Here is a 126,909-nt window from a genome sequence, read left to right as displayed (position 1 = left end):
TTTTTTTTTAAACAAGTGCACACCTAGTTACCTATAATGCATATAGCATTTCCATTTATTTGAAATAAAATTAAAGAGCTTTGTAGATTAAATGCTTTGCTCACGGGCGTATATAGGTGCCGCGGCCGGGGATCGAACCCCTGACTTTCCATGTATAGCCAGGCGCCTAAGACCACTCGGCCACGGCACCTCCACTATATGGTGTATAGTGTATAATGACCGAAGCATTATACATCAATGTTGGAAAGTGGTATAATAGGCCTAAATATTATTGAGAAACATAAAGCTATATGTATCTCTATGGTGAGAAATTACCAAGAAAATCAATTAATGACAATTGAAAATAGGGCATTTTTGGGGGGATGCCAAAGGCGGGGGGCAGAGATCAAGCCGTGCCCCATCCTCCCCGGCGGATTTCACCGAGGAATAAAAAACGGATAAAGAGAAAAGGGAGAAAAAAAAGGATAGGGAAAGAAAAGGAAGAAAAAGAGGAAAGGGGGAAAGATGACAAGAAGGCAAAAAACATAAAAGGGAAAATGGAAGGAAAATGGGAAAGTGAAGGAAAGAAGGACATGTGAGAAAGAAAAAAATCACTCCCAAATAGTCATACGTTAGCATATAAGAAAGTAAAGGGAAATGAATTGAAAGATGACAAAAAAATCAAACAAAAGTGAAAAATGAATGTAAAATTTAATGAGCCAAAAGATAAATTGGAAAATGAAGAAAAGGGGCAAGATTACACGACCGGGCTGCCGAGGATTAAAAATAAAGAACGGGAAGAAAATGAAAGGCATATAACACTATGTATAAAGTTAATCATGAGCTTGCTAAGTTTCCAAAGGTACCGGGGCCCGATCTGTCCAAGACCTCGTGCAGTGGGGCCTCTTCATAATTATGTAACCTTCAAAGGTCTATATTATACTGGAAGGGTCCTGTATGGACCCTTCCTGCATATCCGAATTGAAGTTCGACCCACAGGCGCCGAATTCATGTTCTACAAAGGGGGGGGGATTGATGTTTTAATTAGGGGTGCCGAATTGATGTTCACCATAGGATGCGCCTAATTATTGATGTTCTACCTATAGGGGCGCCGAATTGGAGTTTGATATAGAGTGCGCCTAAATTATGTTCGACCTAAGGGGTGCCGAATTGATGTTCAACCTAGGGGCGCCAAATTGAAGTTCGACCTAGGGGCGCCGAATTAATGTTATACGTATAGGGGCACGTCCTAGGGGCTCGCCGAATGAATGTTCGACAAAGGAGCACCAATTTGATATTTGCCATGAGGCGCCAAATTTATATTCGACCTTTGGGGCGCCAATTTGATGTTTGACCGGGATGCCAAAATCATGTTTCATATGAGTTTGGCGCGAGCACTCGTATCCTATTCACATGATTACCAAAAGTGATTAGAAAGTCCCAATTTTAGGTCAGAATATCAAAAAATTTCAGCTCCCGCTTAGTACTCGCATCAGTAATTAAATATACCCAATAATTACCCATCATGTTAATGCATGGTTACAAAAAGTGCTTAGAATGTCCAGGGTGTTTTTTTTTTAGCCTTTAGGTCAGAATATCAAAAATTTTCAGCACGCGCTTTGCGCTCGCATAAAATGGTGTGATAGATACCCATCCCCTTTCTGATTACAAAAGTGCTTACTGACTTTCCAAATTTGAGGTCAGAATATCGAAAAAAAAATCAGCTTGCGTTTAGATATCCATCATGTTCGCGGTTACAAATAGTGCTTAGAATGTCCCATCGGGAAACATATAAATGAAAATATTTTCCACCCACCCCCCCCCCCCCTATTAGGGAAAGCTGGATCCGCCCCTGGTAAAGAAACGTCAGCTCCCGCTCGCATAATTAGGGCCTTCTCTGATGAGAAGTTGAAACCCCTAAAGTGCTTAAAATTTTATGCTTTCAGGGGGCCTTTTCATGAAGGCAATTAAGGCACCTTTGTTTGCCTGGCGGTAGTGGCGTAACTACCAGGGGGCACGTGCCCCCCTCCCCCTCCCCTCACCCAATCGGCTGGCCAAAATAAACAACAAAAAGGGAAAGGAGAAAAAGAGGAAGAAAGAAATAGAAACGTAGTGGGGAAGAAGAATTTATTGAATATCATATAGTATTACATAAGAAATATTTTTTCATAACTTTATGAAACATTATTTGGTTAGGACCTATGTGTTCATTATTCCTGGTGCTCACATTGTCTGTTTAATCCCGTTTTACTAAAACCTCACGTTTTCAAGTCCATATACACCAAATATATTTCCTCGCTCTTTGAGTTATTATTGGTTTATGTAGTGACATATAGATTATGCTTCTTTTTCATTACTACTTAAAGTGAGTGCCCCCTATTAAGGTTTGAATATAAATAATTTCCAGTCTGTATTTACATTCACATTGGTGGATTATTGTGATATGTCTGCTCTTCATAAATTCCTAAAAACAGTCCTTAAAATGTCACATTTTCTTGTATGAATATCAAAATATCAAAAATTGTCAGCTCGTGTTTCGAGCTCGCATCACTTTGGTAAGTGAATTATATATAGCTTTGGTGAATTCCTATAAGAACATTCCCAAAAAAATACCCCTCTTCAGGTCTGAATTTGAAACATTTTCAGCTCGCGCTTTGCACTCGCAATATTTGATTAGTGAGATACTATCATGTTCATGATTACAATGGCTACAAAAAGTTCTTCATGTGTTTAGGTGTAATTTTAAAAAGCGCTTCATTGGCGCTCGTATATATGGTGAGATAATATGCTCTTTATGAATTCATAAAAAATATTCCTTAAAAAGTCCCTGTTTGGGATCTATATATACACAAATTTCAGCTCGCGCTTCACGCACGCATCGAATGTTTAATGAGACATAATATTATGTATCATGCTTACAAAAATTTGCTTATAATGTCCCTTTTAGGTTTAAATATAAGATAAAATAAGATTGATTTTATTCATACACGGTTAAAAAGCCCAAACAGTTCGCAGACTGATTTCCATTGGCCCCGTGTGGAACATAATATACATGCAGTTGACAAAGTAAACATTTTAAAACCAGCGTTTAACGAACAATATATATGGAACAGAAACATCAATGACATTAAGGAAATCATTGAAACGTGAAGAGGAGGGGAGGAGAAAAAAAAAGGGAAGAAGGGAAAAGTGAGTGGGAGAAGCCGGGGGGGGGGGCACTTCCATTCACAAGTGGATACCATGCGCGACCACGGGGTCTCGAAAAGCACCCTAAACACGTAATTTCCATATTCTGAAAATGCACCCCTTAACAAGTATTGGCGTGTGAAACCCTACCCTTAACAAGTATTGGAAACAAAACGATACTCTTAGCAAATGTTCCCTGAAATGAACCCCTAAACAAGTACAGGAATGTTTTGTTACGGGTCCTTCGTCGTCGGCTTTACAGTAGTTTGGTTTAGTACGACTTCACCCTTTACACCTCGCGCAAATCGGACTCTAAACACGAAGTGTTGGGGCAAAAAGGACATCATTTATAAAACATTTTAATTTTGTTTTATCATCCCCGCAAACTCGACCCTAAACACGTAATATTCTTAGCGAAATAGATACCCTTTTTCATTATTTTTGTGTTTTTGACACCCTTATCACGTTACGGACGTAACGTGCCTTATCGTGAAAAAGACATCCTTTTTACGTGTTTTTTTGGTCGCGCATGGTATCCACTCATGTAAGTGCCCCCCCCCCCCCGGGGGGAGAAGAAAAAGACAACAGAAAATTACCCAATTATAGGGGCAGTCTGCCAAGCTAGATAGCATTCCTTTCTTCCTTTCTTTCTTTCTTTCTTTCTTTCTTTTTTTCTTTCCTTCTTTCTTTCTTCTTTTCTTTCTTTCTTTCTTTCCTTCTTTCCTTCTTTCTTTCTTTCCTTCCTTCTTTCTTTCTTTCTTTCTTTCCTTCTTTCCTTCTTTCTTTCCTTCTTTCCTTCCTTCTTTCTTTCTTTCTTCTTTCTTTCTTTCTTTCTTTCTTTCTTTCTTCTTTCTCTTTCTTTCTTTCTTTCTTTCTTTCTTTCTTTCCTTCTTTCCTTCTTTCCTTCTTTCCTTCTTTCCTTCTTTCCTTCTTTCTTTCTTTCCTTCCTTCTTAATTTCTTTCTTTCTTTCCTTCTTTCCTTCTTTCTTTCTTTCTTTTTCCTTCTTTCTTTCTTTCTTTCTTTCTTTCTTTCTTTCTAGATTTCTAGATATCATGTACCGTATGTGTAGCAGCATATGCATGCAGCGCGCAGCGCTAGGATATCGCGCAGCGCGGCGCGCTAGCTAGTACGATACAGTTCAGTGTATGTAGACGACGCATAGAGATGTAGAATCACACCATCAGTCTACCGGCGTGAAGTTGGTTGGATATTCGATATTCGATATTCAAACTGTGAAGTTGGTTGGATATTCAGGTTCGATATTCAAAGGCGTGTGAAGTTGGACAGATATTCAATATTCGTTATTCAAAAATTAGGGGTTTTGAAAGCTAGCTAGGGGGTTTAAAAGGTGGAGCACGTCTCGGGCAACCATAAAATAGCTGGCTTGCCCTAATACGAGGATTTTTTAGGGGACAAAAGTCAGTGAATAAAAGGGTTGGAAATTTCTAATTTAATTTTTTTTAAGGGCCCCCAGGGATATCCCGACGGCCTAGCCAGGGTAACCACCTATCCTAACTTGTAGAACTTGATTCGGGCAACAAGATAAACACCTGCTTGACCCGGCGCATGCACATTAAGGGGGCTCAAATTAACAAAATTAAAGGGAATAAAGGGCTATTTAGACCATTTTTTTTATTAAAAAAGTATTTTTTTCAAGGGGCCCCCAGGGATATCCCGACGGCCTAGCCAGGGTAACCACCTATCCTAACTTGTAGAACTTGATTCGGGCAACAAGATAAACACCTGCTTGACCCGGCGCATGCACATTAAGGGGGCTCAAATTAACAAATTTAAAGGGAATAAAGGGCTATTTAGACCATTTTTTTATCAAAAAAGTATTTTTTTCAAGGGGCCCCCAGGGATATCCCGACGGCCTAGCCAGGGTAACCACCTATCCTAACTTGTAGAACTTGATTCGGGCAACAAGATAAACACCTGCTTGACCCGGCGCATGCACATTAAGGGGGCTCAAATTAACAAAATTAAAGGGAATAAAGGGCTATTTAGACCATTTTTTTATTAAAAAAGTATTTTTTTCAAGGGGCCCCCAGGGATATCCCGACGGCCTAGCCAGGGTAACCACCTATCCTAACTTGTAGAACTTGATTCGGGCAACAAGATAAACACCTGCTTGACCCGGCGCATGCACATTAAGGGGGCTCAAATTAACAAAATTAAAGGGAATAAAGGGCTATTTAGACCATTTTTTTTTATTAAAAAAGTATTTTTTTCAAGGGGCCCCCAGGGATATCCCGACGGCCTAGCCAGGGTAACCACCTATCCTAACTTGTAGAACTTGATTCAGGCAACAAGATAAACACCTGCTTGACCCGGCGCATGCACATTAAGGGGGCTCAAATTAACAAAATTAAAGGGAATAAAGGGCTATTTAGACCATTTTTTTATTAAAAAAGTATTTTTTTCAAGGGGCCCCCAGGGATATCCCGACGGCCTAGCCAGGGTAACCACCTATCCTAACTTGTAGAACTTGATTCGGGCAACAAGATAAACACCTGCTTGACCCGGCGCATGCACATTAAGGGGGCTCAAATTAACAAAATTAAAGGGAATAAAGGGCTATTTAGACCATTTTTTTATTAAAAAAGTATTTTTTTCAAGGGGCCCCCAGGGATATCCCGACGGCCTAGCCAGGGTAACCACCTATCCTAACTTGTAGAACTTGATTCGGGCAACAAGATAAACACCTGCTTGACCCGGCGCATGCACATTAAGGGGGCTCAAATTAACAATATTAAAGGGAATAAAGGGCTATTTAGACCATTTTTTTTATTAAAAAAGTATTTTTTTCAAGGGGCCCCCAGGGATATCCCGACGGCCTAGCCAGGGTAACCACCTATCCTAACTTGTAGAACTTGATTCAGGCAACAAGATAAACACCTGCTTGACCCGGCGCATGCACATTAAGGGGGCTCAAATTAACAAAATTAAAGGGAATAAAGGGCTATTTAGACCATTTTTTTATTAAAAAAGTATTTTTTTCAAGGGGCCCCCAGGGATATCCCGACGGCCTAGCCAGGGTAACCACCTATCCTAACTTGTAGAACATGATTCGGGCAACAAGATAAACACCTGCTTGACCCGGCGCATGCACATTAAGGGGGCTCAAATTAACAAAATTAAAGGGAATAAAGGGCTATTTAGACCATTTTTTTATTAAAAAAGTATTTTTTTCAAGGGGCCCCCAGGGATATCCCGACGGCCTAGCCAGGGTAACCACCTATCCTAACTTGTAGAACTTGATTCGGGCAACAAGATAAACACCTGCTTGACCCGGCGCATGCACATTAAGGGGGCTCAAATTAACAAAATTAAAGGGAATAAAGGGCTATTTAGACCATTTTTTAATTAAAAAAGGTATTTTTTTCAAGGGGCCGCCAGGGATATCCCGACGGCCTAGCCAGGGTAACCACCTATCCTAACTTGTAGAACTTGATTCGGGCAACAAGATAAACACCTGCTTGACCCGGCGCATGCACATTAAGGGGGCTCAAATTAACAAAATTAAAGGGAATAAAGGGCTATTTAGACCATTTTTTTATTAAAAAAGTATTTTTTTTCAAGGGGCCCCCAGGGATATCCCGACGGCCTAGCCAGGGTAACCACCTATCCTAACTTGTAGAACTTGATTCGGGCAACAAGATAAACACCTGCTTGACCCGGCGCATGCACATTAAGGGGGCTCAAATTAACAAAATTAAAGGGAATAAAGGGCTATTTAGACCATTTTTTTATTAAAAAAGTATTTTTTCAAGGGCCCCCAGGGATATCCCGACGGCCTAGCCAGGGTAACCACCTATCCTAACTTGTAGAACTTGATTCGGGCAACAAGATAAACACCTGCTTGACCCGGCGCATGCACATCAAGGGGGCTCAAATTAACAAAATTAAAGGGATTAAAGGGCTATTTAGACCATTTTTTTATTAAAAAAGTATTTTTTTCAAGGGGCCCCCAGGGATATCCCGACGGCCTAGCCAGGGTAACCACCTATCCTAACTTGTAGAACTTGATTCGGGCAACAAGATAAACACCTGCTTGACCCGGCGCATGCACATTAAGGGGGCTCAAATTAACAAAATTAAAGGGAATAAAGGGCTATTTAGACCATTTTTTTATTAAAAAAGTATTTTTTTCAAGGGGCCCCCAGGGATATCCCGACGGCCTAGCCAGGGTAACCACCTATCCTAACTTGTAGAACTTGATTCGGGCAACAAGATAAACACCTGCTTGACCCGGCGCATGCACATCAAGGGGGCTCAAATTAACAAAATTAAAGGGAATAAAGGGCTATTTAGACCATTTTTTTATTAAAAAAGTATTTTTTTCAAGGGGCCCCCAGGGATATCCCGACGGCCTAGCCAGGGTAACCACCTATCCTAACTTGTAGAACTTGATTCGGGCAACAAGATAAACACCTGCTTGACCCGGCGCATGCACATTAAGGGGGCTCAAATTAACAAAATTAAAGGGAATAAAGGGCTATTTAGACCATTTTTTTATTAAAAAAGTATTTTTTTCAAGGGGCCCCCAGGGATATCCCGACGGCCTAGCCAGGGTAACCACCTATCCTAACTTGTAGAACTTGATTCGGGCAACAAGATAAACACCTGCTTGACCCGGCGCATGCACATTAAGGGGGCTCAAATTAACAAAATTAAAGGGAATAAAGGGCTATTTAGACCATTTTTTAATTAAAAAAGGTATTTTTTTCAAGGGGCCGCCAGGGATATCCCGACGGCCTAGCCAGGGTAACCACCTATCCTAACTTGTAGAACTTGATTCGGGCAACAAGATAAACACCTGCTTGACCCGGCGCATGCACATTAAGGGGGCTCAAATTAACAAAATTAAAGGGAATAAAGGGCTATTTAGACCATTTTTTTATTAAAAAAGTATTTTTTTTCAAGGGGCCCCCAGGGATATCCCGACGGCCTAGCCAGGGTAACCACCTATCCTAACTTGTAGAACTTGATTCGGGCAACAAGATAAACACCTGCTTGACCCGGCGCATGCACATTAAGGGGGCTCAAATTAACAAAATTAAAGGGAATAAAGGGCTATTTAGACCATTTTTTTATTAAAAAAGTATTTTTTCAAGGGGCCCCCAGGGATATCCCGACGGCCTAGCCAGGGTAACCACCTATCCTAACTTGTAGAACTTGATTCGGGCAACAAGATAAACACCTGCTTGACCCGGCGCATGCACATCAAGGGGGCTCAAATTAACAAAATTAAAGGGAATAAAGGGCTATTTAGACCATTTTTTTATTAAAAAAGTATTTTTTTCAAGGGGCCCCCAGGGATATCCCGACGGCCTAGCCAGGGTAACCACCTATCCTAACTTGTAGAACTTGATTCGGGCAACAAGATAAACACCTGCTTGACCCGGCGCATGCACATTAAGGGGGCTCAAATTAACAAAATTAAAGGGAATAAAGGGCTATTTAGACCATTTTTTTATTAAAAAAGTATTTTTTTCAAGGGGCCCCCAGGGATATCCCGACGGCCTAGCCAGGGTAACCACCTATCCTAACTTGTAGAACTTGATTCGGGCAACAAGATAAACACCTGCTTGACCCGGCGCATGCACATGAAGGGGCTCAAATTAACAAAATTAAAGGGAATAAAGGGCTATTTAGACCATTTTTTTTATTAAAAAAGTATTTTTTTCAAGGGGCCCCCAGGGATATCCCGACGGCCTAGCCAGGGTAACCACCTATCCTAACTTGTAGAACTTGATTCGGGCAACAAGATAAACACCTGCTTGACCCGGCGCATGCACATTAAGGGGGCTCAAATTAACAAAATTAAAGGGATTAAAGGGCTATTTAGACCATTTTTTTATTAAAAAAGTATTTTTTTTCAAGGGGCCCCCAGGGATATCCCGACGGCCTAGCCAGGGTAACCACCTATCCTTTCTTGTAGAACATGATTCGGGCAACAAGATAAACACCTGCTTGACCCGGCGCATGCACATTAAGGGGGCTCAAATTAACAAAATTAAAGGGAATAAAGGGCTATTTAGACCATTTTTTATTAAAAAAGTATTTTTTTCAAGGGGCCCCCAGGGATATCCCGACGGCCTAGCCAGGGTAACCACCTATCCTAACTTGTAGAACTTGAAAAATTTTGACCTTTTTTACCTGAATAATGGAAATTCTAAGCACTTTTTGTAATCTTGGAAGGACTCTATGTATATAAACTAAACTTTATTGATGCGAGCGCGAAGCGCGAGCGGAAAAATTCTGGACACTCTAATCATGTTTTGTAAATAATGAAAAGGATAAGTTATTATCAATTTTTATGCATTAATAATGCGAGCGCAAAGCGCGAGCAGACACTTTTTGATATTGCGATCTGAAACTGGATAATGATTTAAATAGAGAACAATCTGCGTATCTGAATAAACGTGTGTTTTAGATTTCCACCTAGAATTTGGGTATTCTAAGTACCTTTCTTATCATGAAAATCAATAAAGCGAGCGCATAGCGCGAGCTAAAAATATATGATATTCCGATCTAACAAAGGGTCAATTTAAGCTCTGTATTGCAAACACTTTGTGGGAAAATTGTGAATTGTGATGGATCACAGTTAAAAAAGAGCTGATGTATTTTATTATTATTACTTTGAGTTTTTACATAGGACCGGGACATATTCTATAAGGGCATTATGTCATCATATGAAAATGATGACTATCTTCCTATTTCTCTTCCTAAGCATGAGAGCGCGAAATCTGCTATGGCCTGAAAACTGGACATTTAAAGCACTTTTGTAATCATGCATAAGATGCATGACAATATCTATCAATGCGAGCGGAAATCGCGAGCCGAAATTTTTGATAAACTGTCATCAAAGTAGTTTGATTTAGAATTAATATTGGGATGTACATAACTCACTAATCAAAATGCTAGCGTGCAGCGCTAGCTGATACGTTTTGACAATCTGACCTGAATAGGGATATTTTGAGAACTTTATGGAATACAGGAAAATAATAGGTACCTGACAAATCAAATTTTGCGAGCGCACAGCGCAAGCAGAAAATGATAATATTCAGACCATAACACAGACATTTTTACAGAGCACTTTTTTAAAAATCTATTTGTAAATCAAACAAAATAATGAAAGTTCAATTTCCCAGCTGAAATATGTTTTGTATATTGACTTCAAAGTTTGATATTTTAAGCTTCATATTGAGCAAGATATGCAAATCCCCTAAAAGACAATGCGAGCGCGAAGCGCGAGCGAAAATTTTATATCCTAACAAATAGATTTTTCAAAAAAATATTTTCAAAGTCTTCCCCTCATGTTATTTTATTCAATCATGTTCCTCCTCTTGTTTTTGCCTTTCTTCGTTTTTCTTCTCTTTTCCCTTCCTTTTCCTTTTTTTGCTTTCTTTCCCCCTTTTTTTCTTTTTTTTTGCTCCGCCAATAGGGGGGGGCCCGGGCCCCTCGGGCCCCCCCTGGATCCGCCTATGGCATATATAAGTAAATATATACAATAGACACGAAACAATATAATCATAATAATGATATTTACGATGAACTAGATAATCATAATAGCTGCAGACTATTCATGTTAAAGAGTTTTGCATATGATTTATTTTATTCATCTTTACTATTTAAATAAATGTTGAGGAAATGGAGGGATCCACTAAAAAGCAGGGCTTGTTGAGTGTGGATTCCTCAAAGAATAAGTTAAAAGACAGGTTTGTAGGTATAAGTATAAATGCAAGAACGAGAAAAAAATCGTAAGAAAGCTATTGTGATGGATGGAGTACGGAAATGATGGATGAAAGTGAAAAGATAGATGAAGAAAGACTGGTGCACCCGTGTGGATGAAAGAGAATGAAGGGGGGGGGGGGAATAAGGGTGATGGCAGATGAAAGGGAAGGACATAGAGGAAAGAAGAGAGAGAGAAAGAGAGAAGTTGGGTCCTGAGCGCTCAATTTGGACTTACTCTATAAGATTCGAGAATGTGCTTTTTTAGCTTGATTTTAAAACAGTTCAGACTAACGGAGTTAATGATGTGACTGAGTGTATTCCAGTATTTAGGACCGTAAAAGGAAATTGTTTTTTGTGCGAGTTGAGTGCGGGTACGGGGAAGGTGAAAACGGAGTGATTGTCTTGTTGGGTAATTGTGAATGGCGTTATTTTTTGTAAACATGTTAATTAATATGTTTGGGAGTTCGTTTGAATTCAATTTGTACATAAATTGCCCTGTTTGAAAAAGAAATAGATCTGGAAGTTTTAAAATATTGGACTTGTAAAATAAATTGTTAGTATGAGAACGAGGAGGAGCATTATGTATAATTCTTATAATGTTCTTTTGTAAGATGAGAATTTTGTCTGTAAGATATTTGTTGGCGTTACCCCATGTCATTATTCCATAATTCAGATAGGGAAGTATTAGGGAGGAATATAGTGTAAAAAGTGTTGATTTTGGAAAAAAAGTGTCTTATTTTATTCATTATACCAATGTTCCTTGATATAGTTTTGGATATATTTTGAATATGAATGTTCCATTTCAATTTATCGTCAATCATGAGACCTAAAAATTTAGTTGAAAAGACCCTATTTAGAGGCTTATTTCGAAAGGGTGGGTGCTGTCGCGTTAGGGTGCGTCAACGCGAACGCGAAGATTCGTCCAAAGCCCCCCCGGTTTGGCCGAAAGGGTGCGTTGGGAGCGCCACGTCGCGTCGCGTTCACTGGAACGCGCCCTTTCGTCCAAAGCCCCCCCCCCCCCGGTTTGGACGAAAGGGTGTGTTTAATAATAATGAATAAATAAATACAAATATTTATAAGAAAGCTGAACAAACAAAAAAGACGAGTGATATGTGAAATTTGCATAGGAACATAAATCATCATATGACACAAACATTCTTTTAAGGTAAAAAAAAAAACAATGACGGCATGCTGCATGAGGATTTTTCGGTGGAAATGTTTTATGGTGTAAAATTGATACATGTAAAAATTATGACTGATTTCAAGGTTCTTTCAAATAAAAAAAAAGTAACTTACCTTCAATTTTATACTTTGCAGCTGTGTATCAAGGAAAACATTCGTTTACCTGGAGATATTTGGTGTCCCCCAAATTATAAAACTTAAACTTACGGCAGATGTGTCCTGGAAGGGCAAAGGCCAAAATTGATGTCGGGTCAGCATTCACAACGTTTAACTCTTCAGACCCTACCTTACTATATTTTACACTTGAGACCCTGCCTCAGTATATTTTGTGAGATGTATCTGTTGTGTATGTGTGCGTGTTGTGTGTATAATAATAATAATAATATGTGCGTGTTGTTTGTATAATAATAATAATAATACTTATAATAATAAAAATAATAACAATAATGATAATAATACTTATAATAATGATAATAATAATAATTTTCACCCCAAAGAGTGAATTTATGGAAATGAATTTGGAGTGAAAAATTGGCGCCAAGTGGCTTATCGCAAGGGTGAGTATCTGATGTTATTATCATTATTATTATTATTATCATTATTATTATTATTATTATCATTATTATTATTATTATCATTATTATTCTTAGTTGAATTTTTCTTTCTTTTCCTCAAATTGTCAATGCTTTAAATGATTGAAAATCCACTATTTTACGTGCAAATTGGCAATGTTTGACGAAATACCTTATATTCAGCTTTCTTATAAATATTTGTATTTATTTACTCATTATTATTAAACACACCCTTTCGTCCAAACCGGGGGGGGCTTTGGACGAAAGGGCGCGTTCCAGTGAACGCGACGCGACGTGGCGCTCCCAACGCACCCTTTCGGCCAAACCGGGGGGCTTTGGACGAATCTTCGCGTTCGCGTTGACGCACCCTAACGCGACAGCACCCACCCTTTCGACATAAGCCCTATTTAGAGCAGTATCGTCCAAAAGGATGTCTCCAAGTAGATTTTGCAAAGTGCAAAGTCCTCAGCCCATCTAATAAATATTCATGATGATTTTTTTCACAAAATATTGCTAAACTTTAAACTTGTTTGTTTGTTTTATTTCCGAAATCAGATAAAAAAAATAAACAATATACATAAGATATACATACAATAACGGAGGATCACCCAATTCAGCTGTATTTGCAAAATACTGCTGTTCTTCCTTGGGGTCCTACATTTACCAAACAAAGTAATATACACCATTAAAAATACTAAAAGAAAAACATTTCCAAGTAAAATACATTGACAGAAAAGTGTTAAAAACTAAAATTACTAAAACTATGAAAACAAAAAGAAAGAAGTAAAAATACAAATGCTCAATCTAAATAATCATAATAGAGTATGAAAGGAACTTAAAGTTGGTGCAATATAAATTTCATTTGGGCAATTGATTATAAATTGATATCCCCGATAGAAAAATGTCTTTTTACAATTGTTAGAATTTGGCTTGGGTAAATTAATAACAAATACTTTAGTATTTGTTATCCGATTTTAATGAAATTTTTGGCATTTTGCTCAGTGAATACCACTCTATGTATCAAAATATAAATATTTTCAGCCCGGACCATCCCTTTAAGTTCAAAACAGTTCAGTGCGGATAATAAACGAAATATATTAAAGCAGCAAAACATAGCAAAAGTGGAAAATTTGTATAAGTCACCAGCGAGCGATGCGAGCTAGAAAATCTTGGCCTTTTAAAAGACTTTAAATATAAATTATAATTATGTGATGGTCGCATTGGGAATTTAGCCGATCAATCAATCAATCAATAATTAGTCACGCGATATCGTATAAAAGAGACAATTATTTTTTAGGGGTATAACTCCGTCCTTGTTGATTAATTGAATTGATGGCTACACATGCAATAGAAAATGTCTCCTGAGAATCATTTGAAGATTAGAGGAACGTTAAACTCATATTTTATATTTCAACAATACGTTTTGTATCAATATACGGCCCCATATTTTCTCGGTATGCCTATTTTCTGCGAGAGCATGCAGAGATGCCGATCTACAAAAAAAGGCTAAAGATATTCATTCGACCCAACCCATTCTCATTTGTCTTACTTTGTAATCTGATTACAAAAAAGTAAGTATGTAAAATGATTAGACTAATTCGACAAAAAAAATATGGGTAACAACTGAACAAACTTTGTGCAAATAAAACAAAATACATGTATGACTCGGATTTCGGAACTATGTTAGTGGCGGAGGAATTAGGACTGACTGTCATTAATGAATAAAATCTGCTGATGAGATGCTTTACCGAGTTGCCCCTAAATGTGCATGCGCCGGGTCAAGCAGGTGTTTATCTTGTTGCCCGAATCAAGTTCTACAAGTTAGGATAGGTGGTTACCCTGGCTAGGCCGTCGGGATATCCCTGGGGGCCCCTTGAAAAAAACACTTTTTTAATAAAAAAAATGGTCTAAATAGCCCTTTATTCCCTTTAATTTTGTTAATTTGAGCCCCCTTAATGTGCATGCGCCGGGTCAAGCAGGTGTTTATCTTGTTGCCCGAATCAAGTTCTACAAGTTAGGATAGGTGGTTACCCTGGCTAGGCCGTCGGGATATCCCTGGGGGCCCCTTGAAAAAAATACTTTTTTAATAAAAAAATGGTCTAAATAGCCCTTTATTCCCTTTAATTTTGTTAATTTGAGCCCCCTTAATGTGCATGCGCCGGGTCAAGCAGGTGTTTATCTTGTTGCCCGAATCAAGTTCTACAAGTTAGGATAGGTGGTTACCCTGGCTAGGCCGTCGGGATATCCCTGGGGGCCCCTTGAAAAAAATACTTTTTTTAATTAAAAAATGGTCTAAATAGCCCTTTATTCCCTTTAATTTTGTTAATTTGAGCCCCCTTAATGTGCATGCGCCGGGTCAGGCAGGTGTTTATCTTGTTGCCCGAATCAAGTTCTACAAGTTAGGATAGGTGGTTACCCTGGCTAGGCCGTCGGGATATCCCTGGGGGCCCCTTGAAAAAAATACTTTTTTAAAATAAATTAATGGTCTAAATAGCCCTTTATTCCCTTTAATTTTGTTAATTTGAGCCCCCTTAATGTGCATGCACCGGGTCAAACAGGTGTTTATCTTGCTGCCCCAATCAAGTTTTACAAGTTAGGATAGGTGGTTACCCTGCCTAGGCCGTCGGAAAAAAAAACCCTGGGGCCCCTTGAAAAAAAATACTTTTTTAAATAAAAAAATGGTCTAAATAGCCCTTTATTCCCTTTAATTTTGTTAATTTGAGCCCCCTTAATGTGCATGCGCCGGGTCAAGCAGGTGTTTATCTTGTTGCCCAAATCAAGTTTTACAAGTTAGGATAGGTGGTTACCCTGGCTAGGCCGTCGGAAAAAAAAACCCTGGGCCCCTTGAAAAAGATACTTCTTTTAAAGAAAAAAAATTGTCTAAATAGCCCTTTATTCCCTTTAATTTTGTTAATTTGAGCCCCCTTAATGTGCATGCGCCGGTCAGGCAGGTGTTTATTATGTTGCCCGAATCAAGTTCTACAAATTAGGATAGGTGGTTACCCTGGCTAGGCCGTCGGGATATCCCTGGGGGCCCCTTGAAAAAGATACTTTTTTTTAATAAAAAAATGGTCTAAATAGCCCTTTATTCCCTTTAATTTTGTTAATTTGAGCCCCCTTAATGTGCATGCGCCGGGTCAAGCAGGTGTTTATCTTGTTGCCCGAATCAAGTTCTACAAGTTAGGATAGGTGGTTACCCTGGCTAGGCCGTCGGGATATCCCTGGGCCCCTTGAAAAAGATACTATTTTTAAATAAAAAAATTGTCTAAATAGCTCTTTATTCCCTTTAATTTTGTTAATTTGAGCCCCCTTAATGTGCATGCGTCGGGTCAGGCAGGTGTTTATCTTGTTTCCCGAATCAAGTTCTACAAGTTAGGATAGGTGGTTACCCTGGCTAGGCCGTCGGGATATCCCTGGGGGCCCCTTGAAAAAAACACTTTTTTAATAAAAAAATGGTCTAAATAGCCCTTTATTCCCTTTAATTTTGTTAATTTGAGCCCCCTTAATGTGCATGCGCCGGATCAAGCAGGTGTTTATCTTGTTGCCCGAATCAAGTTCTACAAGTTAGGATAGGTGGTTACCCTGGCTAGGCCGTCGGGATATCCCTGGGGGCCCCTTGAAAAAAATACTTTTTTAATAAAAAAAATGGTCTAAATAGCCCTTTATTCCTTTAATTTTGTTAATTTGAGCCCCCTTAATGTGCATGCGCCAGGTCAAGCAGGTGTTTATCTTGTTGCCCGAATCAAGTTCTACAAGTTAGGATAGGTGGTTACCCTGTCTAGGCCGTCGGATATCCCTGGGGGCCCCTTCAAAAAGATACTTTTTTTTAATAAAAAAATGGTTTAAATAGCAATTTATTCCCTTTAATTTTGTTAATTTGAGCCCCCTTAATGTGCATGCGCCGGGTCAGGCAGGTGTTTATCTTGTTGCCCGAATCAAGTTCTACAAATTAGGATAGGGGGTCACCCTGGCTAGGCCGTCGGGATATCCCTGGGGCCCCTTGAAAAAAATACTCTTTTTAATTAAAAAATGGTCTAAATAGCCCTTTATTCCCTTTAATTTTGTTAATTTGAGCCCCCTTAATGTGCATGCGCCGGGTCAAACAGGTGTTTATCTTGCTGCCCCAATCAAGTTTTACAAGTTAGGATAGGTGGTTACCCTGGCTAGGCCGTCGGAAAAAAAAAAACCCTGGGGCCCCTTGAAAAAAAATACTTTTTTAAAATAAAAAAATGGTCTAAATAGCCCTTTATTCCCTTTAATTTTGTTAATTTGAGCCCCCTTAATGTGCATGCGCCGGGTCAAGCAGGTGTTTATCTTGTTGCCCAAATCAAGTTTTAAAAGTTAGGATAGGTGGTTACCCTGGCTAGGCCGTCGGAAAAAAAAACCCTGGGGCCCCTTGAAAAAGATACTTCTTTTAAAGAAAAAAAATTGTCTAAATAGCCCTTTATTCCCTTTAATTTTGTTAATTTGAGCCCCCTTAATGTGCATGCGCCGGGTCAGGCAGGTGTTTATCTTGTTGCCCGAATCAAGTTCTACAAGTTAGGATAGGTGGTTACCCTGGCTAGGCCGTCGGGATATCCCTGGGGGCCCCTTGAAAAAAATACTTTTTTAATAAAAAAAAATGGTCTAAATAGCCCTTTATTCCCTTTAATTTTGTTAATTTGAGCCCCCTTAATGTGCATGCGCCGGGTCAAGCAGGTGTTTATCTTGTTGCCCGAATCAAGTTCTACAAGTTAGGATAGGTGGTTACCCTGGCTAGGCCGTCGGGATATCCCTGGGGCCCCTTGAAAAAGATACTTTTTTTAAATAAAAAAATTGTCTAAATAGCCCTTTATTCCCTTTAATTTTGTTAATTTGAGCCCCCTTAATGTGCATGCGTCGGGTCAGGCAGGTGTTTATCTTGTTGCCCGAATCAAGTTCTACAAGTTAGGATAGGTGGTTACCCTGGCTAGGCCGTCGGGATATCCCTGGGGGCCCCTTGAAAAAAACACTTTTTTAATAAAAAAAATGGTCTAAATAGCCCTTTATTCCCTTTAATTTTGTTAATTTGAGCCCCCTTAATGTGCATGCGCCGGGTCAAGCAGGTGTTTATCTTGTTGCCCGAATCAAGTTCTACAAGTTAGGATAGGTGGTTACCCTGGCTAGGCCGTCGGGATATCCCTGGGGGCCCCTTGAAAAAAATACTTTTTTAATAAAAAATGGTCTAAATAGCCCTTCATTCCTTTAATTTTGTTAATTTGAGCCCCCTTAATGTGCATGCGCCAGGTCAAGCAGGTGTTTATCTTGTTGCCCGAATCAAGTTCTACAAGTTAGGATAGGTGGTTACCCTGGCTAGGCCGTCGGGATATCCCTGGGGGCCCCTTCAAAAAGATACTTTTTTTTAATAAAAAAATGGTCTAAATAGCCCTTTATTCCCTTTAATTTTGTTAATTTGAGCCCCCTTAATGTGCATGCGTCGGGTCAGGCAGGTGTTTATCTTGTTTCCCGAATCAAGTTCTACAAGTTAGGATAGGTGGTTACCCTGGCTAGGCCGTCGGGATATCCCTGGGGGCCCCTTGAAAAAAAATACTATTTTTAAATGAAAAAATTGTCTAAATAGCCCTTTATTCCCTTTAATTTTGTTAATTTGAGCCCCCTTAATGTGCATGCGCCGGGTCAGGCAGGTGTTTATCTTGTTGCCCGAATCAAGTTCTACAAGTTAGGATAGGTGGTTACCCTGGCTAGGCCGTCGGGATATCCCTGGGGGCCCCTTGAAAAAAACACTTTTTTAATAAAAAAATGGTCTAAATAGCCCTTTATTCCTTTAATTTTGTTAATTTGAGCCCCCTTAATGTGCATGCGCCGGGTCAAGCAGGTGTTTATCTTGTTGCCCGAATCAAGTTCTACAAGTTAGGATAGGTGGTTACCCTGGCTAGGCCGTCGGGATATCCCTGGGGGCCCCTTGAAAAAAAACACTTTTTTAATAAAAAAAATGGTCTAAATAGCCCTTTATTCCCTTTAATTTTGTTAATTTGAGCCCCCTTAATGTGCATGCGCCGGGTCAAGCAGGTGTTTATCTTGTTGCCCGAATCAAGTTCTACAAGTTAGGATAGGTGGTTACCCTGGCTAGGCCGTCGGGATATCCCTGGGGGCCCCTTGAAAAAAATACTTTTTTAATAAAAAAATGGTCTAAATAGCCCTTTATTCCCTTTAATTTTGTTAATTTGAGCCCCCTTAATGTGCATGCGCCGGGTCAAGCAGGTGTTTATCTTGTTGCCCGAATCGAGTTCTACAAGTTAGGATAGGTGGTTACCCTGGCTAGGCCGTCGGGATATCCCTGGGGGCCCCTTGAAAAAGATACTTTTTTTTAATAAAAAAATGGTCTAAATAGCCCTTTATTCCCTTTAATTTTGTTAATTTGAGCCCCCTTAATGTGCATGCGTCGGGTCAGGCAGGTGTTTATCTTGTTTCCCGAATCAAGTTCTACAAGTTAGGATAGGTGGTTACCCTGGCTAGGCCGTCGGGATATCCCTGGGGGCCCCTTGAAAAAAAATACTATTTTTAAATAAAAAAATTGTCTAAATAGCCCTTTATTCCCTTTAATTTTGTTAATTTGAGCCCCCTTAATGTGCATGCGTCGGGTCAGGCAGGTGTTTATCTTGTTTCCCGAATCAAGTTCTACAAGTTAGGATAGGTGGTTACCCTGGCTAGGCCGTCGGGATATCCCTGGGGGCCCCTTGAAAAAAACACTTTTTTAATAAAAAAATGGTCTAAATAGCCCTTTATTCCCTTTAATTGTGTTAATTTGAGCCCCCTTAATGTGCATGCGCCGGATCAAGCAGGTGTTTATCTTGTTGCCCGAATCATGTTCTACAAGTTAGGATAGGTGGTTACCCTGGCTAGGCCGTCGGGATATCCCTGGGGGCCCCTTGAAAAAAAATACTTTTTTAAAATAAAAAAATGGTCAAAATAGCCCTTTATTCCCTTTAATTTTGTTCATTTGAGCCCCTTTAATGTGCATGCGCCGGGTCAGGCAGGTGTTTATCTTGTTGCCTGAATCAAGCTCTACAAGTTAGGATAGGTGGTTACCCTGGCTAGGCCGTCGGGATATCCCTTGGGGGCCCCTTGGAAAAAATACTTTTTTAATAAAAAAAATGGTCTAAATAGCCCTTTATTCCCTTTAATTTTGTTAATTTGAGCCCCCTAAATGTGCATGCGCTGGGTCAGGCAGGTGTTTACCTTGTTGCCCGAATCAAGTTCTACAAGTTAGGACAGGTGGTCACCCTTGCTAGGCCGTCGGGATATCCCTGGGGGCCCCTTGAAAAAATACTTTTTTTAATTAAAAAATGGTCTAAATAGCCCTTTATTCCCTTTAATTTTGTTCATTTGAGCCCCTTAATGTGCATGCGCCGGGTCAAGCAGGTGTTTATCTTGTTGCCCGAATCAAGTTCTACAAGTTAGGATAGGTGGTCACCCTGGCTAGGCCGTCGGGATATCCCTGGGGGCCCCTTGAAAAAAATACTTTTTTTAATTAAAAAATGGTCTAAATAGCCCTTTATTCCCTTTAATTTTGTTCATTTGAGCCCCCTTAATGTGCATGCGCCGGGTCAAGCAGGTATTTATCTTGTTTCCCGAATCGAGTTCTACAAGTTAGGATAGGTGATTACCCTGGCTAGGCCGTCGGGATATCCCTGGGGGCCCCTTGAAAAAAATACCTTTTTTAATTAAAAAATGGTCTAAATAGCCCTTTATTCCCTTTAATTTTGTTCATTTGAGCCCCTTAATGTGCATGCGCCGGGTCAGGCAGGTGTTTATCTTGTTGCCCGAATCAAGTTCTACAAATTAGGATAGGGGGTCACCCTGGCTAGGCCGTCGGGATATCCTGGGGGCCCCTTGAAAAAAATACTCTTTTTAATTAAAAAATGGTCTAAATAGCCCTTTATCCCTTTAATTGTGTTAATTTGAGCCCCCTTAATGTGCATGCGCCGGGTCAAACAGGTGTTTATCTTGCTGCCCCAATCAAGTTTTACAAGTTAGGATAGGTGGTTACCCTGGCTAGGCCGTCGGAAAAAAAAAACCCTGGGGCCCCTTGAAAAAAAATACTTTTTTAAAATAAAAAAATGGTCTAAATAGCCCTTTATTCCCTTTAATTTTGTTAATTTGAGCCCCCTTAATGTGCATGCGCCGGGTCAAGCAGGTGTTTATCTTGTTGCCCAAATCAAGTTTTAAAAGTTAGGATAGGTGGTTACCCTGGCTAGGCCGTCGGAAAAAAAAACCCTGGGGCCCCTTGAAAAAGATACTTCTTTTAAAGAAAAAAAATTGTCTAAATAGCCCTTTATTCCCTTTAATTTTGTTAATTTGAGCCCCCTTAATGTGCATGCGCCGGGTCAGGCAGGTGTTTATCTTGTTGCCCGAATCAAGTTCTACAAGTTAGGATAGGTGGTTACCCTGGCTAGGCCGTCGGGATATCCCTGGGGGCCCCTTGAAAAAGATACTTTTTTAATAAAAAAAAATGGTCTAAATAGCCCTTTATTCCCTTTAATTTTGTTAATTTGAGCCCCCTTAATGTGCATGCGCCGGGTCAAGCAGGTGTTTATCTTGTTGCCCGAATCAAGTTCTACAAGTTAGGATAGGTGGTTACCCTGGCTAGGCCGTCGGGATATCCCTGGGGCCCCTTGAAAAAGATACTATTTTTAAATAAAAAAATTGTCTAAATAGCCCTTTATTCCCTTTAATTTTGTTAATTTGAGCCCCCTTAATGTGCATGCGTCGGGTCAGGCAGGTGTTTATCTTGTTGCCCGAATCAAGTTCTACAAGTTAGGATAGGTGGTTACCCTGGCTAGGCCGTCGGGATATCCCTGGGGGCCCCTTGAAAAAAACACTTTTTTAATAAAAAAAATGGTCTAAATAGCCCTTTATTCCCTTTAATTTTGTTAATTTGAGCCCCCTTAATGTGCATGCGCCGGGTCAAGCAGGTGTTTATCTTGTTGCCCGAATCAAGTTCTACAAGTTAGGATAGGTGGTTACCCTGGCTAGGCCGTCGGGATATCCCTGGGGGCCCCTTGAAAAAAATACTTTTTTAATAAAAAATGGTCTAAATAGCCCTTTATTCCCTTTAATTTTGTTAATTTGAGCCCCCTTAATGTGCATGCGCCGGGTCAAGCAGGTGTTTATCTTGTTGCCCGAATCAAGTTCTACAAGTTAGGATAGGTGGTTACCCTGGCTAGGCCGTCGGGATATCCCTGGGGGCCCCTTGAAAAAAATACTTTTTTTTAATAAAAAAATGGTCTAAATAGCCCTTTATTCCCTTTAATTTTGTTAATTTGAGCCCCCTTAATGTGCATGCGTCGGGTCAGGCAGGTGTTTATCTTGTTTCCCGAATCAAGTTCTACAAGTTAGGATAGGTGGTTACCCTGGCTAGGCCGTCGGGATATCCCTGGGGGCCCCTTGAAAAAAAATACTATTTTTAAATGAAAAAATTGTCTAAATAGCCCTTTATTCCCTTTAATTTTGTTAATTTGAGCCCCCTTAATGTGCATGCGCCGGGTCAAGCAGGTGTTTATCTTGTTGCCCGAATCAAGTTCTACAAGTTAGGATAGGTGGTTACCCTGGCTAGGCCGTCGGGATATCCCTGGGGGCCCCTTGAAAAAAACACTTTTTTAATAAAAAAATGGTCTAAATAGCCCTTTATTCCCTTTAATTTTGTTAATTTGAGCCCCCTTAATGTGCATGCGCCGGGTCAAGCAGGTGTTTATCTTGTTGCCCGAATCAAGTTCTACAAGTTAGGATAGGTGGTTACCCTGGCTAGGCCGTCGGGATATCCCTGGGGGCCCCTTGAAAAAAACACTTTTTTAATAAAAAAAAATGGTCTAAATAGCCCTTTATTCCCTTTAATTTTGTTAATTTGAGCCCCCTTAATGTGCATGCGCCGGGTCAAGCAGGTGTTTATCTTGTTGCCCGAATCAAGTTCTACAAGTTAGGATAGGTGGTTACCCTGGCTAGGCCGTCGGGATATCCCTGGGGGCCCTTGAAAAAAATACTTTTTTAATAAAAAAATGGTCTAAATAGCCCTTCATTCCCTTTAATTTTGTTAATTTGAGCCCCCTTAATGTGCATGCGCCAGGTCAAGCAGGTGTTTATCTTGTTGCCCGAATCGAGTTCTACAAGTTAGGATAGGTGGTTACCCTGGCTAGGCCGTCGGGATATCCCTGGGGCCCCTTCAAAAAGATACTTTTTTTTAATAAAAAAATGGTCTAAATAGCCCTTTATTCCCTTTAATTTTGTTAATTTGAGCCCCCTTAATGTGCATGCGTCGGGTCAGGCAGGTGTTTATCTTGTTTCCCGAATCAAGTTCTACAAGTTAGGATAGGTGGTTACCCTGGCTAGGCCGTCGGGATATCCCTGGGGGCCCCTTGAAAAAAAATACTATTTTTAAATAAAAAAATTGTCTAAATAGCCCTTTATTCCCTTTAATTTTGTTAATTTGAGCCCCCTTAATGTGCATGCGTCGGGTCAGGCAGGTGTTTATCTTGTTTCCCGAATCAAGTTCTACAAGTTAGGATAGGTGGTTACCCTGGCTAGGCCGTCGGGATATCCCTGGGGGCCCTTGAAAAAAACACTTTTTTAATAAAAAAATGGTCTAAATAGCCCTTTATTCCCTTTAATTGTGTTAATTTGAGCCCCCTTAATGTGCATGCGCCGGATCAAGCAGGTGTTTATCTTGTTGCCCGAATCATGTTCTACAAGTTAGGATAGGTGGTTACCCTGGCTAGGCCGTCGGGATATCCCTGGGGGCCCCTTGAAAAAAAATACTTTTTTAAAATAAAAAAATGGTCAAAATAGCCCTTTATTCCCTTTAATTTTGTTCATTTGAGCCCCTTTAATGTGCATGCGCCGGGTCAGGCAGGTGTTTATCTTGTTGCCTGAATCAAGCTCTACAAGTTAGGATAGGTGGTTACCCTGGCTAGGCCGTCGGGATATCCCTTGGGGGCCCCTTGGAAAAAATACTTTTTTAAATAAAAAAAATGGTCTAAATAGCCCTTTATTCCCTTTAATTTTGTTAATTTGAGCCCCCTAAATGTGCATGCGCTGGGTCAGGCAGGTGTTTACCTTGTTGCCCGAATCAAGTTCTACAAGTTAGGACAGGTGGTCACCCTTGCTAGGCCGTCGGGATATCCCTGGGGGCCCCTTGAAAAAATACTTTTTTTAATTAAAAAATGGTCTAAATAGCCCTTTATTCCCTTTAATTTTGTTAATTTGAGCCCCCTTAATGTGCATGCGCCGGGTCAAGCAGGTGTTTATCTTGTTGCCCGAATCAAGTTCTACAAGTTAGGATAGGTGGTCACCCTGGCTAGGCCGTCGGGATATCCCTGGGGGCCCCTTGAAAAAAATACTTTTTTTAATTAAAAAATGGTCTAAATAGCCCTTTATTCCCTTTAATTTTGTTCATTTGAGCCCCTTAATGTGCATGCGCCGGGTCAAGCAGGTATTTATCTTGTTTCCCGAATCGAGTTCTACAAGTTAGGATAGGTGATTACCCTGGCTAGGCCGTCGGGATATCCCTGGGGGCCCCTTGAAAAAAATACCTTTTTTAATTAAAAAATGGTCTAAATAGCCCTTTATTCCCTTTAATTTTGTTCATTTGAGCCCCCTTAATGTGCATGCGCCGGGTCAAGCAGGTGTTTATCTTGTTGCCCGAATCAAGTTCTACAAGTTAGGATAGGTGGTTACCCTGGCTAGGCCGTCGGGATATCCCTGGGGGCCCCTTGAAAAAAACACTTTTTAATAAAAAAAAATGGTCTAAATAGCCCTTTATTCCCTTTAATTGTGTTAATTTGAGCCCCCTTAATGTGCATGCGCCGGATCAAGCAGGTGTTTATCTTGTTGCCCGAATCAAGTTCTACAAGTTAGGATAGGTGGTTACCCTGGCTAGGCCGTTGGGATATCCCTGGGGGCCCCTTGAAAAAAACACTTTTTTAATAAAAAAAATGGTCTAAATAGCCCTTTATTCCCTTTAATTTTGTTAATTTGAGCCCCCTAAATGTGCATGCACCGGGTCAAGCAGGTGTTTATCTTGTTGCCCGAATCAAGTTCTACAAGTTAGGATAGGTGGTTACCCTGGCTAGGCCGTCGGGATATCCCTGGGGGCCCTTGAAAAAAATACTTTTTTAATTTAAAAAAATGGTCTAAATAGCCCTTTATTCCCTTTAATTTTGTTAATTTGAGCCCCCTTAATGTGCATGCGCCGGGTCAAGCAGGTGTTTATCTTGTTGCCCGAATCGAGTTCTACAAGTTAGGATAGGTGGTTACCCTGGCTAGGCCGTCGGGATATCCCTGGGGGCCCCTTGAAAAAAATACTTTTTTTAATTAAAAAATGGTCTAAATAGCCCTTTATTCCCTTTAATTTTGTTAATTTGAGCCCCCTTAATGTGCATGCGCCGGGTCAAGCAGGTGTTTATCTTGTTGCCCGAATCGAGTTCTACAAGTTAGGATAGGTGGTCACCCTGGCTAGGCCGTCGGGATATCCCTGGGGGCCCCTTGAAAAAAATACTTTTTTTAATTAAAAAATGGTCTAAATAGCCCTTTATTCCCTTTAATTTTGTTAATTTGAGCCCCCTTAATGTGCATGCGCCGCGTCAAGCAGGTGTTTATCTTGTTGCCCGAATCGAGTTCTACAAGTTAGGATAGGTGGTCACCCTGGCTAGGCCGTCGGGATATCCCTGGGGGCCCCTTGAAAAAAATACTTTTTTTAATAAAAAAAATGGTCTAAATAGCCCTTTATTCCCTTTAATTTTGTTAATTTGAGCCCCCTTAATGTGCATGCGCCGGGTCAAGCAGGTGTTTATCTTGTTGCCCGAATCGAGTTCTACAAGTTAGGATAGAGGGTCACCCTGGCTAGGCCGTCGGGATATCCCTGGGGGCCCCTTGAAAAAAATATTTTTTTTAATTGAAAAATGTTCAAAATAGCCCTTTATTCCCTTTAATTTTGTTAATTTGAGCCCCCTTAATGTGCATGCGCCGGGTCAAGCAGGTGTTTATCTTGTTGCCCGAATCGAGTTCTACAAGTTAGGATAGGTGGTTACCCTGGCTAGGCCGTCGGGATATCCCTGGGGGCCCCTTGAAAAAAATACTTTTTTTAATTAAAAAATGGTCTAAATAGCCCTTTATTCCCTTTAATTTTGTTAATTTGAGCCCCCTAAATGTGCATGCGCTGGGTCAGGCAGGTGTTTACCTTGTTGCCCGAATCAAGTTCTACAAGTTAGGACAGGTGGTCACCCTTGCTAGGCCGTCGTGATATCCCTGGGGGCCCTTGAAAAAAATGCTTTTTTTAATTAAAAAATGGTCTAAATAGCCCTTTATTCCCTTTAATTTTGTTCATTTGAGCCCCCTTAATGTGCATGCGCCGGGTCAAGCAGGTGTTTATCTTGTTGCCCGAATCGAGTTCTACAAGTTAGGATAGGGGGTCACCCTGGCTAGGCCGTCGGGATATCCCTGGGGGCCCCTTGAAAAAAATACTTTTTTTAATTAAAAAATGGTCTAAATAGCCCTTTATTCCCTTTAATTTTGTTAATTTGAGCCCCCTTAATGTGCATGCGCCGGGTCAAGCAATTGTTTATCTTGTTGCCCGAATCGAGTTCTACAAGTTAGGATAGGTGGTCACCCTGGCTAGGCCGTCGGGATATCCCTGGGGGCCCCTTGAAAAAAATCCTTTTTTAATTAAAAAATGGTCTAAATAGCCCTTTATTCCCTTTAATTTTGTTAATTTGAGCCCCCTTAATGTGCATGCGCCGGGTCAAGCAGGTGTTTATCTTGTTGCCCGAATCGAGTTCTACAAGTTAGGATAGGTGGTTACCCTGGCTAGGCCGTCGGGATATCCCTGGGGGCCCCTTGAAAAAAATATTTTTTTAATTAAAAAATGGTCAAAATAGCCCTTTATTCCCTTTAATTTTGTTAATTTGAGCCCCCTTAATGTGCATGCGCGGGTCAAGCAGGTGTTTATCTTGTTGCCCGAATCGAGTTCTACAAGTTAGGATAGGTGGTTACCCTGGCTAGGCCGTCGGGATATCCCTGGGGGCCCCTTGAAAAAAATCCTTTTTTAATTAAAAAATGGTCTAAATAGCCCTTTATTCCTTTAATTTTGTTAATTTCAGCCCCCTTAATGTGCATGCGCGGGTCAAGCAGGTGTTTATCTTGTTGCCCGAATCGAGTTCTACAAGTTAGGATAGGTGATTACCCTGGCTAGGCCGTCGGGATATCCCTGGGGGCCCCTTGAAAAAAATACCTTTTTCAATTAAAAAATTGTCTAAATAGCCCTTTATTCCCTTTAATTTTGTTCATTTGAGCCCCCTTTATGTGCATGCGCCGGGTCAAGCAGGTGTTTATCTTGTTGCCCGAATCGAGTTCTACAAGTTAGGATAGGTGGTTACCCTGGCTAGGTCGTCGGGATATCCCTTGGGGCCCCTTGAAAAAAAAAATTAAATTAGAAATTTCCAACCCTTTTATTCACTGACTTTTGTCCCCTAAAAAATCCTCGTATTAGGGCAAGCCAGCTATTTTATGGTTGCCCGAGACGTGTTCCACCTTTTAAACCCCTAGCTAGCTTTCAAAACCCCTAATTTTTGAATATCGAATATTGAATATCTGTCCAACTTCACATGCGTTTGAATATCGAACCTGAATATCCAACCAACTTCACAGTTTGAATATCGAATATCGAATATCCAACCAACTTCACGCCGGTCATCAGTCTCTATTCTCCGCCCTGACAAATCTTCTAAGATTATTTAAAAAGCTAAATTGGAAAATAAACTAAATATCAAGGAACATATATACTCTTGATCGGACTAGATTGACCGCAAGTTGTTATAATTATGGCGTCATCGTTAACAAGCAGATTATCCGTTCGGAGGAATACAGACAGCCTCGAGACGGAGCGACAGAATTTTGTGAAGCGGCAGGTGAGCATTTTCCTCCCCGGACTTTCGGTTGCGAAAACTATCTGTACCGTAGGCGTAGTGTAGTACCCAGTTGTCTACAGTACAGGCCGTGTATCCGGACAATCGCATTCAGAGTCAGACAGCCATTTGAAAAATGTTGCACTGAAAGTTTTTATGACTAAGATCATGATGAAGGGTGGATCCAGCAGGATTTTTCACAGGGATGGGGGCACATTTTTCTGAGGAAAAATTTGACAAGCAAAAAAAAAAGGTTTTTAAATTTTAACCGAAAATTAAGCCCATTAAATAATTTAAAGGATTGCATCCCTAAATTTCTAACAAGCAAAAATACAGTATAGTCTTCACTTTCAAAAGGGGAGGGGGCACACTTATGTTTAAGCTCTAAGACCCCCTACCCTACCATAACAATTTTAGCACAAAAGAATCTAAGTGTGATGATGACTAGCCTTGAGGACTGATATTTTGACAGATATACCTACAGACTTTTTACAGTCCAGACACTACTTCATGATGGAGCCTTGATTTGGCTTGAAACGCTTTCCATACATCAGTAGAGGCGCACGGCCAATATTAGAGACTGTCTCCAATGTGGGAAATTATCTCCAATATTAGAGACTTTTGTAAAGAATTTGGGTATCCGATTTCAGAGACAGTCTCCAGTTTTGGAGACTAATTTCCTTTGTTTACATTTGCGGCAAGAGGATTACATGGGCGGCAAATAAAAATGTGATAAGCAGATTCCTCATGAAAAATTACCTCTTTTCACCGTCTACTTTAAAAATCCCCCCGTCTACTTTTGTTTTGATAAGGATTTTTGTTGTCAATCACACACAAAACAAATAGGCTTCTGACCTCAGTGAGACAAAATTTTGGGTGGAAAAAATCATGCTTTTGTTGGTGTTGTTTCTTTTGTCCTTTTGCAAAGGAAGTCTCCAATGTGGGAGATTGTCTCCCCTATTGGAGAGAGTCTCCCATATTGGCCGTGCGCCTCTTCCGTACATGCATAAGTGAGACCTTCACACCTGGATGTATTTCCTTAGGAAATCCATATTTAGAGGGCAAAATCGGTTTATAAGTGTGAATTTTATTGATATTTGCACCTTCAAACAAATGCCTAATGCGTATGAAGGATAACAATTATTTCACTATGAATGGCAAAAATGAGAGGATTCTTACCAGACCAATCTCGTGTAGATCCCTCGATCCGTTTGTCAACAAAGCTATACAATTGAACCGCTTCGTTATGACGTACCTTCAATTAGCAATGTTACAATGCTGTGTTGAAGAACAATTTATAGATAAAAATGATTATTTAACAAATAGTAAAATTTAATACGTGATTGCAAATAATTATTATTATGATGATACTAATTATTTGTAATCACATATTTATTTATAATCATGTATTAAATTTTAGTGTTTTCACACATTTGTACACAATGCAAATACAATAGGCTTGAACCGCTTATTTATGATATACCTTCGATTAACGATGTTGCAAAATGCCGTTTTGAAGAACAATTTATAGATGAAAATAATTATTTAACAAATAATGAAATTTAAATCTTGATTGAAAATAATTATTATAATAATAATTATTTGTAATCAAGTTTCCTATCGATTCTACATACTGTCTTGTGATATATGTATAAAAATATGCTTTTTCATTTTTTATTTTTATACATGTGTGCCATTAAAAAAGGCTATTTTATTTGTGTAAGGGACATATATGTTATGAATACCCCTCTAAAAACACAATGTTTTTATTCACGATATTCCATATAAAAATGGGAATTTATTTTAAGTGGAATTTCTATGACATGGGGGAGCTGCTTGCATATGATACAAATGACACAAACTCTTATTCTTCGATTGATTTTAATAAAACCTTCACCAACATTTTTCTCAAATTTTTCTGCCTGAATGAAATCAAAGCCAGCGTAAACTTGCCCATGAACAAATGCATCCCTAGTGCAAAGCATGTGCAGTACTGCCTTCGCATGAACCATCAACTTTTGCATGGAGTTAATTACAATTCTTCTTTGTCAGACTGTTATACATATTTGGCTTTAAACTTGCTGATAAAGAACAATCAAGCAGCATCTGACTATGTGTAGGTACATTTCTTGTTTCAGTATACTCAGAATTAAGCTTTGAAAATTCCCAACATATCTTGAAAATACCCCCCCCCCCCCCCCCATTGCAGGAAGTGAAAATTTCCTGAATTCCCACAAATTCCTGTGTATTCACATCGAAAGTTTCCACCACAGGAATACAAATAAAAGAATAAAACCAGTGTAGTTTATAATTTGTAGCTTGGTTTTTAAAGGTTGACTTATGATGTATTATACTACATGTAAAGAGAAGAAGTTTTTGCATGTTGTTAAACCACCTGGGTTAAACAGTTTAAGTTCAAGTTAACCACAGAGAATTGTTGATTTGAATAAACAGAGAAAAATCAAACTACATGTACAGTGTAGCATAATGCTGAAAAATCCATCAAAATTGGTTGTAAAATGACTAAATGAGAAAGTTATGACTTTTTAAACTTTTGCTTATTTTTCACAAAAAAGTGATATGTACAACCAACTGACATGCAAATATGAAGATGTCCCTCACTCATTATTTCTTTTGTTATTTATTGTTTGAATTATTAATATTTCATTTTTTACAGATTCGACAATTGATAAGGACCAACTTGACTGAACCATACAGTATTAAACAGTGCTAATATCACATGTTCAGGGAGTAATTACTTGTTGCTTCATTTCATTTGACAATGAGGAGAAAATTAGAATATTTCATATTTCATGTAATAAAATACAAAAGAAATAGTGGATGACGTTGGATTTTTCTCTCTTTATTCAAATCACCTTTTTGATGCGGTGGACTTGTCCTTTTATAATTGAAGTTGATAGGGCTTTCTGCACCAGCCTGAGTTTTTAGCTAATTGTGCTATTTAAAAAAAAGAAAATACTGTACCTACATGTAAAACACGATAAAATCATGTTTTGATAGTTCACAACTCAGAATTGAAAACTGTAGATGATGGTTAGCTTTTCTATCACTGATATTCTCAAAAAATGAAAGGACAATTTTAATGAAATTTGTTCTTGAATGGAGGCTAATTGGCCAACTTGGTGAGTGGACAGGGGAAGGAAGGATAGGAAATGACTGCATGTCAACACACCTAATATAGTTGAGCCTGAATGTAGGAGAGATGAGAATTGATTTCTTTTTGAAAGTGTGTCCTAATCAGTTAAAATTTGAATTGATTTTACTTCGAATTCAAATTGATTGAATACAAAAAAAATGTACATGTAGAGTTTACATTATACAGGTCTAGTCATGGTCTACTTCAGGGAGGATATATTTTATTTGCTTTGTGCAACATTCAAATAAATTGAACAACCAATTTATGCTTGCAACCTAGTGTACATTGAGGAGGAATATCGTCAAGGCCTGTCCAAGTCTTTGGTAATTGGTCAGTAATGTAAATTGTACTTTACCATCTTTTAAATGTAGTCACTGGTAAATCTTGTTCCAGGACTTCCAGCCATTTATTGTTTGTTTTTGTTTTGTTTGTTTTTTGGTAAAAGCGTGATTTTCTAAGTTTTGGTTCTTCGTACCCCCCCCCCCCCTCTCTCTCTCTCTCTTTAAAAAAATCTTCTTCTAAATGGTAATTTGATACCTCAATAACAGAAAGCTACAGTAAAAGATCATACATGTACCTTGAAATTTCCTGCACATTATCAAGTAGAAGTGGTGTAAAAAAATACCTTGAAATTTCCTGCACATTTTATCCAGTAAGAATTGGTGTAAAAAAAAGAATATATATAGGAACAGAGTTCAATATACACGCATTTTGATTGGGTGCCCGATCAAAATAATTGTTCCAGTAGGCCTACTTGGTTTGAGATGTAACTGTCTATCATCCTTACCATAAAAGTTTTAGGACATACATGTACGCCTACACATTCATAAACAGTGTAGTAATCCAGTAGTGTAGTAAGGAATTGGACGTGACAGGCAAGTGGTTAATAAAAGCAGAAAAATAAGAAAAAAATATTAGTTTACCATGCCCAGTACATATTGTACAATGTATTTGTAGAGCACTTGGAAATGCAGAGTATTATTAAAGGACAAGTCCACCCCAACAAAAAAATGATTTTAATAAAAAGAGCAAAATCCAACAAGTTCGGAAAACCACCTCGCGATTGTAATTTTCAAGATCGCTTTGCCTCTTTGCATGCTGAATTAAATTTTTTTTGGAAAATAATGACAATTGTTTTGCATGAGGACACAACCTGAAATCTGATACATTGGTTTTAGTGTGAGAACACACACGTTCTTCGGGAAAAAATCTTTGCACAGTTTGAGCACCCGACTCCTCCCACTCTGTGTAGAATTCCCACACTGCGGTTTCAAATTTCACTTGAAATATGTGACCCCCATTAGGCCCGTTTTGAAAGTCCATTTTTGATGCACGTGTACACGGCGTGTTTTTCGGTCGTGTACACGTGTACACGTTGTAAACACTGTGAGAGCGAGTTCTGTTTTCATGTCAACACGGACTCGCATCAATATGTCATAAAAAGGGGTCTATATAACCTAAGTCACGGTTTTAAAGCTTACCTGAGAAGTTTGAAGTATCAATCCACAAAAATTGGTGCAAATTAAAAGTTTACTCGGCTTAGCAGCGCATTAAATTAATAAAGAATGCAAAAGAAAATCAGTGCAGGGCCCTAGCTATCGCCGACGCTCGGTGGATGCGCATTTTGTATACTGTACCGTACATGCATGCACAGATCGCTGCAGAATAAGTGTAACTGAAGTTATCGATTAATTTTCATTATTATGTTGCCAATTTGAAGAGCGTTTCTTTGTAGGCTTGTGTGCGAGCGTATAACACGTAAGTTGTAGCGATGATCGCTATCGCAATTGGTGATTCTCAAATTGACTCTGAGTGTGATTGAGCAACGCTTTCGAGCTTTTGAGAGCGGAGCAGACCCATTTCGTGCCGATTTCGTGGTACAAAAACGTGAGTCTCCAGAAAGAATGTGGATTAAATTGGCGATTTTGGAAGTGAACTCACTCTGAATTAATTGAAATATGTTGACATATTAGTAATTAAAACATGTGCAGTGTCTGAGAACTAAGATTTAATGTGAGGCTGTGAGCTTGTTTATGCAGATGCTACCGTGTACACGGTGATGGAATTTAGTACACGTGCACTGACTTGACCGTGCGTGTACACGTGTACCCGAAACGGGCCTAACCCCCACTGAGAGCGTTCCCATAGCAACAAGACCACTTTGCGTGAAGTGGTTTTGAAAACCAGTTTCGGCTCATCAAATGGGAACGCTAGCAAAGCGATCTTCCAAACAGGTTTCCACAACCGATGATCGAGTGGTGTCAAACAGGCCATTCAGACTGTCCCCTGTCACCCGGGGGAAGGGGGAGAGAAATCTTATCTCTTTACGACCGACCGTCAATACATTCCCCGGTGTCCGCAAGATTGGCACCGGGGGATGAGTGGGCTAGGTCATGGTTACGTAAGGCGCACCGCACATGATAACGCGGGAAATGCAATTATTTGCAGCTAGCCTAGCACTAGCACAGTACTGAGCAGAAGCAGTTCTCTTGACACCACATTTCGCGCATGTGCACTTATGATTAAAACAGGTGCGTGATCTTGGATTACGAGCTACATGTAAGGTCGCCCTTCCTTCAAAAACCCGGGGGATAGAACCGGAAGACGGGGGGGGGGACAATCCTCCAGACTGTCGATTTTCCGGGGGATGTCCAGGTATTGGGAGATCCCCTTGGGGATGTCCCGGGTGACGGGACACAGTCTTAACAGGGGGTTTGATACAGTTGAAGGCCTTTGTTCTACTCTACATACTTTTCTTTTCCAGAGAGCTATTTAGTGTGTATGGAGAAATAATGAAGGATGGTATTTAGGGGCCTCAATTATTTTTTAAATATCAAATTGGCAGAAGTGCAAAATAAACAAGCCTGCATGTAGGCTACTCTGTACATTAACCAGAAAATTTAGTAGTCAACAGGTTAATTAATCCCTTTGATAATGTTTAAAGGTGCACTGTAAATGTTTACTTAATCAATTATTCAGTCTTAAAACATTTGCATCCGAGGCAATCAAATAAAGGTGGTATACAGTTTTATCTGGCCTCCTTGCACTTGTACTTTGATCGTTGCATACAGGTTATTAACACACAGAGGAGGGACATTCTATGTAGACCTGTATCAACAGTCCACACCACTTTAAACCTTGGATTGGTCTATGATGTAGAGACCTATATTGTACATGTACATGAACCAATGTATCAGATTTTGATCTGAGTTGACAATGAATATCTCTGCTGGTAGTTTATGTGTGCTTCAGTTTATATCCTGTTCTGATCCAGCCAAGTTGGAATAATGGAAGGTGTGTTTTCCTCAGGAAGCAAGCGAAAAATTGTAAGTTTGTGGATAAAAATTTTACATGCAGACTGGTTAAGACAAGTATTGTGACATTTGCTATTGGTACATGTTTCTGCAGTATCATTGGAGCTTGTTGCAGCAAATGATGGTTTCACAAGAAAGTCTTTAAATCAAGGTTAATTGTTACATGTCATGGTAGATCTGGTTTAATAAACCTATTGCTGTGAAATTATCAAATCTAGGTTGAAAATGACCATGCAGAAGATCACAAATGCAGATGGACATTGTATTGTTATTGCTTGGACAAAGACGTGCTATCTGACAGGAATGCCGTTGTTTTGTCAATTTCTCATCATTTACATGTACATGCTTTACCAGAATCACCTTGTACATATTTTTAATTCATGATATATGTAAATTCTTTGGTGGTAACTCTAGATTGTTTAGAATTGTTATGTTTAAATGGCAGGCTCTCTGTACAGTGTGTATGAGATGCTCACCAGTCTGTTGCAGACATGTGCATGTAGACCAACATAGAATACTGACATATTGTTCAGGCATCAAGTGACTTGAGTCACAAGTAGAGCTCATGACACTCAGTGGTCCAACCATGATACTGCTTGATTAATAGTATCATTAGCAAGTTGATATATATCAAAGCTTCTTACTTTATAAAGCACTCTTTCTTTGAACTTGAAAGATCTAATGGAATGTTAATGGTTGATGTTAAAAGGGCACATTACATTATAATAATAATAATAGCCAATTTTTATAGCGCTTTTCCCGGGGGGGGGGGGGGCACTCAGTATATAATGCATAGTGGGTATGTGCCGCGGAGGGGACCCCCATTTTCACACTCAAATTTCCGTTCCAAGGCATAGCATTTTTGTCTTATTGAGAAAAAGAACAGAGAAAGCCGCTCCAAGGCATAGCATTTTCTTCTTATCGTGAAAAGCGAAGAAAGAAATCCGCTCCAAAGCTTCTCATATTTTCCGTTACGCCGTTCCGGTCGCATTGATCTGCTACAATGAGCCGAAATTTTGGTGAAAAGCGGCCGCTCGGAGCGAGGTCCGACCATTGCCTCTGTGCTAGCGCACCCGGCGCCCGTGCCGCCGGGCTAGCTGTATGCACGTATGCCCGTTCCATGGGGATGCATATGCGCACTCACATGCAGGCGACTCGTTCCAAGGACCCCCGTTTTCACAAACATTTGTAGTTCCGAAGCCCGTTCCGAGGACCCTCCTTTTTACAATTAGCCCACTCCGAGGCCCCCTTTTTTTGTCTCGCCCGCGGCACACCCCCACCACTTTTTTGGTCGAGTGCCCCCCCCCCCCCGGGGCTTTCCCAGAATGGCTGAAAACACGTTACAGCATATTATTAACCCGGTTATTGGATTCATTTCAATCCCGCACGAAAAGTGCTCAATTTCCACTCCCTGGGGAGCATTCCTTGTATTCATCTCAGCCTCATTATGGCGCTGGCAAATTCAAACATACAATATCTCTCGCATTCTACCAGAAAGTGTGTGGTTGGTGTGAGTGCACATAAAAATTATGAGATACAATACTTTTTTGCGTTATCTGGTATATACATTGTACATGTAAACATGTGGGAAGTGGAAGGTTTCCCCTGCCCATCTACACAAAATTAAATAGCCCTCTGAAACTACATGTATCTGTAAAAGTATTAAAAAACTTTATAAGTAGTCCTGTGCTAGAAGTATCGGGATGAAAAGAAAAAAAAAACGATTGTTGCAGTTACACTCTTGCAACACCATGGAAGTCTTCTGTGGGACAACAAAATGCCAATATTGTAGTCCCAAATGTAGACTTCATGGTGTTGACTGAGTATAACATAAAACGATTGAACATTCTTCCTTTTCTTGATAGTTTCCAACTAAAAATCAAAACATTATGGCAATGTTAAGTTAAGGATGCAAAATGTGAAATTTCAGCAACTTTTGGTGAAGGTTTTTTTGTCTCACTTGCAAAGCAGAGTGAGACTATAGGCGCCGCTTTTCCTACGGCGACGGCGTCAACACCAAATCTTAACCGAAGGTTAAGTTTTTTAAATGACAGCATAACTTAGAAAGTATATGGACCTAGTTCATGAAACTTGGCCATGAGGTTAATCAAGTATTACTGAACATCCTGCCTGAGTTTCAGGTCACATGACCAAGGTCAATGGTCATTTCGGGTCAATGAACTTTGACCATGTTGGAGGAATCAACATTAAAATCTTAACCTGAGGTTAAGTTTTTGAAATATCAAAACTTACAAAATATATGGACCTAGTTTATGAAACTTGGGCATAAGGTTAAGGTCAAGTCACATGACCAAGGTCAAAGGTCATTTAGGGTCAATCAACTTTGGCCAAGGTGGGGGTATTTGTTGAATTACCATCATAACTTTATGGAACGGATTCATGAAACTACACCATAGGACATAAGAGTAATCAAGTATCACTAAACATCTTGTGCGAGTTTCAGGTCACATGACCAAGGGCAAAGGTCATTTAGGGTCAATGAACTTTGCGCATGGAAGGGGTATTTGTTGAATTTTCATCGCAACTTTGAAAGTTTATGGATCTGGTTCATAAAACTTAAACATAAGAGTAATCAAGTATCACTGAACATTCTGTGTGACTTTCAGGTCACATGACCAAGGTCAAAGGTCATTTAGTGTCAATGAACTTTGGCCATGTTGGGGGTATTTTTTGAATTGGCATCATATCTTAGAAAGTTAATGCCAAATGAAACATAAGGCGGTGCTGCACCATCCCAAGTTTGCTCAATCTCGCGATTTTAGCCCGATCGGCCCTCTTCGCGATTAATCTCAAGATTCAAGATATCCTGTCTTCACCATCGCAAGAAGACCAATTCCTGCTCGAGCGAGGCATCGATGCATTATGGTCTGACACCGTTAATACATGTAAATAATCCAGAGTGCGTCTACACCTACGAATAAGCATGCTATTTTGCAAATAATCCCAAGTTGACTCTGAATCTCAAGATTGATCCTACAAACTAGCGCGATAATTGCGTCTCCATTGAAAATAATCTCGAGATTGTTCAGATCGGGATAATTTGCCGGATCAGAAATAGTGCGCTAATTTGAAAACTTGGGATGGTGCAGACGGCCCTATAGACATAAGAGTAATCTACATGTAGTATAATTGTTTTGCACACATCTTAGATCACATGATCATGGTCAAAGTTAATTTGGGTCAATGGACAAAGTATATCATATGAATGTTTTCTTTTGTGAATAATTTATTCAATAGCTGTTTTCAAAGTCAGCACTGCTGATATATCGAATCGCGTAATGCAGGCGAGACTGCCAGAGGCATTCCTCTTGTATTTCTATGTATGTCATGTTTATGTACATGTGTAGACCTATTTCTTTTTCAATAAATAGATAATTTTATGTTGTTTATTTTTGTCAGTATTTGCTTGTATGATATCCCCTATGAGAGGTTACTGGTATATACAGTACATACATGTACTCCTTGCCTGTACATACAGTTTTCATTGTAGTACAGATTGAAGTAAAAGCTTTTTAGTTGGAAACACAAGATCACATCAAGATTGAATGTATATTAAAGTCGATTAGAACTGTGAAATAGTTGTGTGTACATACAGGATGTATCTTCCTTGTAAAAATGAATATTAAGCAAACTTTTAATGAGATTATTTCTTTTCCTTGTCTTTCTACAGCAAACTAGTGTGAACAAGGCAATTAATTCACAGGAAGTCCCAGTCAAGGAGAAACATGTCAGAAGTATCCTTTACCTCACCAGTTCAACAAATTGTAGCCAAATTGTTGGCTATCAATATCATACATACATGTATAAACCATGATAATGAATGTGTTGTGGATTAATAAGATTTTGATTTTATTTTTTTGAATAAACATAACAATCATACAATATCTTTGGGATATATTAAGGATGGATGGACTGATATTGGCAATTGTTATAAGCTACTGAGATCCTTTTATTTAATGGGCTTAGATTGAAATACACCCCTGTCTTCAAAGAAAAGTTAAGAATAGATGAGAGTGGGTGAACAGTGAAGAGTTCTACCTACATGTAGGCATGGGCCTACAGTACAATGAAGGAAGCCAAGACAACGGGTATTGGTTTGGCAATAAGGTAGGTCTGTCACCCTCATTTGCAAATTTTGCTCTGTGGAAAATATTTCTAGAATATGGTTTGGTCCAAATAAGAGTGTCTGAGTTAAATGCACTTCCCTGCTCTCTTTGGAGTATTAAAAGAGAACTGTGAAGCGCAAGTGGCTGAACGTTTAAGTTTGTATATATAGCCAGATACATTATGCATAGGGCATACATGTTACTTTAGAAACAACAATTTTCATGAAAAAATTCACGTTACGCATTTGATGCATGTCCTGCTAATTGTAGAGAATCTCTGCATTTATACAGCGCTCATTGGTACATTTTAGCCAACAAAAAATGACTCTCACAATGGGAAAACCACAAGTATAGACCCCCAAATTGCTTGGTGAATGCCAGCAAATGGGATTTATGCAATATTAATGAGTACACTATAAAAGAGAGAGGAAAGCAAGCCAAACCTACAAAAAGTGCTTGGAACCCTGATGATGACTCACCCTTGAGAGATTCATATGAAGACAATTCCAGATGAAGATGGGGCTCAGTATTCAAATGAAATCACTTTGTCCATATTTCGTAGATATATGCACAAAATAGCACATTACATGTATGTGGGCAATGTACAGTGTAAATCTTTCATAATCCTAACTAATCTTTATAGTTGGCACTATTTCTGGGAATTTTTCTCTTTACATGTACTCTATAAAAAGTGAATTCATTTTATGATTTACATGTGCTTGCACAGAGTTTACTTGGAATGGAATATTTTCCCCAAAAATTTCATTTCATTCGTTTATTTCCATTTTCAACAATTACAGTTTCTTCTGTACATGTTGACATATATAAATAACAAAACATATTTCAATTATTCCTGTACAGAAAATTATATTCAAGATTATTACAAATCAGGTTGAAAATGGAGGAGGCTGCTAAAAAGCGGAGCTTGTAGAGTGTAGCCTCCTAAATTAAAAGCAGAATCTGTCAAAATGTTTTTCATATAAAAAATACTGGCAATGGGTACATTTTATGATGTGTAGTATGTAGAGTTTTGGAAGGAGGTGGGGATAAAAACTGTTTGTGTAAAATATCAAGGGCTAAATCAAGATTTGATGAAGGAGGTTGTACAAAAAAAGTAAGTTTGAATTTGCTAAGTATGACAAAGGTGGAAATTACCATTTCAAACTACAGTTCTTTTGCAATGGCAGGTACAATGCAAATTATTGAATACATGTATAACAGCAAAATGTCAGAATAGCATACAGAAGAAATTTGTGTGTCAAACACATATATAACTTGATATTAATCATGAATCAGTTGTGATAAGGTGATTAACAAAACATTACTTGTATGATTTCATCCCTTTAGTTATACCTCCTTTTTACAATGCTTGTTGAAGTCCCTTTGATTGCCGATTTCAAAAGGGCATATTGTGATTTTTGTTTATTACACGTAATTCATGCCCTTTTAGAGGCAATGATTTCTAAACATTTTGAATAAGCACATAAAACTGTATTCATGATAGATCTAAATATACTGATGTACACATGTAATTTTATTTGTAGAAAATTTACCCTTGTTTTTTATTTCAATTCAAGCTATATCATGAAAAATAACTTCAATATTGGGTTTTTCTTGTTTGCTAAAAATATTAAGAAATTGATCGTGCATTGAATTCACTAGGCCTATTGTAGTTTCATTTATAAGAGAATAGTTCAATTTGCCTAATGCAGTACTGTGTAGTGTGTATACATGTTTCGTATATTGCAAAACGGTGAACATTGTACAGTCAAGATACACATGATGAACAGATTGGCAAGAATTCTGCGTGAAGAATTTATGATCCAAAATAATGAATAAAACAGACGAGAGTGCTAGAATAATTTGGCACATCGAGCTTGGGTCATAATCAGTGTGAAAATGTTAAGGTTTCAAAATTGGCAGTATTTCAAGCTGTGCTTGGGACAAATAGAGCCATATATGGAATGAAGAATGCTAAATTAGTGTGTGATTTATTTTGCAGCCATGAAATGATATAGTTTTTGTAATATACTCACTGAACAAGCTGCAACAAGGACCAGACCCCCCCCCCCCCCTCTGAATAATTAGTTTCAATCCATTCCAAACATTGGATAGCAGTGATATAGCATTAGATAGTTGGGGATGTTAGCATTTGCTAGTGCTACCAACCATTAGATTTGCAATCAAAATACTGCATTATGATTTTTTTTTTGGGGGGGAGGGGGGTAATTATATTTCATTGAGAAAAATCAGCACCATACATCTCTATTTTTCAACATATACGTAGGTAACTGGAATAAAGCACTTTCAGATAGCTTCAAGTTTAAGTAACAAAAAAGATTTTATTTTGAAATCACAACATTAATGTCTTTAATCATTTTAAAACCAAAATGCACATTGTATCATACAATACAGCTTCTTGGGAGAAAATACAGTTTTAGGGATAAAAAATACAATTTTTTATTTGCAGAGGTTGGTAGGTCTACTTTTTTCTTTTTTTATTGTATAAAGGGGATAAAGAATGGTTGATTGAAAGATACAAATAAAAAATCTAAATGAATAAAAAGATGAATATTAATAGATAAATGAATAAATAAAATTTTAAAGAATGAATTCATTAATGAATAAATCAATTAATAAGGAAATAACTAAGTGAATAAATAGATAAATATCAAAATGATAGAAAACTTGGAAAATATACTAAAGAAATCAAATCAATACTGTATGAATGAGAAAATGGAAAGAGAAATCAAATTATGAATGAATTATATTGATCAATCTTTTAATAGAAATGTAGAAAAGGTTGCCTGTAATAATAAAGAGCCTCAACCTTGATTCTGTTTTCTTTTTAAAACATGTATCAGTTTCTATTTTTCATGTTTATTCTGCCCCAACCCTATAATAACCCTACATACATGTATGTTCTTCCTGAGTAGTTCATTTGGAATGCTATAATTGAAGCCAATCCTTTTTTTTGTTCCCTTGAAATTGAATGGTTATGATTTGCAATATAATTTCATTAACTTTTGGTATTACTATAATACCTGCTTTGAGATGTTCGATGAAGGTGGTAGGTGATTAATACAGTATGTAGAAGGCTTTCTACAGGTTTTATTAAAGTTTCTATGATCAATATTGATTATATTGGACTATTGCAAATACATTCCAATTTAACGAAATGCTATTTTGCTTCTTTTTGAAAGCTGCAGCCTCTCTCATAAAGACAGTAAAGACTCTTTACACATGACAAATCTGTAGATCTAATAAGCCAGTTCGTAGTTCCTTTCTGCGCATGATCAAAAGATTCTACGCATGATCAGAGGAAGGTCATTAGTACTAAAGTGACATGGTGGTTTAAAATCTAATGAGATAAGCACCAACTTTGATGTCTTGATTATTCATATATTCTTTTGAATTAGGGTTTTCATTTGCATTCACAAAAAACAACAATGCGTCCACGAACGACTGGTATTTCACAGTTTGCCAAGTACATTGTGCAACATGCTATGATATGCATTCAGAGTAGGAATGCAACAAATAACTTCATAAAGTGTTCATTGGTGTGCTATTCTAGTCACCTGGTCTATTCAATTTCTTCATCCTGCTATGTAAGGCAAGCTTACGTAATATCTTGCTTTGAAATCTGCCTATCATAATGAAAGAAATGAAAGGTCATTTGACCAAAATTGTCCATGAAGTAACTACGAACTGGTCTATTGTTGCACAGTATACATTTTGTTTGGGGGATGGGAGCCTAATTTTTATATTTTTTACATTTTTACTTTAATTTTTTTTTATAAGTATCTTGTACAATCTTAGATCACATCATTTACAAAAATGGTTTTATACTTCACAATGATGGCCTCCTGCGAAACCCCATCCTTCCCATTGACGCCATCAGAATAATTTCCCAGCAATTACTTTTATTAGGATTCTACATCACATATTAATTTCCTTGACAAATACTATCTTGAGGTATCATCATCGGAACCTTCCAGGAGAAGGGGGCGTCGACCTTCTGGAGTGTGGTGTGTAGGTTACCGGTCCAGGGTAACCCGGTGGTATGCTGGAAGTTCTGTCACACCCTTCATAAAGTACTGCGAGAGGGCCATGAAGAGGTAAGCATCAAGACCAATTTTTATAAGAACTAGAAAATGATTGAATTAGTGTTTGTTTGTTTTTTTACTACATGCACATAGTCAAGTAGTTGAAAAACAGGTAATGAAAAAGCTGTTCATGCAAGTGTTTTAGTCACAAGTAAATAATCAAAATCTACAAAGCTAGGTCATACTGTTTCCTTAAAAAATGGACAGTTTTTAGTGCATACATATGTGAAACCACAGTAATAAGACCCACGTTATCGTCAATTTGCCCTGTGTGTGTCAGAAGTGATGTTCAATTTGCCTACATGTATGTCAGAAATAAACAATGAAATTGTCCGGTGGTCATAAGGGAATCATCAGATATATACAGTATGTTAAGGTGGACAACATTCAGTCACTTTTTGGATCACTATTTTTTGTTCAGTAGATATTTTAGGATATGGTCAGTTGGTTTTACCAATAAACTACATGTCAGAATGATGAGGCTTGTAAGGAAGCAACCAGTGGCTTTAATTCTTTCACAAAGGGGATGATAAAACAAAATTAAAATTTTTTTATAAAGGATGTCCTTTTTGCCCCAACACTTCGTGTTTAGAGTCCGATTTGCGCGAGGTGTAGACGGTGGGGTCGTACTAAACCAAATAAGGTAAAGCCGACGACCGAAGGAGCCGTAACAATAAAACATTCCTGTACTTGTTTAGGGGTTCATTTCAGGAAATATTTGCCAAGAGTATCGTTTTGTTTCGAATACTTGTTAAGGGAAGGGTTTCACACGCCAATACTTGTTAAGGGGTGCATTTTCAGAATATGAAAATTACGTGTTTAGGGTGCTTATCAAGACCCCATGGTCACGCATGGTATCCACTTGTGAATGGAAGTGGTCCCCCTGGGGGCACCCCCTATCAAAAATTCATATTTGAGTGCCACCCCCCCCCCCCGGGTATTACCATGTCAACTTGGTTTTGAAGTTTGAACCTCCTTTTAATTTCTGCTTATTGATTGAACTCATCTTGGATTATATATACTTATCTTGTTTTTATGAGGGGCGGTAGCTGGCTAGTTGCTCTCCTGAAGTATACATGTCCCTACATGAACTATTGTGAAGAAAACAATCAGCAACTGAAAATAACTTTATGAGACCTGTTTCAGAGGCTACCCATGTCCCTGATGTTGTAATTTACGTATTAAGCAGGGGAAAGTGATATAAGCAAGAGGCTCATTCCTTCATGACATATAAAATGCCACTCGTGTAATTATTTTTCAATGAGAGGGGGCCAGTGCAATATGTAGGGTCTAGTATAGTATACATGTACATTGTAGGATCAATCCCTCCATTCATTTTCATGCAATTATATAATTGGTTAGTCGCATTATATAAAAAATGGTTTAGCCATAAATTGATCTTTTTTTCTGCAAATCAATTTTGGTGCTTACATGTATGTACCCAGCCGAAAATAAATACTTTTTTTTATTGTTTAAACTTAAAATTTAAGCCATGGGAGTGAACACGTACATGTGTATAATTTACATGTACATTCAGAAGCAGTCATTCTTTTTACTTTGTCTTTAAAGATTCAACCTATCATCATGATTATGACACGTGTACAATTACACTCAAGAAATAAGATGCAATGTAGATATATGTGTACATATATATATATTGAGTTTTAAGAACTGAAAGTTTTATTATTAAAAGAAGGCAGATTTGTAATTTTGAAAACTTATCTGAACATGACACTTTTAATACATTTTTTCATTCGATATCTTTATTCATGTACATGTAAATCTGAAGATAAGATCTTTTTATTGCACAAACAATAATCTTAAAAGTGAAACCTGCTTTGAAATGCCTCTTGAAAACTTCAATTCATTTTCCCCTTATATTCTGAGGAAATGATATGGTTTGTCATCATCTGCATTGAGACAAATTGATGGCGTGTTTACATAACTTCTTGCATTTCATGCAGTTATTTCCTTCTATCGCTATATTAAATTTGAAAGCAAAACTATGAATTATATTCTCAGGCACATGTATAGATGAAAATAAATTGTTGGTGTTACACGTAAATGCAATATGTTTTTAACCTTTTCATATGTTTCACCTTATACAGCATATCAGTGACTTTTCCTTTCCATATAATGTAGTAGATCTACATGTACCTCAAAAATGTTCATGAAACTGGCTTGTGTGCAAAATAAAAAAATAAATTCCAGAAAATAGGAGAGATACATGTTTATTAAAGGTATTAGATAAAGTGTCATCTTGAGGTTATCTACTGCTACACACACATTAGCCTTCCTTTATGGGAAGTGACTAGAACTTTAAATCAAGAATATTTTACAATTATATTCTCTTGTTTTATATGTACATGTGTAGTATTATCCAATGTCATGTTTGGGCTGATAACAGATTACCGTATACATTTTCATGAATTACAAATAGATTATATAGTTTACTTTTCAAAGTTTTGATTAAAAGCAAGAGTGTTAATAGTATTATGCATGTGATATATACATGTAGGCCTACATGAAATTTTTTCAGGTAGCCCCATTACAGTTTTATACTGCGACTACATTGTACATGTTCTACATGTTTGCATACAGTGCTATCGCGAATACACTGTAGGACCTACATGTTTCAAAATAACTTTAAAATTTCCAATTTTAAGTTCACATGAATTCCTTCCTCTTGATTCATGACCTCGTCACCGTCAGTGGTTCTGTGTGAGCACAAAATTCAGTATGTACAGTAGTCCTTTGCTTCTGACCAGTCAGTCAGGGAGCTAGTGAGAGTGGAAATTCCCAGTGCCCAATCGTATTGTATTTGTACTGTACACGAGAGTATGACTCATTCAACCTGCTCAGCAGTACACAATCATTGACAGGTAGATACTGTACAGATTGGCGAGTGAATGTAGTTTGATTTTACTATAACACCCTTTTACATTAGTGTAAGACAGACTTTTGCACTGTTCTCATTACAGTCCTACATTGTAAACATGTATGTAGTTTAACATGTATTTATATAAATGGGAAGCGATCATGTAAGCAATCTTACAAATCAGTTTGGATAGCCACCTCGTGATGTGGTTTTCAAGACCTATTTGCCTCCTTTAAGTAACCAGTGTAAGCGGGAATGAGGACACGAACATTCTTTGGGAAGCAATCTTTCACACATGTTTGGTGCGCTACTCCACACACTTTGTAGAATGTCTACACTGTACAAATTTTGCACATCACGAGGTGACTTGTCACCCCGCTTAGAGTGTGGACGTAGCAACAACACCACTTTACTTGGAATGGTTTTGAAAACCACTTTCAGGTGATCAGATGGGAACGCTAGCAAAGCGATCTTCGAAACTGGCTTCCTGAACCAGTTTCCCCTATAAACTAGTTTTTGAAAGACTTGTATACTGAGAAAAGTCCACTTCATGTTGACATCCATTGGTTAACAGTTTACCTTGCACAAGCTCTTCCTGACAGCAATAGTCTGGTCAAGTTTGCCCATGCTTCAGATCTAGAATTTTGGAGTACTATGTACATGTTTTGAAGTGTCAAATCAAAGGAAGTCTTTGCATTGGTAATATTACCTCAGAGAGAAGAGGTCAGAGGTCAATTGGGGCCAGAGGAATTCCCTGTGTGCTGCCACTTCTACACTAGTCTGCAGGATTAGACCCTGATTGAAACTTTGATCAACAAGTGGGTCTTCACACAAGACTAGCACATATGTTGCTGCTTCAATTTCCTGAGCAAGAGAGCAGAGCTACCAAGTCTCACGCATTATGCGTGAGACTCAAGCATTTTGGACTCGTGTTCATCCCCTCAAATCTCTGTCTCACGCAAATATCACAGCCTATCCCCATACACATTGTACACAATGACTGTGATCTCACTCAGATTCACAGAAAATCTCACGCATTGCTGGTCTTTGAACTTGGCATCTCTGAGAGAGCCTTCAGTACACAAGTCATTGTAGGCTGAGTATTCAGACCACTTAAACTCAAGTGAAGGGTTTGCACAGCAGACTTCTTCAACACTTCATGGACACATCAAAGTGCATTGACCTACTTTTCTGTCTGGCAAGTTATGGCAGGGCTCCACACTAACCCTTTTTTCTACTGGTCCAACCTGTTCATGTCAGACCAGTAGATACCCAATTTTTCAATTTTTACTGGTCCAAACCTAAATTTACTGGCCCCAAAATAAAGAAAACCATAAAAAAGACCATAACACCGTACAAAAATGTTTATTTTGCTGTCATTTATTGTTTTTATTGCCCCTAAAAAAACAACAACATACAAACAGTAGCCTGCACATACAACATACATGTAATTAATGGGAGTCATTTTTATAATTTACAAAAGACAAGAAAATATATGTATCAGCTTGATACAATTGTTACTGGTCTGGGATAGTTGGACCAGTGCTAGTGTCATGCCCTGCATTATGGCCAAGGATATGTTTCCAATGCCCAAATAAAGCACTCTTGCTGGACTGGAGTTACAGCATATAATTTTGTATCTAGGCCTTAGATATCAAGAGCTTACTGTATATTGTTTTTTTTTATTGGTGTTGAAATATGTCTGTGGAAATGAATTAAACAAAAAAAAGGGATGCCAAATTTCAGATGAAAGTAGCTTCCCCTACTGAAAACACCTTTTTGATAAAATATAAATAGGCCCATTAGATTAAATCATTTTTTTTAATAAAATTTTTATCATCATGAAAGTGGCCATCATACTTAGTACTACTATACATATACATGTAATCATTCCCCTTTGTGGACTGGTTTTGGCTATGATTTTTGTTATCATTTTTTTCTTTTTCTTTGTTTGGGGGAATTCACATTAATCTAGAATAATATAACATTGTATTGGTCCCAGAGTATAGGCCAACACGTACACTAACTATTTCTCTGATTAGCTAGCCTATAAACAATGAATGTGTAGGAAAAGCCATGAACATCCCACATAAAGTACATGTACTTCATTCAAAATCATGCTCTTGTATGGGACTTAACTGACTTGCCTGCACTTAAAGGGGAAGTTCACCCTGACAAAAAGTTTATTGTAAAAATAGCAGAAAAAATAATAAAAAAATATTGCCGAAGGTTTGAGAAAATTCATCAAATAATTAAAAAGTTATTAGAATTTCAATTATTTGATTTGTGACGTCATATATGCGAGCAGCATTCCTACATAGCAAATGGTAAAAAATCAATGAAATGTCATTTCTCAGAAAATTGAAAATGGTTTTCACTGTAACTTTTGTATATCAATAGACAAATCATTTCACACCCGATCATGAAAAGAAAATTAAATCATCAGGAACCATACAAAATTTGAAATTCATACTTTTTATATTACATAACACATGGGGCAGCTGCTCGTTTATGACGTCACAAATCCCAAATTTTGACCTCTAATAACTTTCTTACACTTTAACAGATTTTCCTCAAACCTTCACCAATATTTTTTACTATTTTTTCTGCTATTTTTACAATAAACTTTTTGTCAGGGTGAACTTCCCCTTTAATAACCTTGTTTCACAAGTTTAGCAAAAATCTGTACATGTAAAATGTATGTGTTGCTGTGGGAATACTCTCAGTGGGGTCACGTGTTTCGTGCTAAATTTGAAGCATTCTACACACAGTGTATATTGAGTAGTGCTCCCAATATGCACACACTCTATGGGCGAAGATCATTTCCCGGGGATTGGTTGTGTTCTCATCTTTGCTGAAACCAGTAAAAACCATGCAAAACAATCTTGAAAACCATGGTTTGGGAGACCAAGACCGCTTTGAGCATCCCCCATTTACTGGTTTCCACTATAGCAAACTACAAGGACTGTGTCTGTAGTCCAACATTCTATTCAAAGCATGCCCTTGTCTAAACCATGTCTAAACGCATACTGTAGCACAGTTCCGGTTGCCTGTCATTACACTATACCCAATTATGTCTACTCTGGCTACTAATTGCATCCACACATGTACCATTTTACTGATGAGTGACTTTAAGACACCAAGTTCATTGATCTTATGATGACCTCTTATCACAAATGAAATGTTAAAAACTACCCTTGGCTGGGTCTTTGTGAAAAGTTTTATGTAATTAAACAGACATTTTAAGTCACAGATACGTGTACATGTACTGTTTACCATGTTGTCTTCTGTATTAATGTGTCGAAGGCAATCTGTTTCAATACATTGAAGAAAATTTTGAGAAAAAAAGAAAATAGAAAAGAATACAAATCAGAGGGAAATTCAAAAACTTTTGTCTTACAATACTATTTGATGAAAAAGTACACAGAATGTATTAAACAATTATTTACATAAAATAAAATACAGTATTGATTTAGGGGTTACATGCTTACAAGTCTAAATGAATGTGAATAGAGATACATTGCCCGATACATAAAATTGTAACCAGTACAAAAAAATTTACCAATATTCATGTACCTTTGTTATTATTTACAGGCTCAGAAGCAGCTAAGACAACACACAGATCATTTGAAAGATCTTGGAACAATGTGGGTGAGTTTGAAATTCATTTGTAAAATCAATTTTACATTTGTTTTCTTTATTAAGGCATTTTCATTATTGTGGGCTATGTATGAAGAGACTATACATATGGAAAGAGAAAACAGTCATATATTATATATCATGTGCTTTTTCCTCGTTTGATCTTGAAATTTGCAATGTTGAGAGACAGGTAGAACAGTAAAATCAAGAGATCTGCGTCTTTGGTAATAAACCCTTTCGTGTTCAAAGATTTGAATTAAAATCCCACTTTTTCCCCATGGGTCAAAACCCATTTGAATGTCATCAAATTTCTAATTAGGACAGAAATTTATACCAAAGACGGAGAAAGCATTCATTCTGGACCCCATACTCCTAATAAACATTTGTTAATTTCCTATAGAATGTACAAATTGTATTCTTTGCAAGTTATTAATTATTATTATTATCAATAATTACAAGTTATTAATGCATTCAGTTCATGTTGCAGAGAAGATTATTTTGTTTTCGTCATTTTGTGTCAATATCTACTGTTAAAAGGAAACGACAATTTCCCCAATCTCAGTTGAAAAAACTCGGAGATCATGAAAATTTACAGCATAATTATTATGAGTTAATTTATGAAAATTTATTTCACTCTTGCATTTGTCCATTTTAAAAGCAATTCACTTTTAGTGAGACTTTGTTGACAGACTTTTAAAGAGCTTGAATTCCATGAATTTCTGCAAATCTTCTACTCATTAAATCAATCAGTCGTTTACAATGGGATCTTGTTATCAGAGATTAGCATGGATTTGATGAAAGCTTTCCCATGTGTTCTTGCGTGTACTCTTATCATATGGTTCTCTAATTAAACAGCTCACAGTTAATTAGCTTTATCTGCACAATTTATCCCTAATTATAACAATTATTTGTGAAATTGCCTGAATTAAAGAGACTAAAAGACTTAAATTGTTTTCTAACTAGATATGAAAGAGTCTTTTCATTTTACAGTGTATGATGTATTATACACATACATGGATATTTTTGAGGAATGATAATATAAATGTTGTTCTGCTCAGATATACATGTGCATGTATGTCAAATGCACAGAATTGTGACCAAGACATTTCCATGATAGATACTGTACATGTACAGTAGGCCTACTGATTTGAAATGGCCTACATTATCTGCATTCATCACATATCCTGAGGACACATTCACCCTTGATTGCTCAATATATGCAAATCTACTGTATAGCAATGCAAATATATTTGTGAATTTAATGATCTGTTGTTTTTAAACAATACATTAAAAATCACCTATGAGGCTTTGGGTTTGGTCAAAGTCAAACATTGTTTATTTACTTTGTGTGTTTTCTTTCTTTTCAGCATCATTTCCATGATGGTTATGGTAAGCTAAATGCTGCTTACTGCACTCTCCTCAATACCAAATTGGAATTCCATAGAAAGGTGGGTGTGTAAATAGATAGGCTTACCTCCAGTCAGCTTGATAATTCTGTTATTTTCAAACAACAAATGTTTTTGCATGAAGCTTTGAGATTGTTTCAAGAATATCAGATAGAAGTTTTGTGCTCCCAAGTTTTTTGAAGGAATTTCTAAATGTTATAATGATTTCATAAATATCTAGCCCCCAAGTGCTTTGTTTAGAGTGGAGCTAAAATTTTGGTTTGCATTCAGAAATAGATCTATGTAGTATCTTTGTATTCATGTTATGATATGATTTTCATTACAAAAAAAAACATAGCCCCATTTAACGTTCCCTCTCTATTCTTGATGAAAGTGTGTGCTTTATTCATTTTAATCCTGGGTTGTTGATAAATTATTCCTTATTCCATACTAATGAGAACTTTACTTTTGTGGGGACAATATAATTTGTCCTTGAGAAAAGGCTATGAAACTGTCATGTTGTGATCTGTGTGTTGAATAAACACCCAGCTGGCAGTGATGTGTGTAAATGACAATAGTGAATTTGTAGGATAAATGAATTTGAATAATGGAGTTGAAAGTCTACTGAGGTCAAGTACTGGAGTATCCATAGAAAAGTAGACTATTCATTTCTTTATTGTTATATTCAGCAGTTAAATGTATTGGCATTGAGTGCAGTTCCAATCCCTTATGATGATATTTCCTTTCAATTCAATTCAAATATTTATTTTCTTCCATTTCATTATATTTTTTCGTAAACATTAATTTGTACAAAAATCAATTTGTTATGAAGAATACAAATATGTACATCTTTATTTCATAATACCTTTTGACTATATTATACCATAACATAATCTGTTTCCATTCATAACATACACAATAATGGTGAAATATAATGTTACTCTAATTGTATTATTGTGGTGAAAGAAAGAAGAGAGAAAACAAATGTATTACCAAGTTTGATATTTTATCAGCAATGAATAGGTAAAAAGAAATACACTTGCCACCCTAGTCTATATGCAGGCCAAATATACAGCATAGGACATTTATTAGATAGTGCTGTGCTCAATAGCTATCAATGTATTAAAAAGCTAGATATGGATATGATTTTTTTTATCCACCTTTTCACTTTTTGTATTTGTCTGTGTTTAGAATCCTTCCATGCCAGGCAATCTCGTACTTCAAGAGCCAGAGAAAGATATTGAAAAAATGTGTGAAAATGACATCAATAATTAGTAAGTGGAGTTTGGTTTGGAGGATAGGTACTCCTAAATTTATTTTTAATTGAGGTGTTTTTCAGAGATGCAACAACATGCATGGTACTACAGTGTACATTGGGGAAAATAATGCCATGTCACTTGCGGGCTGGGGCTGGGCAAGATTGCATTTCATATAATGTGTTAATAGTATTTGAATGTTATTTCTTTCCTTTCAATTGTATTAGAATTTGAGAATTCCAATACAGGAAACTAATAATAATATTTGATGTAGTACATGTAATAGAGAATTTTTAGAATGTATTGCAATCTCAAGCTGGTTTTAATATACCAAATCTTACTTTATTACATACTACATGTATACGTGTTGATGTCTCAACTATCAACTTTTAATAGTTTCAAATGTAGATAATTTGAAATGTATACAATCTCTGAATTCATATAAATCATATTTTATGTAAACGTTCCATTGTCTTTAGACGGAAGCTTTACACCAACATTATATTGAATCTAATATAATAAAATTTTATTCAATTCAATATGTATAAGAATACATGTACTAAAAAACCCCCAGAAAATTCCCAAAGTTGCAATGATAATTAAGTCTTTGCTTTCACTACTTTCAAAGAGAGATTGATATTCATATGTGGACTTGTCAATTGCTCAGTTTTGGTATGAAATGAGTAATGAAATATATTTATTTTTAGAAATATTTCAGTTTGAATTTGAATCTCTTTTCCTCTTTCACAGCTTCCAGATGTCTGTTGAAATCTTTGATTATTTAGAATCCCTCATCACACTGCAAGCAGCAGGTAAGCTGTTTAAACAGAGATCAATTTTTCATATACTAATTTCTTAAACTATGAAAATGCATTACTATTATTAAAGTAATGAGTAGACATTTGATAGGAACAATAACTGGTTTTGTTTAAAAAATAGCAACAACAACAAAAATGGCAAAAGTGTAATCATTGTTCCAATTCAAACTATTCAAATTATCTCTATAGTCTGTAGTGGGCCATGCTTAATCTGTTCATTTGCCTTTGAAATGCCTTGAATGATTTCATCATGATTTATTTGAATTTGGTAGGAAGTTTCATTATTTATACTGTATTTTACTGATCATTTATTTATGGATTTGTTTCTGACAGTTTTCCGATCATTTGACATGTCCAGAGCAATGTCCGGTACTCCCTCTGGTCAGTGCCGACTTTCACCCCTCATTCCTGTGATCTTAGATTCTGGTCAGCTCTATGACTTCAGCGTCAGATTACTATATAAACTACATGCTTGTAAGTAGAATTCACTAGTAAATGGAAGTCATTATATGCTTGTACATGTAATTACTATTAGTAGAAGCTGTAGGATAATTGGCATAAAACTGATTAAAGCTTGTGTCATATGGTCTAACTTTAATGAAAACATCCATGGCAAATATTATTTGATATTTCACATGGTGGACTTTTCATAAAGCTGTTTGTAAGTTAGAACTAAACACCAAAGTTAATCTGGTGTGTATCATTTACCAGAAGAAAGGATCACCAGTCATTCATAAAGTTACTGATAAGTTACAAACAGCTTTATGTAACACCCAACCTGGTGACTTTTTTTACAAAAATGTTCCAAATTTCATAAATCAAATGTCTCAGTCTTATCAATGATCTGATGATGGTGAGTTTCCCTGCATTTAATGTGCATAAGGATTGTTCATATATTTACAGGAACAGAATCTAATTGGTTCTTCACCCCAGTGACTTTGTATGGAACCAATGTACAATGTTGGTATTTTATATATGTATTTAAGCTATTTCTGAATGGCACCAATGTACAGTGTTTGTATTTTATATATTTAAGCTATTTCCTGAACCAACATTGACAAATGAATGTTGCCTGTGTTTGTAATTTACGACCTAACACCAATAGTCATCTTTTATTTAGCTGACAAACTACATGTCCAAAAGAACCCATATCTTTGAAAATAAAAACTTTTCGCAATTATCACAAAATCAGTTTAACAGAGTGGCTATCAAATTTATAAATGCATGAATGAATATGTGTCAATGGTTCTGATAGAAATGAGTACTGGTAATCATTTACACCATGACTACAAAAAGCAGGGAATCCTGTCATAAAAGCTCTTCTTTCTGAGTTATTGATCATGAATAGCCACATACCCACTTGTGCTTGTCAGTTTTAGCACATTAATTCATTTCGATTTCAAAATATTGTTTTCACATTGGCATTCTTCAATTATTTCAGATTCTATTGTGACTTTTCAATTTTGCTATACCCTAATGAGACTGGTACATTCAGCACACAAATGAATGGATTTGAGGCAAAACAATTCAAATAAAGGAAGTACAACCTGCGAAGTGTACAGCATGAAAAGTATTGTGTATTACATATTAATAACCAGAATTTATGTTATCATATGTAGGCTTGCCATCAGACACACTTGAAGGTCATAGATCACGTTTCCTGAAGCAATTTCATGCCTTGAAGGAGTTCTACACCAAATGCAGTAGCATCATTTACTTCAGAAGACTTATCCAAGTTCCCACATTACCTGCAGTGAGTAATTCATCTCTAAATTTACATCCCCTTAACTGTATCATAAGACAACTTTGTATTAAAGAGGATAATATTTGGTGACGGACATACTGATAGGGCGTCGTGGTCTAGTGGTTTTGTAGGGGGTGTAGCGATTAAGACTCTTGTCTAAATCTGAAGGACGTGGGTTCGATTCCAAACCATGGCATGTTTTCCTTCAGCAAGAAATTTGCCCACACTGTACCATACTCAATTCAGGTGAGGTAGATGGGTACCAGCAGGAAGTAATTCCTCAAAAGGCTGTTCGCACCGGAATAGGTAGACAAGCTTAGTCGGGATAATATAGGAGCTCCTTGAGCTCCTAGCAAGGTGGATACGTGCGCTACACAAATCCTATATTATTATTCAAGCAAGATGGGTATTTTGTCATTGATCATTTCTTAGGTTAACTTATAAATCTTAGTTGCTGATGAAAATCAATGAAAGGCTTGATTGCCAACAGTCACAAGAAACAAGCCGCCATATGCAACAACTGCTACAAGCTGATGATTTGTAGAAAGCAAAGGTATTCTTGGAAATCATGAACAGGTTGTTTTATGGAGTACTCCCTTTCTCTGTATGTTAAATATTAGAGGTGTAAGAATACAGATATATGACATGTTGTATTTACCTCTTGTTTTTAATCTGTTTATTTCAGGATCCTCCAAACTTCTTTGTAGCAGCCATGAATCAGGACACATACATCAGCCCAGCTGTAATGCTTGCCATTAATGAATCAATGAATGATAGCAGTGGAAGAGATAGCCCTCCGGTAAGTTCACAGACGTTGCCCAGTAGTACGAAGCTTAACAATTGATTGTGTGATTGATTTTTCATTGATTGTACATTGTGATCGATGCAATTAAACTGTGTTTTCTGATCGATTATTGAGCTTTGTGTTACAGACCCCTGGGAAGAGGTCTACAATATATTAACACAGTAGATGATTTCAAGTCCATTGTCTAGTGTTAGTGTTGCCCCATCACTGTGATGAGATTTCAATACCATAATCACCTATTGTTCCTATGTTACTCAATGATGTGATTGATTGAAGTCAATATCTTCTTAAGGTTGATCTCAAATATACATTTATCTCTTCCCATTTCATTTAATTTTCAATCATTTTTCCGAAGTAATTTGTCAAGAAGTGAAGATTAACTTATATGATTTTATTTTACTTGGCCAAAAATGGGATTAGATATCTTGGTGAAGAATAAACAATCTTCAAACCATCTGGATATTGGATGAAGAAGAGTGCAAGTCATTCTAAGCCTAAAGCAAACATATATCACTTTAATATTTGGGAGAGATCCCCCCCTCCCCATTGTATTGTAGGTGTTAACAGGTGGAGTTGGAGATGACTTACCATAGACTGAATTTACATGAGTTAGTTGAACTGAGCTATTTTTAATCTGATTAGATCTAAGCTGGAATGCATTAGGTAGACAAAAGTGAAGTGAATAGAATAAATCCAAACATAGTATCCCTAAATTAGACCTCAAAATAGCCAATCTGGAATAAAATTATTGGAAATGGTTTTTCAACTGATTTGAGTAGGTATGGGTGTCAACATTTACCAAAAAAAAGTTAGGAGGAATACGGGTTGGGGAAAGTGGTTTTTTTCAAGGTCAAAGGTCAATGACCTTTTCATATATACCGTATAATGATATCTCTGAGATGGAAAGGCGCAGGTTGGTGATAATGGTGTCAAAATGCACAAATTTTTACCAGAATATCAAATAAAATAGAATTAAGTACCTACCATGCACATTCACCGATGAAATTCAAGGTCAAAGCCTTTCAAAGGTCAATGACCTTTTTTACATTATATACCATACTGTATAATGGTATCTCTGAGATGATAAGGAACAGGCTAGTGATCATGGTGTCAAAATGTACAGATTCTTACAAGAAGGTAAAATAGAATGAATGTGAGTACCTAGAATGGACATTCACCAATAAAATTCAAGGTCAAAGCTTTCAAAAGGTCAATGACCTTTTTACATTATATATATCATACTGTATAATGGTATCTCTGAGATGAAAAGGCACAGGTTGGTGATCATGGTGTCAAAATGCACAGATTCTGATCAGAAGATCAAATAAAATAAAATTAAGGACATAGAATGCATATTCACCCATAAAATTTAAGGCCAAAGGTCAATGACCTTTTATACATTATATACCATATTATATACTGGTATCTCGAAGATAAAACGGCGCAGGTTGGTGTTCTTGGTGTCAGAATACACAGATTCTTACAGGAAGATCAAATAAAATGAAATTAAGTATCGACAATGCACATTCACCCTTAAAATTCAAAGACAAAGGTCAATGTCCTTTTTGACATTAGATAATAATAATGGTATCTCACCGCAGGTTAGTGATCTTGGTGCCAAAATGCAAAGATTTGTACAAGAATCTTCTGGAAAATGGGTAGGATAGGTCTAACTCTCATGTCACAGCTAGCATCATCTGAGAGCATCAGAGGGATGATGATGAAGTGAAGGCCATCATTAGAGCTGCATGTATATCAACTTCAACAAAGATGAATTCCCGTATTATTATTAATTACCTCTCATTGCGAGCTGCCAGAATCTCTTGAGATGCTAATGTTGCAGGACAAAACTTCATACCTGCTCTCTGCCGTACGTCACCTATGATGCTATTTCTACTAAGTGTCAGTTTGTACAAGGATCATTATTTGGTCCAGAATAACTGAGTGTTATCATGCACAAATTAGGCATATGATATGATAATGAAATTCAAAAGGAGATAATAGCTTAAAAGTACACATCCATTGACCTAACAAAACTCCTACAGCACCACGTCTAGTTCTTGAGAATCAAGCTATGCAACATATCAGCAATAATATAGACCCTGGTCTGATATCCCTTGACAGAACGTTATTAGGCTTTCATTGAATGGGCCAGATCAAAGTCCTGAAAATGTCAGAAGGTTTTCAAAAGTTTAATTACTCTTTGCTGAAGTTGAGACACTTAACTTCATTTACTATGACAAAAGCTGCAGCTCTAATGATTGCCTTATTTTAATTCTTCATCATTGCCCCTGGCTATATGAAAATGTTCTTAGATGATGCATGCCATTAGGGTTAGGCCTATCCTTTCCATTTACAGATTAAGTTATAGTTTATAGTATTGATTGTAGCAATTGAGGTTAGTGACCTATTGCTACAGAAAAATTAGTACCTTGATTTAGATTTATAAAATGCATATGTAAATGCTCCTACTTTAGACAACTTCACCATTTTAGATTATATCATACATGATTTTTTTTACACTTTTGGCAATGCATTACTACAATATATATTAAAAAGTGCTATTTGATATCGATTTCACCTCGAACTTGTATTTTGACGTCATCATTGGTCAAGGAATCAACTATTAAATTTGTATTCATTTTCCATCAGGTCAGTCTTTTTCCCATCAGAATCACTATATACAATGAAGTTATCAAGTTATCGATATAGTTGATTGACTTCTAACCCTTAAATATATTTTCCATGGCCGCCATTATTTATCCTTATTTCAGAGTGAAATTATTAAACATCCAAGTTTTCATTACAAATAGGTATCTTTCTTTCTATAATTCACAAATAAAATGTGAATATAATAATTATGAATTACTATCTTTTTTGGGGGGGGGAATCATGCATGGATGTATAAATATTTATTAACTTTTGACCTTTTGGATATCAAAGGTGAAGGTTAAGACTTTATGATTATTTTGTGCCTTTTCATCTTCTTGCAAAAATTGCTTTTTGACACCAAATCACCAACCTGCGACTTTTCATCTCAGAGATACCATTATACCGTATATAATGTAAAAAGGTCATTGGCCTTTGAAAGGCTTTGACCTTGAATTTCATTGGTAAATGAGCATTGTAGGTACCTTATTTGATTTTATTTGATCTTCTTGTAAGAATCTGTGAATTTTTGACACCAAGATCACCAACCTGCGCCTTTTCATCTCAGAGATACCATTGTACCGTATATGGTATATAATGTAAAAGGGTCATTGACCTTTGAAAGGCTTTGGCCTTGAATTTCATTGGTGAATAAGCATTGTGGGTACTTGATTTGATCTTCGTGTAAAAATCTGTGCATTTTGACACCAAGTTCACCAACCTAGCTGTGCCTTTTCATCTCAGATATACCATTATACCGTATATGGTATATATTTTTAAAAAGGTCGATGACCTTTGAAAGGCTTTGACCTTGAATGTTTTTGGTTAATGTGCATTCTGGGGACTTAATTTTATTTTATTTGATCTTCCTGTAAGAACCTCTGCATTTTGACACCAAGATCACCAACCTGTGCCTTTTCATCTCAGAGATACCACTATACCGTATATGGTATATAGTGTAAAAAAGGTCATTGACCTTTGAAAGGCTTTGACCTTGAATTTCATCGGTGAATGAGCATTGTAGGTACTTGATTTGATTTTATTTGATCTTCTTTGTAAGAATCTGTGAATTTTGACACCATGATCACCAACTTGTAGTATTTTATCTGGGAGATACCATGATACAGTATATTTAAAAAGGTCATTGACCTTTGACCTTAAAAAAAGCACTTTCCCCAACCCGTATTCTTCCTAACTTTTTTTTGGTAAATGTTGACACCCATACCTACTCAAATCAGTCAAAAAACCATTTCCAATAATTTTATTCCAGATGGTTACTAATTATGGGATACTAACAAGTGTTTATTCTGATTTCTATCAATGTTGTTTTGGATTGAATAGAACTGAAGAGAAATTAAATGATCATAAGCTGAGATGATCTGATTGAATATGAATCAAAGTAGCTTAATCAAACCTAATTTGACAAAACTGAATTAAACTGGAGCATTGTGGCCCGGTGGATTAGTCTTCAGACTTTGAAACAGAGGTCGTGGGTTCGAATCCCAGCCATGGTGTAATTTCCTTCAGCAAGAAACTGATCCACAATGTGCTGCACTCAACCCAGGTGAGGTAAATGGGTACCGGTAGGAAGTAATTCCTTAAAAGCTGTGTGCGCTATGAACGCCTAGCTTAGCCGGGTAATATAGGAGCGCCTTGGAGCACCTAAGAAGGTGGATATATGCGCAATATAAATACCCTATATTATTATTATTAAACTCAACTGAATAAAACAATCTGAATAATCACAAATAAACTTGAATTGAACTGTGAAGTAAAATTGATAAATTTTGTTCATTTGATCTACCACCCAGCCTCCAAGTGAAGCATCAATTGAAGAGCCTGCTTTTGAAGAACCTGTTACACATAGTGCTATGTTAGTAGACCTCATGTCATCTCCACCCCCACAACAGAATGGACAGTTCCAACAACAACAAGTCCAACAGAGTGGTCCAGATGAAAGGTATTATATATAAAATACATTGAATATTTTTTTCATATACCCATAGTTTGTAGAAACCATGTGATCCATACAATCTATTTGGGGAAGGCCTTTGCAGACCTGAAATCAAACAATTTATTCCTTTAAATTTCTAAGGAGTATTTTTTTTCTATTCTACTTGCAACTCTGTGCATACTAAACTAAATTTTTTTCCCTTGAATATAGCTCTAAAGGAATATTTCCTTAAGGTTGCGTGCCTGTGAAAGTCAAATGTTAATATCTCTTTGAGAAGAGGATAAAGAAAGAAATCTTCAGATTTTTTTAAAACATAAATCAAATAACACTCGAGATTCAAGAAGAAAGACAGCAGCTGACCATAAAATGAAGCAGTTCAAATGCAGAAGCAAATGAGAATCATGGGAAGTCTCAGGATGAGTAATGTTTATAGAATTGAAGTGATATTTTATTTGAATAGATTTGATTTATTTTTATTCTATTTGCTTTGATTTTAATTTGATTGATTTTAATTCACACTTACAGAGATTGGATTATTGAGCAGTTGAGAGACGAGGTAAATCAACTCAAATTTGAACTTGACAGAACCAAACGAGAAGATCAAAGAATTATTGAAGAACTTAAGAGAAGATTGATGGAAATGGAACAAGAAATGAATGAACATCGGACGGTGGTTGAGACACAGTGTGAGGTAATAGTTTTCTCAGGATAAGAGCCAATGGTAGCTTGCTGGAGGCAGTTTCTTAGAAGCCATTTTAATATCCAACTCTTTGTAAGGTCTGCAGTTTTTCGATGTTTTCAATTTCTCCTAAAAAAAAAAAACACCATCTTATCCCTGATTGCACTGGGGGGTGGGGGGGGTGCTGGAATAACTCATAAAGATTTGTATGAATGAACTGCTTTTTACGCTTGGGAACTTGATGCTATTCTCCAAAATCCCTTTGTGGTAAGAGAGAAATTGTGTGAGATTACAGACAGGCAACTTAACACGATGTGAGATTGGCAAGAAATGAGTATCATATATATTGTGATATGCTCTAATGTAGGCCTGAGGGAAGAGGTGGAGAATAAGCATGATGCTTTATGTGGAAAATTATGCTTGATTAGTGAAATTTGCATGTCTAAATACTCATTAATCATTGGATTTCAGAGGACAGTACTGAAATGTGTGTGACAGATATATCCACATCTCTTTCATTTCCAGGCTGCCAAATCGTATAGATTAGCCCATTTTGTTAATTACAACTTGCAAGATTTTGAAGTAATTTGTAATTAGAAAATGCATTTTTTTCCTATTTACTTTTTGATTTTGTAGGAAAATGAGACGCTACGCGACAAAGTAAAGGAACTAGAGTCTGCTGCTCTTATGGTTTCTGAAGAAAAATTAGTTGATGCAGAAAGTGAGTAAACTTATATGATGAGCAATCTTATTTGTATTTTTGTTTGGTTGTAATATTAACAAGAGCCAGTACTAATGAACAGATTCTGCTGTTGGTTAAAAATCTTTTCTCTCTTCCCTCATCAACTATTGGTTTGTAGAGAAATCAAATTAGGAAGTTAGAAGAGGAACAAACGGGAAATAATTTCACTGATTATACCACTTCAGGAAATTAATCCTAAAAATAGTTTGTATGGATTGATACAGGAAATGAAAGAAATTAGTTTTAAAAAGTTTGAACCAATTGTAAATTGTAATTAGAAAGAAGAAGTTATCGATTTACACTTTAAGTACATCAGTCAAATGCTGTTATAGATTTCAAAGTATACAAATTTGTCAGGTTATTTCAATATGTTCATCCCTTCACTTACTTGTGAAATATATATGTATTTTAGTAATGTCTTTTGATTCTGTACCTTTATTTTGATCATTGTTGATTATAGGTATTATAAGGACCATCATACAGATAGAGTAAATTGATACTCTGTATGTTATTGATTTTTCCTTTTTTTGAAGCACTTGAGGTTCATTGTATTGCATTATTTCCTTCAATCAAATGATTTTAACATTCCCTTCTCACACATTCTTGTTTCTTGTTTTCAACTGCAAACAGGACGGTCAAAAGTAAATGAGGAAAGGTTTAAAAAGATGAAAGATGTGTACACTAAGCTAAGAGAAGAACATCTATCTCTTCTGAGAGTGGTGAGTGCTCTGATTTCTTTCTAAGGAAAAGTCTCCTTGACCTTCATATCTATCACTACTTAAGTACTTTCACTTTCGTTATGTGCATTCAAGTTGAAAATAGACCATGAGAGCTTGCTTTTATTCAGAACCCTTTAAACATTATTCAATTTCACTATGTTTTCAAAATAGAGAATATAGAAATATGAGAGCTTGCGTTTATTCTGAACCCTTTAAACATTATTCAATTTTACTATGTTTTTCAAAATAGAGAATATAGAAATATGAGAGCTTGCTTTTATTCTGAACCCTTTAAACATTATTCAATTTCACAATATTTTATATGAGAGCTTGCTTTTATTCTGAACCCTTGAAACATTATTCAATTTCACAATGTTTTTCAATATAGATATAAGGCACCTTCAACCACTTGGCCAAGGCACCACATTGATTGATTTTTCCTTTGAAATTGTCTGGCTTTGGTATGGATGCTCTGCCATCTTTACTGTTATTATTACCTTTAACAAGTAAAATGAATGCATTAGCTCATCTTTTGATTATTCATAGTTCATCCCTGTCAACAAAATCAGCAACACACTTCCATTCACTAATATTCTCCATGCCTAAAAGTGAATAGATAATTTGAATCATATAAATTTGTTTCAAACTATGCATTGTAGCCAATCAGCCTATATTTAGAATGGAATATACACTCAGCAAAAAAGTTCTTGGACACTTATAAAAGTTAAAATATTCCAAATAGATATTTGATTAAAGGTTAATTATTGTATGTCATCATGACCAGAAAATATTCCTCTTCCAGTATGACATGACATTTTCATGTGAACGGTCATGCATGGGTGGTTATATGCTCTAAACAATAGCAATGTCAGTAAAAGAAAATTGCAAGAATGGATCAGTCAGTGCATGGCTGGTTACAGGCATTAACAGAGCTGCCAAGTAGTACTGATTTTCAGTATTTAGTACTGAAAAATGAGAATACTGATAGTTTCATGTAAAATACTGATTTCTAAAGTTTCTGCTTTATTTCTTGTCCTATGGTATTTTTTTTAAAATACTGATTTCCTCACCGAAATACTGATTTTTGGCTTTGAAAATACTGAAATGTTCTTTTTCAGGTTGGCAGCTCTGCATTAAACAATAGCAATGTCAGTATAAGGAAATTGCAAGAAAATGATCAGCCATTCTTTCAGTTGTGAAAGTTTATATGGCATAAATATCCATTAAACGATAAAAGCAAACTTAAAGTCGAATACCACTCTAAAAGAGAAGATAAAGTAATCCAACTTGGACGCATCACTATTCCACTGGAATTTTAAGTCAAAGTTAGTCAATGAATTTCAGATCCTATAGTTGTTGCAGTGACAAATCGCCTTCTCAACGCAAGCATCCTTAACCTCCTATCTTCTGCAGGGGTGGTGGCCCTATAGGTCGACCACTCCTAGGGTGGTCTCTGAATTTCACAGTAGCCAAATACCACTGGTTCATATGTGAAATTGTTGTTGGTGAAACTTAGAAATATCGAGCCACTAGTCTACATGACTGCCCAGAATGCATTCCTATTGCCCTTGCACGCTCTTGATTTGAAAGCTTTATCTTGAAAGTGAGTGTCCAAATGATCCATCTCATTATGCATCTCATGATGCATCCCTAAGCATTTAATTCGAATGATAACCACCTACTGAAATTGTTGAATGTATGCCTACAGGATGGCCATAATCATTATCATTTGAGTGGTCCATTTCTTGCAATTTTCTTTTACTGACATTGCTATTGTTTAAAGCATTTAACCACCCATGCATGACTGTTCACATGAAAATGTCATGTCATACTGGAAGAAGAATATTGTCTGGTCATGTTGACATACAATAATTAGCCTTTAATCAAATATCTTTATGGAATATTTTAACTTTTATAAGTGTCCAAGAACTTTTTTTGCTGAGTGTATAATTCAAATGGAATGGATACATTTCAAACTCTGCATTCAGAATGCTGAAGCTAATAAGCAACTGACGACGGTATCTAAGAGCTCAGAGGAGATGGTTGCTGCAAGAGATACAGCTGAAAAGACTGTTGAGAAGCTACAGATGTCTATAGCTCAAACAGCAAGTAGAGAAGCCCAACTCAAGAGACAGATGGAAGAACAAAGGAAAAAATTGCTTGGTAAAACTTTAAACCCAATTTGCTCTGTGGTATGTTGAATAGGCATTGTTCTTAAATGGTTTGTTAAGAAATCACAAGTATTCATGGAAACAAAGATGAGGATGATTAAGATTATGATTAGGATCATGATGATGATGATGAGGATAGTGGTGATGATGATGACGACGACGATGATGATGAAGATGATGATGATGGTGATGATGATGACTCAACCTGATTGAAGCTGAATAATTATTACACTTATTGCCTATTCGATTGATATTTCTGACCATTACCATCATCAGTCTCTTTGTCTCTTCTCTATTTCTCTCTTTAGCCAAGGCTGTAGAAGGTGCTGAGGAGACACTAAAGCTAATCATCCAACAGATGGAAGATCCTCAGTTTGCTTCAGCAACATGTACACCAGGTTAGAAATACCCTGATATAAGTCACATTAGGCATTTTCACTCCTGGGACCCGTTTCAAGAAGTTTATGTTATATTTCTGATTAATGTAACTACCATAGAAACCTTGATTATGATTGGCTATTAAGACCTATTACCAGGTAGTTACAGTAAAAGGTAAAGATGCACAATCATAAGAGAACTTGCTGAGGCTTTTAAAAATACCAGATTGATTATTTCCTGCTTTCACATCTTACTGAAAGTAGCAAATTATCTTGTATTTTGTGATTTAGGAAGAATACCAAACCAGAAAATGTTGAGTATGTTTCTAATTGTGTAGGTGTAAATTTACCTTTGAATATATTGGCAAAAATGACATATATGCAGGCCTCGAAATAGGATTTTTGGGGGGCAAGGCCACTTTTTTGAGGGGCACTTTTTCACTGAGGCCAGGCAGCAGAGGGCACCAAGGCCATACAGAGGGGCACCAAGGCCACTTTTTAAGGGGCATGTAATAAATTATTTGTAGGTGTTACAGTTTCGCGGCGTGGGGGGGGGGGGGCTTTCCATAGTCGATGTTATACATCAGATTCATTACCAAACCACATTATTTACTTAAGAAAAAATTAACTTTACGCACGACTGGTGATACCTTCTTGAGCTACATGTAATTAAATGTGAATCTGATTAGCACCCAAGAAAGTATCACCGGTCGTTCGTAAGTTGTTCGTAACTGACGAACAGCTTTATGAAACACTCCCATTCAAAATACTGTACTTACGCATCGCGCACGCTCGCCAGGACAGTACAGCGCGCGCGACATTTGTGTAGTACACATACGGAGCTCGCGCTCGTCCATTCTTATGCTGCAGCTTACATAGCATATGTAAAGCGCGCTAGCGGCCGGCCGGCCAGCTGTGTATAGCTAGCTCATCGTTCAGCGCGGCTTCGGACTAGACTGCATACATGCACTGGACGTCGCTGGTAAAGCTAAGGTATTGAATACTTTTTGAGATCGGAGAAAAGTTTTCCTCGCTCAGAAAAAAAGGTGCAGACTTTCAAAAGGGGTACATTATATATCAGAAAAAGGGCACATTTATGAGAAAAAAGGGCACCACGGCCATATAAAAAAGGGCACATTTTTAGTGGCCGTAACTTTTAGCAAAAAGAAGAAGGGCATGACGGCCAGTAATGGGGGCATCGACGGCCATGGCCGTCGATGGCCGTCGATTATTTCGAGGCCTGTATATGCATGGAGGATATATTAATGCATACAATGCAGTGAGCTTATTGCATTGAGCTTACTCCTAACAAATTAATTTTTGCTTTGAATAAACTAGATAACACTTTAAAAGTGGTTACTGACAAATAGTGGGTCATTAATTTATTAATTTTCCCATGTAATGATGGTTTGTCCCCTAATTAACAGTTGATTTTGATTTTAAAAAGGAAGGAAAATGTATTCACAAAGCACTTTCATTTTTGTAGACATCCTTATTTTAGAGTACACAAAGTTGGAATTCTACTGTGTATGATATCTTTTACTTCCTTTTGTCCAGAAACATTTTCTTGTTGTACATGTACTGTATATGGTATGATGGTAATATATCTACTCATCTTTTTTCCCCTTTGTATGACTGCCATAGAATATCTTCAAAGTAGAGCCCCTATAGCTGATGAATGTGTGGATAATCTGGAGAGATCCTATAACTCTTACCAGCAGAACAGCAACGGTATGTATCAAGTCTTATGCTGTATTTTCATATCAGGACCCTGTATCATAAAATTTACAATCAATTGTACCATCCAAGGAAATCAATGAATAAGTTGCTGCCAGGTAGTACCCATTTACCTCTCCTTGAGCCCGTTGCAGAGAGAGTTGCAATCGATCGCAACTCTAAAAATCATGCGCAACTTGATTTTCAACCAATCAACAGCGCGCATTTGGGACTTGCGATTGATTTTTTGGCTTGCGTTTAAACACAACTCTTTCTGCAACGGGCCCCTGGCTTGAGTACAGCACTATGTAGATCAATTTCTTTCTGAAGAAAATTGCACTTTGGTTGAGATTCCAACCCACAACCCTCTGTTTCAAAGTCTGAAGATTAATCTTCTGGGCAACAATACTCCAAATGGTAAAAATTTGTTTTAGTTGACAAATTCTGGAGACTCTTTTAGTTTATATAAATGATATATTGAATATGCATAAAATGTCTTGCCAGCATTTGGCTCTTGCACAATCAGCAGTTTGTTAAGCTTGTCCGACATCCTACCCATGTACATGTTGTATCCCACCATGTTCCAATTTTTCATACTGATGTCCACATATTTACTGATTCTTTTCCAGATTTTGGAGGTCTGATTGGTTCCATTGCCTCATTTTCTCATTCACTTGGTGAATATCTGCTGCAGGGGAAAGCCACATCAAATCTTGCTCCTGTTAATGTTGGGGAAAGTAAGTAATATGACTTCAAGCAAATTTTTTCTTCATGAATAATCAGACATCATCTACTTGCTTTAAAGTCAGTCAGTTCTGGCCTCTTAATTTCTTCATTCACAAACAACCCCCAAGATTGATTTCAAGTTTGGTGTTGGTATCAGTGATCTCAAGCTGACAAACCAGGGGAAAATTGTGCTTTTACAGATAATACAAACACAAATCATTAGAGTTTTATATTTTTTAATGAATAAGGTTTACTCTTTCAGATTCTCGAAGTGAATTTAGTCTTTACATTATGTACGATGAGATTTTACTGCAATTCCTCCTCAATATCACTTTCATTGCTGAGAGTTCTTGCATAAAATTTACATGAATAGCACTAGCAGCATAGTGCATATTGATAACATGATTGGTAATGTACTTCTGAGCCCAGCTCGGAGTTGGCGCTTGGTTCAGCAGCCTTTTTCACGCTCTCTACGTCATCTTCAACACCAGACTTGAAATTATGTAATGATCACCCAGATAAGGCAAGAAATATCATACAATTTCTATTTGTCCTACAACTCAACTCCATCCTAATTTTGTGGTCACTTGTTAACATGGCAGGTATCAAATCAGGTGAATGGTGCTTTTTGTAAAGTTTATTACTCTAGCATTTAAATGTAGAAAAAGTGGACTGCAAGTATTATTCAATCGCTGATGTGGTTTACGGTACACCATGTGGAGTGTAATAGAAACAGTGGATAGAAGAAGAGAAGAAATGGATAGGGGAGAAAGTGGAGATATGAGAGTATAGTATTCTTTCTTGAAAGTAGTCCTAAAAAATGGAATGTAAACCAGAAGAAATTGATGAGTTGAGAACAGATTGAGTAGTAGAGCTGATGAAAAGATGCTGGCTTGAGTCGGCGAGTAGAGATGATGAGTAGTAGAGAGACTCGACGTTTCGGACTGTCCGTCTTCAGGAGTTTTATTCGTTTTCAAATTTTAAGTTTGTCAAGTTTATATGATTTATCTCACTCTTTCTGTAATGTTTACAATTCAAAAAAGATATGTGTATCAGAAAACAATTTGCTGATTGAATCCCGATATTTACGTCCCATTCCATGCTTGGGAAATGGTCTACATCAGAAAGAAAAAAAAATGTGGAAACATTTCTGGGACCCAATTTCCTCAGATTAGACCAATTTATTGTAAACCGTACCCTCATACATCATAATTTATATGGCAAAGTTATTTTTGGGGGTTTGTTGTTTTTAATATTAGGATTATCATCCAATTGCCTTGCGACTTGCAACAGTGCCTTGACAGTCCTTCAGTCATTGAAAGAAGAAGATCAGCAAAACTTTACCCAGAATGAAAACAATTTGAGAGATAAACTAAGAGATATCTCTCAACTTACACAGGTAAGACAGAAGAGGTCTTTATATTCTGATATAATATAGTTTGTTCAAATCAAATAGATCATTGTAATAGTACAGGTATGGCAGAGGAGGCTTGTGGTTCACTGTGTAGATGAGGTAGGGTGCCTTTTGATGTGTGGTGTGGGTTGCTTACAAGGTTTACATCCCATACTTCTCGTTCTCTTCTTGCCTTTGGTTTTCTGCATGATTTTGTCTTTTATTTCATATGTACATAACGCCTCATTGTTTTTCATTTCTATAAGTGCAATTTTTAATTTATTATATGTATAGTTTTGTCCATTTCTTATGTCTCTAAGAGCTGCAAAATCCACTTTGTAATCTGTAATTTTCAGACTATTTAGGTATAATTGAATATGTTATAAGGATATATATGTACGTAACAGCCTGTCTCTTGATGAAATATGAATGAATTGAAATGCATTTAGAAATGTTTGACTCTATTTAATGAAGTGTGTGATACAGATGAGGACCACAGAAATCTATTCTTTGACAATAGAAGATGAAGATATAAATAACACATGTTTCTTTATTCTGGTCTGTAAAAAATCTTTGATTATATGATGTATTGGAGGTCGAGATTATATGCATACTCATTGTATTTCATTTGTTCATGAAATATGTGTTTTTGGTTATGTAGGAGCTGATATCTGAGGAGACAAGTAAAACAGAAGAGATTGGTGATCTTGTAGAGGCAGAGATGCAGTCAACATCGGACCTCGTTGATCAGGCGGCTATTAGGATAGAGGTACTATGTCTTGTTTATCAGGAAGATGAAGATGATGTTGATGATGATGATGATGGTGATGGTGATGGTGATGATAATGATGATGTAAATGTTGATGATGACCACAATGATTGTAGTTATATGACTAATGGTGCTGAAATAAAATTGTGGTCTTTATATTGGTTGTAATGATAGTGTTTTGATGATGATGATTTTTGTGGTGGTGATATTGGTGATGCATGTTATAATAGTAGTGTTGTGGGTGATGATGACAATGATGATAAAGAAGTAACAATAATTTTTATTACATTGGAAGATGAAGGATGAGAAAGATGGTGATTATCTTTGTTGATATGTAAGGTCATGACAGGTTATGGGTCATAGTTAGGTGTGATGATGATGACTTGATGATGATAATGATGGTCTCCCTGAGGATGGAATGTAATATTTTACTGATCCACCCTATTCTATCCTGATCACACATTCCATAACCCATTTTTTTTTATCTTGGTCATATAGGAGATGTTGAAGAGGTCAAGAGAAGCAGATACCGGTGTAAAGCTTGAGGTGAATGAGAGGATTCTAGATTCCTGTACACAGCTTATGATCTGTATCAAAGAACTCATCACCAAGTCAAAATCACTACAGCAAGAAATTGTAGCAAGCGGAAGGGTGAGTGATCTTGAATACAACTGAAATAGAATTAAACAAGTAGCAGAGCAGTATACTGTCATTTTGAAATAAATATACACATTACATGAGATTTGATCAATTTTCTAGGGCTGCTAAGCACCCCAAGGTTGAATTACTTGAACGGTCTACTGCACAAGGAGTTTTGAAAAGCCGCCTGACATAGCAATAATCCTGAAATGTCAAAACTTGTTTAAAGCATATCATGTGTGTACTTATAATGAAAAAGACTTTTATTTCAAATTTAAATTTTGACACTAGCAAAATTTTGTCATTTAGCAAAATGAATTGACTGACATAGCAACCAATTCTCCTAATTTAAATATATTTGCTTTAAACTCGTTATTAAGATAGTTTGTGTTTTTTTTTTTTTTTTTTCCTAATTCCTAGCTCCAATACATCCATGCAGGCCTCAAGTTTTGTTCATGCTTGTTTTATGGATAAAAATTGATGTATGTAATGGAATGCCTAGGGGTCAACCTTTACACTATTGGAAGGGACCCCAGTGCAGCAAGGAAAAAGAGTTGTCCACCTTTGACAAGTTGTTCATGGACCTTGTTACTTTTATTATTTCAACAACAATCACTCATTGTCATCTTCTATGTTCATCAGCTTTTATAGTTTTGGTGGTTGAATACCTGACTGCCATTAATGCATAAATGTTTGTTGATTAAAAATCAGAGAACTGATAACTTTAGGCCTTCTCTGTAGGAGGATGATATATCTACTTCCTGTTAACACCTTATGTTGAAAAGGCAGTCTATAAAGTATATATGTCTGCTTCATTAGTTCAGTTGTAATGATATGCACTTTAAACCATGAACTAAAATTAAACATCAAACCAAAGTGAATTGGTCCCTCCTCCTCCAAACAGGGAACAGCATCAGCAAAGGAATTTTACAAACGTCATCATCGATGGACAGAAGGTCTTTTGTCTGCTGCCAAACTGGTTGGGGTTGGAGCTTCTCATTTAGTGTAAGTACTGATAAACTTTGACATATCATAACAGTGTGATGTAAGTGTACCACAGGGGATCTAGAAGAGTGTTTGATCATGAATTCAACAAGTGTTTTATTATCAAGTTGTCACCCTTTTAATCCTTATTGAAACTGTTAACCAAAGGGCTCAAGAAATGTAGTACTCAATTCAGGAAACTCTGGAACACAGATGATTGGGATGCGGGAATCAGGAGGGGGATGTGGAGAGTCAGATCAGACTGAAAGGATCAGCTATTCCAACTTTAATAACTTAATAATATTTTTGAAAAAAAATTTTCTACATGTACTATAAGTTGAAGCAATAAATAAACTAAATGGAATCCAGTGTAGTGATAGATAATTTAAAAATACAAGACAATGAGAAAATTGTAAACTTTTTATAAACTTTTCATCATCTTCTTCTCGTTGAGCAGGGATAGTTCTGACAAGGTTATGAGTGGAACAGGCAAGTTTGAGGAGCTTATGGTGTGTTCTCATGAGATAGCAGCCAGTACAGCCCAGCTGGTTGCAGCAAGTAAGGTCAAAGCAGACAAGGGTAGTGCTAACCTTAAAGGTCTTCAGGTAGCATCAAGGAATGTTGCAACTGCTACGGCAGGAGTGGTGGCCTCGGCAAAGACAGGGGCTCAGATGATTGCAGAAGGAGGTAAGAATTTGTATGAGTGTTCCATGATGATCTGTAAGTTGTTAACTACTGAATTTAGTTTTTCCTCAAGGCCTTGTAAAGGGAGAACATGCTTCTTGTATGCAATGGGTTAATTTGTCTTAGGAGCTTCTCACTTTACAATGATGGTGATCACATTGGTTTCCAGCATGTAGTGTCAGCTTTGCTCCCACGATAATTCTCTGTAAGAGGCCAAACATTAGACCTTTACTAAAACTGATCAACATCCTTAAGTGGATCAAGAGAAATTACAGCTGGAGCAACTGTCTCAGAAAAATAATGAAAAAAAAGCAACAACATTGGTCTCTGATCAGCGTGATTAAATGATAATGATAAATGTGATGAAGCTGATTTTGAAAGTAGACAAGGTTATGATTAAAACAAGAATGATAATAATCCCATTGTGCAGCATTTGATAATTCCTGATCCTTTTTGACAATATATCAACTGATTCTTCACACTTATATAGTCAAAAGTTAATACTATTAAGAAGATTATGCATATTAAATGAATATATTTTTCTCTTTCCTCAAGATTCACCTGACTTTACAAAACTGAAGCTTACCCAGACAAAGCGAATGGAAATGGAGGCTCAGGTAACAGTCCTGGAGTTGGAGAGTAAGCTTGAGAAGGAGCGTGTTCTCCTGGCAGAGTTACGCAAGCGGCACTACCAGCTAGCAGGAGCTTCCGAGGGATGGGAGGAAGAGGTTAGTATAATTCATAGAATCAAATTTAGATAAATGTCCAATCATGGGGTCTAGCATTTGTCTTAACCATATTGACATTTATTGGTAGATTTTGATTTCACAACCTAGCCTATGAGTTTTCTCCCCCAACATTATCTTTTAAGTTATTATCCCCTTTGCAAGCCAAGAGAAAAGATCCATTAGGAAAGATGAATCCATTATTGTTGCAAAATAGTTTAAAGAATTTACTTGCATAATATTTATTTAGAATAAAAGATTATAGTTGCTTTTGTAGTCCTTGACACACTTTTTTTTTAGATTTTTTAAAGCATTTTGCATTAAATGCTTAGTTGAAATAAGTCAATGTTTTTTTTTTTGGAGGGGGTTGAATCACATTACATTGCACTCTACATTGCCAGCAGTAACAATGAATTATGCCAATCGCTGAAAAAAATCTTTTTATTATAATGTAAAAAAAATTGCTGAGCACTAATGTATGACTTATATATTTTTGTTTTGCATTTCAGCATTTTAATGACCATATCTTGGTAGCACATGATCAAAAACCTAAGCACAAAAAGTTTAACATACATTGGTTGCAAAATGAATGTCCAATTTGCCCATTTAAAATCAGTGTGAGTTGGCGTGGTTCATTTTTATTTTGAACCCAGCCAGTTGATACTGATTTAAATGGGCTTCAAATCTTGGGGCCCTGGGAATTGGTTTCTATATTAAAAGAAAAAATGGCTATGAATATTTTACATGTTCCACCAAGGCATGGTATAACTGAAATGCAGGGAAGGAAGAAAGAAAGATGAAATCATGTCATTGCTTCAGATGACATTAAAACTAGAAGGCAATTAACCTGTTAATTACAGAAGATTCAAATTCCCTTAGTCTTTTTATAGACGCAAATACATGCATACTATCGGAGTAGATGCGTTGTGGCTCAGTGGTTAAGTCTCTAGACTTTGAACCACTAGGTCCAGGGTTCAAATCCAACAGCAGCACTCATATTTCTTGGCATGACGTTTATGTACATTTGGTAGCCTTCCATACAGGTGTAGTAAAAGGGTACCCTGAGCCTCGTTGTATAGAAATTACCATTAATTACCATAACTATGCCGTGCAATGGTAACTTGTATGGAATCCTTGATTCTGAATGGTTGTTGATCATCGTTGCCATGATCGTTACCACTGGATGGCAAAGTTACCATAATAGTAACTTTTATGCAACATGGCCCAGATCGGGGAAGCCATGCTAATTCTGGGGTAATGATATTCCACACTTAAAAATATTGTATTAAGCGCTATATAATAAAAATGTTGCATATTATTACTTTGTCATTGATTTTATTTTATTTTTTTTCAATAAATGACATATCGCAGCCTGTGGTAGAAATAGTGTACTAACCAATATTCAATACCCTACTTGTGATAAGAATCTGTTTCTTGCACTCTGCTCATGCAGTAAAAACAAAAGATACCATCAATCAATCGATCAATAATTGCTACACGTTTATTGTCATGTATTTTATGTTCTTATAATTAACTGGCAGGTTTTTGGAATGGAAAATTTAATTGTAGATTTGTGTTGAAGTATTTATATACACTGTCGCTTTGCAAAACTTCCTGCAGTTGTTTTTTCCCAAAAGTTATACTTACTGCATTTTAAGTAATTTGATCAATTACTGCGCTGTGTGCTGGTTAGTCATGTTGATGTGATTTGGGTATATGGTGTTGTTAATAGGTGAAAAGGATAATTGCTATTCAGAGCCAGGCTAATTTACAATGAATTAAACAGAACTAGTATTCATCTAGCCACATGTTGGGCATACAGAGACAGATTCCCACCAAATTTGGATTGTTCCCCCCCCCCCCATTTTCCATATTGAGATATGGTATAAAACATGCTGAGATGCAAAAAGAAATAACAATGATAAAAAATTTAGTTGCACAATGGCTTTGGTACTCTATTGAGGATATAGAATCCTTGTGACCTTTTATAAACCATGGTGACCTTAAAAATAGTATTCAATGCATTATGTAAATGAGGTAAACCAGTGCAGGTAAATTCAGACAGATTTCAAGGAGTTTGCTTTCATCATATTACTTTATAAAATTGTGATCAATCAGATATTTTAATCTATGCGAGATATTTTACAAGCTTTTCTTCCATTTGCCTTGTTCTTCTCATTTATGGCCAATTGCCTCACTGAAAACACCTTTCAACACCAAATTTGAATTGTCCCATTGTTATCAGTGTAGACCCCTCCCGTTTTGAAACTTAATTTAAAAAGAAAGTTGATGAAGCACAATACTCACTCTGCATGAATTCGCTGTAGAGAAGCTACGATGTTTTAATCTAACTATTGTTTTGATGCCGTGTGTTTTTTCTCCTTTCTTGTCTGCATGATGCTTGGGTGTTTCACAGGATAGTAAATAATACAGGTATGTGGCATGGATAGTAAATCACCCTAAATAGTCTGTTGGATGCTGCCCCCTATTGGTGCATATCATGTCATTGCACCCTCCCCACTCCCTTCATGTTGTGATTTGCATTTTAGCTCACAGCAATTTGTTATTTACAATTTCTCAGAAACCATCACCTTATAGCCTATCAGCTGCTATCATTAGTCTTGGTTACCCCCTCCTACCATTCCTGAGGTGTATGCCATGCTACCCTACTCCTCCTACCCTCGATGCGTAACAAAAGTGTGAACTTGTGTAACTGTTCTTTGTCACCTGCAGTTTTCTTTATTTACCATCACATTGTAATCTATCAGATGCTATCATATTCCTCCCTCATACCATTCACAAGGTGGTTGCATTTTAACTTGAGGTTATTTGTCTGTTTTTGTCAGAACCCTGCTAACCCAATTCTACTGATGTATAATCCTATGTGCACTCCGCCCCTGTAACCCTTCTTGAATTGGCTTTCAGATTGTCTCTGACTTTGTTGTTGTTCTCAATTGTACATTTTTACTTTGTATCCCTAGTACTAGTAAATTACTCCTGTTTAGGTTTAAAGGGGAAATCCTGATGTCAAATTAGTTTTAATGGAAGCAGAAACTAGACACTTATCAATGAAGGCTTGTTGAAAATCCCATAAAAAATTGTTATTCTTCTTTTTCTACTTTTAGTTGTGTTACATACAGACACGTCACCCATGAGCCCTGTAATATACATGTAAACTGTTAAAGGGTCATTTTCTAAAAGAAATACAAAATAGAGTTTACCTCAGTCCCAAGTCCAAATTCTTGGTAGAAGGAATATGTCAACTTTTTATTTATGCATATTTTTTCTTCCCTTGTTTACATGTAATAAGGAAAAGATTTTCATGAAAACCTCATTGATAAGTTTCTCTCAGCTTTCTATTTTTACCAACTTGATGCTTGGGTCGACTCTCTCTCTATGCTCTCATATGACCTTCATGTTTAACCTCATATTTTGTCTCATACATGTAGTTCAGGGTTATTCAGGTAGTCAGTACTTAAAAGTTTTCAATCCAAATTCATCTCTGTTAAACAGGGATAGCCAGATTATTACACACATTTGTTATTTCTCATCCTGCAATACTGGGAACACTCAGTTAATCACCTTCGAGTTGATAATTGGTTGTACTCTTTTCTAACTTTTTTTATGTACAGGACTTTAATAGATGGTGGTGGGCTAAATGAATTTAGTGATGGGTATATTGAAATGGGACTTATAATCCTTAACTTTGTATGTATTGTGCATTCTTCTCCTACCAGGGTGGAGTGATATCATTTACACCCCTCTGTCTCCTATCAGTTTTATATGGAATATGATGGATTCTTTCCAATTTATATCAGTTGCCTATTACATAGCACAGAGTATCCCATTCTGAGGTGTAAGGCTTATCCCACAGGATGAACTCTTTAGATTTCTCTTGCTATTAAACTCAAGTAAAAGTGGGTTGTTTGGATGCTTTTACTAAGCAAAGATCCTACATTTCAGACAAAAATAGCAAATTCATAATATTCATGGTGATGGAAAACTCCTAACTCTTGTATGGCAAGGTCACATTCCAAATGATTTTCCTACTTTTTAATAAACCAACAGAAAGGTGATTTAAATAAAAAGAAAAAAAAAGCAAGTATAACACTTATGATTTCATCAAAATTGGGTATAAAATAAAAAAAAAATTATCACTTTTTCAAGATACACTTGCTTCATAATACCATTACCGTATATGCTCATCCTATTCTTTTTGCAAATGAGGGAACTGATGACATCACTCACTATTTCTTATGTATTTTATTATATGAAATTTTGTAATTTTCTCCTCGTTGTCATGTGCAACAAGGTTTTATTCCTCCCTGAACATGTGGTATTACCAGTGTTTTAACATTTTTTGGTTCAGTCATGTTGATCCCTGTTGTCAAATCTGTAAAAATTACAATATTGTATAATTCAAATGTAAAAAAAACGAAATAGTGATTGAGGGACATCATCAACAACACTCATTTGCAAGTCTCTAAGTCGTGCATATAACCGTTGTTTGTACAATAAGTGCAACTTCAAAATGTCATAACTTTCTTATTTTACATTGGATTTTTATGAAATTTTTAGTGTTATGATTGCTTGATTTTTTAGTGTTTGATTTTTCTCTATCGATTCAAATCATCATTTTTCTTTGGTTAGATTGACCTTTAATCATATCTTTGTGTCACCAGAGTCACTGTCCCTTCATTCCTTCACTCCCATTATCCCAGCTCACTGTTCATTCCCATCGTGGGTATACCAGTGTGCTTCGTTAATGAAGGGAAAAGTTCTGTCTTTATAGGTTCTTCCTTGACCTAACCCTGCTGCAGTATATCCTTACACCATAAATTTACTCTTTCGAATTACTCAAGTGCTAAGAATAAATCACATTCACCATTTCTGACACAGCTTCTAACATGTGTAGTGTTTAATCCCCTCACATATCTTTGTTGTATTCAACATTTCAGTACTAGTATGTTCTGTGTGTGTGAATACATTATGGTTTTACTCTTTTACATGAATCCCAGTACTCATACATGCATCTAGCACAAGCTGCATTTAAGGATATCATCTGCGTGCCATCTTGATACCATTACCACTGAATGGTCTGCAAGTTACAAAGAATTTCATCACATTTTCAAAATTTTGGTCCTTTTTTTTACATCCATCAAATCTGTCATGGAAATGCATTATTAAAATCATCAACTGCTCTGAACAGTCATGTATCCTTGAAAAAAAAACTTGTATACATGTAGTCTTCATGCTGTTTCAGACTGACATGTTGAGCTTTGTTAATTCTAGGTCTCTACCCCTCTCTCTCTGTCTTTCTGTAACAGTATATCTGTGTCTCTTACCCTGCCAAATGCAATATGCTAATATATTGTTTATCACACGTTATTTTATGGTCACACAAACAATGATAATTTTGTGGTCTTTATATCATTTGCAGTGATAAATTTATTTTCCCAGGTGTTAGATGTGACATACCAAATATTAATTAAGTAATTAAAAAGGATGAGGAAGAGCTCTGGAAAAATTGTATTTTAGAATTATGCTAAAGGTGGCAACCTCATATAAGTTTTGTATCTAACAGTCTTGTAACAGAAGCAGAGACCTTTTTTTACAGGGGAAAGATTGTTGCCACTTATGCCCCACATATACTTATAAATTACAGCTTTCCCTAAGATTATTTGATAAATCTTGAGACACAAGGCATTAACAGCCCACTGATGCTATGTTTAGAATGAATGATGAACCTACTAAAAGATTGTACATTTAACCATGTGAATGGAGAATGTTTATGCATTGTCTGTATAAACCAAGCTTTAATCCAATGAACAGTGTGATTAATATAACTTACATGTAAGTGCTAATTTCACCTTTTTAAGATAAACAAATTGCAGCTTTTATCATCATCACCCTTTGATCATTTTTTCCCCATCATTGTCATCACCATCTTCATCCTTAATTTTAATATTCGTTATTTTTTTCAGGATGATGTTGACTTTGGAGGACAAGGAGAATACGCTGATCTGGTGTAGAGAAGACACATGTGCTCAGTTTGTAGATGATAGTAGGTGATGAGATTATGTGGATAGACATGGTACAACCGTAGAGAATGTTGACAGAGATGGCTGTGACAAGTAAACTATGCGGGTATTATCATGGGGAGCATTTCATTAAAGAAATGGTCAGTGATTTTTATTGACAACTGCAATAAGTTTCTGAAATCCTTGCATCTGATTGGCTTAGAGAAAAATGTATCAGTGAAATTTACTGACAAGATGCTTCATGGAACACAGTCCTTACAGTGGTCTCCCATGCCATCGTCACTTATGTTGTCAAACATACACCATTTCATTGGGTTTGTTTAGATATTGTTTACTTTGAAACAAACAAAAATATTAATGATACCTTACATTTCATGTAATATTATATATTCTTGCAAAATGCCATTGTCCATTCAGTCATTCATATCAGCAATACCAAACACTTTGATAATGTTGACATTGTGGCTGCAAATGTCTTATGTTAGAAAATAAAAGTTTTCAAAATGAAATTTCAATATTTCACCTTTTCAAGGTCATGTTCCTGCAAACCAAAAGCTTTCTAAAACCTTTCCTCATGGGCAGTATTTCTCTGTGTTGTGGTTGAAATCCTGTAATATTTGCTGTGGCTCAGTGTTTATAGAGCCATGATATATAACCAGAAATTTTGGATTCAAAGCCATGTTGGTGTCTTTTTGCCCTATTAATAGGCATTCATCCTTATTTTTTACAGCACTCCCATCCATATATTCAGAATCACTTATCATTCTCTCTGTGAACTTAACCAAATAAATTATTGACAATGTGATATTTGGTCAGTTTTACAAAGTTCCCTGAAAATGAAATTGTGTTCATAGGAATAAATGTACTCTTCACAAATGAAGAAACCCAAACATAATAATAAGTATATGGTGCTATACCAAACATCATTCATTACAGTTCAAAACTACTCTGTGTATCTGTTTATTTATATTTGTTAGTATACCATGTATCTTATTTATTGACGTACAAGAAATAGCCCATTGTGGCATTAGAGGTGTATGTAAGAGATGCTGCCATTTTGACTCCCAGTTTTATTTTCTTGGATACATTTAAAAGTAAGTTTCAGCTGTTTGTATATCTGTATGTAAATGATCAATTTCATATTTTCCAATTTATAGCATTTTATGTTAAAAACAAGGAAACCCAACGATATGTAAATTGAGATACCCTATTTAGACAATATATTTTTCAAAATGAAGGCCTATTGATGATTGTATTTTGAATCAAACCTTTAACGGCTGGCTTAATTGTTAAACTATGTGTTGGAAATGTGATATTTCAAGCAATCAGAAAATATTCAAATGGGAAAGCAAATAGCCATGGAATATTATAATTTGAGAAAATTATTTTGTTTGATTGTATACATTGGTTGGTATCCTGATGCATATAAAGCATCAAATTTATTACAATTTATCATACTCAGTTTTGATGTAGTACAAATTAATGAAGTGCTCTATGGTACCCCTCATTAAATGCAAACCACGCTCAAATGTAGTGCCTTCACAGATATGATATTGTGATCCAGTTTTGAAAATTAAAAAAACCACATGAGAGTAAAATTGATTTCTAAGACTAAGACTAAGATGACTTTTTTATCTTAAATGTTGAGTGGGGAAAAATGAGGCTTGGAATATGAAATGAGTGGATTTTCAGTCCTAATTAATGGTTATTTCATGAGAATATTACTACAAGAGTCAAGATAGCCTGAAGAAAACATTGAAATACTTGATATATGTGTAATCATCTTACTTAATTGTTACTACCTACTCAGTTATGCCAATCAGTTGTGATAGTTTTCACACATAAAAGCTTGTGTTTAAGATTACTTTAAACTGACAATATCTAATATCCAAAATGAGGTATGAATGGGTATTATAAGTGAATCAAATTTGATTACAAAACTTTTAAGCAAAATTTATGATTTTTGTTCAAGATTAATTCATTTATTAACTTTTGAAGTGTTTAGTGTATATCTGAATATTGCATTGCAAATGTTAGTTAAGTTAAACTCAGAAAATAGAAAGTTTCTGAAATATGAATGAAAAGCATTGTAATGATATTTCCTATGATAGTGTATTGATATGTAAAATGATAATTTCTTGCTGCTTTTTTGCTCGTAAATACGTGTATCAAATCATGCATGCATAATGAAACAAATATAAAGTAATACGCTGTAAAGGTATATAAAATTGCAGCCAGATTTTCCACATTTTTACCAACATTGTACATCTTCCATGCATTTGTCACTATGTGTTGTATTTATCAAATTATTTCTATATTCTATTTTTCTATTTATCACTCGTGTATATAAACAGTGAAAGTGAACAACAATGTTTATTTCTTGTAACATTAGTTAATCTAACAACGTGCATGTGTATATAAAAGAACAAGTAGGGAGTTTTGGATTGAAGATTGAAGCTTAGGAAGACGTGAAAGTTACTGGGAGAATATGAAAACTATGTGTAACCCATCCTTCAACCAAGTACCCTTTCACACATTACATTGCTTGGGTTTTCATACAGCCTAGGCACTTTTTATTTGCCCAACCATTGTCTTAAAAAAAAACACTTTAAGGGAATTTGCATCGTTTCCACAAAATTCCATATTCAAGTTATTGTTCTGTAATAAAAACTCCCACTGATATATATTGGAGGAAGCTTTTAAATAAATGAATAAATATATATATATATATATATATATATATATATATATATATATATATATATATATATTGAGATATGATTACATTTATTTCTTTGTAGACTAGTACATTGTTAAGGAGAATGTGCTAAGGATTATTGTCAACCAGAGCTCAAGTCCTTGAATTTGTATTTTCCTTTGCAAAAACATTTTTCATAATTGTCAATAAATCATGAAACCTCTAAGGTTATGTTTGATTTTTTTTTCCTGATGAAAAAAAAAGTTATCTTTATTTTGAAATTCAATTCTTTATTTTACTTGAAATAATGAGATGATATTCTACCCTGACATGTGTTTTTAGGGGGGTCACAAGAGTGACTAAAATAAAATATGATAGATCTACACTCATATTTTTTTTTTTGATCTTCGATAATGATACAGTTTTAATCGTTATATTATGTTGCCATTCCTAGACTTTTATAAGATGCATCACATCAGTTTTTCAAGTGTGTTTAATTTCCTTTATCACTTATATGTTCATTTTATTTCTAGAGGGTATATGACTTTCATCGGGAGTTTGTTCAGGGACAATAATCTTGAGATCTTTACACAAGTGTATTGTATGCCTACCTTTTCAGTTCTCGTGTACATGTACATACAAACTTGTGCATAATCATATATTAAAATGTGATGTGACGAACAAATCACAATCTTTGACTGTGTTCTTATTATATTTTTGGTGTAATATTCCTTTTCCTTGATGAATTCGCTTATGTGTTGTGTCATTAATTAATTGGTAATAGTACTTTATAATGTACCCCCATAGGGCCCACACTGAGATTATAAGCACTGATATTGGTCAAAACTAAATCATTTGACATGGTGTTATTTTGTCTATGATTGTCCTAGGGTTTTGACTTAATGTCAATTTCTTCTGTCAAATTCTGTGATAACGCATGAGTTTGCTGCTGATGCTATGTCATGTATGCACAGCCATAGCCATTGGCTCAAGTAAGTGGCCATGCCTGTGCCAGTTAACAAACAGCATTGCAGCATGTTTTAATTAACAAAATGATCTAGCAAATGCAATTGGATTAGAGGTACACTAGTGGACCTAAAACAGTCTGAAGTTTGAGTGAGCAATGCTAACTAAAGCTTGGGCAGGATTAGACCAGAAGAAAGTGTGTGTTGGAGCTTCTGGTATCCAATCAATGAAACATTATTTTATTCCATTTTATATAAATGCAGTAACATCAACAGGTATAAATTTAGTAATCAATATACAATATCAATACCATGATATATGTGTAGAAAATTGGAATTTGCTGCTTTATAAAACCCAACAGGTTTTATCTGAACAGCTACCTTAACATCAAAGCACAGCCTGCTGGGAGAACAATTTTCAGAACTGAAGTGGCTACCCTGGGTAAAATATGACATTAGTATTATTATTATCAGAATAATAAATTATAATGAATTTGCAATATTTTGCATAAAAACAGCGAAGTAAAACAAAGAATCAGAAATAAAATGCACAATCCTAGACTTCAAACACTGGAGTATAACATTTGCATGGTTTACACTTTTGACACCCTTAAAATGAAATATATTTTCAAAGTTATATCTGGTGGAAGAGAATTTGATTCTCTCATAGCATTGATCCAAAAAAGTTGATTCATATTGCTGTGTAATTTGTAAAATGATGCTGCATTCTATTCCTTATAATTGTATCTTAAACTGTACAATTTGATTATAAACGTATTTACATAAATTATGAGATTATAATTCAAGCCTGTGTTCACACAGAAATATTGCATTATATAATTGTTCAATTTGGAAATATTCAGCGCAACTAAATTTTAAAAACCATGCAAATAATGGCTTTCTTGTGTGCATTATATGTATTAGGAAGCAATTCTTACAAAACTTGCAATAAAAAGAGTATTTCTAAAAATGCCCAAAGGAAATATATAATGTTGATTGGACACATAATTACCCTCATGGAGCACTTTTACCCAATATTTTTTTAGAGTGTAACATGATGGTTAGGTTATTTTTGGGAGGGGGATTTTCCAATTAATTAATTTATAATGTTTCATGTTCTTTTCAGATTTCCTTTTAAACGGTGGCATATTTTCTTTGTCCACAGTGTACAAGTATACTAACAGTGTTCCTGATCATGTTATACAGATATCTTCTTATATTACCATATTTACAGATATTGTGATATTTCTTGTAAGAAGCAGACAGGGGCCGGTGGCAGAGACATTTAGGAAATTGAAGAAAGCTGGTAGGTGAGCAATGAAGAAGACATTAAAGCAAGGTCTATCAGTCATACTAATTTTAATGCATAATGAAAAAGAATTAGGACTAGAACTGTCCTGTATCGAGAAGTTTTCACCTTTGAAATTATATATTCGACTATTAATGAGGAGACTCTGTCTTTCATATAGTAATGCGATTCTTACTGTTTACCATTAATTTGTCAGGTGTCACTGGGGTATTTAATGAAAGTTGTTAACACTGACTAAATTGTGCTGATCGACTATTTTCAGTAAAATCCTTGCCTTTAATTGGTTGAGGGGCACTGGCCTCTGCCTGCATGGTAACTTTTTGAGAAAGACAAAGTTCATCGGTCCCTGGGGATTTTATGTTGGAAACTTTTTTTCAGAAGTTTATTCTAAATGATTATGATTGTTTATAATACTTTGACAAGTGCCACGATGTTTGGGTATACTTTAATTCAGGACCCTTTTAATTGCCCAGGAGTTGCTGTTGTGCATTTTCTAACTACTATGACATCCGTTCTATTTGATAATCTCATCACTTAGTTCCTCATTGTCATCTTCACAAAACACTCATTAACATTACTATTATGACAAGTTACCATGACTGGTAATATCGACAATAAACAGGTGATAAAGAAAACTTATTGTATTATTGTACTTTTCTTGGGCAAAAGAATGTCATAGAGAGTATGGTAAAAACTATTGTATACATGGTATAAACCTATAAAAATGCAAACATGGTAATCATTCGCCCCTCCCTCGTTTTGTCGATGTATCCCCTTCTTTTTATTTCATCTTTTTTTTCTTCCTTTCGTTCTCTCCTGTCTTATTTCTGTTTTACTTCTTCAATCCCTCTCAGTCCCTCTCCCATCTTCTAACGATACTTACTGTCGAATTGATCGGAATATAATGGCAGAGAATAATTTCTGGTTTTCATCTTTGACAAAGAATAAGTGGTGACCAATGATGACACATCGATTAAGCCTTTATCATCAACCATGTAATTATATCTGACCACAATTGCATAAGAAGATGTTTGTCCGGCTGATTCATCGAATTCTTACTCCCACATTTAGTTCATAACATTCCTTGATAATAATTAATATCCAAAGCATCTCGCCTTGTAAGAGTCGTTTCTGAAAACATGGACGTAGGTCCATGCTGAAAATGATACAATAACAAAATTATATAATTTTTACACAAAATACGAAATTTTAAAGTTAGCGTGTTACATCAGTCGGCGACTCTCTCATTGCAGGTTCTGACCAAATGTGTATAAACTTTAGTAAATAATAATACGCGAAACTATTTGCATCCGTTTTATGACAAATTGGCAAATTCAGTGCTATGCTTTTCTGTGTTCTATTTGTTCATATCAATTTGTTTAGATAAATTTATCCTCAAAGCTTCTCTTAATGTAAGTGACAAATAGAAGAAAATTACTAGAGTATGAGAGTATCCTGGTCGTAGCTTTCAAATATGCCTATATACACATAATTATGTCATTAGTTTGCAAAGTAGGCCTATATAGCGGCAGAGTTTCGGTCGTAAAGTCAAGTCCGACCAAACTCAAGGGGGAATCAAACTCACACATGCGAAACACGTAAGAAAAGACTCAGTCAAAGGAATGGAATGTTAGTGCAGGCCATAACAAAATCAAGGTCGATTGCCCGTGAGCTTGAACAGAGCTCAAAAATATTCCGTCAAACTAATGTCAACGTTCATCTTTCCTCGGCGCAGCGTGCCTTGAATTTCCCCGAGGCTTTGCTGGTATTGTCATCCGATCCTCTATTTCCCCATTCCGCTGGGGTGCGTGATTTTGACTACACAAATCCCTATTGTCCCCATTCATAATCTGGGATATATTTTTTTTCTTCTGGAACCCACGCCAAGGTGCCTTGTACTGTCGATCGAGGGTACATAACCCCCAGCGTGTTGAAGCTGCCCTCGAACGAGGGTCCTCGATTTGAGGGCACACTGACTCAATAATAGAATTTCACATAATAGTAAGTAATCACTTTTTTTTAAATATATGTTTTGAAGCACCATCGAGGAAAGATGATGGCAATGAGCAAAGAAACGGAAAAAAGAATATCCTCAACAATATGATAATATCAAATAAAAATGAATTAGGCCTATTACTATAAAAAAAAAACGATAAGGAAAAATGTATATTTGTCTTACGTGGACGTCAGATTCATTGTAATAATGTTTTTTTTTTCATATAAAAAATAAATATCTATATGAATTGAATATATATATATATATTCTGAGGTCTAGTGATTCTGATTCGACTAACTGCCTTTCAATCGATGGGTCGTCGGTTCGGATCCAAGCCATGGCGTTATTTCCTATAGCAAGAGATTTGTCCGCAACTGGGTAATGTAAATGCGTATATCTGACGGGAATCTATTCTTTAAAACGGTGATCGCTTAAATAGACTTTTGATACTGAAAAGCGCTGTATATTATGTAGCTTTAATTATAATCATTGTACATGTTTTCAAACTTTTGTTTCTTGTATTAGTTTGCTATTTTGAAAAATAAAAAGTGAAATACGTGCCCACGAGACATTACACGCTTAGATATATTGGATAAAAATGCTCCATGAGGGTAATTATGATCATGTCCAACCAACACTGGGCACTTTTATGTATCCAGTGTGATTAAAATTTTGCCCATTCTAAAGTAGTTACTGCTTTAAAAATTTTCCCTCATATTCTTAACCTTTAACTGGACAATATGCTTCCCGCATTGGGTAAAATACTTCCCCAAATTGGTTGCAAAATTACCCTCGTGCTAGTTAAGATTTTTTCCAATATTTTTTTAGAGTGTATACTTTGCCGAATCATTTTGTTTATTGCAAGTTGCAACTCTTGTTTTTTGTGCAATCGCTCCAGACTGTAGATGAACTTTTAAATGTTTTTATTTTCGAACCAGGAATGAGGTGATAATCCAATCATGGTGAGCGAACCGTGGTGGGTAAGAATAAGGTTCCGTCTACAGTTATTGTTGAAATGAAATTCTTCAAAAGATGAACAGAAGTTCAAATACGAGGGTTGATTGACCAAATACACTACATCTACTTTCTTCTGAGAATATAATGGAATCATCTGGGCATGAAGCGGTTACGAAAGGGTCGAAAATTCAATATTGTCAAAAATAGACATTTTGCTCAAACAAAATGGTTCATATACTTTTAGTGACACCAAAGTCTGTGTATTACATAATCATAATGCTTCCCCTGTAACTTGAATCAAACAAACGATCACTTTCTAAGCCCATTAAATTGCCGATCACCGGGCCTTAATAAGGTATAACAATGATTATTGATTACAGACAGTGGGTTTACTGCGTAAGATTTCAAGAACAATTTAGACTAGAAGTGCATAGGGTAAAGATCCAGAAAGATCCATTACAACTACATTTTTTGGTGTGTGTTTAAAGTACTGTTTTTAGAAAAACGACCAATGCTAAAATATAGTTTTCTACACGCATTCTTCCATAGAAAGATCGTTTATCTGTAATCCAGTTTATTTCTCTGTTTATTTTATTTCATATAGCCTCCCGATAACCTCATATAATTATCCACTTTCAAAATTAAGCACATCATATTGGTTTCACTTGTGTACCCATTTCAAATCCTAATGTTCTAATATAATCTGCACCTTTGAATATGCCGGATTGAAGACTCTCTTCGAATGTCGGGAACAGTTTTTTGGTGAGAGGATTGGAATCAAACATTGCAACTTCATGTAGGCCTATTTTATGCAAGAATTGTGAATACGGTATAAAAATGCTTAATATTCGTTTTGTGATGAAGACCATATGAGTTAGCATATTCCCCAAATCAGGCGTTGAAAAAGTACATGAAAATGGGCGTTATTTGCCTGGACAAAGTATGGCTACTATAGAAGATAGATATATTTAGTGTATTAATTTCTTTTTATTGAATGAAAAGTTTTCCATTAGAGTAAAAATTGTGATATTTACCTTTGAATATTTGAATAAAAACAATTTGTTTTTCGACTTGGTGTGAAACATTACGAAGGAGTTACAAACTTCAATAACAAGCAATGCCGATTTCAATATAGGACCACATTCCTAGCTGTATTGCACAAAATAATAATTGAGATGCAAAAAAAGTCTTTTAAAATGTTTCATAGAGGATATTTTTTTTATCCTGGCACGAAGAGACGCTATCATTCCCATTGTGATTGAGACCCCGCGTGCTATACAGTATACTTGTTTGCTGCTAACAATACCACCGACCCTTTGACTCTATATAACCAGGGGGCCAATCACAAGAACTTCTGGGGCGCCAATGACGCTAACTTTACTCATCGGGACCCGAAAGCTTGCCCTATACAAGCCGTAGGGGCGTGGCTGTGGCGTTTACATGCATTCAATAGGGAAAGATTATCAAGGAACGCCATACCATTGAGTAATGCACCCCTGCCGCAACCACCCGTTTTTGCACACTGTACTACAGTAATTTCTCGAATATTGTCCACAGACCTGTGGACAATATTTGAGAAATAACTGTAGTGCAGTGTGCAAAAAACGGCGGCAGCGATAGGGGTGTATAGCGTGGAAGAGCGGACGAATTTGTCGACTACGAGCCTACTACATGCGATCAGGAATACGACGACGTCTCACTTTCGTGTCGAATTTCGACGACATCACTGCTGCATGCATCTAGTTTAGCACGGAGTATCGGATGGATTGTAATTTATTGAGGAGCGGTGATCTAATTCTGACTCTACACAAAGCTGATTCTCTCTCAGCCAAACTTGGTTGATATGCATGAACGCCAATGTGTATCATTTGAATAATCACCGCATTCCAGAGAGAATGAATAGATAGTTCAACAGATCGAAGCTACCTTGTCACATGTATCCCTAGCTGCAGTTGAACTATATAGTTTCTGTGTACAACCACGTTTCTTCTATACACAAGGCGCCATTTTCTAACATACCAGATATTGTCATATACATTCTACTCGGAATATCGCTCTTCATTTCGCAAGGCAACACTTCATCGCATACATTCAAAGAGATATTGATTTTGTCGAATAAATGGACACATTTTTGTTTGATTACTCGAATACTGCCAACATCACAAGCATCTCCATTTCTTTATATTTGCTATTTAATGACGCTATAAAGGAAAGATAAAAGAGGGATAAACTGCACAAGGATACAATACTTTTTGTCTCGAACATCGTCAAGGATAAAGGTAAATTTCCAAACGTGTTCTTTTGTCCATTTTTGTATCTAACAAATTGGTGTCATTTTTTTTCAGGTCCACTGATTCTTCAAATGGGTTCAAGTCCTTGAGACGAATTTGACCTGTTGCCGGACCTGTTGTTGGTTTCGCTACATCATAGGTGGAAAGGGGAAGGGCTATATATTCGAACATCATACCAAAATAATTATGTTAAAGGGTCTTGATTTCAAACTAGAATATTAAATGAAGCATTTTGTCTTGGATTTTCAATTGTCTTCATCAGAAGAAAAAAATGCCCATAATATAATAAGCAAGATCCTGTTTGACACTATATCATAGCGTTATCTCGGAGAATTATACTGCGATATATTTAACAATACGACATCTCTCCTCTATCCTTCCTCCTGTAAGGTGAGAGATTGCTGATATCAGTAGAAATGAATGCAGACGTTGTTAGAACTAGAACAACTAACAAGAACAACCACATAAAAACGAATAGAATGAAACTCCTGATGATGAAAAGAGATAACAACAAAAAATGCCCAGTCGATATGTTATAGGCCTATATATTGTACATTGATTATTATTCATATCGCTAAAGGACGTAACACTTATCCTTGTGAAGATTTGACCACACCCATTTTCATATCTGAAAATTTCAAGAAGCGGAGGAGGCAGATTATGACTAAGAAGTGGGAGAAAAGAAGGAAGAAATTTGGTAGTATAGTAGGAGCAGTATCGAAGAATAATTAATATAAAACATTGAAGACAATTACCCTACATAAGAGAACAAATAAACATTACGTAGGTGGCATTATAATACTCGAATGTAATCGTATGTATGTCATGAACAAAAAAATATGCTTTTATACGTGACATTCCGTAATAACTATTAGCAGGTTGCCAATAATACTTCAAACCATGGTTATTTCCGCTGAGGTATATACTTGAGTAACTTGACTTCATCAATGGTTGCAGTGGGCAAGTCTAGGTCAAGTAAATGACCTACATAATTGTGCTAGATGTAGAAGGTCAGCTGGTCTTTAATTCACTGGTCTTGTTTGCCGCTTGAAAACGTAAAAAAAAGAGAAAATCAAGGTTTGGTTCCTTTGCCCATAATAACTAAATCAAAAAATGGAAGAAATACTTTCTGTCTGACATACGACTGATCTTCGCACCAACAAGAGCCCCATAGATAATTATGTATAAAGAACATGAAAGGGTTGCTTGTCGAACAAAAAATGGTTCTAAAATCTAAAGGACTGTTAGAACATTTTTCTGTTTCTTTGAATAACTTCAAAATGATCAAAATACGGGACAAAGAAAGGTTGTACAATTCTAATTTCTAATATTTCTCAGAGTTTTCTAATATTTCTAAGAGTGTGCATTTTAAAATAAATTGTAGGCCTATATACTTGTATATTGGGATGTTGAGAGACTTAACAATGTACAGTATATGCTTAATGCTTATACCTATATGCAATCTTCTTCGGTATCATTGTCGTCTGGGTGGAGGTGCCGTGGTATTGTGGTCCAAGGCGAATGACGAGACACATGGAAATCCAGGGTTCGATTCCTGGCAACGAGCACATGAGAAAGACATTTAATCAACAGTGTTCTTTGATCCTACCATAGAGCTATATAGCTCCATGATCCTGCATTCAAGTGATAATGCTATACAACTTTGTCTGCACTGTTTAAAGAAATATCTTATCAAGTCTTCTTACATATTGATTTCGTAAATTGTCATCCTGACAAATCGACAACCAACATTGAGATCACACCTTTTGTGGCTATTACGACATTCACCTCTTTACCTTGATCATAAAATGTTTTGTGAGAGAGGAGATCAATTCGACTTGTAACAAGCTACGTTATTGCCAAATAAATGTACAGTCAGCACCACTTTAAAGCTTCTTGAGTCTCTATAATTCTAAATTTAGAATTGGTGTATTATGATGAAAAACCAGGGGACGCGCACTTGAATATAGTCATGTTGATATTTCGTCTTTGAAAAGTTAGAAATTGCATGAAATGCACTTTTGCTTGGATTGATAATGTTTTGAAAATGTTTATTCACATTCATATGCCAATGTCAACCTCATTAGATGCAAAGGAGGACAGCTGCTCCTACTGAGATGACAGAATGTCAAGTCAGACAATACACAATATCATAGGGGTCGGACCAGAGGTTACCACAAAAATTCATTTGGTTGCGGGCCTCCATCTGATCATACATGTTGATGAAAAACAATAGTGCCCAGTTAGGTCTTCCAAACTATTCGGGTGGGGTGAGGCTGGCTGCCAAACTTAATTTGTATTGTAATTCACATTAAGTTGTTGTTTTCAGGTGGGATGTTCTGTACCTCTAGATCCTATAATTTTACATAATTTATGATGTTTACTTTTAAATGTCATTTGTACTTCTAATGGCAGATGTTTTTGTTCCGATTGTTTTTGGCGCTTTTTTAATTATTTTGAGATGAAAAGCAAAATGAGTCATCAATAGCCATGGTACATAGTATGTTTGATGGGTGACATTCACGATTGTGATTCATGACATTTCATGAAGCGACAGTTCTCGAAGAAGATCCTTACCCAAACTCGAAACAGACTCTAAAACCAAATCCCTTTTTACCATTAGACATATCTTAGGAAATATTACTATATCAGGAATTGCTAAAGGAGAGTACTGCCATATTTTAACATTCTTCAATAATATTGAATATAATAATATGAATATTGTTATGTAAGGGATATGACATCATCGACAGGATAGTTGTCACACGTGGATTAAACCATTACATTAAAACAGTATTTAAATAATTCAAATAACATGTTGGTCAGACGGTCAGACCTATCATATTTTCATCATATTATTGTTATCATAATAATCATCATCATCGTTATTATTGTTGTCATTATTCTTATGTGCTCTTAATGCTTACTAAGATAACAAATATTGACCCGAAATAAGGTCTTATCAATGACGCGAGACCATTTTCTATCGCAGACATGATTATATCAATATCATAATATCAACATCAATGTTTATTTCTTTACCCCTTCATATAAAAACCTTAACCACCCTCTCTAGTTAAAAAAGAGCTCAAATCATATATTTTGTCAGGCAAATGTTAAACTGTCAAAGGGTCTCGTGTACAACTACTTTGATGATTCCGAGTATTCATGCTATGTGCCCTTTTTTATTCCAAATATGTATGTATACTGTAATTACTTTGTATATATACTTATTTTTTATGCTTTTAAGGCCCCTTTTAATACCATCTTTTGCTGAAAGGGCACCCTAATAAAATATTGTTCAAATGAATAAATCATTTAATACATAAAATTAAACAGTTATTGAGTATTTTATGTTTGAGCATGTTAGGTACGTAATTATGAATTCAAACGGTTCAGAAAAACAATCTACATTACATACATTGATATGTCTACGTGTACTGATATATAGTGTATTTTCGTGTTTTTATATTTCCAGATAAACAAAGATGCAGGACGTTGATCTGCATAGCTTGGAGTGCTCTATTTGCCTCAAGACTATCAATGAACCCAAGCTCCTGACCTGCTCTCATACCTTCTGCAAGTCATGTCTGGAGAAATTGTCTGACGCACAGGTGAACCGATCCGTTCTACCATGTCCCATCTGCAAGAAGACAACAGCCGTCCCCAAAGGAGAAATCGGTAATCTACAGACCTACCAGGCTCTTCAGTCTGTTGTTGATGACCTGAAGAATCAACGCCACCCTTGTACATCATGTGAGAAGTCACCTCTAGCTAAAGTCCACTGCCAGGAATGTGGCAAGTACATGTGCGACGAATGTCAGAAGATCCATAAGATGTGGGGTACCTTTTCCCAGCATCAGGTAGTGGATATTACCGATTTTTGCTCGGGCAAGTTACAGCTCAAGAAGAGAGCCACGTGTAAGAAGCACCCTACTGCTGATGCATCCTGCTTCTGTATTGATTGCCGTATGTACATCTGCTTTTGTGAGTTGCTCGAGCATTCCAGGCAGACCCATGAGATCTTGAAAGTCGAGGAGCACGAGGGGGATGTGAGAGAAAACATCGAAGGTTTGAGAGCCAGAGCTTCGATGAGGAAGAACACCATAAACAAATACGCTGCCTATGTGGAGGAGCAACAGCAACGTTTAGACAGCCTCTTGGGCCTGATGAATGAGCAGATCGACGAGGCATACGAGAATTCAGTGAAACGACTGACAGAGAGGAAGGCAATACTGAAGAACGACGTAAAACACCGAATCAATCAGCTGGAGGTGTCTTTGAATGACATGCTGGAATCAAGTCACCAACAAATTATCCATGTAGATGCTGCGACCGAGCTGGTTAGCCATGGCCTCAATAATCCTCTGGAAAAGGAATCTCTGACAGCTCATGACACACTCTGCGAGGAACTCTCAAGGATCCTTGATAGGGATAACCCTGACTACAAACAACCAACAATAGCTGCCAAACTAGGAGAGAAAATCCACTTCAAGAGAAATGAGGGTAACAATGAACTTGATCTTGGTCGAGTGCAGGTAGCTGATTGGGCAGCAAAGCAAGTTGAATTCCCAATGAAAAACAGCGTTGTTGCAATGTCTACCCTGCCTGATGGTACTATGGCTTTGGCTAGTAATCAAGGAGGTGTCGACATATTTGATGTTGAAGGGCGTGTCGTTAGATCTGTTCTAAAGAATACGAAGCTGCGAGTAATGGCAGCCCTCAAGAATGGTTCTTTAGTATCACGTGACAAGGCAAACAACATCACCATTTACAACAAGTCGGGTGAGCTAGTTAAACACCACCGCTTCGAAACCTCGCGGTACGACGTGGCTGGAGCAGGCGATCTAGCAGTAGACAACTACGATGATATCTACGTTGGTTACAGGAATGCCAAGTGCATCCAAATTTTCAACAGCGAAGGTGGCGGGTGTCACCATGAAATTCCATGTGATGGCTATGAGCCCAGTCAAGTTTTCCCTCTCAAGACCAAAAAGCAGTTGCTGGTGCAGAGCCACTCCAACTCTGTAAGGCTGATCGATTTCCACGGCAACAAGATGCACGAAGTCACTCTCTTCGATAACATCTACGGTTACCCTGCCGTGTCAGATAGTGACGACATCGTCATCGCCTGGGTGAAGCATGATGAAGGCTTAGTAAGCATCGACTTGTACAACAGCGAATTGAAGCATGACCAGACGCTCATTGCCGATTACAAGATAGAGAAGCCAGAAAAGCGCCACTGGTACTCCCTGCAGCTCTTCAAAGGAGAAAACAACAAAAAGGACTATCCGCCAAAATGCATAGCCTTCTGTACTCCTGACCGGATGTACATCTTCAAAGAGGCCATGACGGCTGGAGATGCGTAGATCAACCAAGTATTATTTAAAGTAAACCACCTTATCGAACCCAAATAGAGTACCTTAATAGGAAAATAATTATGTAAAAATTAGGTTTTAAAGAAGAAGTCACCGCCTTCTTCTTGAAAAGAGAATCGTGAGATGAGAAAGTGAGAAAGAATAGTTACATGAGTTAAGAGAATGGATACACCCCTCCCTTTCCTGGTGTGATGGCAGACCTATCATGTCAGACTAGATTCTTTATTACCCATCTCATCAGAGTAAACCAATACCTCTTCTCTCTATCGTACCTTTCAGAAATTGTTTAATCGATAATATTGTAATTTGAATAGTGTGCATTCATGCAAAAAAATCAAATGGTTTTGATTGCACTTCAAGTAAGAAAATGAACACAAAAAATAACGAGTGAAAGAAAAGATACATTTGTCATTCGGAGAAACCCCACTAATACCTGCTATGTATTTGCTTGGATATTGTCCTCGTATCGTTATTGGAATGTTAATAGAGAATAAGTTGACTCAGTACTGTTTGTTCCGTTTCTGTATAAAAGTATTTCATTATTCATTCAAGTGCCTTAACTATTTTATAGGCATTTTAATGAATTAAGTTAGATCGAGGTAAATATAGTACTGCCTATATACATGTATATATTGTTATGGATGTTGAGTATTTTGCTAAGTGTAGTTGCTCGATGAAAAAAAATTAGGTTTGTTATAAAGAAAATATATTATAAATGTTTGCAGTTAATTGTGAAATTCTGTACATTTTACTTGTTCGTATTCTGTGAATGTTTGTTTAGGGTCTTTAACTCTTTTTATATAATTTCTGTTGAAGTCATTCATCACTTTACTTATTTGTTTAACTACCGAATCACATTGTGTCCTTTGACTTTATTAGCCATGTAATATTCTACACTCTTTTATGTATTTGTATGAAAGCAAAGGTCTATTTGGAATATAGATCAAAATTCGTTTTATAGCCGTGATGTGAAATGACTGTTGCTATTTTTTTTAGGTAGACCTTAGAAATGATTTATCTTTTCGAGTTTCGTGTATAAAGTGTGTATATTTTTGGTTAAGTAGGTCTTCTCGATATATTTTTTGTTTGATTAATATGTCATACATCTGTACATTTTCATAATAATTATATTTAGTAGATAAAATAATCAAGTTTATCATTCTCGTTACATGTAGGCCTATGTGTATCTGGTTGAAGCCGGGATGATAGTGTTAGGCTTTGGCGTCTGTTGCGCACGGGACGCCATTTATGACTGATTTAGAATTTCGGAATCAGCCTGTATTAATGTGTTAAGTAAAAAACAATATGGAAATCTTAAACTGTGAATACAGTAATGACGTTATGATGTAATCACTTTCTAAAGGGTTCTCGTTCTTGTAAATATCTTATATAAAAGTTATAACCGAATTGACGCCAAAATAGCGTGCAGCGTCAATATATCAAACAGTATATGATTCAAAATGGACGTGCTGCAGGATTCTTTCGAGTGAATATCCACTACATCTAAACATATCTTTGGGGATATAGTCATGTCATAACACCTTTCTGTTTATTCTCTCATGGACAAAGATCTCAGGAACCACAGATGAATGGAGAATTGTGTAACGAACTTCGCCCATTTCATGTTTTTGGTGACAGGAATTAATATCGCTTCCCTGAATTTTACTCCATGAAGCTCGCATTATAGTTCTTGTTTCCAGTATTGTGCTCTTAATTTGAATGCATTTCAAAGGTTGACTTCTATTATGTCTTGCTTGTGGGAATTATCTTTGACATTAAATAAGTGGACAATATGATAGTCTTTTTACATGATTTTAGATAACAAAGTTGAATACACCATTCAGTTTTTGTTATTCATTTTCTTGGTAGAGTGTGCTTCATTTGACAAAAAATATTCTTTGGCATTCACTTCTACTGTTCATACCTCTCCCCTCATATCAGTGGAATTGGGACATAATTCACTATACTACATGCATCGACGTGTACGTGACTAAATAGACTAACAACAGTTCGAAGTTCAATCTTGACAACTAATCGATAAAGCCATTTTTTATGCTGAGAAATGTAAAGGTAACGCTAAGCTTGAATGGTGCAAACCTTTATTCACCCTTTTTACAATTCAATCATAGTTGGTCAAAGAATAGAATAACCACAGAAATAAGCTCATTATTCGTCGAGCAGCCCTGGTGAATGAAAAAAAAAAAGGCAGTTGAAATTTTAGTTTTCAAATCAAAACACGTTTCGATGACATTAGGTATAGACCCATATTCCCGCAAGGAAACATGGCTAGAAGTGGAGGATTTAGAAAGATATCTAAATCGGGTGTTCACATTTATTTAACTAACATGCTTGACGCAGCAGTATCGCATGATCTGCCATGATTGATTACTATAAAACAAACATCCTCTGTTTTGGTTTAATTAGTGGTATGTGTAAAATTTGCTGTAAATTATTTCTGATATCTGAGTTCTTTCATTATCTGTTGAAATGGCGCTTTTTGTACATTCCGTATAAATATTTTTTTTATCAAATGCTTATTGTCAGCTTCTCTTTATATTCAAAGTAGGTTAAAAGCGTATAAAGATTAAAACTATGTTGTCTCTTTTGGTTAATAAAATTGGTGAAAAGTTCTTTCTGAAATTTCGTTCGTAAACATGTCTTTTTATCTTCGATCTCTTCACGGTACAAGACCACAAAAGAAAAAGGATCGCATACAAGGGGTTAATTGCCAATTCATCCACTCACCACACGGTCTACCTTCATTAGTATAATGCCATCCCGTCCATCTTCATTTCGTCTAACAACAATTTGGTCCAATAACCATTTGGTCCAATCATCACTTTGTCTAATCACCATTTCTTCTATGACCATTTCGTCTCATAACCAGTTGGTCCGATATCCATTTCATTTTCATTCATTTTGCACACTAAGTCCAATTAGACCAAATGGTATATGGACCCTACGGTTATTGGGTCAACTGGTTATTAGACGAAACTGGGAGTGGACGAATTGGCATTTAGACCATGAGGATAGTGGACGAACCGATGGTAGATCGAAATGATAGTAGACGAGTTGGTAGTTGGACGAATTGGCATTAGACGAATTGGAAATAAACCAGACAAGGATGAAGAAGTCCTATCCCTACATCATTATAGGTTATGATTATGGGGGAGGGGTAAGATCAGATGTGTGAATGATTTTGGTGTATCGTGGTGGCGATGAGGAGGAATGTGGTGATTAGATGGGACTATGGACCCCCGCATGGACCTATTTGTATTAGGTCCATGATGGGACTAATGTGCTACTCAACATTCGTTCCTGTGACATTTGGGCCCTGTTGTACAAAGAGTTACAATTGATCCGATCAATCGTAACTCTATGAAAATCCATTAGTGTCATATTTTTTTCAACAACAAAAATTGCACAATGTCCTTTTTATGCAAAGAGAAGCGCAGTGAATTTTCAAGAAAATGAATGCATGAATATACATCACAGCTAGATTTTTTTTGTAACAAACATGCATGATAGATGTTGACGTTGCTGGCCGTCCATAGTTGCGATTGATCGGATCAATCTTAACTCTTTGTACAACAGGGTCTTATTCATAATTCGGCATTTGCTTCAATCATAACTTGGATTTCGTTTCCATGGGAATAATGACGCCAGATTAAAATAATGTGCCATTGACGGTGATGGGAGTGGTGGGTGTGATCATTGTGATGGTTGGATGTTGGTTTTCATCATGATGATGTCTGTGACCATGTGGGAGGTGGTTCTAATGGTGGTGGGATATAGTTGTGATGGGTGTTGGTGCTTGTGATAAGGGAATACGCTGAACGGTTTTGAAAGTGGGAGGGGGGTTGATTCCAAAAATGTGGGGCAGTTCCCTCCCCCCCCCCCCCCCCTGTTCTGCGGCGGTCCACGGTGACCATGTTCATTGCGGTGGTGATGCATGATGGCAGTGTGTTGGTGGCGATGATCGTGATAGTGATGATGATGTGCGATAGCGGTGGTGGTGATGATGGCGGTAGTTGGATGTGATGATGGTGATCGATGGCGGTTGGTGGTTATTGTGATCATGATGACGACTTTCCATACGATGGTTGATGAGATAGCTGCCTTCGTCGTACAAAGGGCGTTATTGGTCCATAAATCACGTCTCAATATTGGTAATATAAGTCATGTGCTTGAAATATAATTCCCATTGATTTAGGAAGGTCGAGTTTCCTCGTGCGTATGTAATATCCAAGTTTGACGAAATTAATTTTGAACTTTCGGAATTCACACCCAAAGACGGGTTATCATTACGCGTCGGATTTACAAGTCCCTTCAATAAAAATCAATCTTGACCTTGAATAATCTGGCATAGCAAAATGGAATTCCACCATTCTCATACAATTACTTGTGACGTTTCTCTTTTCCCTACTCTTTCAAATTATACTACCACACAACTTCTCGGCGCTCGTCATTATTGGAACAATCTTTCTGGTGATGTTTTCCGATTTTTTTTTACATCCCTCTCAATATTGGGCCTTTTTTTCTTCCTAAACCAATTTTCTCTTCGTTATTTCACTTTTTTTTCTTAGCTGTCTTTATCCTCAAAGATACAGATATATCATGTGAGATGTGCATGGATGTACAAACACTTCATGATTATGTCTCTTACTCACACCCATCCACCCCATTCAACTCCTGTCCCCTTTCACTCCATGTAATTCTATTCACGCACCCCCCCCCCTCCCACACAGATATTCTCTTTTCTCGTGTTCTTTCTTCCACCCCCGTATTATCTCCCCCTCTCCTGGATCCTCTTTGTGGTCCCTTTTTTGTTTGGGGGGGTATGAGTCAAGCAAAAGTCTTACTGATACAGTTTACAAGGCTAACTGAGGCTAGAATGAAGGAATTCGAAGTAACACCAGGAAATTCTATTCTGAACCTAAATGGTTAAAATTTTCATGTATGATACTATGATTGTATCTTATTTATATGTCCATTGTAAAATATGTTTCTTTTTATCGGTGTAGGCACTGCAGGGCCTCTTTGTAAATCAGTTCTATAACTGAAAGGGCTACCCTGCGTAAATAAAACTGAAATAAATAAAGTACCATTAGTATGGAGCCTGTTTCGTTGGTGAGACTGCATGCTCCCAAGCTCATCATCATAATCATGTTCATCTATCATGTTTGTGTTCAACATCCCCCAAACATCACACTACTTACTTCTCAGTTCCTCTGAATGCCATGTTTCTTCTTCACAATTTATTTGTGAATTCTAAAATGTATAACAATGCATAAATTATGAAGTCTACTTATCATGAAATCCTGCCACAAACTACCGTCTGTCGATAACGTTCGATTAATCAGCGTGAGTGGCTACATCTATCTTCTTCAGCTGGTTTAAAGGTCAAGTACAACACAACAAGAGTTAGTGTGTATGGATAGAGAAAAATCAAACAAGCTGAAGTTTCATTAAAATCTGGGCCCTGTTGTACATAGAGTGACGATTGATCCGATCAATTGCAACTATGGACGGCCAGCAACGTCAACATCTATTATTCACGTTTGTTTAAAATATTTTCTAGCTGTGATGTATATTCATGCATTCATTGTTTTCTTGAAAATTCACTGCGCTTCTCTATGCATAAAAAGGACATTGTGCACATTTCCTGTAGAAAAACATTATGACACTGATGGATTTCCATAGTTACAATCGATCGGATCAATCACAGGGCCCAGAAGTGTAACAAGAAAATTTGTGATGTCTAGAAGTTCTGCTTCTATGATATTTCAACAAAACTCTAAGGCACCAGGATAAGCAAATGGGAGAGTTGAATATAAGACTATTTTGTGAAATAACGCGAACTTTGAAATGTCATAACTTTTTTATCTCTCATCCAACTTTGATGAAATTTCAGTATTATGATCTTCATCTATTTTTCTCTACTTCAAAACTATTTTTGTAGGCGCCCTGCACTTGAGAAGCATAGTGCTACCCCAGTATGTCAATTCAACACACATGTAAATTGAACGGTTACCACGAATTAAACGCCGGATGGCGAAAATTGTTTACTCAAAGGAAGTGTGTGACAGGCCATCTGGTATGAAGTTAGATTGCATATAATTTAAGCATCTCCTAATGTTTGCACACAAAATAACAAACTATGAAACAAATCATACTAAAGTCACCATGTCATGTAACCAAAATATAAGTATATTTTAAAAGCATTTATGAATCATTCAATTAATGTAAAACACATTGTGTAATAAATCATTAAGACTTCATTGCTTGCGCATTTCAAGACTTGGGTAATAATCAGAGGGAGAAATGAACCTGAAAAAACATCTGAAATATTAATATTATTATTATAGAAGTAGTAGTAGCAGTAGTAGTAGAAGAAAAAGAAGAACATGAAGAAGTAACAGACAGAAGAAGTAGTAGTAGTCGTAGTAGTAGAAGTAGTAGTAGCAGTAGTAGAAGTAGTAGTAGTAGTAGTAGTAGTAGTAGTAGCAGTAGTAGTAGTAGTAGTAGTAGTAGTAGTAATAGTAGTAGTAATAGTAGTAATAGAAGTAGCAGGAGAAGTAGTAGTAGATGTAGTAGTAGCAGTAGTAGCAGCAGCAGCTGTAGCAATAGTAGTAGAAAAATAGAAATGGTGGTGGTAGTAGAAGTAGTCACAGTCATCTACTCTGTCATAACCATAAACATCATCAACATAAACATTATCATCATTAACATAATTCAATATCATATTTTAGCTGAGTTGTCATTTTATGTAAAATGGATAAAGTACTGAGAGAAATGGCATACCGTACATTATATAGATCTAAGAATAAACTAGTAGTGAAAATCAAATGGAACTAAACAAAGGTATACAATCAACATCAACAGGAACACAATAAACTAATCTGAGCCAGATTGGATAAAGCTTAAAGGAGAATAAAACCATTGGAACAAGATAGCTTGTGTGAAAACATAAAAATCAAACAGATCAACCAAAGTTTGAGAAAAATCGGACAAATAATGAGAAAGTTATGAGCATTTGTATATTGCGATCACTAATGCTATGGAGATAGCAAATTGGCAATGCGACAAAGATGTGTGATGTCACTTGTGAACAACTCTCCCCATTACTTAAGTATATATTTCACTTGAATTGCCTCTTTTATCACATCTATCCATAGATCATGTGTTCTTTCTACATGAGGGCATGTAATACATCATGGATAGAGAGTTTGTATCATCATAAGAAAAAGAAAAAAGAGACATTTTGAGGGTATTTTATAGTCCACTAAAGGGAAAGTTGTTCATCAGTGACATCACACATCCTTGTCGCATTGCCAATGGGAGGATCTCCATAGCATTAGTGATTGCAATATTCAAATGCTCATAACTTTTTCATTATTTGTCCGATTTTTCTCAAACTTTCTTTATTCTTATTCTTTGATTTTTCTGTTTCTACACAAGCCTATTTGTTCCAAAGGTTTCATTCTCCTTTAACATGGTAAACTTCTTATTTGTGGCATTACTCATTATGAAAGTTATCAGATATGTCAGAGTTTACTAGAGCTTTATGCAATGGGGCCACATGGCTCACATCACTTCTAAACCAAATCATTCCATGAAAAGAAGAGCACTGAAGACACTAATTGTGAAGGAATGACGTACACTTAGCCAGCAGGGATGCAGGTCAGTTATTTTACTCATTTTGGCTTGAGAAGATGCCACAACACTTAATATTAAGTTCTGTTCATAACATCCGATTTAAAAGTCATGACACCAATCCACTGGGCCACACAGAAAAGTAAAATCCCTGACAACTATGCAAATCCATCATATTTCTTTGGATTAACATTTTTAATTGTTCGAAATGCTTTGGTATAAAAGATTAGTCAACACATTTACCAATATCAATTAAGCAATGATATAAATTAGAGACAAAGTTTTAAAAATTGTGAACATACAATTAACACCCTAAACTTTTTCAAAGTCAAGATGAAATACATGTCATGCATAATTTTATTTTGATGAAAACATATCTGAACAAACATACGAGAATGAAATAAAGAGGTTTGGTATTTTCATTCTATCAGGAGAAATATTCAAATGGCTGTTACAGGAATCAATCACTTTGTTGCACTTTCATCCATAGATCTGATGGTTAATATCATCAAATCCTTCCAATGTGATTGCAATGTTGGGCATAAGGTTTGTTCTTACAAACTAAAACACACATGTCAACATCATTTTTTTAAGCAACAAAATATGTTTTAAAAAAATCAACAACAAAACAATGAGACAGTTATTTAAAAAAGATAAAACTTCAATTACTACTACTTATGTAGTAACCTTACAATCTTTTGAAAGTATTTCTCACCTCATATACTCTAAATAAAATTCTGGAGCATCAACATGATTTATTCTTTAAATCTACAAAATGTTATCCCATGTTATTCCTCAGACAGGATGTTAAATGGATGTCCTGTGTAGAGAAGCATCACTAGCTTTGCATATATAAGAGCAGGTGGAAACATAGGTGTAGAGGTCCACCTGCACACCCCAAACTCAATTAGGAGAGTCTTCGGGTCTAGATAAAATACAGTTCTTAGGGGTATGTTTTATCATACTTCTAATAGGCATGCTAAAAATGAATATATGTGCTCTAAAATTGAAATAATAATCATACCAGGATCAAAAGATCTAGGTTCTCTGTGAAAGACATCGTAAGAAGGTTATAACACTAAAAGGACACAAGGGCACTAAATATGGTTTCTAAAACCAGTAACCTCCTCCTTGCTATGACACTTCTGCCATACCACTGAATCCTTGTGTCTTTTGAATATAAAGAATGTTGAATAAGATATTAAGGAGATTTCATTTCACATGACAAAAGATGCTTCTATGACAATGAAATCGATGACTGAACAACTCTGAAGTGTCATCATTTAACAGTTCACTGCTTGGGAAGTGAATAAGCATTGTCCTGAAAACAACAGCATGACAATAGAGTGTTGGTCATGTGATCATTTTCAGTATGACCCCACAATCATGTCCTGTCCTAAAAACGAGACAATATATTTGCAGGGCTGAAACACTTTAAGATCCGACAGCACAGGTATACTTATCAATCACCATAGACGAATCCATCATCCAAAACAAAAGCTATTTATTACCATGAACCTGCAGTAGTATTACTATATCATCTCTTATCCTCAATATCCTTGTAGCTGTCGTACTCCAGATATTTCTTGCTGGAACCTTTGACCACGGCCGCTGGATACTTGTGCGCATTAAGGGCTATCTTATCTAGCGCTGCAGTCGGTAAGTCGATGTGGCACTTCTGTGCAAGGCGTATGAGATAGATGAGGACATCACTAAGTTCTTGTCCAAGGTGGACTTTGTCTTCATCTGACCAGTCTGTGTTTGAGAGAATGAAAAATTAATGAGAGAAACAATGAGAACTGCCTGTAACTGTCAAATCAATGACGGACAACTTGGAATGGCAAATTATATGTATGACATATCCAAGTTCTTGTCCATGGAGGATCAGTCCCCCCCCCCTTTCTCGGATGAGTCAGTACTCAAGCCAATGAAAGCTAGTATTGTCATTATGAGAAACAATGACATTTAAAGTGTGGATGGCAAACCAATGTGCCATTTCTGGTTGGAAAATGAGAGATAGAGGAGATATTATCACTGAGGTTTTTGACAAGGTGAATTATATCCTCGTCAGACCAGTCTGTATTTCAAGACTAGGAGAGGTAATAATGGTAAACAATGCGGACTATCTTGTTTCACCTTCAAATTGCGGCACCTCTGGGTAATGTGTATGCAGTAAACAGTGATAATGCTCTGCTTTGTTCATCTCTGACCAGTCTTCGACTATTCATGACAATAAACATGATCAAAAGGATGATTAACCGCATGAGAAAAAAATTTATTCAACTTGAGACTCATACAAAAAATATTCTGGTACTGGAACATAATCTTTATTTAGGTATTTACACCCTCCTATTATGATGTAACATTATTCATGCAGCAATTGAATAAATTTCTTCATTATCAAAATGTTTTGATTATTGTTCCAAGTATTCATTAGAGTAACTTTTAAGTCAAATAATTTTTTTTCTATATCAAATTCAAATTTTAATTCAGAATTACAGATGATGACCACAATATTTCGTAAACACCGTGACAAATCCATTTGCAGATTTGCCACAAATTTGCATTTGTTTCTTCATTTCTATACAGCAAACATGTTCGCCTCATCTAAATATATGCCTGAATAGAGTTTATTTGCATTGATTGTAACTGAAGAGAACAATTTGAGAGAATAAAGATTTCAAATCAGTTATGACTTATCATGACTAACCCAAATAGGCCCTAAGTAGAGGAAATATGTCAAGGTTATGGTTTTATGTAAATACATGTATTTACAGGTACAAAATTGATTTGGTCTGTTATCAAAACATTTGACTGTATTATTCAACAATCATTATTTATCTCAATATTGATTCTACCTACAATGATAAACAAAAACATGTTCCATTTCATGGCTCAAATTCCACCAATATTTTTGGTCATTATTTGGAATTCATAGAGATTACCATTGAAGGAAATTTTCCTTCTTTTTTGAACAAAGAATTTCAAAAAGGACCAATGAAGCAACATAATAGACATTTCAAGTCTAGTCTATAATCTACATGTGAGACTCATTGACTGTTAACAATTTATCCTACTTTGAGTTATCATAAGTTTAAAGAAGGCCTATGGGGTTAGGAGTATGGTCGTGATAGATTCAGAATACTGTGAGGAATGAGGATAATTAAAGTGTGCACTATGATGTGCACTGGCTAGTCTGGAAGTGACAGAGAAACAGCATTGGAAAAGGGTATATTAAACCCTGATTACCATGATTAACATCAGTGTTTGAAATTATGATTCATGTTTGTGATTCGAACTCATGGTGTACCAAAACAGCAGCCTAAATACAATTCATGAAAATCAAGACTTAACTCCTAGCCTCACTTCATTCATGAATAATCACACGTAGACAAGTTCCACACTCCAATCTCCGATCAGTGGTTTACAAGCAGATTGAAAATGATTATGTTATGGATGTTCATGTCATGGATGTTAACAAACTCATTTTGCATGATTTTCAAGCTAAAAGCATTACTTTCCCTCTATGTTAACGTAATTCTAAAAATGGTGAAAGATCGCAATGCTTCAATGTTTTTTTCTTCTGAAAATGATCATGTCATGAATAGTGATAGATTGTGATGTAGGCTTGAGCATGAAAGTTTATGAATGGACTGGAACCCCAAATGAATGAGACTCGCCTTACCAGGCTTAGTATCTCCACATGGGCAATTGTAGTAATTTGTTTACATTTCATGTTGTTCATTTATATGGGACATGCATCTAATCAACAACATGTCGGGTATATATATATCCTACTGTAGGCTTGTGCAGTTGTGCTACATGAAAAACTATAATCATGATAAAGTGATAGTTGGTGAATGCTGCCTAGACAAGCATAATATTTCAGGAGGATGAACGTGATTTAGAATTTCAGAAATTACTTGAGGCATGCCACATCTTTCCGCATCCTCATCTTCAGTTTTCAATTATTAATACTAACAAAACTTCAATTCCATTTAATAAAGTGTGAAATAAAACAAAGTGAAAATTAATAATCAGGAGATAAGACTAAATTACAACTAGACTGAATGTAGGTTAGACCAAATAGTAATTAGACCAAACTGAGAGTAGACCAAGTGAGTTGTATAGGTTGTATAGCCATGATAGTATTACACAATTAGACCAAATGGATTTCTCTGAAGATATAAGGTGAGGATTAGGGTTGCGAGAGGGTTTTTCAAGGGTCGAGTAAGGATTAGGATTAATGTTAAGGTAAGACTTAAAGCTTGCATTAATGTTTTGCTTTAAAGTGTGTATTTTACTGTGAGTCTGTAGGATCAATTGTTACAGGAGCAAATGTCACGAAATGGCCCTGAACTTCTCTAGTGATAATGAACCATTTTACTCGGAGGTTTAGATTACATTATTAAACCCCAGGCAGACAGATCCACATGCTGTGAAATGAAACCAAACTCACAATGGTTCATGTCAAACATAATTCCTATTACAGACATGATGGGTCTTTAAAGGAATTTTCATAAATACTGTTTGAGTTGTTTTTTGTTCATGCTGGTTTTATTAACTTTCAAATACTGCATCTTCATGGTCAAATGTTCATATGTTTGCAGTTGTGCACATTTAACAAAAATAGTGTATTCTTTCACAATAAAGTTTACTTAATGGATTTGTGACTATTTACTTCCCTTGATGGAGCAACAGACCTACATATAATTGCTGAATCATGAGAACAGGCATCAAACCAGCCATTGTTTAGTAAAAAAATCCTGTAACTGTCAATCAATCCCTTGCCTGATATAGCACTTAACACAATGTTTGTGAGAGGTGCATACTATTTAATACCACAGCTTTACCATGCCTACCCTGATAAGGTGCTGAAGCTTTCAAAGAATATCTTGGGGAGTGGCAAATAAACATAAATACTCTGGAGGGATTTGAACCCAAGGCCTTGTGGTTAAAATTCTGTAGACTTATCCACTGAGCCACACTTTCTGTATGTTTAATGTATATAATTGAAGAATCTAAATGTAATCATTAAAGTACTCTAGATTACTAAGGGTAAACATGCAGATAGGGTACTTGAAATTCACAATCATCCCTAATCAGATATATTAATACGAATTCTGCTCTTTGAGATGGATATAGTTCATGGGTTAATGTACAAAGATAAGGGAATATCAGTCCTATGATATACTTCAATAGGTCATAAGGAAAGAATAATGAACCATATGATATAACCCCACCCACAAAACCGTAAAATGCCTCAAAATGAGAAAAAAAGGCTTGAGATCTGACATGAGAAAGGAAGGGTGAACAGCTGAAGAGCCAATATCTATTTGGGATGAACTAGGAATAGAAAATTGGGAGCATGGTCAATTAGGGGCTACACCCCAACCATGCATCTAACATTTAATGTCACATTGGAATCCAAACAAGAAGGTTTACCAGGAGCATATAATGCTACTAGAAATATTCATTCAAATCAATTAGTTGAGTCCACCCCCCTCCCCCACATCCCAAACAAAATGAGAATGCAGAAAAAACATAAATAGGCATATTATCACATGTATGCATACAGTACAATGTAGGCCTACATAAAGACCCATTAAAATATTGTAATTTTTTTAGGCACCGACAACTTGAGACCCCAAGTATGAAACATTTAGGTCTATGTACATCAGTTACCTGGGAACTTGGTAAGTTTAGACAGAAATGAATCCCGCCAAAAATACTGAACTTCCCAAAATGCCACTTTACCTTTGGAGCTTGGTCTGATGAATTGAACTATTCATGGGATAGGGGCAGGGGTGGGGATGGAGTGAGGGGGGGGTAGATAAACTCACCTGGAATTCCTGACTTTACCTCTCCTCTCCATTGACTGTGTGAGATGAAAGAAAAGAAAGGGCTAAGAATAAACCATTGAATAGTAGCAAAAATCATCAGAGAAGTCAAACTTTGGATATTATATGTAAACAGAGGGAAGACACTACCAAGCAGGGTTATCACTTCGACAAACACACCATATTGATTGAGAGCAGTGTCTGAAAGGCCCCCTTCAGACAAAACAAACTTGTATAACCTGTTAAATAAAATTGTACAGAAACACACATGAAACTAAAGGAAGGACTTTGTAAAGAAACACACATATAAAAATTTGGGAAGTTATTGTATACAGAAATGGAAAAAAAGGTAGAGGGCTTTGATATATCATTATAAAAATATATTCATTAAAAAGTATTCATTTTTATTTCCAAATTGAGACAGTGCTCAATGGCTAATTTTAATGAGTGTGATTGGGTTGCTTCAATGACATTACTGCCATTTTCCAAAGCAGATGTCAGACAAGGAAATATATCTGCAGAGCTGTACGATTATTTCTTACAGTCTAAACTGGGAGAAACTGACAGAAAATGGCTTACAAACAAGAGATACTAGTTCAGTACTTCACAGAAATACAAAGGTAGATAAGAAATGAAAGAAATTGAGGGGCAAAGGCCAAATTTGGTAGGAATGCCAAAATGTATTTGAATTTGAATTTGAATACGTGGCTTCTATTGACTCAATGCCAGGGTGCTAAAATGAGGTTGTATTTGATTTAGTCATGATGAGTAAACTTCCAATTTTAACTTGACTGTATCTTCAAAGTGAGTAAAGACATTCTTGAGAATGACAGAAATATAATCTTCAATCTGCAGAATATTTAGAGGAAGAATCTTTTGAAGAGAGAAGTAAAGAAAGAAGGACTAATGAAAGAAGCAAGTATATTTTAAATGGTGAAGAGAGGAAAGAGAAATATAGTGTAGCTAAATAATCATGATATACAGTTATTAAAATACCAAAGGGTGATATATGGATGAAGAATAAAGACAGAACACTTAATAATGAATGATGTGATTGTACAGTCAAAACATGGAAGGACACACTCAAGCAAATGAAGAGTAAAAGAATGAGAAATATAAGTATTAATATTAATCAGTAGATATAAAGTGCACACACACCCACACACATGTACCATCCAAAGATGCTCATGGTACTAGCTCAAAGACAATTGTCTTGTAATAAAACTACAATTTTACCTCAACATGTAGGTTAAGATACATACATTAAATTTACTGAAATAAAAATAGCAAGCAGGGAGGGAGGCACTCAAATTCTATTTTGATGGGGGTGTGCCTCACGAAACCCTAAAATGGGGATCTAAGGAACAAGGATGCAAGGTTTAGATACAGGTTCCCGGGAACTGGATATATACCGGGCAGTCTTTTGTAACGAGGGTCTTGCGAGCAGGGCGGGGCTGCTTCTGAACGGAACTTTTGTCATTCAGAGTATCTACAGAAGTGAAAATTTGGTCTGAAAAAAGGGGGTCATCAAAGCGGCACGTCCCTGTACCATTAATCTTATATGTGAGCGTCCCCCCCAAGCTAGCTACATACCTAGTATAGAATGTTTCAATCACATAGCTCTTTTCAGATCATAATAAAACAAATCAATCACACTCGTAACAATGCATTGACACGGCATGGGATTCTTATACCAAAATATAATTGAATCCTATTTTTCATTCAATACTATGACAATATGAGAAATATTGCTGGCAGGATGTTTCAGTCATACCCTTCACAGCATTTCATAAGCTCATAAATAAAACCAGGACCAACAAAAAGAAAAATTTGTATATGAATGACGATTTGGAAAGACATACTCCAAAGTTCACTTCTGGGATTCGTGTCTGGTGAATAACACCCCAAATTTGCTATGTCAGATATGTTTTTATGTTGTGTAGAAGACACAAAGAAACTGTGGGAGAGGGGATAATCTGAGATTTAAACAATAACAGTTAGCAAAAACTTTTATAATTAAAGGAAAAAAAACTATATACTTACAATATTTCTGATAATTCTCCAACTTCTCCAACCTGAAAAAAAAAAAAAAAGTATGATGAAAAACAAACTCATTTCAGATTGATTCAACAAACAAAATCAATCAGCTTATTCTAACTAAATTAAAGTCACTTGATATGGATGACATTTATGAATGTAATCAGAAATGTATATATATACAGATATCATGCTCCAATTTCAATAATCAAGAAATTTATACATTACAACGCAAATAATGGCTATTGAAAATTTATACTCCAAAGTATTTCAAATTCATCTTATGACTGATCAAATGAAAAATGATAGGCAACCACATTTTGATTGCCCTTTCCAATAAGATTTGTAGAGGATTGTACAGAGTATAATGAATAGTTTTATACCACATCTATGACTTTATTTAGTCTACATTTCAAGATCAACATTCCTTCACAAATATTCTGAATAGGCTAAATCATTACCTGCAGTATAAATTTTCTGAAAATGATCTGTAAAATTTCTTTTTGTCATGTTTGCATTCATGATTAGATTTGGAGAACAAGAAAAGAAAGAACTACAACTCAATTTATTTTACATTTGCATTAACTTTAGCCTGTGATTACATGTTTTCATTCTTGTGAATAACCAACAAGTGAACGTTATTAATGGTCTTATAATCTACCCAACATCTACACTCTAAAAAAACAAAAGGCAAAATGCATGAAAAAGATCCATGATGTAACAGCATTTCCCACCCTTATTAAAAATGCTGTCCCTCTTTGCACTCCTTTGCACCCTTTCACGTTTTAGAGTGTACTAGGGGTGTGGCTATGCAAAACATTCATCCAAGAAATGATGTTAAATTTTATGTGCCATCGATCATGCTCAAGTTTTAAGCCTTTGTGTTGACTTTGACAGAAAGCCCAATCTATCAAAATGAAAGATTTCTAGAATATTTAAATGTCATAGAATATCAAGGCAGAGTCTACTCGAAGATAAATTGAGTGAGAAGGAAATTAATGAACCAATTGTAACTTTAAAAAAAAATCAATTTGTTTCATGCTTGACAATCTGCTTCGTACAGTGAAAAGGGGAAGTATGCAGTTGGGTTTTTTTTTTATTCCAACCATGATAAATTTTCATGTTTAATTGCAATAAAAATCCTCTAAAACCAAAAGAATTTAATCGATCAAAGAAGAAATTATGAAGCTCTTTATTGGCTGGACCATCATACAACCATGGAAACTTTTTTTTTTTTCATTTCATCTCCATTTCTGCTATAATATAGAAAAGCAGCCTTGTGCCCCCCCCCTCCTAAAAAAAATCGTACAGAAGTTACAGTACACCTACATGTATATCATCCGAGCCATAACAGTTTAACCTGAAAACATAATACAGCATGTCACAAGTTTCTGATTTCCATAATTTCAGTATGCTGTTTTGAACATCATATTCTGAGTTCTTCAGTGAAATGCACAGTGAAAATCTTGGACAATCATGTTTTAAAGCAGATGAAGCTTAACAAATGTATGCAATGCTGCTTAACAAGATTGATAAGACAGAGTTTTCACTTTTGCAACTAGCTTTGTTTTTATTGTATTTTGATTTGATTTTCACAAATTTCACTCTCTTTTCCCCAATTCAAATACTTTTGCCCGATATCTGTCTTTTCTGTGCAATAATGTGTTCTTCCATTAAACTTTTCCTTTTTCTGTTTCACAAAACACTGGGTTCTCTAGTTTAAGGATGTGAACAAAAATACCGGAATGGTGATCATCACTTATGGAGATTTACCAAACCTAAAATAGCATGAGCCTCTACAATGCAGAACTTCTTAGTAGATGACCATGTATTAGCATACATACACAGCTCAGCATAACAACACACCCTTCTCCTTTTCTCTTTGCTTGATTTAGGGAAATTGGGGGAATAAAGCTCTATTTAAAATTCCTCTTATTGTTAGCCCTATCTGAATCTTTTTGTCATTTGTCTGGGCTTGTTCTGCTGAATACAGCATAAAATTGGTTTCTCAAATAATTATCCTTGGCAGGTTAAGTTTGCATATACAGAAGAACCATCCAACCATGCACATGAGTTTGTCCCCCCCCCCTACTCCTAAAAGAAAACCTAACAATGATTTCATTTTACTTTACAGTGCATAGTCATGTTATACAGAGAAGTTACTCAACTGAACCATCACTATACTACTCTACAAAACAGGGAAACTAACAGACAATGAAAGTCTTGACCTCTATTGAAAGTTTAATATAGTTAAAATGAGAGGAAGGGAGAGAGAGAGACTAGAGATTAAAAAGAAGTATTTAAAGAGTAATACCCTTTTCACACCACTTTCTTAATCCTGGACTATTGTAAGCCCCATACTATCCTTAAAGGGGTTGAACATATCAGTATCTAAATAGAGTAAATTACTCACCAAGCAAAACACTAAAAAATGTCATCAAAATTTGATTAGCAATAATAAAGTTTAAAGTTTAGCAAAACAGTTTAATGCTGTCGTGTATAAGGTGGGTTAGTGATGCCATCTCCCCACTTTCATTTTTCTTATGTGTTTACATGATATCATAACCATTTCATATTTTTTTATACATGTGTGTATATGTCTCTTTTGTAACAAAATATGTTCAGCAATGATAATTTAGTTTCACTTTATGATTACACAAAACAGTTATATCCACAAATTGATTGATATGCAAATGAGGTGACTGGTTACATCATCCACTCACTATTTATTTTGTATTTCATTAAATAGGAAATATTCAAATTTTATCAAAATTGTCATGTGAAACAAATTTTATTTCTCCCTCAACATGTGGAATTATCCAGGGGGGGGGGCACTTACAATGACGAGTGGATACCATGCGCGACCCAAAAAACACATAAAAAGGATGTCTTTTTCAAGATAGGGCACATTATGTACGTAACGTAATAAGGGTGTCAAAAACACTGAAAAAATGAAAAAAGGGTACCGGTATTTATTTCGCAAGGAAATTTACGTGTTCAGGGTCAAATTTGCGAGGGTATAAATAATCAAGACCAAAATGTTTTATAAAGGATGTACTTTTTGCCCCAGGAGTCAACACTGCGTGTTTAGAGTATGATTTGCGCGAGTTGGGCTGTACTAATCCCAATGATGTAGGTAAAGGTAAACCGACGTCCTTGTTTGAAATATCGCTGTACTTGTTTAGGGGTACAATACAGGGAATACTTGCCAATAGTATCATTTTGTTCCCAATACTTGTTAAGGGTAGGGTTTTACACACCAATAGCCTACTTGTTAAAGGGTGCATTTTCGGAATATAGAAATATGTGTTTAGGGTGCTTTTTTAGATCTCATGGTAGCACATGGTATCCACTCGTAAATGGAAGTGGCCCCCCGGGGAATTACTGTTGTTTTAACATTTTAAGGTTCTGTCAAGTTTGTCAATATTGTCCAATCTCTAAAATTTCAATATTGTATAATTCAAATAATTAGAGCAAAAGAATTAGTGAGGAACATCATCAACTCTTTCATTTGTATATCACTAAGTTGTGCCATGGACCTAGTAGGCACATGGTTGTGCATAACTGTTCTGTGAAAAAATAAAACTTTAAAATTCAATAACTTTATTTGACAAACGATTTTGATGAAATTTTAAGCAATAAGCTTGTTTTACTTTTCTCTCTTGATTAAAACCAACACTTTTCTAGGGTTGACTTGACCTGTAATCCCACACTATACATGTAGGTGGGGCTAACTTGCCATTTAGTGCCACCTATAGTACAGGGTTAAATAATTTTTGCCAGGAGAAAAGGGCAAAATATAAATATTAAAAATAAATATTAGAAAGAGCTGACAATGCAGCAAAAGGGAGAAACAATTAAACAGAAAAGGGGAGAAAACAAATATCAACAATATGCCAAAGTATTATCAATATGAAAATCAGAGTTTTTATTCATCATAGCCAGTGTAAAGCATTTGGAACAAAATATGTTGTGAAAATTCATTGAAGTTAGAATGTCTGACCCATTTCTGACCTATTTTTCATATTTTGAGAGGCTTTCATGGAAGCAACAATAGAATAATGAACAATAGAAGAACCATTGTGAGCTATATACATGGCTAACTTGCAAAGAGTGGGTCATAATGTAGGAAGTGATTTCAATTCCTTGATACAGAAAATTATTGAACTTGCATAGGACGTGATATATAGCCGATATTCATCATAAAGCTGATCCTTAAAAACAATAAATATATTCCTTATAGTTAGTTTGCATAAATTCATTACAAACTGGAACCAAGTGGCCAATGAAAGACAAGCCTGTATGAATTAGTTGCCAGGGCCCAATCAGTCTTTTGAATAAGAAAATTCAATGGTGAAAATTACTATAACATCATTAGATGTAAATTGATCTAAAAGCTCAAACTTATTATAAACATCTATTGAGACCAAAGAGTCACGAACAGGTGAGTGAACAAAAAACTAGGTCATAATATGATGATTTGACCTTTCATTTTCAAATGAAGACCTACTTTTTATCCGCAACAATGGCATATTACCATCCAGGTCTAATTCTTTCTCTCTGAAATGATAGATGGATGACATCAGCTGTATTATTCCCTCTACAGGTCATCCTTGCATCCAATGCCATGAAATGGGAATTATGAATCACAAGGTCATAAGGTCAAAGTCAAAGGTCATAGCCATTCAGGGCAAGAGAAGAAAGCAAATCCAGTCTTTGCCATCATTACTACTTCAGATTAGAATTCCAATTGTAAAGAAATGTTGGTTGTTTTATACTGATTACACAATCATACCTGGAAGTTTTTGATTGGGAAGTATAAAATACCAGGTATTTGGCCAGGATAAAAGCAAATTCATTCCTGAAAGATAACTCACAAATTATTATGTACAATTACAAGAAATTTCACAAGGAATTCTCCAAGACTGGCATAAGCATGACAGCATAACAAATGCAAGGATGTGCAGCCTTTGTGTAGGAAAGTAAGGTTCTCGTTTCTATCGTTGGTTCAAATTGGTGTGAATGCATGAATTATCAGGTATTCTGAGACCGGGGGAGTGTTTCATGAAAGGACTTGTCAGACATTTTATCCGACAAGTACCATTCTATCCGACAGTTACCATAGGAACAGTGCTTTTCAGCCAATCCAAATCAAGGAAAGATGTCAGATCTGACAACTTGTCGGACAAAAATGTTGATGAAACGGTCCCCTGAACTCATCTCTTAGCAAGAGAGCACTGTGATAGTTGACGTTTGACTCCATTCACCAATGAGAATGACAATCACCATAATCGGCTAGTAAAATAAAGTAAGGTTCTTGTTTCTATCATTGGTTCAAACTGGTGTGAATGCACGAATTATCAGGTATTCTGAGACCTGAACCCATCTCTTAGCAAGAGAGCACTGTGATAGTTTACGTTTGACTCAATTCACCAATGAGAATGACAATCACCATAATCAGCTCGTAAAATACCCGGGGGGGGGGGGGACTCGACCAAAAAGAGTAGCAAAGATTTTTTGCTAAAAAAAAACAAATAAAAATCAAACCATGGTGCTATAAGACACTATAGCTCCACTGCTCAAACAAAAGACATTGTAGTACACTGTAGGCTATGATTATGGATGAATACACTACATTCTCTGCTGATGACATAGTGATTTTGGTTTTGACAAGTCAGAATAATTCACTGAATATGACTTTATAACTTAGGACCTATTAAGTTTTCTCTCCTCTTCCCTGGCCACCAACTGATGCACTAGGCAAACTGCTATCAAATATTGCATGTATCTATATAATACTTTGTCAAAAACCATCTTTAGCTCAATTATTCCTACAAAAATCACTTAAACATAATCCTGTAATATATGGGGGTTGAGGGCAATTTAGCATCAGAAATGTCCGAAATATTCCCCATTAATAGGATTTATAAAATACCACTGGGTTCCATATTAAAAAAATGATTCTAATGAACAGGAGCAACATATCTCGGTTTTCTCCCTCTGTTAAAAAAATACATTTTTATGAGTGGATGAGCCAAAAATAGCAGCAGATGGCTTCAAACTGCACCCCTGGTAGGTATCTTCAAGATTGATTGGTCTTCATTAGTCTGCACCTTGCAAATAAAATAAAATCACTACCCTTGCAGTCTATAGAAAGGTATTTTGGGACATTACTTGGTTGCGGTGATCATAAAATGACCCCCCCCCTGCCCCAACCATTTGCATTAAAGTTACTGTTAAGGTAACTGTTGCCATCCACATAATTACCATGGTAATGATGCCCAACAGCCAATCAAAATCATCCAATTCCATGAATTTAGAATTGATTGGATTCTATAACATAGATACTGAAATTGTATCTTTTAAGCAAGGGAGTCATATCAAAGGAATAGCTCGTGTCCCCCCCCCTTGGAAAAAATATTAGTAATAAATAGATAAAAATAAATAAAATAGAATAGAATAAAACAAAAATAAAAAACATATAAATAATAATAAATAAATACATGTATGAATGAATGAATGAATAAATAAATAAAAATATAGAATAAGAATATAAAAAAAAAGAAAATAAAGAAAATACCTTCTCCAGAATTTGTTTCCAAGGGCTAATAGGAACAAGACACAGGAACCCTCTTAAAATGACAGCCAGTCTTTGCATTCTTTTGAAGTGATATCACCTTTATCTCATAAATTTATGAGAATGTGGTTTTGTTTATCACCCAGGTCAGGTCATCTTGCCTTCCTAGGTCAACCAAGGTCAACCAAGTATTACTATCTGAGAGCTGAGAGTCATGAATCAACTCCTGTTCAAGTACATTCACACATTTCAAGTTTATGAATCAGTTTCTGCCTCAAATTTCACAAACGTGTGTGCAAAGTTCAGACTATACATGGATTACTTTCAAACATCCTGTGTTCACCCATTTCAAGTTTATGAATAAATTTCTTCTCCTGTTTGGTCGGACACACAATTTTTATTCATATTTATCAGTCTTCGGACTGCATGGGATTGTGTATGTTTGGTAATTTTATTACAAGAAAATCCATATGAAATCCAAATTAATTTCTGCAAAACAAATTCAGTATTCAAATGTTTCTCCCAAGCTCAGACATATCAAGAATTTTGGTTTCTTTAAACTCAAGGATATTCAAATACAAGTTCAATCACTGATTCATTGTGTTAATTTGAATTTAGTTAAAACCATGTAAGAACCGTTGTCAATAAAAAGGTCTGCAGATGGGTTTAAATCGTTCCCTTTCTTCAAACAACAATGTAATTCCATTGAAATTTATATTTTAAAAGCCTGATAAGAAGGGGAAGGCAGGGTAAGTTGGTAGGGGCAAGTTGAGCCACCACCCCCAGGCAAATAATGAATGAGTCAGACATGATAGAACAACATTGTTAGTCCAGGTATGGATCTTCATTCTTGTCATAGTTTTTTAAATGATGGATGCATGAAATGTGTGGATGCGAAACTATCACATGAAGTTAGGATTGGGGTAAGTTGAGCCAACCAACATGGGGAAAGTTGAGCCATGGTAATGTTTATGGTAATGTATAAAAAACAAACAAACTTTAAAAAGCCATTGATATGCAGGCAGAAAGGAGTAAATTTACATGACTGTTTTTTTTCCTTTTAGAGGATGTCAGTATTTATAGAGAATTAGTAAGTGAAAAGACTTTAAATCCTGCATTAAACAAATAAATTGACATGCTGGTTCTTCCCGTACATGTTGATAGTTTTTTGGCTCAACTTACCCCAGAAGGTGGCTCAACTTACCCCACAGATGGGGCAATTTGAGCCATTTAAATTTTGACATCTCCTTTTTTCAAAGGTGACAGTGACTTTCAGTGTGGGGGTAGAAAGTTATATACTGGTGAAAAATATTTCAGAAGGTTTGAATTTTAAGGCAAGTTCATTAATCATATCAATTCTAACATGCAAAAAGCAAAAAGTGTCACAACTTACCCCGCCTTCCCTTACTGTAACTCTCTACACCACCCCCCCTCCCTTCCCCTCCCCTCCCCCTCAGTGGTATTTAATCTATGATAGCCCAGGATAAACATAATCTGAAACTGAGCTTTGTTTTTAATTTGCCATTTATATAATGCATACTGACATTGTTCCTAACTTCCTAACAATATTGTAGTTCATGAAACAAAGTAAATCCTGATAAAATTTTACACTACATAAATCCCAGCAGAAGATGTCGCTATTCATATACAATAACATCTACTTTATCTTTTGGATGTTATTCATATACAGTAACATCCAAAGTAGATGGGTTTCAGTTTGGCTGTTTCCCCTTCACGTTTTTGTTTTGTTTTGTTGGTTTTTTATTTTTGGTTTATGTTAAGATTTTTTCATCCTACAATACCGCATTATTATACAGTAAAATATTCAAGTGAAATTAACTGTTGTTTGTATTATGGGTTATGATAATCTTTGTTCAAACAATGTATAATATTTCATTTGTTATATTGCTGTATAAATGTACTTCACTTAATTAGGTGGTCTGTCTATGACAGATCACCTATTGATTTCGTCAGAATTTTCTTTCTTTATTTCTTTATTCTTGGCACCTATGTTTGTCGCCAACTTTTCTCAAAATTGGCTGAATCAATTTTGCTGATTTTTTCGTCATATATAGAATCTATCATAGAGACGGCAAACTAAGCTTTTCAAGGTCATATGGTCATGATGACGTCATCTACGCGCCATTTTGTAAAATTCTTCATTTGATCATATCTTCATTATCAATTATCAAAAATTAACAATATTTACATGACATTAACTTCATGTCAAGAGTCAACTGTCAATGTCATCAAAGGTCATGTAGAGGTCATGACGCGCGCACGCGCGTCAAAGGTAAAAAATCGTCCAAATGACCTATAAATTTTTTTGGGTACGTTTCAGGTCATTTTAAGCATTTCAAAAATTTGCGCGCGTTACACCTTAACGCAACGCAGAAAAACCGTTTCTTTTAATATCATTGCATTGCTAATAAAATTCTGAGCAATTTGATACCTTGATCAACCTTCTACAACCATTAATATAGAAATTAACACCCATTAAAGTTTGCAGCACGTGTGCGCGCGAGCTCTCACTATAGGCCATATATGGGCAAAAACATGCCTATTGCAAATTCACTGTAGCTCTTTAAATAGTCCGTTGACCCCCCATTTTTTTCATATATCGATAGAGTATTAGTTGTAGATTTGATTTCATGTCACCATTGTCCCTAAATTTTATCATGACGTCATCAAAATGGCGCCTAAACTAAAAATTTCATTTTTTCAAAAATGACGTCATCAAATTTATGCAAATTTGGCTGTAACTTCTCAAATATAGATCGTTTTTTACGCATCATTGCGTAAAACAGCGATGAAAAGAGGCATGTCATTTTTCCTCATTTTGCGTGTAATCTCTATGGGACATGACTTTTTCTCAAAACTAGATTCGACATTCCTCTATTTCGTGAGCCATATCTCCATGTTTTCTAGTCGGGTTTCCCTGAGCTTTTAGTATGTTGTAGCTGAGATTCTAAGCTTTCGGAAGTGTGCCCTCCATTTTTTGATCAGATGCCGGGATCATGCCCGTATTTCGCTTGCAAAATTGGAATTGTAATTCTCAAATTTGCTTACGTGTAAAGTCTATGGGAAATATGCTAGCTCAATCGGTTAGGCGTCAGACTTGCATCTCATTCAACCATGCGGGCAGGGGTTCGAGTCCGCGGGTGAACATGATTTTTTTTTTTTTTTACTATCTTGCACACGATCAATTATAACAATTCTAATAATTTATAGCTTAAATATTGCAAAATAAAACAGATTATAATTAGTTTTTTTCATATTATATATATCTAATCATATCCGTCCATCTGCTATCTGTTATAAATCTATCTATATTTCTATCTATCTATCCATCTGCCTGTCTATCTACCTACATGACATATATGTCTATCTCTCTTTCCAATATATATCTACCTGTTTGAATATGTCTCTCTCTCTCACTCTATCTATTCATTTATATGTCAATCTGTCTATCCACCTACTTTGTATATGTATCTGTCTATCTATCTCTCTCTCTGTCTAATATAATATACCTATCTGTTTAGATATGTATATTTATCTATCTTTCTATATATCCATCCATCTATCTGCCTGTCTATCTATCGTTCTATATGTTTGTCTGTCTGGCTATCTATCTATCTATTTCTCTTATATATATCTATTTGAATATGTCTATCTTTCTATATCAATCTATCTGTCTCTATCTACCTACCTATCTATCTGTCTATCTATCTATCTATATGTCTGTCGATTTATGTTTTATTAATATAACACCTATCATATATCTCTCTACCCATCACTTGATCCATCCATCGCGCCATCCATCTATATACATGTATATAATCATGATCTATCTTCTATATATCTGTTTGAATATGTATGTCTGACGATTGTCATCACCACATTAATAATCACATTTGGCAATGGTCAAAATTTATTCTTTGGATGTCTACGATCAAGATTATCAATCATATCTAAATGATTCATTTCATACATTAGCCGACGCTGAATGAAAAATCATGACAGACCACCTAATTCGTCCGCATGACGAATTAAATTCTAGTTTTGTATATTTTATTTATTACCCCTGTATAAATGAAAAATGTGATATTATCCGAATAAAGGCTAAAAAGCATTCAAAAAACAAAAAACAAATGTGGAGATTTCTTTTATTTCTGTATTCATAGTACCATTTCACAAGTTATATGAAGACATTCCTTTGGTATTATCTCCTCACTATATTTTTCAATGAATTATGTCATATGGATTGATATATGTTCGGAACTTATGTTTGGGTATGTTCACATGCACATACTTCACATCATATGAAAAAATTCAAATAATATTGCTTTCTGTTATGAGTTAAAATAATTTGTATACATAATTGTATGAAAAATCAAGTCACAATGAACATTCTTTTCCTTCCTTTGTTATACTAATGTAAAACTTCAGTTTGTGTGGGTACCTTATCTATTATGTGTGAGAAAAATTATTCTACTAAAGGCTAAAAAGCATTGAAAAGGGAAGAGTTACAATTGAAACCCCCAAAAGGGTACACATATGCCTACATGTATCATTTTTTAGTGTTAGGCTAACAAATACATAACAAAATGGTATTTTGATGTTTCCCTTCCTCGCACAAAATATAGATACTATAAAGGGTGATGAAGAAACATGTATGCAGATAAGAGATTCAATTATGTCACAAACCTAATAATTATTTTGTATTTTCTTCAAATAATTGAAAATATCTTTAAAAGTTTAAGGAGGAGTCTAAATTAAAGTAAAGATTTATGATGTATAAAATAAATATTGAATGAATCACAATGACATCAATTCATGCCTTCTATGTTGTGCATATTCATGCTTTTTCGATTTTTTGTTGTTGCTTTTTTCAAAATCTGATTTCATGAAATGAATTTCATGCTTGCTTTCTCTATTTCTCTTTTGATTAAGATCAGCTTGATGTTGGGGTGAACATGTTCTAAAGCATTAATGGAATGTTTGTCCAAAATTTATACAAGACTATACAAGAAAAGTTTGCATTCGAAAATTGGCTGGGGTTCAAAAATTCTTTGAATACTCAAAACAATATTGATAATTGGTCGCATGTCTTGATAATAATAATATTCCGCATTTATATAGCGCTTAACACATCGCAACAATGTCTCTAAGCGCTTTAAAAATCTATACATTATTACTCCCGTCATCGGATCCTTACATGCCCGCATACAATGTATGCACCTTCTCCACTCCCTGGGGAGCATTCCAACATGAGTTCCAAGACTTGATTAATAGGCATACTACATAGGCTTTCGCATCCAAACAGGTACCCAATTAATATCTGGGTGGGGAGTGGCAAATTGTGGCTTGACGCCTTGCCAAAGGACACTAGGCCATTGTGGGATTTGAACATATGACCCTCTGATTACAAGGCGAGAGTCAGAACCACTACACAACGGCGCTTCCACATCATAAGATGGTCCAATTTCTATGTTATAGGTATTACCATTCTACAAATACGATAATGTATGAGGAATTTATTCTAAAATACCTTTGTTTTTGCTTAAAATGACTAATCAATATCTAATCAATACATTGACGTCAATGTAAATTTAAGTCTTCAAATTGGACCTGCTGCACATAAAATGGTGTAAAAAATTAATGCTACATTGGATCACCCTTGTATTTTGCAGTTGTATTTTTGGTACCTCAATGCTTACATCCATAAAGAAAAACAAATGGTTATCTGTTATTTTGATTACATCTAATTTCAACAATGTTTAATTTCACAATTTTTCCCCTAAAAATGACTGTCACCCTTACATGGATTTTTTTTGGCAATGATACAAAACTTTAGAATATTATATGAAGTTTACAAATTACATAATTTAAAGGTAAATGCCAGTTGTGGTAATGATATCAAAATGAGTTCGTACAGTATCCAATAAAATGACCACCAACGTGTCTGTTTGTATAAATAAAATGTGCCAAAGGATTCTGGAAGAAATTGTGTAATTGCTGAGAAATCAGCAAATAAGCACAGCATTCGGGTCAAGCGTCGGGCCCCGACATTCAAAGCAATAATTATACACTGTCCCACATGCGCTTATCTGTTTTGGTGATTTTTAGTGTGAACATTTTTCAGCATAGGTTTCAAGATTTTACAAAGTTCAGTTTATGTAACTGTACCAGATCTAGACCCTCGATGATATACTGACAATTAAGCCTTGTTTTACAGACTTTCTCATGAAATCAGTGTTTACTGCAACTACTGGCATTTCTCTTTAAATAAAAAAAATTACTAATTAAATAGGTTGCCGATTGGAGCTAACATGCTCATGTAGCTAATTCTTGCATATTTTGAAAATTGTCAAATTTGTAAAAATATAGTTGTTCTTTGCAACTTAATGTGCTGTAATTTTTGTTGTTGATATTGTATTTATCTATTTTATATCAATTTTATATATTTAGCCTATAGTTCTAGCTTCAAAATGAGACCTTACACAACAAATTCGGTCATGGGGCTGTGATGTAGCTACAATTTATCAACGGCAAGGCATGGAAAATTGTTCATCCACCACCCTTTTTGCATACCCAACTTATGAAATGCGACCAATACTACCAATTACAAAAGTAAAGTCAATGTACACAAGAAGATAAAATAAACATACATGTATGGTTAAACATACAATGTAGAAATACATAAATAAAAGCGATATACTTTCATGGATTGAATATTGTAAAGCCCAGGCAAATTACTACTTGATAGCATCACACTTAATAAGCAGTGGGCCTTTTCATTTAACATGACTTACATGAACATGATATACCTCTATTAAAGTTTGATGTAGTGCGAGGGGAAAGAGCAATAATTAAGGTTTAGCTTACCATGGCAAGTAATAGGTTTCTAGGGATATGATAATGATCACAATGTTTCTCCTCTTGTGGGGGGGGGGAAGGAAGGAACAGTATTACCATGGCAAGTAATAAGACTTCTAGGAGTGTGGTTCTGACCCAATCTCTCTTCTCGTGTGGGGTTGTGGGGTGTATAGATTGTCAGGTCGGGGGGGGGGAGGAACAGTATTAAAGGTCTTGATTACCATGGCAAGTAAAAAAATCCTAGGGGTGTGATACTGGTCCCAATCTCTCTTCTCTTGTGGGGTGTATAAAGGGTAAGGTTGGGGGGAGGGGGGGAACAATATCAAAGATTTAGCTTACCATGGCAAGTAATAGATTCCTGGGAGTGTGATACTGGTCCCAATCTCTCTCCTCTTGTGGGGTGTATATCAGGGGGGGTGAGGAACAGTATTAAAAGTTTAGCTTACCATAGCAATTAATGGAATCCTAGGAGTGTGATACTGGTCGCAATCTCTCTCCTCTTGTGGGGTGTATAGATGGCTAGATGGTAAGGGAAGGGGGGTGGGCGAGGAACAGTATTAAAGGTTTAGCTTACCATGGCAATTAATAGATTCCTAGGAATGTGATACTGGTCCCAGTCTCTCTCTTGTGGGGTGTATAGAGCGTTAGATGGTATAGTCGGGGGGGCAAGGAACAGTATTAAAGGTTTAGCTTACCATGGCAATTAATAGATTCCTAGGAGTGTGATACTGGTCCCAATCTCTCTCCTCTGCAAACTTGTGTACCTTGGCTCTCCTGTAAAAATAAACAAAGTAAACCAAAACACAAGTAGATTATATCCATATTGCTTTAAAAACGATGTTACATGAATTGGGGAAAGATGGAAAAATAAACACCAAGAATTTCAATATCATTTCATGTTGTCTCAAAATAGAATTCTTTATGGTATTTCAAAGTTTTGCTTATTTTTCACTAAACAGTGATATGCACAACTCAGTGACATGCAAATGAGTCAGTCGATGATGTCCATTACTCACTATATCTTTTGTTTTCTATTGTTTGAATTAAACAATATTTCCATTTTTACAGATATGAAAATAAGAATCAACTTGACTGAAAAATATAGTATTGAACAATGCTAATTCAACATGTTCAGGGAGTAATTAATTGTTGTTTCACTTGACAATGAGAAGAAAATTTGAATATTTCATATGATAGGCCTAAAATACAAAAGAAATTGTGAGTGGATGACGTCATCAATAACGTCATTTGCATAGGCCTACCAATCAGGATATGCATATACATGTAACTGTTTTGTGAAATTAAGCGAAACTTTGTCACAACTCACACCTTTCTTATTTTACATCCAATTTTGATGAAATTTTCAGTGTCATGCTTGTTGGAGTTTTCTCCTTTAATTTAAATCAAATTTTTTTGGGGTGGACTAATTGTCCTTTAACAAGTATTGGTATGTGAAACCCACCCTTAACAAGTAAAACGGTACCCTTATTGAAAAGTATTCCCTGAACTGACACCCTAAACAAGTCACTGACGTGATCATGGACGTCAGCTTTACCTTTATTTTCACTGGTTTAGTACCGCCCCACACACATGACCTCGCTCAAATCGGACCCTCAACAAGAAGTGTTAGCACAAACAGTACATCCTTTACAAAGTATTTTAGTCTTTTTATACCCTCACAAATTATACCATAAACAAGTAGTTTGCCTAGCGAAATCAATCTTTTTTTTCCATTTTGACACCCTTAATTTTTAGAAAAGCTTATTATGTTTTCTTTTTTTAACTTTTGTGAAATTACTTAGCATGCTTAGTTTACTAAATTATAAATTATGCAGTTTAAATATCACAAATTATATCTGACCTAAGGTAAAAATTTTGATCAAATATCTGTGTATTCTGCACAATGGAAAATGACAGTCCGACTACTCTGTCTCTGGCAGTTTTTTTGGGGGGTCATCTTATGGGGTCTGCAGGGGATTCCAACATCAATATTAATTAACGGGACAACACACAAACAACTCAATTGTAACAATTTTTTTGATCACCCAAATTTAACAAATACTTACAAATCTTCAAGAGAAGTTTGAGAGCTGAATTTGAATTCAGGATGATCTCCGCCGCTTGGATTATCTTCATCTTGAGAGGACATTGTGTTTAAATGATTTAAAAAAAATAGGCTAGGCCTAACGTAATAACTTTAATCAGCTGACCGAAGTAGACGTTACACGTGTAAATTGTTTATTGTGCAGTATTTAGTCGTAGATGGCGATTGACTGATATTCTGCACAGAGAAAGATGGCTCTTACTCAAGTTAAGTTTTACTCAGTCAGGGAAAACAAACAAAAAAAACATTTTCAAAACAGTGCATTCCTAAGTTATAGTTCACAATTTTCATCATCATGTTAGACATTTGCTACTAATACTGATAAATATAAGGCCCAGAGTATTTGATGAGGGATTCCCTTAATTTTACCCAAAATCTCTAAAAACTAAAGAAATTGTAGATTGTTTATTAATGTAATTTGTATTGTTTAGTTTTAGCGTCTTTTTGCAATTTAGTGATCAAAATTAAATTATAACTTGAATGCTTGATCGCTTTGTTCCTAGCCTATATAGTTACCGTAATTAAAGACAGGCCAACGTAAGTGCTGTCAGTATAATCATGGGGATTGTTTGCCCCGAATGGACCAGTTGCATTGATTGATAAAGTTATCTATATGTTTATGAATTCCTTTTTTTACTGGTACCCTGATGTATTATTTATGAAGTTATGAAATTTATAACGTCAGTTTATGTCTTTATTTCACTGCTGTTGTAAATGTCACTGGGAGATCCAATGAAAGAATACTAAAAAATAAAAAAAAATTAAAAACCCACCGCATCTTACTTTTCGGTTGATTTGCGTGTTTTATAAGTCAGACAGAAATCTTTATTTCTTTATGTAACTTTATTATTGCCTTTTAATATACACATTTCATGTGATGTTTATGTGCCTTTCCCCTGGGGCTATCCCACAACCCTCACTCACCCCTTCTCTTTTCTCCCCCCCCCCCCCCCACTCTTAAAACAAATCAGTCAAATTGACTAGACCATGCAGTAGTCAGCTGGGAGCAACTGATATGGCAATCACTGATAGTCACATTTCTGACATATATTCTAGTCAGAAATGACTCTGTTCTAGTAAAATATGACTAGAAAATAGTCAAGTATGACTAGAATAACAGTTGCACCAAGCTGACCCTATATAACTAGTCATTTTTTTACTGATTTGTTTTTAGAGTCCCCCCCCCCCTCTCTCTCTCCCTCCATCTCTCATTACTTCTCCATCTCTATTTCGTTCCTTTTAATTATACATGCATAACCCTTTGTGCTTTAGTTTCTCTGTATCTCTGTATTGCCGTGAAAATTATATAATGGTGTGTCATATAGTATAATCGCTTCTTAATTTATATGGATTTTAATCAATAAACATGAACTTAAAAATCCGAATTTAATAGTTTTCTTGCTGCAATAAAAGGTGATGGGGAATGGAAAATGCTTAATCTAAAATATTGAACGTAAATTCTATTCACACTTAACCAGAAAAGTATTCACTGCCTCAGCCATTTCATTATCATACTTTGTATAATTACGTCATTTCTGGCAGCTCTAATATTAAAACACAATATATATGATAGAAACTGAACAAACATAAACTGAATCCACATAAATATGATAACTTTTAATTCACTCTTATTTGATATAAATCTTAAAGCAAGATCTTAAAGTCTGTGAGGCCTTAAAGTCTGTGAGGCCTGTCGATGAAATGCCTTTGGTATAAGCTTGTAATCCGCTGTAACATAAAATAGTATATGATTACGTAAACCTCTTTAAAACTCTAAAATACCACTACTTTATTCATAAGACAAACACATACCGAAATGGAAATGATTATGATTCACAAATATACTGGTTAAAATATTGCACTTAACATAGCTAATTTCCAGATTGTTCCACACACTTTTGTAATTTAAAGAACTAAATACACATTTGACACATTAATGTATATTTTAACAAACTTACAATGTAATAAATATTCATCTCCAGAATAATTTTGTTATCAGAAAAGCTTATAAACTGCAATTAATTACTATTAAGCAAATTAACTATGCCACGTTGTAAAAAGAAGGAAACATATACAATGCAGAGTGCAAGACCATAAACCACATGTTTTCAATTCTTCTATTTCTTCAGTTTTGGTTGCAATCCAAGTCCATTAATCTTGATTGGCATACATTATGTTGTGTAAATAAATTTGAAGGCCACGATGTATCATTCATTCAGAAAGTATTTTTTCGGGGGGGGGGTGGTATGTTTGGCATTTTTTTTACCACTGTATACCACACTTAGATTAAAAGCTGTGGATCATTGCATTTGAAAAATAGTTAAACCTAAAAATGAAATAAATCGCTTCATCCATAAAGCTAGCAATCAATTGAAGAAATATTTAAAATAAATTGTATCACATCTTTAAGATAATGCAGAATATTCTACCCG

At 36.1% G+C, this 126,909-nt stretch overlaps 3 protein-coding genes across 6 annotated transcripts; 2 read left to right on the top strand and 1 right to left on the bottom strand.

Annotated features, from left to right (window-relative positions):
• The first annotated feature begins 27,454 nt into the window (after positions 1-27,454).
• LOC121409248 (huntingtin-interacting protein 1-like) lies at positions 27,455-78,479 on the top strand. 3 transcript variants are annotated; one of them, XM_041601121.1, is made up of 26 exons: positions 27,455-27,596; positions 37,756-37,819; positions 42,167-42,309; positions 48,770-48,826; positions 50,182-50,262; positions 51,391-51,473; positions 52,206-52,267; positions 52,607-52,747; positions 53,893-54,026; positions 54,703-54,816; positions 59,283-59,431; positions 59,951-60,116; positions 60,741-60,825; positions 61,477-61,565; positions 63,554-63,728; positions 64,045-64,134; positions 65,758-65,844; positions 66,459-66,566; positions 67,815-67,954; positions 68,610-68,717; positions 69,216-69,368; positions 70,261-70,361; positions 70,798-71,027; positions 71,580-71,752; positions 74,166-74,182; positions 77,734-78,479. In XM_041601121.1, the coding sequence occupies exons 1-25, from the start codon at positions 27,510-27,512 to the stop codon at positions 74,175-74,177; spliced, it is 2,832 nt and encodes a 943-aa protein (XP_041457055.1). In that variant the 5' UTR covers positions 27,455-27,509; the 3' UTR covers positions 74,178-74,182; positions 77,734-78,479. The 3 variants fall into 3 exon arrangements, with proteins under 3 accessions (XP_041457055.1, XP_041457054.1, XP_041457056.1); XM_041601120.1 differs by lacking the exon at positions 74,166-74,182; XM_041601122.1 differs by lacking the exons at positions 27,455-27,596; positions 74,166-74,182 and adding an exon at positions 33,776-34,076.
• An 8,799-nt stretch (positions 78,480-87,278) lies between these two features.
• Positions 87,279-95,969, top strand: LOC121409246 (transcription intermediary factor 1-alpha-like). The gene is made up of 2 exons (XM_041601119.1): positions 87,279-87,994; positions 91,485-95,969. Exon 2 carries the CDS (start codon positions 91,495-91,497, stop codon positions 93,373-93,375), a length of 1,881 nt encoding a protein of 626 aa, XP_041457053.1. The 5' UTR covers positions 87,279-87,994; positions 91,485-91,494; the 3' UTR covers positions 93,376-95,969.
• A 4,870-nt stretch (positions 95,970-100,839) lies between these two features.
• Positions 100,840-124,627, bottom strand: LOC121409245 (dCTP pyrophosphatase 1-like). 2 transcript variants are annotated; one of them, XM_041601117.1, is made up of 5 exons: positions 124,440-124,627; positions 123,069-123,147; positions 108,924-108,955; positions 106,884-106,918; positions 100,841-102,795 (listed from the first exon to the last, which is right to left on the bottom strand). In XM_041601117.1, exons 1-5 carry the CDS (start codon positions 124,520-124,522, stop codon positions 102,578-102,580), a joined length of 447 nt encoding a protein of 148 aa, XP_041457051.1. In that variant the 5' UTR covers positions 124,523-124,627; the 3' UTR covers positions 100,841-102,577. The 2 variants fall into 2 exon arrangements, with proteins under 2 accessions (XP_041457052.1, XP_041457051.1); XM_041601118.1 differs by lacking the exons at positions 123,069-123,147; positions 124,440-124,627 and adding an exon at positions 115,498-115,732 and having other exon boundaries at positions 100,840-102,795.
• Between the last annotated feature and the right edge of the window lie 2,282 nt (positions 124,628-126,909).

This window comes from Lytechinus variegatus, chromosome 2, assembly GCF_018143015.1.
Source record: "Lytechinus variegatus isolate NC3 chromosome 2, Lvar_3.0, whole genome shotgun sequence".
Taxonomy (NCBI): domain Eukaryota; kingdom Metazoa; phylum Echinodermata; class Echinoidea; order Temnopleuroida; family Toxopneustidae; genus Lytechinus; species Lytechinus variegatus.
This window is presented reverse-complemented; position numbering and strand designations above follow the sequence as displayed.

Bases quoted from the DNA above. Each gene is read 5' to 3' on its own strand.
- LOC121409248 (XM_041601120.1), top strand. From the start codon at position 27,510: ATGGCGTCATCGTTAACAAGCAGATTATCCGTTCGGAGGAATACAGAC. The intron at 42,310-48,769 runs GTAAGCATCAAG...TATTATTTACAG, and splicing joins TGCGAGAGGGCCATGAAGAG to GCTCAGAAGCAGCTAAGACA. The intron at 69,369-70,260 runs GTGAGTGATCTT...TCCTCCAAACAG, and splicing joins AAATTGTAGCAAGCGGAAGG to GGAACAGCATCAGCAAAGGA.
- LOC121409246 (XM_041601119.1), top strand. From the start codon at position 91,495: ATGCAGGACGTTGATCTGCATAGCTTGGAGTGCTCTATTTGCCTCAAG.
- LOC121409245 (XM_041601117.1), bottom strand. From the start codon at position 124,522: ATGTCCTCTCAAGATGAAGATAATCCAAGCGGCGGAGATCATCCTGAA. The intron at 108,956-123,068 runs GTAAGCTAAACC...TTTTTTTTTCAG, and splicing joins GGAATCTATTAATTGCCATG to GTTGGAGAAGTTGGAGAATT. The intron at 102,796-106,883 runs GTGAGTTTATCT...TCTCAAACACAG, and splicing joins GGTAAAGTCAGGAATTCCAG to ACTGGTCAGATGAAGACAAA.